This window comes from Poecilia mexicana, unplaced genomic scaffold, assembly GCF_051168715.1.
Source record: "Poecilia mexicana isolate PSO_F unplaced genomic scaffold, ASM5116871v1 scaffold_14, whole genome shotgun sequence".
Classification (NCBI taxonomy): domain Eukaryota; kingdom Metazoa; phylum Chordata; class Actinopteri; order Cyprinodontiformes; family Poeciliidae; genus Poecilia; species Poecilia mexicana.
Window position 1 is genome coordinate 9,769,275 of NW_028263383.1, and position 107,995 is coordinate 9,877,269.

General features: G+C 36.8%; 6 protein-coding genes across 7 annotated transcripts; 4 read left to right on the forward strand and 2 right to left on the reverse strand.

The window, feature by feature from the left end:
• Positions 1-12,682: 12,682 nt before the first annotated feature.
• rad50 (RAD50 homolog, double strand break repair protein) lies at positions 12,683-36,316 on the forward strand. The gene is made up of 28 exons (XM_015011142.2): positions 12,683-12,752; positions 13,847-13,980; positions 14,153-14,236; positions 14,616-14,767; positions 14,861-15,046; positions 15,162-15,366; positions 15,482-15,610; positions 16,372-16,537; positions 17,152-17,210; positions 17,408-17,542; positions 17,770-17,976; positions 18,334-18,516; positions 18,730-18,887; positions 18,979-19,154; positions 20,165-20,402; positions 21,722-21,911; positions 22,985-23,111; positions 23,670-23,863; positions 24,233-24,343; positions 24,676-24,768; positions 25,521-25,634; positions 26,819-26,946; positions 27,099-27,200; positions 27,551-27,673; positions 33,488-33,573; positions 33,668-33,810; positions 34,574-34,707; positions 35,670-36,316. The coding sequence occupies exons 2-28, from the start codon at positions 13,852-13,854 to the stop codon at positions 35,854-35,856; spliced, it is 3,939 nt and encodes a 1,312-aa protein (XP_014866628.2). The 5' UTR covers positions 12,683-12,752; positions 13,847-13,851; the 3' UTR covers positions 35,857-36,316.
• Positions 36,317-36,510: 194 nt separating this feature from the next.
• Positions 36,511-38,011, forward strand: LOC148155471 (uncharacterized). The gene is made up of 4 exons (XM_088012760.1): positions 36,511-36,737; positions 36,844-36,891; positions 36,971-37,084; positions 37,269-38,011. Exons 1-4 carry the CDS (start codon positions 36,597-36,599, stop codon positions 37,380-37,382), a joined length of 417 nt encoding a protein of 138 aa, XP_087868886.1. The 5' UTR covers positions 36,511-36,596; the 3' UTR covers positions 37,383-38,011.
• Positions 38,012-49,318: 11,307 nt separating this feature from the next.
• On the reverse strand, positions 49,319-52,671 carry pou4f3 (POU class 4 homeobox 3). The gene is given in 2 exon segments (XM_088012762.1): positions 49,319-50,484; positions 50,823-52,671. Coding segments are annotated over 2 exon segments (1,353 nt in total). The 5' UTR covers positions 51,207-52,671; the 3' UTR covers positions 49,319-49,515.
• A 1,662-nt stretch (positions 52,672-54,333) lies between these two features.
• On the reverse strand, positions 54,334-72,949 carry rbm27 (RNA binding motif protein 27). Of its 2 annotated transcripts, XM_015011173.2 has the most exons (21): positions 72,631-72,949; positions 70,590-70,708; positions 69,066-69,193; positions 68,825-68,904; positions 68,147-68,349; positions 67,441-67,746; positions 66,734-66,961; positions 65,743-65,934; positions 65,023-65,169; positions 64,676-64,829; positions 63,837-63,990; positions 63,507-63,731; positions 62,391-62,522; positions 61,890-62,006; positions 61,686-61,760; positions 61,386-61,562; positions 61,101-61,205; positions 58,179-58,406; positions 58,014-58,097; positions 57,813-57,932; positions 54,334-56,641 (listed from the first exon to the last, which is right to left on the reverse strand). In XM_015011173.2, exons 1-21 carry the CDS (start codon positions 72,687-72,689, stop codon positions 56,531-56,533), a joined length of 3,144 nt encoding a protein of 1,047 aa, XP_014866659.2. In that variant the 5' UTR covers positions 72,690-72,949; the 3' UTR covers positions 54,334-56,530. The 2 variants fall into 2 exon arrangements, with proteins under 2 accessions (XP_014866659.2, XP_087868887.1); XM_088012761.1 differs by lacking the exon at positions 65,743-65,934.
• A 100-nt stretch (positions 72,950-73,049) lies between these two features.
• Positions 73,050-93,977, forward strand: lars1b (leucyl-tRNA synthetase 1b). Its single transcript, XM_015011160.2, has 32 exons — positions 73,050-73,185; positions 73,449-73,570; positions 74,060-74,147; positions 74,545-74,625; positions 75,000-75,137; positions 75,284-75,445; positions 75,618-75,730; positions 76,221-76,284; positions 76,529-76,617; positions 76,914-77,139; positions 78,212-78,299; positions 79,148-79,224; positions 79,356-79,409; positions 79,520-79,660; positions 79,945-80,022; positions 80,158-80,243; positions 80,444-80,509; positions 80,745-80,827; positions 82,001-82,139; positions 82,474-82,686; positions 83,503-83,560; positions 84,551-84,614; positions 85,841-86,024; positions 86,448-86,538; positions 87,290-87,430; positions 88,134-88,274; positions 89,362-89,472; positions 89,641-89,751; positions 90,547-90,651; positions 91,506-91,601; positions 91,795-91,927; positions 93,222-93,977. The coding sequence occupies exons 1-32, from the start codon at positions 73,180-73,182 to the stop codon at positions 93,425-93,427; spliced, it is 3,555 nt and encodes a 1,184-aa protein (XP_014866646.2). The 5' UTR covers positions 73,050-73,179; the 3' UTR covers positions 93,428-93,977.
• Positions 93,978-95,049: 1,072 nt separating this feature from the next.
• plac8l1 (PLAC8 like 1) lies at positions 95,050-98,827 on the forward strand. Its single transcript, XM_015010829.2, has 4 exons — positions 95,050-95,685; positions 96,002-96,234; positions 96,769-96,905; positions 97,172-98,827. The coding sequence occupies exons 1-4, from the start codon at positions 95,660-95,662 to the stop codon at positions 97,301-97,303; spliced, it is 528 nt and encodes a 175-aa protein (XP_014866315.2). The 5' UTR covers positions 95,050-95,659; the 3' UTR covers positions 97,304-98,827.
• Positions 98,828-107,995: the final 9,168 nt, after the last annotated feature.

Here is a 107,995-nt window from a genome sequence, read left to right on the forward strand (position 1 = left end):
TATGGGCTATTTTGAAAATACAGATGAAGTCTTGAAAAAGTTAAGAGATTAATGTTTACTAAACAGAGACACTGATTGAGAGTGACGTGTCCAGGTCAGAACCATTTGTTGTTAACATCTGGTCTCATTTTGTAAACAATTTTATAACACTTTTCTGATCATTTTAATATGTCCTTCTGTTTAAATTTTTTTAAATATTTCTTTAAAATCTGATTAAAACAAAAAGGTATGTATACATAATGATGTATGCTGCACTATAGTGGATTTTGACAAGTTATGGTTTAAGTAATGGTTTTCTGCTCTAATGAAGAAGACAAATGTAACAAAGAGTTACACAATCAACAACGACTATTGAAGCATTGCAACTTTATAATCTGTTGAAGCATTTGCTTTTGCAGGAAGATTATTTTGGGATTTTTTTAAAAGAGGATTTCTTTCTGTGGTCTCTGGTTGTAGTACAATCTGATGTAAGCTTAGAGAAAATCTGTCGCTTCACCAAGGGTGGCAGGAAAAAAAAGCAGCACAACATATAATCATCAGTTAGCACTGAAAGGGAAAAAACAACCTGGGTTGCAGTTTGTCATAGTGGTTGAAAGCAAGTAAAGAAGATTATTTAATACCGTTGCAATTTATTTGAAGTTTATTACAATAACAGAATGTAGACAGTGCCTTGCTGTTTAAATACCTTAAACCTTTTCACATTTCCTCACATTACAATAAGCTAAATCTACTGTTGTTGTTACTTGACCATTTGACCATCACATTTTTGCAACATGGCCTATGGCAAACTCCAAACTGAACTTCTCATGAATTTTGTTTAAAAATGGTTTTCTTGTTTCCTCCTTTTTCACCTATGTTAGTTATGAACTATTTTGTTTTGGCACATCACACAAAATCCTAGCAAAATACATTAATGTGTTGTTTTGCAGGTCTACCCTTTTCTTCAAAATATTATTCAGTTGAGAAACTTTCAAGTGGAGGACTAAAGCACATCATATTTATCACTTTAATCCTCTTTAGAAACTGTTCTTGGAAACATTTGGTGGGGGATTGTTGACCATTACTTTGTTTCTGCCAAATAAGTGTGAGGAAATGTTCCTTTCCGACAGTGTATGTTTTTATAATCATTGGCTTTTATTGTGTTCTACATTAAATCTTCGTCAGCACTTTTGGCACTTGTGCAGCCTCTATCAACATCACTCTGTAATTAATGTTAACTTGAACATATTAACCCCAAATATGATGAACATGTTGTCAATATTTTGACCAATAAATGCAAATTATATGAATGTTGTTTCAGGATATTTCAGCTGGGTTTTATCCCTTTGTGTGCACTTTGAAATAAAACGTATTTTAGGAATCTTCTCCAAATAGGTTCACACAGCTGTCACAAAAACTTGGATTTTGTTGTTAATTATTGTGCCAACTGTAAAATTGTCATTTTTTTTTTTGTTCAGTTTGTTGAAGTAGAAATAATGTGGCATACTTCTGGCAGCATGATGAATATTTGTCTAATTAGCAATCATGCGTCTTATTCCAGTAGCTTCTGATTATTGCTGCAGCTGTGTTTCAAAGCATTTCTCACATACAGTTCACCCACTTTATAAATTTGTCAAACTGATCCATTCAGTCACAGTTTTTATTTATAAAATTGACATAACTACTGTTGACACTTGAAACAAATGAGCTTGTTATTGATTCTCTGCTCTATTCATTGAATTTTGTTTCTTGTCTGCTCTGAACTGACTCACAGGGGCTCCAACCTGGCTGCACTCCCAAGATCAAAACATCCCTCAGACAAACATCAATACGTCTGTTTATATCCACTGCTGTGAAAGCCAGACTTTCATCAGTGCTCTTGTCACTTCCCTGGCTATCACAGAATATCCCGGAGTCTTTAATAAAGGTTCAGATGAGCTGTCAGCACCTGTATGTTGACTAAGATTGATATGAACCATAGATATTTAAGGTTGAAGTCACTAAAAATGTCTATAATCCAGAGATGTTTTCAGATTTTTACCAACACTTAAATATAACACTTTAATGGATCATTGTAAAAAATAAAACATTTATTTTATCGTCACAAATTGTTGAAAGCTTATTTTTCAGATATAAGTGTAACTGAATAATGTAGAACAGCATTTCCAGTGGTCCCTTATGATGACAAGGAATAAATTACCAAATCCAAATAATTAAATCCATTTAACAGAATCAGCAACAGTGGGAGCAGGACCAGACGGTACAATCACCTCTCTTGTTCACAGTAATTGCTCTTCTTCCAGCTGCCTGTCTTCAGCGATTTCACTAGGCTTTACCTGCTCTGATTTCACACACCAGCTCATTCTCTATCATATAATCTGCACCACAGTCTGGAGCAGAGCTTTCAGCTAAAATGGGATCTGTCGGGCAATCAATGAGTCAACAGATTCAAACAATTCTGATGCCTGTGCTCTGTACATTGTTATCTTTGTTCCCCTCCAAAGCAGGTACGCAGAATTATTTTTATTATGTGAAATAATAAGAAAAAGTACACAAAACAAACATCCCATTCGCACAGGGCAGACGTGCATTGAACTTTAACATACGTTTAAATGAAGGATGAATACAAGTGTAGTTAAAAATTGTGAATATTAAAAAAACAGTTCAATGCTTTTTGTCACTCATTTCAGAAAATAAAACTCAGGCATTACATAGATTCATTACAGAAATATTGAAATATTCCAGGTCTATTTGTTTTTAACTTTCTGACACACTGAACGTTGTTTTCATCAAATAAAGACTGAATGAATGACAAAAATATAAAATTTTGTGCAGTGAGAATGCCAAAGGAAATGGTATTTGTAACCAAATAAAAATAATTATGCTATATTTCACCACTGCCATATATAATAACTGCCAATATTAGTGGAAAAGAGCTGTAGCTTTAGTTGCTAAGCCTGATTTTCTGGAGAAAAAAAAATCTAAACTGCTTGTGATAACAAAAATATGTGCTGAAAAAATCAAAGTACCTAAATTTCACAGGCAAACTTAAATCAAATGTTTGATTTAAAGTTGAAAGGTCAAGTGCAAGCTCTTAGTCTTCTCAGGATCAAAGTACAAAAATGTTGTTGCTATTTGTGTTCAAAGCTTCAAATATTCATTGATGGTGCAGCAAAACCATTTTAATTTTTCAGAACGATTTCAGAAACATTGAACACGTTGATTTGTAGTTCATAAAAACATAATTCTATTTGATGATATCCTCGGGGATATATGAAAAAATACACTGGGGTGTAAACATTACAGCCTTGCATTACTATGCAAAAGCACATCCATGTTTCTTTTCATGTAGTTTGTCAATGTTAGGAAACAAATGGAAATCAACAGCCACTAAAAATAAAAGACCTGAGATATGAAGCAGAAAAACATAAGATAGGTAAAAATTGGTGGTTATTGTCAGAACCACAGAGTGCTGGAGGGGATTCCTTTTCCTGTGTGCTGACTTTGTTTTGCCTTATTCCCACATTTGTGCTCTCCTTCTTTCCCCGCCCTCTTTGATGTGGGATGGTTCTTCAGGTTGACTCAGTCCTGTTTCACTCCTCACACCACAATGTCCCAGTAGGAGGCTAATCTCAGCCCAATTAGAGGACAGCTTAAAATACAATCTGCGTCATGTTTGTGTTTGTGATATCACAGGCTCTTTTGATTTCACTTTGGCACTAGTCATTTGGGCTTAGCCAACACAGCTACAAAGCTATAAATATGAACCTAAATTTGGTTTATCCTTTTGATCTCTTCTCCTAATAACTGAAAAGTTGTCTTCCATAGAAACAAGATAACTGAGCTGTGTGGATTGGTCTTGAGTTATAACTGGATAAAGAAATGAAAGAAGGAAAGTTGTATCCCTTGTCTCACCTAAAAGTTTGCAACAGTATTTCTCTCTTGCTTTCTACAGAAAAAAAACACTCATCCTATATCCAGTCCATCAAAATGAATGTGTCTACGCATTTTTACTTCACCTGCCCTGTATTAAAGAAGGAATGGAGATTATTGGACGACTAGTGACTTTAAAATAACTATTCAGTGCATTTATTTTTGCCCCCAAAATTAATTCCAGGCAGTTCAGATCATACATGGATTCATGAGTTAGTAATTATGGTCAAAATGGTATCTGATTTACAGCTTCAAATTTAGTGCGAAACCAATGAGCTATTTCATTCTTTTGCTAATTTTTAGTTAGTCAATAATCTTATTAATTCTAATGTACTCCAAAAAAGCTATTAGATAAATATAAAATTTCTGTGTACTGTTTTAAGCTTTCTCTACATTACCCATTCTGAACCATGTAATCTGACTAAAACAAAGAACACGCCTCTTATTTCAGCATTCAAATGAAACTTGTTTCCATAAGTGATTCAAGAGAATCAATATTTGTAAATGAAAGAGAGGCAACTGTCTGAAATTAGATTACTTTAAAATAATTGCTCTATAGTTGCTTTTTCTGTAGCTACACTAACTGGAGTCAGTAAACTGTCATTTTAAAGCAGGAGACAAGAAAAAACTCAGATCTCAGAATTGGTTTGGGCATCCAACTGTAGAAGTGAATTCTCTCTTCTGAAGGATCCATTTTGAGCATTGCTAAACTTGGCTCATCTGTCAGAAATCTTATTTATCCTAGAAATAGACACTGTGTGGAAGCAGTATAGAAACTATTCAAATGTACCTCAAACAGCCCCAGTTTATAAACTCTGAACCTTCCAGTTATGTAACTAAAAGAAAAACTGTCATGGAGGCAACGCGAGAATGGGAATTTTCTGATATTGTTTACTTAAAGTTTTCTTCTCAAAATAGATGTAATATTGTATAAACACAATGTTGTAAGTACTGTATGATCCTATATGAATCATAAAAGTTATTTGAACTAAAGGAGATATATTGCTGATTAGGCAGAAAACAATATTAATAAAGGCTATGTGATTCATTAATCACATTTGTTTTTCAGTGCTGCTCTACCAAAATGTTTGCAAATAGCTCCCTGAATTAAGGTCATGACTTTACAATATAAATCACCTTGAATGTTTTTAATAATCAAGAAGTCTGTTCATTTTGTTCAGAATTGCAGTTAGAAGGTTTTTTAGTGATTCTGTTACTACTACTATTATTATAGCAGTGTTTATTTCGTACATGCTGGATAAACTGAATTGTGTGTTGGCTTTGGGTGTGTGTGTGGGTGTATCTCCCTGGCCTTCTGCTCCTGCAGGGTGTGACTGTCAGAACTGGTTCCAGCTGGAGCTCATCAGCCGATCATTCGGAGCAGCAGGTAGAGGAGCAGCTTGTCTGTGGCAGACTCCTGATCATTCCATGACTACAAGTGGTAATCAGGTCCTAAGTTAATGGTATTTGAAGTAACTTTACCTTATGCTTATTTTCTTCCTTGTTCCCTCTGTTGATGATGTCCTGGTTCCTGTTCCTCATCCCTACGCGCTGCTCCAGTGTTCCCTCTGGACTCTCTCTTCCTGTCTTCTAGCCGCTCCTCCGACTGATCCAGTGACAACACTTGCGTGGATCTCTTTTCAAGCTACCCCTGCCTGTCCACCCTCCGTCACTCTCCATCACCATCCATCCTGAAATTAAAGTCAAACAATCACCAACTGAAAGCTCATCCCACTCTGCCAATCTTAGTCTCATAGGGCTCATTTTCTCCATAAATCCACCTCATCTCCATAAACAGAACCATTCATCTTCACCTTTCCCTGCAATTCTTTGTTCAAGCAACATTAATCAGTCACCTTCCGTCCTAGTGTAGACCTGGGTCAGTACTCTGGCTTCCTTTTAATGCTGAATCGCAAACCCACACAAAAAAAATCTATTTTAACAGATTTATTCTGAATTCATCTTTTGGTTACAAATCAACAGTAACACACTTTCAGGCCTCCCTGAAGTGTCCTGAAATATAGACGTCACTAAAGCATTTTTCAATGTATACATTTAACAAGGTTTTTTGTTTTGTTTTTGTAGGGTATGGATTCGTGTCAAAGAAGCCCATTTTTCTTCCTAACTGTTCAAATTGGCAAGCAAGAACTTTCAATTGCATCTCCCCATCCATTGATTACCAAAATTGGGTCCAGCTCAGCCTATTGATCCCAATCCCAACCTGACAAATTTATAATTTTTGTTTATTCTTATCACAGCCTACCTTATTTAAACTAATGAACAGAGGTTCAGACCATGTCACCATTTGTCACTTGTGTGGTTTCTGAGGAGAAAATAAGTTGACCAGTTCTGACTCAGGCTCACTGATGGGCATTGCTGCTCAGTTCAATTCTGTTGTATTGAGCCGGCTCAGAATTAACATAAACTCAGAATCATTTTGAAGGCAGACCATAAATGATAAGTAATTGCTCTGCTCAGGTTTTCTTTGGGGCAAGCACACAAATATCAATAATTATTTATTACACATGTAAATTACACCTGCTCATTCTCAGACTACTTCAGCTTTTAGATTGCATTGTTTTTTATGTTGACAACAAAAACAGCCAACAAATTAATCCGCATACAGACAAGGACACAACACTGACTTCATTATTTCCATTCAACGCCAACCTGCCTGGCTGTTGTTTCTCTGCATTTATTTCATGTTTAAATTTATCTTACCTTCCTCTAATTGCTTTAACAACTTTTGCATCAATAAATAATTGTTTTTTTGTAATTAGAAATTACATTGAGAGGATACACATCCAAGGGCATAATGCAAACATGCTGACGAGGAGCTGAGTAAGAGGAACTGTCTAATTGCTATGCAGAGCAGTGCAGATGCTCTGATGAAAGCCAGTCATTGCTGAATTATGGATTTGACTTTATTTGAATGAAAATTACATCTCTGAAGTACACAAATGAAATTAAACCATTCGGACATGTTAAGTGGTTAGAAATTTGTGGCATGTCTTGAATCATTTAAGAACATTTAAACAATCCTTCATAAGCACTCTTTGTGGACTTCGTTTTCCTTTTTCTTCTTGTCAATATGTTCAGCAGATTTTACCGTCTGCATTTAGAAAATGTTGCATCTCTTCTCACCAGTATAACACTTTTGGTATTATTATGTTGATATACTTTCAATCCATTCTTAATATGGATATTACAACCCAAATTCCTATAAAGTTGGAACATTGTGCAAAACATAAATAAAAAATAATTGCAAATCTTTTCCAACCTTAACTGAATACACTACAATCACAAGATATCAGTTTAATTCATCTCATTACACCTGTTCTACAATAGCTCCATTGGCTTCCAATCTCATGAAGTATCAACTATAAAATACTTCTAACTTTCAAAGCGGTTCACAGCCTCGTCTCCATCATATCTATTGGACCTCCTTCACATTACTACACCCACCCATACCCTCACATCCTCTTCTTCTGTTCATCTGTTTCCCTGCAAGTCTTGTTACTACAGGGAGCAGAGCATTCATTGACTCTTTGCCATACTTCAAGTCCAAACTCAAAAACCATCTGTTTCAAGTAGCTTACGGTCTTTGGATTGTCTTTTTACATTTTGTTTTGCACTTAATTTTCACTATGCATTTCGATTTTGTGTTTGTTTTTATGTTAAAGTATGTGAGGTGGCTTTGAGTGTATTATTATTATTATTATTATTATTATTATTATTATTATTAAATGTTCAAAATGAAAATGTTATTGTGGTTTTTCAAATGTTAACTTATTTGGAATTTAATGACTGCAACATGTTCCACAAAAGTTGGGACAGAGGCAACAACAGGCTGGGACATCATGGTGTGATTTTGGATCTGTTTTCTTCCTTGTAAAGTCTGATGCAGCTTCAGGATGTTGTTGACCAAGGGTAGGTAATGCAAAACAAAAGAAGACTGCATTTAAGAGCCACACTGTGTCCAGTGTCTCACTTTCACATCCTGAAGCAGATATTTCTTTGATTTGCAATGTTTTAATGTTTTGCTAATTCTAAAGCCAGAAGGAATCAGTTTGATTTCATTATTTTAATTCATCACCTCTTAGGGAAGAACTGTGAACAGTCTCAATCCTCTCTTTATCTTACCCAGTGATAAATCCTGTCATCAGTCATGTTCTTTGCTGTTTTTTTTATAGAGGAGGGTGGGGGGGACGGTCACAGAAGCTGAATGAATGAATGTGCTGCCATGCATGAACACAAAGAGTTAAGTCCATATTGAAGGACACACTAAAAGCAGCTATGAAAAGGTCTTGCAATGCCAGAGGAATATTTCAGTTCATATTAGCTAATGGATCTAAATTGAGGTCTTAGAAGTGTATACGCAATGAAATATTGTGTGTTCAGACCTCTCATCCAAAATATATTCATGAATATCTTCAGACATCATGAGATGATATAAAAAGAAATCTAAATGGGTTTAAAGTTAAAGTTGTTTTTTTAACATAAATCTGAAATGTACATTTAAATAATCTTTTCCGCTCTTATTTTTCTTTCTTCCCAGTAACCTAAAAACTATCAAGGACTTTTCTTGGAGGAGACAGTGTCTTTAGCTGAAAGTCATTTTGACAAACCCAGGATGTGTGAGAGGTACTCAAAACAGAAGGACTTGAAAAATCAAAGAGGAGGAAATAATGTCAGAAGACATTTCAGGCTACACTTAAAAGGCCTGAAAAAAAAAAACCCTTACATTTCTTAAGTCGAGCAGCTTGAACACCCTTATGACATTACTGCATGCACAACTGCAAAAGTGATGTTCTTAAAAACACAGGGGGTTATCTCTTGACATTAAATAATTTTAGTCTGTAGAAGTTAAAAATATGTAACAGTTTTTAAGAAAAGTTAAATTGTTCTGATCAATTTAACTTTAATACAGACACAATGCTCATACTTTCAGAATATTGGGGTTTTGGAGAATTAGTTTACTTTAACCTACAGATTAGTAATTGTATAGCATACAACATTAATGATTACTACCACAAAAACTGGATGCACAATTTTTAATTCATGTTCCCTGATCCAGAAAGGCTCAATTAAACACACTTCTCAATCTCTTGATCACATAATTGTTTGCATACAGCACCAAGCTGTGGGCATAATATTTGCTTTATGTAATACTCTGCTTGGGAGAATGATTAGATTTCCTTTAAATTATTTGGCAAAGTCCACAGTGTTTCAAAAGGGTTGAGATCCAATGAATGTTTGGTAGGCCAATCAAAAACCTTAAACTCAGTGTTTTAAAACCATCATTATCCAGTTGGGTAATGCAAGTGGGTGCATTTCTGACTATATGTATAGATAGGGACAATATTTTTATGGATTGATTCAACAAATGTACTTTGGCTTGTCTGATTAATTCTATACACAACAATAAGACCTATTCCATGCATATAGTCCACAACATTTGGAGCATGAGAATGCTCTGATACACCATCAGTTCAAAGAGTGGTCCATCCTTTTAAATAAACTCTTTTCTCAAGAGGCTTCTCAGTATGTGAACAGCTCCAAAACCGATTTCCCATCTAAACAGCCCTTCAGTGTTGCAATTTTTGTGAAAGGCCAGAAGCAGACTGTTCAGTGGAAGGTAATACTGTCATTTTAGTTTTTCTGTCTGAGACTGTTGACTGCTGCTGGCTGGAAGTCCAAAACATCTAATTTATTCATTCATAAGAAAGATATGGTCACTGCTATTTCATATCACTGTATCTAAACCTACTCTCATTGCTATTCCTCCTTCTTGTACTTTTTTATCATGTCTTTCTGCTCCTCTGTCCTTCCTAAAATTCCAGTGTTTTGAAAAGTGGAAAAGAATCTGATGGTTTAAATGTGTGATTATCAAAAACGCAAAGTTAACCAATTCCATTTAGAGGGTGGCAGTGGGTATTTTGAACTTGGAACACAAAAACACACAAGGTTCACACAAGACACAAGGTCATGGCATTTTCATATCAGGACAGGATGAAAATAGAAAGAGGACCATGAGCTGGACAGACTGAGGCACAATGAGTCAGTGGGCTGATAACGCAGACAGACTGAATCAGTAGGCTGAAAGCAGGAGGCAGTTTTATGTGCGTGTCTGTTTGTGTGTTGCTGTCTTTCAGGGGGAAGACTAAAGGGAGGACATCAAGGAGATGATGTTTCTGGGTTTTTAGGGGGGTCGCTGCAGGTGGGGTACACTAGGCCTACAGGTCCCTGTGGATGTATGATGTTCTTCAGTTCCCCAAGCACTCCCACCCATCCCCCTGCACACAGACTAAGAATAACCTCTCCTTCCTTCTTTTTTCCGTCAAGATTTATCCCCTCTTGTGCATACAATTTCAAACACACACACACTAAAACTCTCCACTGTCTTAAAGTTTGAATTATTGCTCATGCACCTCATTATACACATGTTTAGACAATGATAATTCTTGCAAGAATATTGTCCTGGTCAAGCTATTTTTACTGCGACTTCTCTCCCTCCTTTAATACCCCAATTGTAACACAATATTCTTTAAGGTAACCAAGGATTGCCCCCAACTTTTTTCTAAAATGCAATGGTTGAACAAATCCCAAATGGTGATTTGAAGAATATAACCCTTTCATTTTTGACCTCCCAATAATTGTTTATTGTTGTAACAAGGTATACTTTTGGAAGAAAGAAGAGTCCTGAAAGGTTCTAGAGATGTTCTGGAAGGAGCAGCATGTGAACTACATCTAAAAACCAAAAGGTCACTACTCAAAACTGTTTGTGAATGTGTGGATTTATGGGATATATATTGATATCAGCACAAAAAGGCACAAAGGTGGTTATCTCACCAGTTTCCCGACAAAAGAGGCCACAAAGAATAGGCAGCACTTTTTCGTCCTGTGTTCCTCATTGCTTTTCCATGAAACCGGTCGTCAGGGTTGGTTGCATGTTGTCTTAAAATAAATATTTTGGTATTGCTCCATGTCAGACACCAACTGCCAGCTCAGTCTGTTCACTTTTGGTTGGCTTACATTGGAGTCATCATAACGTTGTCAACAGCAGCAATTCTTAGTCTGTGTGTGCAAACAGTGACATCTGTGCTATAACAATGGATAAACACACCACAATACAGAATGCTTTTGGAGACTGATAATGTGTTTGGGACTAGAGTGAATGACATCTGCAAATTGCACCAAGTTAAGTTACAGAATCAATGAGAGAATAAAAATAGTTCTCTGAATGTTGGAGAATGGTATTATTGTTCTCTATGAAAAAATAGATTTTAGCCTTTGAAATGCCTGTTAAGAAAAATTAGACCACCATCATATTGGCTCTTAATAGGTGAAAAACACTGGTGACCGAGCTGTCAAAAGTACTATTTATAGAATAGTCATTCACTGGCATGCTGAGCAATAAGGAGAGAGAGCTTCAGTATGATCGCAGTATCGTTTTTGGCCAAACAGTGCCATCTTGTGGTCAAAGATGTGATGACAAGTCATGTTTAGCTAACATGGCATTGTCTGTGGTTCGTTCTGAACTTCACAAAAAGACACTTGACTGATTGCAGCTTAGTTCAGTTTATTTAGAAAGACAAACAGATTCAGTCCACTTTCAGATTTTCTTCTTTTTCAGCGTTTCTCTTAGGAAGCCAAAATGTGCCATCAATATTCATTCTACCCTCACAACAAATAACTTCATGTCCTCTTTTGACACATTCATCAAAATCCTTTTCAGTCTTCCTCTTGGCCTCTTACCCTACGACTCTAATCTCACTATCGTTCTGTTGATTTAATCACTGTCTCTTCTTGTAAAATGTCCCAACCATCTCTGTTCAGTCTCTGTAACTTCATCTCCAAAACAACAGCTGATTCCCTGATCATATTCAGAAGAAAAATTAAACATTATGAGTTATTCGATGTATAGTGTCGCCTCATGACTTTATCTCATTGGCATTGACTCTACCATGCAACATTGCTGTCCCTCCATTGTCTTGTACCTTTCATTTCATATTTTATCACACATTACACCGGACACTTTTTTCTACCCATTCCAACCTCCTTACACATACTTCTTTAGCTCTCGCCGACACAATCTGTTACTCATACCCCATTTTTTCCATATACATTATTGCTGAACAACATAAACCTTGATTCTAAGCTTAAGTATTGCTGCCTTTAATCTACTCTCATAAAAGCAAAGAGGATCCACCTTCCTTCTCTGCATCACATCCACCAACCTCTCAGCTTCACATAGTAACATTCAAAGTCCCTAATCTCAGTTTCACACTCTTCCTCTTCTCTCTCTCTGTCCAAAGTCGTCTGATTTCCACTGACACCCTGTAGGTCAACAGCAACTGGCAGTCATTGTCACACAGGCTTTGAACGATGTGGTATGAAGTTCATGTTTGTGATTTACATATTCAGAAATAACATTTGAATCAGGTCCAAATTCAGTTGCAAACATCCAAGAAAGAAAGAAGGAAATAAAGAACGACATAAAGGAGGAAAAGAGCAAGCCATGGGGACATATTATCACCATTACGATAACACACTAGATGACAAACAAATTAATAACATTCAAGTTGAATTAATGCTATCTTTTTATTTAACTTTCAAAGTCAGATTTTAAAAACTGTATTTATGAAAATATGTAACAATTTCATTTTCTAACCGATTATTTTTGCAATAAAATGAAAAGCTAACTGTGTTTGAATGGCCATTCAATAGTTTATGTTGTCATTTTGAGACCGGAAGTGAGCAACTAATCTTACGTCACTTTCCCTCACAGCGCGAAAACTGTAGTTCCAGTTTGGTCGTATGTACAGCCACTGTCCACGGTAAGAGGGTTGAATTATTTATGTATACGTTTAGGGAGCGCTCCTTTTAACCATATTACTGTCAGTGCATCTTTATGACGGCTGAGTACTTCGAAATGCATTTTATTAGCTGTTAAACCGCAAAGTAGCTTTGGCGCAAAACTTCGTTGTTAGCTTACAGGTAAACATTTTTAGCTTGTTATAAATTCTCTATCAAAGTCAACAAAACGTTTTAAAGGTAGCCGTCTACTCGAAACTCAGTTGGAAACAAAGTAACCTTCTGCAGTTGTGTCAAGCAGAGTTGTGTAATGATTAATTTGTAATTTTATTGTAAAATATAAGCTTTAACGTCTAAAATGAACACGTGCGTTAACTTCAAAGGCTCTTTCCGCTGTGTGTTTATTACTTTACAGAGTCCACGACGTGATGAATCTAGTGATAAAGCATGAAACAGTCTCTTCTACTTGGCTAGAAATCGATTAGAAAATTATTAAAAGAAAATATGCATGAAATAATTTATTTGTTTTACTATTGCTGTTTTGTGAAGAATATACTATTGTTTATATTTTTCAGATATTGTAATAAATATAGGGAATTCAATACAATATTGATATTCTTTACATTATTAGTTGCACCAATCAATTACCCAGCGATAAGGATGGTTCAAGTTTCTTTTGATTGACTCTCATTTTTAATTACCATGTTAAATATTCTAAAATGTATTTTCTTTTTCTATGTATGCATTAAAACTCAAAATAGTAGGGGTATATGTTTTGATGCTTGATTGAGAGTAATCTTTCAATACCTTAATTATAAGTAATTGAAAACTACTCCACATCTATAATTTTTTCCTGTTATGTGTGACAAAAGTCATAATTGACACATTAGACACTAGAAATCACCATTGGCAATAAAAAGCCTGACTGGGGCATTTCAGCTTTGTAACGTTTTTTTAACCTTTGTTATAGTAAACAAACAAAAGACATCCACAGCTATTAATAGTTATTAACATTAAGTTCTTTTTGTTACTTTTTTAGCTAATTGGTGGAGATTTTTTCATGTTTAAAGCATTTGTCTAAAATTTAAATGCCTTTATTCTTTTTCTCTTTCATAAGCAAAAATGTCGAAGATAGACAAAATGAGCATCCTCGGAGTGAGGAGCTTTGGGATTGAGGATAAAGACAAACAAATCATTTCCTTTTTTACTCCTTTGACTGTTCTGGTGGGACCCAATGGAGCAGGAAAAACGGTAGGAAAACATGAAGATAATCCTAACTATTAAGCATGGCCATGGTTTGTTTTAAAGCTCTGCAGAAGAGGATAGCTAAGCAGAAGTTTCTGAAATACATTTGGTATGTTTTATAATAGTTTCTAATACAATCTCTTTGTACAATATAATCCAAATGTTTTTGTGTTTTCAGACTATTATTGAATGCCTCAAGTATGCAACATCGGGGGAACTTCCCCCTGGATCTAAAGGAGGAGCTTTTGTTCATGATCCAAAGGTTTGTCGATGAACATTTCATCATTTTGTTAGAGAGAATCTTTAAATATAGCTGTAAAGTTATATAATTAATTTTTCATTTAAGACCTTATTAGTCATTACCTCAAATCTAATTAAATTTAGATTTCTCAAAAGCCAGATTTGATTCAAATGATTTTTAAAGACAAATATGTTTTTTTTTAATAATTTTCTATTAAGTTCTTTTAGGATTATTTAAGATTTTTGAAGAACAACATAATAAAAGATGAAGGTTACATTTTTTTGATTTCCCATAATAACATTTCTGGTAATAAATTAATTCTGTTCTGGCTTGTCAGATGATGTTGTCTGTTGTTGTTAACTTATTTTTGTATTTTTAAAGTGATCATGTGCCATTGCAGGATGCCCATGAGACGGATGTACGAGCTCAGATTCGACTCCTGTTCTCAGACGTTAATGGAGAGAAAGTCACCATCCAGCGCTCCATGTCCTGCACACAGAAAGCAAAGAACTATTCATTCAAAAGCTTAGAGCAGGTCATTACTAGAATAAAGTAAGACACTTTCAATAATCTACTGCAGTCTTTTACCTAGTGTTTGAAAACGTTTATAATGAGAACGTTTGTCTCCTGTTTTAATTCTCCCAGAGATGGTGAAAGAGTAAGTCTTTCTTCTAAGTGTGGTGAGCTGGATCGGGAGATGATTTCTGCTTTAGGAGTATCCAAGCCGGTGCTGAATCATGTCATCTTTTGTCACCAAGAAGATTCCAACTGGCCACTTAGTGAGGGCAAAGCACTCAAAGACAAATTTGACTCCATCTTTGCTGCAACCAAGTGAGTCCAGCAGATATTTCTGTTTGATTGAATGGCCGAGCTTCCAGTCTCCATAACACATCACAATAACACAAGTAACACCATATAATTAATCATTACTATTTACATTGTGTAGATATATTAAGGCTCTGGAGACAATGCGTCAGCTGCGCCTCAAACAGAGTCAGACAGTCAAAGAATGCCAAGTGGAGTTACGCTACCTGAAGCAAAACAAGGAGAAGGCTCAGCAGATCAGAGAGACTGTGGCCACCAAGGAGGCTCAGCTGATGGCCTCCAAAGACAGTGTCCACCAGACGGAGAGCCAGATTGAGCCGCTTGAGGTGTGTGAATTGTGCATTGCTAACAGAAGTAGCAATCGGCATAAATGAGGGTTAATCCACGTTGAGGATTGGTCAGTAGTCTTCCCTTTTAATCAGTCTTCTTAATTATTGTCAGAATCAACTGATGGAGTTCGACCAGAAACTGGGGAAGGTGATGAAGTTGGACAATGACATTAAGGCTTTGGACAGCAGGAAGAAACAGATGGAGGAAGACAACAAAGAGCTGGAGGAAACCATGGAACAGGTAAAGCAACAGCACTTAGAAATGTCAGTTTTATCGAGAGCGCACTTGAGAGTTGCAGCTGTGGTGAATTCATACAGGCGGCAAATTCAACAAGTGTATATTAATATAAAATATTTTTCACTTCATAAAACATAAATAAGATTCAACTACAGGCTATGCAAGGAGCGCTTTTGTTCCGCCAAGTGCTGCATCACTAAAGCTGTCTATCTTTCCTCTATTTCATTTTGTTTTGCAAACAAATATTGAGGGAGTGCAATATGATGATATGAGATCGTGGAAGTGTCAACAATATTCCAAAGCAAAGATATTGTGACATAATCTAAACGTCACATTAAGTCAGTTGAGGTTCTGTGATCTTCTGTGAACTCATTAGTTTTATTTTCTTCTTTAATCATTTAGTTTTACAAACTTCTGATCATTTACTGTGCGAGTGTTGTCCACCTTTGAAGTGTATGTTTTGCTTTTCATTTTGGGCTGTAAGTATCTGTTTGTATTTAACTGTTGGAGAAATAGAACAACCTGAGTCTCACTTGCCATAAATGCGAAATTATTTTTTCGTCTTTGAGGGCTGAGTATTACAGATGATTAAACTTGCGCGCACACACACACACACACACACACACACACGCGCACACACACACATATTAGAATTATGTTTCTTATTTTTTTAATTGAAACTATTGTTATCTGAAAAACAAATGCTGAGCTGTGCTTGTTCATGTAGAGATTCACTTTAAACCAGTGAACCATCTGTGGTGCAGGTGTTTCAGGGTTCAGATGAGGAGCTACAAGACATTTACCAGAACCACCAGAGGACAGTGAAGGAGAAGGAGCGCAGGTTGACAGACTGCCAGAGAGAGCTGGAGAGAGCCGGCCGGGAATGTCAGAGACTCAACAGAGTGAAGGCCGATCTCTTGGTCGAGCAAGGTAATGAAAATGTAAATTAAAATCATCCCTAAAGTGCTTTTTAAAAAAATGATGATTAGGAGTATAGATTGATATTTTTTACTTGTAGGCCTGCTCTGGCTTTTAAGCTTTCTATGAAAATAGAAGAGTCAATTAATCACATTTTGGTTTTTTTTATTAGCTTTTGTTTACAATGATTTTCTGTGGCTGCATGGTGACATGGCTGTTTGCAGTGTTGCCTTGCATCAAAAAAGTTCTGGTTTAAAGTTGCGTTCACGGGTTTTATCAGATCCCACTGTGCAGAAAAATGCATTAGGTATTTGGTTATTGTTGAAGAGTTGTGTTTTTAATGTTCTTTAGATTTTACATGTGACTAAATTGTGGAGTTTTAAACATTGTTTTGATTGCTGTTCCCTCTGGACCACCTTTGTCTTCCAAAGATATTGGTCCACTTGCCTTCTGGAGGGAATCGGTTGCAGTAGATTTTATTTAGTGGCATCACAATAAAAGGTTGTGAAAACAAAAACAAGCCACATTAGTCAGTTTTAATTAGTATATTTTTTTTAAAAAGATGGATACATTCTATCCAGTTCATAAATATGTGCAATTATTGTTTTTCCTTATTTTCATCTCAGGTCGTCTTCAGCTGGAAGCTGATCGCCATACTCAGAACGTCAAGAGCCGTGACACTCTGGTGAGAGGAAGAATGGAGAAATGCACACTTATACTGACCTGCTGATGATGAAAGATAGTTGGCGTTTCCACTGATAGTTAAAAAAAAATGCTACATTACTATTAGGAACAATCTTAATTTGTTCTGGTATTGTAATTAAAAGTTCCAAGAAAATAACAGCTTTCCTTGGTTTTTCTCTCGTCCTCTGCATTTCACAGGTTCGCTCTTTGTCATCCCATCTGGAGATGGAGGGTTATGACCGCCCCCCCTTCACCTCGCTGCAGCTTGAAAGCTTTCATCGTCACGTCACACAAAGACTGGAGCAGGAGAAAGAGACACTCAGTCAGATTACAGTAAGAAATACTTGGACTGAAACCAAAACACTCCTGTCCAATTTTTTGGACCAATGACCTTTGTGCTTCCTGCTGTGTGTTTTGATAACTAATGTTTGATAACTTTACTTTACTTATCAAACTTTAAATAACATTTGACAAGCAAAATATCAAACTTTACTTAAATTTCACTTGAAATAAGTAGAATTTTGACAGTTTTGTTTATTGTTCTTTTTATTGTGTTGTAGGCGGATCTGCAGGAAAAAGAGCAACAGAAGCAGCAGTCTATCGATGAAATAAGGGATAAGAAGACTGGCCTGGAGAGAACTGTAGAGCTGAAGAGGGACATGCAGGGAAAGAAGCAGCAGGAGCTGAGGAACATCAGGGCGGATCTGCAGAAACTCGAAGGGTCATCCAGTCGACTGCAAGAGCTGGAAAATGAATTGGCCAAAGCTGTAAGATCCCTCACATTTATATACTTTGATGACACATCTCAAGTAACTTTTTATCTTCTGATGATAGGTGACTGCACAGCAACTTTTGTCTTGTTGTATTATTTAAAAAAATAATCAACAGCTTTAGACTTTTTATAACTGCTGTCATATTATTCTCATTAGTTACAGTTTTTCATACCATTTCCCAGTTTTTTTATTTGGGAATATGTAAAGATTTTGTATGAACTATCAAATATAATTATTAAGTTGTCATATGAATAAAAGTATTTCTGTAACATAAAGTGTCTATGTTTTTTATAGGCACATTTCAGTCACACATTTACCAGCTTCATTCTGTGTGTTGGTTTTCCCCATCAGGAGTGTGAGCTGGAACGTGCCGTTCAGAGCTCCAATGTCGAAGAGCTGAAGACTGAGATTGAGGGACTCCAGAGAGAAAAGACGGAGCTTGACCGGGCGCAGAGACGGCTCGATCAAGAGATGCAGATTCTTAACACGCACACAACTGCACGCACGCAGATGGACATGTTGAAGAAAGATAAGGTATGAAATGATTCCACATTGCAGAATAGTTTCATTTCTTTTTCTGTACTTGTTGCTTAATTAAATCATGGTAAGCTGTTCAAATCAAACCATTTTGAATCTTCTATTTTCTCTACATTCTTCTTGGCCTTTCTTTTTTTTTTTCAAATGTTGTTGCTGTTTCTTGTGTTCTTCTGTTTTTTCTCTCCTCATTCTTCCTCTTCACCTTTCCAGTCAGAGAAGGAAGAGCAGGTACGGAAAACCAAGGCTCGTCACGGCGAGAATCTCACGTCCCTCCTGGGTCATTTTCCCAACAAGAGAGAACTGGAAGACTGGATCTATTCCAAGTCCAAGGAAATCAATAGTACAAGGGACAAACTTGCCAAATTAAAGTGAGTGGGTTTTATTTTATTTAATGAAAAACCTTTTTGAGTTAAAGAGTTTTGAAGTCTGTATGTCTGTTTCTGTTCTTATGAATCTCAGTAAAGACTTGGCGTCAAGTGAGCAGAACAAAAGCCATATTGCTACTGAGTTGCGGAAGAAGGAGCAACAACTAACAAGCGATGAAGAGAAGTTCTTCAGTGTATGTGGCAGTCAGGATCTGGAGCAGGATCTGGGCAGACTGCAGGAAGATCTGGAGAAGGTATCCAAGCAAAGAGGTAACTGGACAGGAGCAGAAATGTACACATCTACAGAAAACTGTTTATTTATTGTAGGGATGGTGGCTCATACTTGTTTTATCAACACTTGGAGGTTGCTGGTATTTTTCCCCCTAGACTTTGGAGAAATAATCAAAAGCTCCTGATTGGATTTAAATGGAAGTAGTTTTCAGGCAATGGCTCAAATTTCAATGTTTTGATCTTTATATAGCTGTTGTACATGTCTTTCCCTCAATCCTCTGCAGTCCAGTCCTGGTACTTTCTGCAGACTGTCAGTTTATCTTCTTTGCAGCCATTCCCTAAATCAGGCCAGTATCTGTAAGTTTCCCCCGACCTGTGTATCTCATTTGCCTTTTTAATTTCCTAACAAACTGCAGTGGCGACAGCCAAGTCCCTACACTGAATTCCCTTTAGGAGATAATTCCCCTGGCTCTTGCTAGGCTTTCTTGGGCGTTCAGAAGTTCATAAATGTCTAGCTAGAAGCAAACAAAAAGGAGAGGTTTTGAGCAACACCTTTTTTCAAAGTCACCACACTCTTATTCGATACATGCCCTGTCCTTATTAACACGTTAACTCTCCACTCATGGTATCGGTCCAAAAGAAGTTTTGGGCAATCTCTTTTACCCCAAAAGAAAATTAGGAGTTTTTGCCCCAAAAGCTGTATTCGTCCTTAAAAAAAGCTATTTTTTTACAATATCTCTTTGCTCAGAGTAACCTATGGTCTGTAAAAAAAATAAAAAAAATACCCCTATAAATGCCAAAGCGTCAGCTTGTCTGTGTGAGTCAGTCTTAAACCTTATTGGCCATGAATGTACATTTATTAATTGCAACTTCTTAACTTATTATTAATTGCAACTTGGAATGGGTTTATAAAAAGTTTCCTGGACGTATGTTAAATCTAATAAATGCTATGCACCATTTATTTTGTTGCTGTGGGATAAAAGTGTGTGCATTTACCACTGTTGTATAAATATGTTATGTTTTCTCTTTTTCCACCTGTCCTGATAAAGCCATGTTAGCAGGAGCCACAGCCGTGTACACTCAGTTCATCAGCCAGCTGACAGAGGAGAGGGAGCCCTGCTGCCCTGTGTGCCAGCGCACCTTTCCTTCAGAATCGGACCTGCAGGAAGTTATCAGCGACATGCAGTCCAAGCTACGCCTGGTGCCTGACAAACTGAAGAACACAGAGCAGGACCTGAAGAAGAAGGAGAGGAAGAGGGATGAAATGATGGCACTCAAACCTGTGAGGTATGCTAATTTAACTGCTTAGATTAAAAAAAACATAAATGAAGTAAAGTTGTATTTTTTTATTGCTTCAAAGAAATCATTATCTTTTTACCTGGAGATGCAGAGATGAATATTTTTCTTAAAAGTAGCATTATTTATGCAGTTACAGACTTTTAGTCCTGCTTTCACCATTCTGCTTTGGTTGGTCTGTAAAATGATAGAATAGTAAGGAACACATAACATGAGACTCTCATTGAAAATGAAATATCTGCATATTCATCAGTGTCGTCAATGTTGTGAAAATAAAATAATTCCTGCCCGTAAGCTTCGTTTTCATCATAGTTTTTTATGACTATTTTTGCACAGGAAGGTATTATAGTTGAAAACAGCCTGCAAACTAATTTAAAAGTTTAAATAAAACAAAGTAGATTGGCCAGCACAGTTAGTAAACTTCCAGCCAGTTCCACTAGATGGAGCTAAATTCTCATAGGATGTAAGTTTTACCTCATAAAACTAATTGAATTGTGTTCTTATCCAGTGATCCAACAGTTTCTTTTTTTTGTTTAAATTCTTTTGTTGTGTTAGAATTTTCTGGCTACTGACAAAACTAAAAAAATGCGCACACTTACTGACCTCTTGATGAGGTAGATCTTGTTAAAAACTGGTTTGGATCACTGTTGTGTTAACTCCTTGTGGTTGATTGATTCAACAATTTTTTTAAACATTTTTTCAAATGTTTTGTTGCATATTGGTCAGATGCACATCTGTGATGCTAATCTACATCTTCCTAAAGTTGCACAAAGAATAAATGAAAGTGGAGACCACTAAAATACAGTGAACTCTCTGTGATGTTCAATATACCACGTTGAGATGATTTGAGATATAAAGAGATGGGCCTGGTTTGCAGTAGGACTGATTTATCCTGGGGGGTTTGATTGATGTTTCCTGGTGGAAAGGAAAAATATCCCAATGTTTTATGGATGAAATCAATTCTCTGCTTCAAGAGTTGAAGTATTGTGCCTTCAGAGATTGTACTGTAATCACTTTGAACTGCCTTGCTGCTGAAAATGTGCTATATAACTAAAATTACCTTACCTTACTCCCTCATCCTTTGGTTGTGAAGAGTGATTATTTGAGCTCTCTTTGCCTTTCTGTCATCTCCAACCAATCTGCCCATTATTCTGTCATTATCAAAACATTTTAATCCACACAACTGCTACTTACCTGATACTCAGCTGTATTTCTGAAGTATGCTGCTAATATGAGAAGATATTAAATTAAAAGTTTGAAAAAAGCACTGCATACTTCTTTTTTACCCAATTCATTTATTTTTTTTGCAGACAGGCCATTGTACAGTTTCAGGAGAAGGAGCTGCCTGAGCTGAGAAACCGACTTCAGATTGTGAACAGAGAAATCGAGAGGCTCAAGGCTGAAATAGAAGAACAGGACACGCTGCTTGGTACCTTAATGTCTGAGGAGGAAACAGCCAAGGCCTGCCTGCAAGACATCTCTCTGATGGACAGATACTTGGTACCACTGCATCTTCTCATCACCTTAACTTTTCTCTGGTTCATGCTTATTTGTGACAGACGCCCAGCTAATCTACTCAACAATTAGTATAAACATTCTAGCATTTCGCCTACATTACATGAAAGTCTTTTTCTACAAGGGCAGATCTGATCCTTCTGAGAATCAACCAAGATTCATTTGAGGTGTCTGTAACCGAAGTTGTCATTTGAGTCTTTTTAGATCAGGTTGATTTTCCCACCCAGCCCGTCACCACAGATCCACTTCATAACGTTAAACATTTCATTTGAATCTTGATTTTTGTGTCTTTTTTAAATAAGAAAAACATTTTAATACCAAGTTAATAATTGGATAGCAAAAGGTGCTTAATAGGAGATTTATTTTACAGTATTTGAACTGAGTGAAGCTGAAACTATGCCACTCGATGAATCCTGAGTAGAACATATTTATAGACACGGGTTTTTTTATCTTAAATGTAAGATGTATATATTTTTTGTACAGTTTTGATGTAATAATTCTTGCGAGTAGCATTTTTGAATTTGCATATCCAGTTAACAATTATTCGATTACTAAATTAGTTGACAATTATTTATTTCAACAGTAGCTTCTTTATGACTAATTAGAATAATTGTTTCAGCACTAGAAATGGAGAAGCAAAAATTTTCTCATTGCCTTTTTCTCAAGATAAGCTCAGCAGACCTTATTTTATTGACATTTTCAAAGTTTTAGTTTTTAGAGTTTGTTTCCACAACAAAGTGGTGCCGCTTTTGAACCAGTTTTTATAAACTGGGCCTGATGCTGATACAGTTGGAACAAAACTGCTTCAAGTTTGACTGCATTTCCACTATACGAAAGACAGAGTAGGTTTTCCGAGCAGAATATGGCAAGAAAAGGAGTGTCCTTCATTCAGTGGTCGGAATGCCACGGTCTAAATGTGTATATTTATATTTTTTGTGTGTTACTGTTGGCTGTTAAAACGTTTTTCCCAAGCTGTGTTTGTTTAAAATATAGGCTGTCAATTTTAAATGCAGACCTTCGTGTCATGTGTGCCAATTCATATATTTGGTCATTTGCAGATGGACCTTAAAGAGCTGGACAGAAAAATAGCTCAGCAAGCAGCTAAACTCCAGGGAGTAGACCTGACTAGAACCATTCAGCAAGTTAGTCAGGAGAAACAAGAAACGCAGCACAAGCTGGACACCAGTAGGTTTTCCTCATTCACAAACTCCAACAGTACATTACAGTTTTAATATTTTAGTTTTGCTTTTAATACTTGCTTAATTGCCTTGATTTCAACTATTTAATAGCTTAACACCTGCAAGCAACATAACAGCACACATAATTTTAATCAAGTCATACTTGTTTATACTGAGTATTGTGTAATATGTGTAAAAACAAAACAAATAAACATTTTTTTGCATAATTTGATAAAAAAAAAATATTTTTGTCAGATTCTAACAATAATGTTTAAAAATAGTTTTTGATAATAGTTTTTCTAGTATCTTAAAAAGATATTTAGCTTATAAATGTGCTAGTTAAAATAATCCTCTTAGAAATGTACACTTATGCAGATACCTATTAAATGGATAATTATTAAAAAAACAATACTCTAAAGCAGAACCTGATCAATTTTTTTTGCACATTAGCGTCATGCCTTTAGAGTCAAAGTTGATCCACTTTTGATTCAACTCTTTGTCATTAGCAGATTGTGTCATAAAATTGTTTTTTGTGTTCTTTGTTTGTGACACTGTCTCTTTCCAGCCTCTAGCAAAATGGAGCTGAAACGTAAGCTGATCCAAGATCAACAGGACCAGATTCAGATCCTAAAAAGTGCCGTAAATGAAACGAGAGCAGAGAAGCTGCAGCTAAGCAGTGACATGCAGAAACAGCAGCAGCTGGAGGAGCAATGTGTTGACTTTACTGCAGAGATTCAGGCTTTAACCAGAGACATTAGGGTAATTATTGTAACACATCATTTTGTGCATACAGATCAATTCAACAAATCTGAATATTATTGAAAAGTTACTTTTCAGAAACTCAACTTCATAAGACAATCATATTAAATGGATTAATACACACAGTTTAATGTTTTTAAGGCTTATTTCTTCTGATTATGATTATTTTTCACTTACGAAAACTTCACATTTTAGGTTAGAATATTATATCAGACCATTTGTTTATACAGAAATATTGTCCTAAAGACAAAAGCCAATAAATGTGGTTTTCTAAAGAACAGATATATTGTTGTTGTAACAATACAATTTTGTATTTGCATATTAAGATTTGATTTTCCAGTAATATTTGACAACAATTTTTTCACACAGGAAGCAAAGGAACAGCTGTCACCTCTGTCTGCTGCTTTGGAAAAACTGCAACAAGAGAAGCAAGAGTTAATGGAGCATAAAAGAAAGAAACAGGAAGAAGGCCAAGAAAAGGTTGATGCTTACTCATGTTCTCATCTCACTCATCTCCAAACTATTGGTGCCTAACATGTGATGTACAAAGGAGATTCTAAACTGCTTTCTCTGTCATTCTTTTCTGCTTTTAGTAATGCTGTCATGTCACCTGCCGATGTTTTTTTGCTTTCTCATAAGACTTGGAGATATACTATGTAGTAAAAAATAAACTTCACTTCTAACTTCTTGTACATGCTGGTCAAGTTAAATATCTTTTTGTTTTTAGGCAAACATAAAAACATCTATATTTCCACCATTGTTTTCATTTAAAGTATTGTCCACTTTACAATGTAATCACTGTTTTTTTACAGATCAATGGCATAAAAGAGAGGGTGAAGTCTGTCTCCATTTTGGAACGAGATATTAAAAAATACATGGATGACGGAAGAGAGGAATATAAAGAGGTAATCTGTTCACGGATTTTGGTTAATATTCATTTACATTTTCTAGCCTTACTTTTTTGAAAGTACCGTATTTTCCGCACTATAAGGCGCACCTAAAAACCTTCAACTTCCTCAAAAGCCGACAGTGCGCCTTATAATCCGGTGCGCCTTATATATGGACCGATATTGAGCCACAACAGGTCTAGTATCTACGGTAAGCAGCCGCCGACTTCATTTTCGCCCGTAGAAGAAGAAGAAGCGCGCGGTGCATGCTGGGATAGTTGTCAGAACGCTGGTTTGTTAATAAAGTTTGACTGACCTATCTACCTACCGACGGTCTATAATCAGGTCGTCTGCAGGTCATTTAGCACCACGTTCTCCATGAACATGCTGTGCGCGAACAGAGAAGGGTGACCATCATCCGGCCACGCCCCGGCCCAGTCGCGGAAGGCTCTCCTCGCCGACCGGAGTCGGACTGTTTTGTTGACATTCCATTTAGTGGAGCTTCATCTAGTGGATGCATAACGTAACTCCAGCCTCTACTGTAATGTCTATTTTATGCGCCTTATAATGCGGTGCGCCTTATATATGAAAAAAGTTTTAAAATAGGCCATTCATTGAAGGTGCGCCTTATAATCCAGTGCGCCTTATAGTGCGGAAAATACGGTACATTAATCACTCCCTACTTTTCCCTTAAAAGTAATTGAAAGTATTTCTTTATTTTAATATACGAAATATATATTAATTTTAATATATGTTTATTCATGCTGCAGCAAAAGGAATCAGAGCTTCAAGAAACCAACACTCAGCTCCATGAGGCTGAGAAGCAGAAAGACAAAATAAATAAGGAGATGGGAAACATCCGTCAGGACATAGATACCCAAAAGGTACAGACTTTTGTCTCATTATTTTTATATTTAATATTATTATTGAGGTATGGTAGTGTTAAAGAAGAACAGAAATTGGCGGTTAACAAATGGGTTTGATCAGCCCTGACTGGGGAAGAGCCGACCAGAAACTCAAAAATCATGTATTTTTCCAATCGGTGAAAAATACATGATTGTACATAACGCTACCAGGTTGGGGTGACAATTCCTCTCAACTGTGTAAGTGGTTTTAATGAGTGAAGAAAACTCAACCATACTTTGATATTTGATACAGTAATATCAGGAAAGTGCTATTCTCCTGGGAACTGCCAAGCCCAACCTGGTTCAGTGGATTACCAGAGAGTGAGGCGTGATTCATCAATCGGCAGAATATGCCTCCACTGCTACAGTTTCCAGTGAAACCGCATGGAAACTTATTCTCTGAAACTCTGTGTGCTCTATTCTTGAGCTGGTGTGACGACTTTATGAAGTTTTGGGATCTGTAAGCATTGTAGGTTTTGGCGTCTGTATTGAACCAGAAGATGGATGTAATAATCCATAAAAGTGTTTTTGATATCTTAACGTATGGGTAACACTTTACTTGAAGGGATGTGCATAAGACTGACATGGCACTGTCGTAAACATGACATAACACCTGTTACAAACATGAAGCAGTCTAAAAGTCCTCATGTTCGTCTTATGCACACCCCTTCAAATAAAGCGTTACCTGTAATCCGTTCAGACTGCGATAGAACAAGACTTCCAGCAGAATTGGAATTGGAAATGTTTTCAGCCTTCTAAAAATCTTAGTTAATTTTGGACCGAGATTCTCTTGAGGATGTACATGACAATTTATGATTTAATAATGGTAACCACTTATATAACATTAATGGCAGTAAAAAGTGTCAACTCTGTGATCAATTTGTTTTTGTCTTCCAATGACGGCTCTCATGCACAGTATGGTTCCATCTCTGCTTCTAATATCAATAAATGACTAGCTCATTGCCAGAAGGCTGGAAATTATATTTTGAATTCTTTAAACAAGTTTTTTTCTTATTATAGTTCTAAAAACTATAAAAGAATTGGTTCAAATATGTAATTGACAAAAAAATCTGGAGACCAGAATTGACCCCTCAACATTGCGCTCCGGACGTTTTTCTTTACTTATTATGTATTTGTTTCTTGCATGTTTGTTATTTCTTCAGGTCCAAGAGCGCTGGTTACAAGACAATCTGACATTAAGGAAACGAGTTGAGGAACTGAAGGAGGTTGTAGCTAAACGAGAAACTCTTATGAAAGACATGGGCAACATGCAGGTGTTGCAGCTGCGCCAGTAAGAGCACTTCACAATTTGAATTAGTCTGTTGAAAAACAAATACAGTAGCACTTCAAGATAGGCCAAGACTAATAGCCTGTTCACTATCCCCTGAGTGGAATGTTTTTAGTGTTTCAAACCTCTCCATTTTATTTTCTGTGCTTTTTTAGAGAACGTCGTGATGCAGAACGCAAGTTAGAAGATTTGAAGAAGAACCGGAGCATCGCACTAGGTCGGCAGAAAGGCTTCGAAGAAGAGATTCTGCATTACAGGTAAAACAGACATAAATGTAAACTGAACTGAAACAGTATCAGCTGAAATGTTTCATCATACCACATAGTTTGCATATGTGGAATCCAAATGAAAGCTCCTCAGTAGCTTTTATATTCTTCACTCACTGTAGAGTAGCACTGCATCTTGTTTTTTTTTCTGGAATTACTTAAAATATGGATTTACTGAATAAAGCATGACATAGCTCCAAGACAAGTACTCGTTAAGTGGTAAAATATTTGCTATTTGTAAGAAGAGAAAGATCACTCTTTAAATGATTTCAAAATGAGTATTTTTTTTAAACGTTTTTTTTTTTTTTTTTACTATTTTTTTCTCAATTAAATTTTTACAGAAAAGAGTTGAGAGAAGATCAGTATGACAAAGCTGAGGAGCGCTACAAAAACAAGATGATCACCATGAGGACCACTGAGTTGGTCATTAAAGACCTTGATCTCTACTACAAAGCCCTTGATCAGTAAGTAACTGATTTGTTTGAATTTTTTTTCCCATCATTGTTATTCATAAAAACCTTATCCTTTTAACCACAAGTGACTGCGGTTTAATGTTAATCAGGCGTGAGAAATACTGAAACTGCTTGCACTTTGGAACTTTACATGTCTAAAACGTTATTCAAAATAGATGCCATGTCGAAGGTAGTGGTTGTCTGTGTATTAGCATCACTGATGACATAAATATCCTCAAACGAAAGTAATAGCATTGGGTGTAGGTGGCACATGTTATTTGGACTTGGTATTTGCGTAACTCAAAAGTCAAGTAATAGATATTATCTTAAAAATCCAAAAAATTGCATAATCGCCATAATAAAGGGAAGGTATTCACAAACGTTAGTGAAGAATTTAGTATGCTATCAGAAAGTCGGAATTCTCATAATCTTTCTCTAATAACCTTTTAATACACCACATCTCTGCTGCACGCAGCATTTCACCAGTAACGCTGCAGAATCATTCCTGAAAGACGAGTTTATCAGTGTATTGAACAGGATATGAAGTGCACCAGTCACACAGCTGGCACTTCTGCATGTTGGCCACCTAGCGCACTGCCACGGCTGCATCTCTCACTCAATCCGGACGATTTGGAAGGCGTTTTAGTAGAAAAGCTTCATCTGTATCGGAATTTATATCAACTCCCATGAGGAATCATTTTTCTTCAATGAACTGTATCAAGGTTTGAGTCACTTTCAAAAGCCACAGCCAGAGGCGGTCCTAGCCAGTTTGGCGCCCTGGGCGAACCACTCTACAGGTTCCCCTGCTTCCCCCCCATCAACACATTTGATTTGGGAGGCATGGACATGTCAATCGATATCAATATCAAGGTTGTTGACATTCAGATCCTGTGGTGCCGCCCTGGACAGTTCACCATGTCGCACAGATCAGAAACCACCACTGGCCACATATCTGTGAGCAAAGAATAATGTGTAGTGTGTGCATTTGCATCTCACACTCTGCCCCGCACATGGCTTTGTATCGTCACTGAAACTTGATAAAAGTTTATGTGTTCCCAGTTAGCCGGTGCATTAGTGGGCCGGTGGTTCAGCCCGTAAAGGAACTGTCGCGCTCACCTCGAAATCATGCAGCATGCTGGTTTTATTTATTTTTATTTTTTATTTTTTGCAGTACATACGAAATGCTTTGTCTACTTCCAGTCAGGCAGAGTTGCTGTCTTAAATTTAAATGTTAAACAATATTTTAAAATCAAATTTAACAGCATTGCCATTCTGAATAAATAGATGTTAAAATTCTATGTCTGTGGTCCGTGTTAAAATGTTAGCATTTATGGGGCCCGTGAAGGTTTGGGGGGTCTTTAGCAGCTGCTTACGTCATTTATGCTTGTAGTCAGCTCTAAATGTGACCAGCATTACATAGTGTTTTTACATTTAACAGATGCGCAAAAAATTGCTATTTATTTTAATACTATTTCTTTGGTTTGTTGTTTTTAATTCAATAGTTGTGTGTTTAATTGTTAATGATGTCTTCCAGACACATAATTACCCAGTAATATTTTATATTTACTGTCAATGTAACATTTTTTAATACAAAAAAACACCGTCACCCACTGATGAACCACCTAGCTGCCCAACCACTGGGCTTTGTACGTTTTCTGGGGGAAACTGTGATGCATATGTTGGCTTTCTGTGTAATTCACAGTGGTTTTAAGTCATCAGTTTGAATGTCAGTTGCAAATTGTGTTGGAAATGATCTTTTTTATTAATATTAACATTTCATTCATGTTAAAACAGGCATAGAGTAGTTCATAAACATTTTTGTACTTTGTAACCTAGACTTAAAATATCAGGATGAAAAAATATGTTCGATATTTTATGTTTCTGCATAATTTGTTTCCATTAAGAAAATTGTTAGTGGGAATAAACTATATAATTTTTTTCTCATAATAAATCATTAAAAGGATAGATCTGTTCTTTCTGTTGATTACTTCTCTATCAGTATCTTACCTCTACTAATTCATAGTCAGTTTGGAGAATATGGGAGAGGTTTCAGTGGTAATAACAGCTAGCTAAGATTTATTTTAGAGCCAATCTGAGCTTGATCTCTGCAACTTAAGTAATGCAATAAACCAAAAATTATATTGTAATGTGCCAAATCTTTACCGCTTTTCTGCATAGCAAAATGTAGATATTGTCCTCTGACTGCCAAAACATGGTACATCATGAACTTGTTAGATATCTGACTGCTTGTCATGAGATTTGGAGCATAATTATATTTTACAAATAAAGATAAGGACTATGTACATTTTAATGTAGGTTTCTGGATGTATACAGTCACAAGATAAACTAGGTCACCTCAAATATTTATTTCAGAAATGTTCAAATATTGGTTTAATCAAACTTGAGCAACAGAATTACCTTGTTTTACATTTTAATAGATGGATACAAAAACGCATTGACTAGCTGAGGAAAAAACAGTTGGGCATCATACCCTCCTTGTTTCCCCCTTATCTGACTTCAGTGAAATGCTTCTTGTAGCTGTCTACTACTCTTTGTCATCAGTCTTTGTAAGATTGTGTTCCTAAGAATGAGCTTCTCTCAAATTTGTAAATTTTGGTAAGGAAGCACATGTGAGGAGGTTTGCACTCGCAGACTCTGATAACATCTGAGAAATGAGCAATCACATAATTTACCCATGCATGTGGGTGAGTTATGAGGATTATGAGCATCATCGTGCAGTTTAATCAAGATGCAAAGCAAGCGTAAAAAGCCTTTTTTCTGCAGCCCATACATTTACGTCACAGTTTCTGTCTGAATACAAAGCAGTTTCAAGTTGAGATATTTAATGTACAAATTATAGTGTAAATGGGTCATTTACGTTGCAAAACAAATGGTGGCAGTACTGTGAATTAAACTTTACAGCTGGCTGTTATAAATGGCCAACTAGAAATTATTAATATAGTTTTTAAAAGCTTCCACTATCAGACATAAATCAAGTACTTACTGTAGTGACTCTTTAGATTTTTCATAGTTTTTTTTTAATATATTCTTCATATAGAATATTTACATTTGTAATTACTGCATTTAATACAATTGAAATTTCTAAGTTCATAGTTAAAGTGTTTATGTACAACTTTTTAAATAAACACCATAATTAAGTTGCTCTAGATTTCAACAGACTTAAAAAGCTGTTAATAATAGTATCTTAATAATAGCAATTATATCTTATATCTTAGAAACCTCTAGTGTTTGACGCAGATGTGTTTTGGTAATACACACACTTCACCACTTTTGCATGCTCCTGTGTAGAGCATATTGAGTACTACCTAGGAAAGTGAAACTAAAGAAAGAGGTAATTGGGTCACAGAATGAGACACCAGATTGCACCTAAGAGAAACGTTTTTACAATATGTGGCAGATTTGAGCATTTTCCTGAATCTCGGAAGATGCTTTGCATTTTCTTCTTATGAAAATTAGTTGATTGGATACTGAATTTTTAAATCATCTTTTCTAGCTGGAGGTTAAGCTACTTTAAAATTGTGATTTGTGCAGGATGCTAACATGTCTGATATATTTTTAGATTTTTTTGTTAGAGGGTTTTATGATTTTGACATGAACGTATCCTTTAACCTTTATATCATGTCTGTGTTTTATACCACTAAGTTATAACCTCTGCAAACTTAGTTTTTCTGAACTTTATTAGATTTTTAATATGTAGATGCACAGCATAAATGGCCAGTTCACAAAATGTTATTTTGTTTTCTTTGATTTATTTTTAGTGTTGTATTAGTCTAAGCTTTGGCTGAACTTGAGCACACCACATCCTTTCCTATTCTGATAAATCGTTTGCATTGGTTCCGCACTACGTCAGTATTGTGACCTAGTTCACATCAGCAGGTCTAAACCATTTTCTAAGGCTTTAGCAACTCTTATACCAGTGTGACCGACTAATACACATGGGAAAATGTTGCTGTTAATGACCCACAATAGTCACTGAAATAACTGACAAAAGCAGTAGTAATGAAAAATTTACTGAAAATTAACAAAAAAAAGTCTGACTTTGCTGTTAAAATTTGGTTTAACTGAATGATTAAAAAAGAGCTAATGAAACGGCGAGACAAACATTATGGTATTGAAAATAATTTGACCATTGGCATATGTTAAACTATGGTGAGACTTCTTATTAACATTACAAATGTCTTCAAGCTTGTAATCAGTGAGTCAGCCTACTTACAGGGTGACAAGTTGTCAGTGTGCAGTTTGATGACATGATGTGTACCATACTGAACATAAACCATAGAACCAAAGAACAACTGTCTCAGGATGATAGAAAGAAAATCATAGACATTTATGTTAAATGTAAAGGCTATAAGACAATCTCCAAGCACATTGATGCTCTTGTGACTAAAGCAGCACATATTATTGAGAAGTTTAGAGTTCATTGGACAGTAGCCAAGGTCTAGAGAGGTTGGCTACAAAGAAAATTGATGGCAAATTGAGAAGAAAGATAAAGAGCCCAGAACAACATTACTAAGACATTAAACGTGAACTCCAAGTTTGAGGTACAGATCACATCATATGTTGTCTTTTGAGTCAAAATGGACTTCAAGTGGGCTGACCAAGGATGAAAAAGCGAAACTGGAATTAGCTACAATGTATTTTGATGAGCCAAAGTCCATTGGATTCTAGAAAGAAATGTGCGTGAGGCCTGTTTCTTTAACAAAGGACAATTCAAAAGCAATGTGATTTTTGTTGGTGAATTTCCAGTAATGTTTTATGTATTATTGCTTTTTTTCAAGTTATTTCAATGAAAATATACTTAAACATTCTGCTTGAGGTTGTTGAAACAATGGATGGAAAGCCCTGACTTCATGTCCCGCAAGGATTCTAGGGGTGATATAAAATACATAGGTCCTGCTCTGCTCCTCTTTACTGCTTTGCTTCCAAAGTATACTAAGAGACTTGATGAAACTCTCTTTTATTAATCCGTGCTAGTAAGTAGTTTTTCTTAAGTATTTTTTATAGTGCTGCGTCATACTTTTGTTTCGATTGAGAACACCATATCACTCTTATATTTAAATATCCAATGTATTTAATGATAATGACAACAGGAACAATAACATTCCTAATATCCTAATAAATGAATCCAGTTTAAGTTGCTCATATTAGCTTTTATTGAGTTTCTGATGAATTCATAGAAGTCCATTTTTGGAAGATATATGCTGTTTCTACAAGGAAGTCAGTATTTGCATCTGTTGACTAAGCAGTTGCGTACATAAGGCAGTAGGTCAGATTGTTGGATAAGGTGTCCTCCAATCCTTCTAGTTTCAACTTTCCTCTGTGGTTCATCAACCCCCCATATATGGTCATAGGAAGAAACTCTGCATTTTGTACGTTTATCATTTCGTCTGTTTAACCACACTGGACTTTTTCATCAAGTTGCTAGATGATAGACAAAATATTTCTTGGTATCCAGGAAGGCAGCATCCAGTCTTCTGTTTGCATATCTTTTTTTACAACGATATATCATCTAACATATCAGTATTAAATGAAAAAAAAAAATGTTGCTGCAGTTTTCATTTTGTAACCAAGATATGTGAAAGTCACATTTGCCAGAGTGAACGTGTTTAACCTATATTTAGGAATTGATGATGGTGCATTTTTGTCATCTTGAGAGGATTTTATTTTATGAACACGTGATTGACAATCCACTTGGTACGTCTTACTGAGCTTATTTTGCTGTTTTCAATCTAACAAAGACAGCGTGCAAGTAAAGCATCCTCTTTAATATGATTTTTACTGTTGTTTTCTTTCTGCTTTCCACAGAACCATCATGAGGTTCCACAGTATGAAGATGGATGAGATCAATAAAATTATCAGAGACCTGTGGCGCAGCACCTACAGGGGTCAAGGTGCTTCTTTTTTTCCCCAAACTTATACAAAGTAGTTCCTCTCCAGTATTTCCCTTCATTAACTCTTTTGTCTTGTGTCTCATATCTGCTTCAGATATTGAGTATGTGGAGATCAGGTCGGATGTGGATGAGAATTCATCAGCTGGAGTCAAGAGGAGGGTTTACAACTACAGAGTAGTTATGGTGAAAGGAGACACAGCTCTGGATATGAGAGGACGCTGCAGTGCTGGCCAGAAGGTGCCGACATTGCCAATTCTGTGTTTGTGCTGGCATGGCTAAAGGTTATGCATGTATAAAATGTACACAACAACATTGTCAGTCAGTAGCAGTCCATGTATATATGCTGATGCGTCACAATACAGGCATTGCATACAAATAAAAACCTTCAGACAACAAATCCATCAACAAAAGGCTTTCACCACTGTGGTCCAGGAGAGATGATGCACACGTGCTTTTGTTGCACGAGACCATAAAAATATTTTTAAAGTTCTCCACAATAACTGAATGACAAGAAATGCTGATAATGATGAAATCAGAGGGAACGAGTAATGGAGATATGACAAGCTATTGCGGTGTATAATCTTGCCCTCTGCAACACCTGATGGCGTATAATCATCAAAAGAGCAGGGATTTAAAAATCTTACTAAACTATAGATACAAATGTCAGCAGCTTCTTAATTTTGTGTCACCTGCTGATGTCCTGCCAAGTGTGTGGTAATTATAAACACTTCAATATTTAGAGAGAAGTTATTCTTCACTCCCTTATTGCCCATATTTGGCATGAATTTAGGGTCAAATTAATTGAAACACTCCTTATCATTTCCTAAAACCTAGCATTATTTTTCTATTCTGTACCAAACTGTAGGATTTAAACTTGAGTGTATACAAAATTGTGACTTGTAATCAGTTAGCATATAAGCAACCCAAGAGCAACAGAACCAGTATGTCAGTGTAGCTGCTCTGTATAATCAGTTCCTCTTTCATGGCCTCTCATGTGCAGGTGTTGGCATCCCTGATCATCCGTCTTGCCCTGGCAGAGACTTTCTGTCTGAACTGTGGGATCTTGGCCTTGGATGAGCCCACCACCAACCTGGACAGAGAGAACATCGAGTCCTTGGCACATGCCCTTGTAGAGTTAGTGCTTTTCATGCTTTTGCAAAACTTTAAATCCTTACCTGAAGTTGTATCTAATGTGATTAGAGCTGGAGAATAGCTGTGAAACGGTGTGCAGCAACAGGATCGGTTGAAATTAACTCACATTTTCTTCACTCTTCTTTCTTTTTTTGTCCTTGTGATTTCTCCACCTACCACTTGCATTATAGTCTGTACCAGGTGAAGACTTCAACGGCACTGAAAATCCATCCAACTGATGGTATATACAGTTGTGTTCAAAATAATAGTAGTGTGGCTTACCTTGCCGTGAATACTCACCAATTAGAAGATAACTTTAAAAAGTCAGGCTGTCAGCAAGAAGCCCTCATCAAGTCATTAAAAGAGCTTACAATTAATTGAGCAGCATCTTTATTCCATACCAACAAGATTGACATTATAGTGTTTTCAACAGAAAAATAGCAGAAACTGTGATATTTTTCACCTTTTGTTAATTGTTAACAGTTTCATGTTTTATTTTTATTTAATTTGGAAAGGAATGGGGAGTGTTTTTAATGCATTAACAGATATATGAAAATAAATCCTTTTACAATTTTGAGGTTGCCATTTTTTAAACTCATTACTATTTCTTTGAATACAACAGTAACAAACCAAGTATTAAAACGAAGTAGTGTTTAGTAAAAGCACACTTTGATATTGTAATGATTTAGATTTGACACACTGTGCTATCCTGAGAGTGCGTCTGCACTTTTAACGTGTGAACCTTTTCTGATTGCGAAACTTTTTACAGACACTTGTTTTTAAGATTGCAAGTGTGCAAGACTGTAGAATCAGAGTTGTGCAACATTAATCATCTTTCAACAAAGCAATCATTGATCACAGTTTTTTTTCTTTAGATTTAGAGATTATCAACATTGCATTGCTTTGAAAGTTGCAAGTATTCAGCATGTTGTACTTAAGCTGGATCTCTTTGCTGTGCTCTCCAGAATCATCAAGAGTCGTTCTCGTCAGCGCAATTTCCAGCTTCTCATCATCACCCATGATGAAGACTTTGTGGAGCTCCTGGGCCGCTCCAGCTACATCGAGAACTTCTACCGAATCCGCAAGAACCAGGACCAGAACTCTGAAATCAACAAGTGCAGCATCTCCTCTCTCTCGTCTTACCTTCATTAAAAAACTGGCTGTGTTGCATAACTTTAAAGGTCCTCAGTGACATTTCATTGTTTGATTGTAGTTGGTAAAATTCACACTGTTTTATTTACCCTCTCTTTGCTGTGAACCGTTTAAATGTTCTTATAGTGAACTATATTCTATGAACAAGAGCTTGAAAAAAAAAATTTTTTCAATTTATTTGAATAAATGTCAAAAACACTAAGAAACTGAAAGTACAAGTTATACATATATATCAATGACTTTCATGTCTTTGCATGATGCACCAATTGCAGAGTTGTATTAAAGAAATTTAGCATGCGTTCTTTGTCAAGAAATGAAAATAATTGTTAAATGATCGAATGCTTTCAGATAGAAAGCATTGATAGTTTGTGCTTCAAAATATGAGACATTACAGTTTAAATGTCCTTGTTTCATCTTCAAAAGTTTGACATTCTGCTATTAAATCTTCAGAATTACTAAAGCTGGAATGTTGTTTTTTTTTTTTAACACAAACTCAAGTTTAGGTATTTCACTTTTACAGCTAACAAGCCTTCAAATTCAAAGAAATAGTCAAACCACAACTTATCTCATAATCACTGCAGACGACATCTCATTTTAGCAGTGAAGAAACATAGCTAGAGGCGTGGACAAAGGGTGTATAAAACCAAGCACTCAGTCAGAGCAACTTCAAGCTTACAGCTGAACAACCAAAGACAACTTCAGAGACTCCTTCTCGAGACGTCCTCAACCTGCGAGCAACCATGGTGATGGCAATACTTCTGCTGGTGTGTGCTGTGGTTCAGCTGGTCATCCCAGCTCCTTCTGCTTCACCTGATGCCACACACATCAGCCTCAACCACATTATGATGGAGGCTGGCAAATGTGAAGACATTTTCACCAAAGTGAGTTTTCTCTTTTTAGTTTTTCTTTTTCCAACAGTTTATGACTAAATTGCCATTTTAAAAGTTGGCAGCATGTTTGACTGAACTTATTTTCTCTTTGTGACAGGAGTTGTTTGTGGAGGACGTGCAGGATTTGGTTGATGACGGCTGTAAAGTAAGTGCTTCATCACTTGAACCATACTTAAAGAATGTTGAAAATGTACTTACATACTTTTCAATTACTTCCCATGTAGGATGTCTTCTTTTGCAAAGTGCACATGATTCTGTCTAAGCATGAGAAGTCTGAACCCAAGAAGAACGAGCAATCACTCGTGCGCTACCTGGGCACATACATCAACAATACAAATGTAAGTTTTTTCATTTGTCTTGAAGTTTTGGATTTTTATATGAAAACAGGTCGCATATGTGTTTTAGCCTTCTCAATAGAGTGGATTAACTTGCAAAAACAAAAGAATTGCAGATGCAGCTGCAGAAATTAGGGTGAGCAACATTTTTGTGCAGCTTGAATGAACTGGATTTCTTGTCATTCAGATCGACTGTCCAGAGGTGCTGAAGACGGTGAAAAACTCAACTGTAACCAGGCCAATCACTGCTCTGCTGAAGAACATCGTCAAATGTAGCAAGAAGAAAAATTTTAGGGTATAGTAACTTCAGCTCGTGGAACCTTTTCAGCACTTGCTGATCTGCATCTACAAATTCATTGTAGTTGTGTCCTTTAAGGTTTATTTGCATTTTTACATTTTCTGAAAGTGGAAATTGTGCATGTAAAGAAAATAATAATAAAATAACAGCAGCATGATATGAGAAAATTAAGTTTAATGCTGTGGTTTAACTTTTGTGCAGTATTTTAGTTGAAAAGTTGTTTTTATTTTAAGATATTCCATCTTATTTATTTTTTATTTAATTTATCGTAAGGCTATTTATTGTAAGTTTCTTTCACAGTATTAAAATTAGCATTAGAGAACATTAACTTATTTCTCATGACTTTCTCAGGCAAAAATGTTTTGTTCTGTATAATTTGTCAATTTTATTGTAAATCTTAAAAAGATTTTTGGAGAAAATGTTTTACATATTGGCTTTTACAGTGCAGATACTGACTGTACGTTAGGATAATCAGATAGAATTGTGCTGTGTATTCTATTTTAATTTGATTGCTGGATTTAACTGTATTGGAATAAACTTAATTAAACAAATTTGTGATGAATTGGATTTGTTTGCTTTGTAAAGTCATTTTTGATTTGAGTGAAATAAACTTAATTGTGTTATATATCTTGCATTTTGTCCTGTACTTGTGATTTATTAACAACTGCTAGGTATGAAACAGGAATGCAGAAGTAGGAAAAACATGACATTGCTGGAGAGATCCCCTTCTTCCTTGACCTATTGTCCACCATGTGTAGCATGTTCAGCCATAAGCTCTTTGGGAATCACTTTGGTGATAAAATTATTTATAGTGTTTTAAAATTAGTCAAGGACATTGAACAAGTAGTTTAGTTGTGGACAAGCCTGTAGTAAAGTGTCTAAAGTTTCAGGAGCGTTCATGCTTGTATAGGTCATAAATTACAAGGGTAACTTAACAATTGAGGGAGGGGGGGAAATAATATTTTGTATACAAAAAGCTAAATTTAATCAGAACTATATGTACAGTAATGGTGGTATAGTTGCATCTCTTTTACTTCATTTGTATGCTGACCAAGCCTTCTGAAAACCAGTCGCTTGTCCTATGCCATTTGCTTTGTCCAGAGAGTCTGGGCTCTTGGCTGTTGAGAAACGATTGCTTCCTAGAGGTATTGCTTCCGTTGAGGTTTTAAATTTTATTCAATCGCTAACGTTTGCCTATGTAATTCACCAATACAACACGATGAACCTTAGTAGAAATTGGCTGTGTTTTAAACAACTATCCTCCACTGCAAAGATAGAAGTGCAGGTGTTACAGAAAAATCAGTGACCACAGGGGCCGATAGCGCAATTATTCTGGCCAGAATAATCTGTGACTAGTATGATTTTAGCTATTTGAGGGTTAAATATTATAAATGCACCCAGATTGTTGTGTTGAGATGGTAGAACTCTGAAAAATAGTTGTTTTAATCATAGACATTATTTACAGGGATTCGATGACATGGTCATTGTTCAGCCTCAAATACAAAGTAATATATTTTCTCTGTCAATACGATGGTAAATATAGGAGCTATGACCCAGTATTTGCACGCTATCCCAGAAAATGAAGGGTCACAGATTTTTCTGTAACACCTGTCAAAAATTGACCGGAGCCAATTTGAGTCAAGGGGAGAAAGCCCAAACTCTGCTGGAAACGACTTTTTTTTTTTCAAGCAGAGTTGCACAGGAAGGCAATGGTCAGGCTAATGCAAGTAGCTATTGTATACTTTTTGCATTTTAATTCATGAAGAGCTCCAGATGGCCTTAATTTAACTTTATAAGTCTTTTGTTTGCTAGGTTTTGGACATGAATGTTGCTTTTTGATTTTCCAGAACTACAATTATATCTCTGTAAGGTGTTTTATATCTGGGTAACACAGTTTCTTCTGCATTGTACATCACTCATTCTTTTTCACAAAAAAAAGAAGTCTGTTCTGACTCAGCTATATCCGTGGCAAAAAAAAAAAAGAAGTTGCTTTTTCACCATTATCGCACTTTCATTTTCAAACCACGATATTTTTTTCTTTGGTGAGCAAGATCATAGACAAAGGTTCTTAGTATTCAGGAAAACACCACAGAGCTCCTCTGATTTGTATCTGTACACATGTCTCTCGCTGCAGTGCAAGACTGATACCCTATTAAAAACATTAAGACAAATAAGAGAACCTGCTGTAGCTTGGTAACAGTTCACTGATTTTACATACTTGCTGTCTAATGAGGGTTTTGGCTTCAGAGTGGATTTGCCCCACATTGACTACGTGTTAACCTCTCTTTTTTAATTTTTTTTAAAACTAGTTATATTTAAAACCTTTGAAATGTAGTCGCTAAATGTAGAGCAATGTTTACAAAAGTATTACCTAGAGATTTGGATGAGGCCTTTAGAAAAAGTGGGCATTAAAGTAAAATTAATGTAAGAAGAAAAGAGGTTTTGGCAGCCACCTAGTGGGCGATTTGGCACCGTAATGTAATATAAGTTATTACATTTATTAGCTAAAAGATTTTCCTGCCCCGATATATGTTTTGGAACAATGAGATCTCTGATGTATGATTCAGTTTTATTATTAAGGACTTTATGTGAGAAAGAGAATTTAAATTTAATTCTGGATTTAACCAGGAGAAAATGAATGTTTACAAACAGGATATTTTAGAAAATATTTTTTAAAGTTTATTTTGTATTTATTTTATGTGGACAATTATTTATTTGATGGAGTGTTTATTAATTAATAAATATTAATTTAACTCTGAATGAAACAACTCCCCATATTATATGCCAGTCTTAAAATAAATGTCATATTATTCACATCTGATGGAGGAAATGATATGTCAAATAAGCCGTCAAATTACAAAAAGTTAAATATTACTAGATTATTTGCTATATTACTCTTGGAGGATGGGATTAAAATTAAACATACTGAGTTAAGATTTGTATTATTTTCTGATATGTAACTAATTAATTTATATATAACAAAACTATAAAGATAAAAGATCATTAAAAAATCCACATAGCACTATTGATAAAACATTTTTGTTAATAGGTTTATTGTGGACCGTCTCTAACAGGAACAAAAGGATTAAATATGTAATTACATGATCCTTATAGACAACCTATCATCTAAACATTCTAGATTGTCTTTTAACTTAACATGGTCATAATAACTAATTGCACCTGGTAGTTTCTTTTGGCCACCACAAAAGGGATTTGTTCGCCAGGACTCAGATTGGTCAATACTCAGAGCAATAAAAAAGTTGCAGGAACCTGCAGAAGTAGAAGTCTTCTTAAATAATTGTGTGTAGTTATGTAAATATGTCAATGTTTTTGTCATTCTTTAAAAAGAAGAGTTAAAAAAAACCCATCAAACCCTAAAATAATTACACTAATGCCCCATTTAAGCTCCCGTCAAACCATACAGATGGGTAGCAGAAAGATAGATTTTCTGTGTATCAAAATGTTTAAAAGAAAATTGGTGAAAAGTTGACTTTGATTTGCCTGCACTGCACTAAATCAAGACAATCTTTCTTTTGTTATGACCAGAGGGAACGACTATGTTATTTGTCCTCTGAGGCTGTTATGTGTCTTGAAATAGCAATGCAGGAACGTTTAGAAGTTCAAATGATAACTCAAATATTGATGATTGTGTAAATCATTCAGCCCACAACGAACTTCGGAGGAACCCTCCTCTCTTGTAGTGCACTCAGCTAATCGCAGCACTCCAGAAATGCATTTGTGTAAATGCTCTTCTTCGGCTGTGGGGAGCTGGTTCTCTCTCTGAGAGGAACATGTTTCACCACTCTTTTCCCTCTTGCCTGAGACAATGTACCCGTCACTCTGTGACTTGATGCAATGTGAGAGCTAAGGAGGAGGCTTGTTCTTGGTGGGACTCTGTGTGCCATTCAGCTATGTGTATCTATGCTACTGAACCGTGGCTTCCTCATTACTTAATAAAGAGAATCACTCTCCTTTTCAGCATTGCTTTTTATAGAACTGTTGAGGAAAAAAATTCTCTTTGTGTATGCTTTTCTACAATAAACAAGGGGTTTTGCAAAAATTTCAAAGAACAGGTAAACTCTCAGATCAGTTGTAAGTAAAATGAGGAAAAGTGAAAGTTCTGCACATCCTTTAGGTCACCGCCGTTTTTGAGAACTTTCATAAAAAGTAAGCTGATCGCTGCAGAAATGCCTTTTATTGAGAAATGCTGTGATTCAAAAGTGCTTTTACGTGAAACCAGCCCTGGATGAGCTCAACATCCTGTTTATTCCTCATTTAACCCTGCAACACACAATGGAGAAATTTTACTTATCTGTTTCCCTGGAGGCAACAAACATGTAACAAAGGGATATTTGGAATGATTGAATCCTTATCCCTTTAAACAGACATGTTATGTTGACATTACAAAGCACTATAAACCGGACAGTTGAGATACATTAAATCATATAGTTTGTTCTTCTTGAGCCTATAAAAACACCCTAAAACTTAAGCAACCATTTAAGTTTTAAAAATGTTGTTACATCAACATACTTTTTGACATATTTGCTGGGTGTTACAATATTATCATCTTTTGTGCATAACTGTAAAGTAGAGGCAAAATGATCCATGATTTTAAATATAATCTTTCTGAATTTTTTTTATTTTTATATTCATAATTATAACTCATCTTCACTACTGATTATTATAGACTCATAATCTTGAATTTGGATGATGTGCTTCATTTGAATCTATTGAGACATTTTGAATATGATTTAAATATTTAGTTTTTTATGTGTTCTGGACAGTTAAACAGCTTTGTAGTTATGTTAACTCTAACATGTTTTACTAGTTATTCTCAATAAATACTTGTTTTTACCTGGCTTGAATTAAAGAAACTATATATTTGTTTATCTTTTAAGCCATAAAAACCCGCTAAGTTTTTTCTTTTGCTTGCATGCTCACATTAACGCACCTTTAATACTATGATCCATTGGTCAGTATATACATGGACCTCCATCACATCCTTAATTCCAGGAAACTGCAAGTAGCTTTTGTTTTTTAGCTGATCTGATGTGATGCACAATTTTTAATGAAAATATATTTTCTGCAGCTCACAGCAAGTGCCAAGTAGTCAGTCTTGCAGAGGCATGTAAATCTTTAAAATGGAGCCCATTGTGGATCACTGTTTGTATTTAGGGTGGCTTGATAAATTCATCGTTTTGTTAAGTTCTTCTCCTTGATCTGTACACATGCAGAGGAATACATGCTCAGAGCTTTCAACCTCTGCTGCTTTCTTTATTGTGTTCCTGGTCGATTAGCCTCGGGGCTGTCTTCAGGGCCTGGGGCCAGTGGGAGCAAATGGGGGAAGGGCGGGTGGCTGCATCTGCTAGGGGACCTTCTTCAGGGGGTCCCACTGTGGCCTAGCTCAGTTTTCATGTCTATCTTCAAAGGCACAACCCGGTGCAGGGAGAGAGAAGAGAGAATAGTGAAGAGACGACAACGCTGCTGCTGTTATTTTCCCAAGTGCTTTCAGCAAGCACTACTGGTCTAACAGCATTCTCACACCAGGCCGCTCTAAAGATACCCAAAGTAAACTGAAATATCATTTTATATGTTTGTCGAAATTATTTTAAAATTAAAATTTAACCAAAATAAAACTAAATATCCTTCGCCCACACATGCAGTGACCCCGTGGATCACAGATATGCAACAGGAAGGGAGTGATTAAGAGTAAAACTGCCCGGTAGTTTGTGCGGAGCATGAATTAGGAACATAAATAAAACATGCAGAGAAAAAGTCTAATGAATAGGCCTTGAAAATCTTAACAGGCAGGACTTTGAATGGGATAATGTCTCTGTTGTGCAGAATTTTGCAGCTTCCTCGTGCCTCCTGATCCTCTCTGTAGCCGATCCTCTGGGCACGCCTGCTGTCACAGGGGTTTAGCTTCACATTTTTCAATCCAGCAGGGAAGCACTCACCTTGATGAGACCAACTTAGAAAGGAAAAACTAAATCCAGACTGTCAAAAATAACAGAAATATCAACATTGTGTTTTCCCTAATTTTTTGGTTTTTCATATCTCATCTGTCATAAAAATATGTAATTTACTTCTCTTTTGATTGCTTTTCTTTTACTTTTTATATGTATTTTCTTCCTTCATCTACTTTATCCACTATTTTTCTCTACCATCCTCTACTCCTGCATTCTCCATGTTCAGTGGCTTTGAAATGTAGATGGACTCCTTGAACAAATTCATCACAGCCACAAACTTCAGTAATTCACACAAAGGCGTTCATAGTAGTGAAACAGAAGATTATGTGGCTTTCAAAATTTGAAGTTTTCCATTCATCTGTTTATTTTTCCTTTATTCTAATTCTGTATGAAATGCAGATTAACCAACTGCTTTCAGGGGTCATCCAGTTGTGCATGTGTGTATTTTAATCTCATTTTAGGTAAAACGTCTCTGTGAATTAAACCTGGAAAGCAAAAAACTTCTACTGCACATCATTCTGAACACACCACACCCACAGTGGTGGCAGCATCATGATGTTGGATGCATTTTTTTTTGCAAGAGCAAGTAAGCTGGTTAGAGGCTGACGATGGACAGGAATATATATCTATAATTTTTTTGTCATTCCGCTTCACATTTCTGCCTTACTTTGTGTTCACCTATTACATAATCTCCCAGTGAAATTGTTTGAGGCTTGTGGTTGTAGCATGAACTAATACGAAAACATTCACACACACACTTAGTGTGTGCAACCCACTAAGTTTTTACTTCTCATCTTAGTTTGAATAAGACTTTTTTCATTTTCTTGTCCTCACCTTTGTGTGTTTTAGTTCTTTACACCTCTCATTTTTTTTTCTTAATTTTCTTGTTTCTGCTTTACATACATTGTCTGAGAAGGTTTTGTTCAGCAGGCTGTATGTCCATATACACTCATCTGAGTTTGTGCTTAGGAATTGCACCTGACCAAGTGTGTTATAGGGAGAAATCACGCCACACTGAGTTATTTCTGGCTGGGTTAGTCGTATTTCTCTGGGCACTTTGATAATGGAGAGCATTTGAATAATGAATGGAGTGTATAATACTGTTCTTCAAACTCGCTGAATGAATTAGGCAAGTGCACATAAGAGAGGTTTCTGAGTGTATGTTGTAGGAAATGAAACACAAATTTCCTTTTTAGCACTGCTTAATAAGCAAAGGAATATATATTGACATAGACAATTATCTCTTTTTAGCTTCTTTGCAACCATTCTGACTTGTGTGGGCGATTCTTAATAGCACTTAATGTGCTGTGATGCTAAGCAGACCCCTTGCCTGAACAAACCCCTAGTCTGAGAGGCTGCTTTGTCTCTCTAAAGAGAAGACGCAATGACAAATGAATCACTATTGAGATGACTAGTTCTTGATAAAGGTTTAAATAACATGACTATTGGTCACATCACCTAAAAAATGATTTAAACCACCATTCACTTCTTAACGCTTTGATTCCAGTGAGCCATTCTTCTTCAATGTAATACCATATAGTTCCTTCAGTTGTCTGAGATTTCTTATGATCTAAGGAGTATTTTCTTGGAAATTTGCTGATTTTTCACTTATATTTTGCCCAGAATATTCTCAAAAATAAAGAAAGTGAAAGAGTACACTGTCCTAAAAAAGAAAAAAAAAACTACTCACAGGTAATTAATATTATTCATGTCTTTGGATCTATGAGGTACAGCTGTGTGATAGCACACAACATTTGCACCTTTGAATATTTAACATTGATTTTTAAAACTACTGTTAAATTTAAGTGATTGAATAAATAATGCAACCCTTTATATTTTTTTCTGTGAAACCTAATTAGAAATTTGATTTCTGGTGAGGAATAAATTCATGGCTGAAACCACAGAGTGAGACTGAAAGAGTTACAGTAGTTGGTCCCTTCAGAATGAAGAAGGAAATTACGGAATCTCAAAAGAATTTGAAGCTATTCATGCCACTGCTTGAAAAACAGTTTACAAGTGGAGGAGATCCCAACACATGGAGGTCTATCTGTCCTGGTATGCTGACCTGAGCAGACCCCAGAAGCTACAATAAGTTTTCAAAAACCCTAAAATACCACGACTGGACATTTAAATCCAGTTGTGATTTAACTGTCCAGTTTTATCCAGTCAACAAAATTAGAATCAATATGTGGATATTTCTTAATAAATACCTGAATGCTTAGTAGGTTCTCCTATTTTTTTCATAACTTTTTATCAATCCTAAATTTCCATGTTTGCCAACTTTTCATATTTTATTAGTGAATAATGGTGAATAGAAATTTTTGAAAAAGACAAAGGATAAATTAGACATAAAGATGTCAATTTGAATTCATAACCTGGAGCAACAGACTTCTTGATTAGATCCCATGCATGTGAAGTGAGAATGTTAACGGTATAAGATGAGTGGTCCTATTCTTCGTGACTGAAACTACATTAATTAATATTCAGGTGTTTTTTTTTTTCTAAATTTAACTTTTTTTAAATTGCTCCATTATTAATAACTCCAAAATCATTCAAAAAAGGTCTGTTTTCAAAAGTAAATCTTGTTGAGTGTGGAGGAGGAAACTTCCATTAAGACATCTATCAACTTAGTTTTCATTTCTACAGCATAACTCAATCTTACTTTGTTTATTTCAGTACGCGCGCGCGCGTGTGTTTCACATGTGAGTATAATCCTGCAGGATGACTTGGTCCCGTGCTGGTTTGGCTTGTGACGGTAACTGAAGGTGACTAAGAGAGAGGTAGCTGTCTTCTTTCGCTGTGGTCACATTCTCATTTGTTGCTACTGGCATCCTATGAATTATTGAGTCTGGGGCGTCGTGGCTCCCACCTCTCCTCTCACATTCCCTCAGTCTACTTGACAGCCACCCTGTGCGTGTGTGTGCGTGTGTATGTGTGTGTATTCGCGGAAGCGTGTTTGCGCGCGCTTAGCGTAAAAGTGAATGCATTCTTCCGCAATTAGACGGAGCTTCCATCCTCATTCTGTCAAAAATGTTCTCTGCTGCATGAAAAAATCCAAAGTAAACAGTTTCTCTTCTGCGCTCTGTCTTTCTTCCAATCCACATTTTAAAGTTTCGCTTTGAATCTGCACCTTGTATTATTTGCTTAAATTGCAAACTATTTCATTTAATGTACAAAGCATCAAAGTTTCGCGCAAAAATAAAGCAGAAATTGGCCTCCCGGTGCACCTCGATTATTGCATGAGAAACAGCAATATACCTTTCAGGTTCTGCTGAATAATTGAAGTGCCCTCAGTCGCCACATGCCGCTGACGCTCATAGGCCTTCAGCTCAACTTACCACGTTATGATATCAATGCTGGTAATATGAGGATCAATTATTCACAAGACCAAACCCCACTTTCAGGCCAAAAAACTCTCAGAAATTCAACTTTTTATGTCTTAGTTTGCATTTTTATTTCTGACTAAACTTAAAAACGCGCATTGAAACGGCCTAACTCATCAAAAGGGGGGAGGATCCGTTACAACAATTAAATTAAGGGTTCGTCTCTCCCTTTTGAAAAAACCCATTAAACACCATAAATTAGACTGAATTAAATCGACTCTCACCATCAAAGGGAATATTCATGAGCGCAACAAACGTTTCCGCGTAAAGCTGCAAAGTATCGATCTCATCCAACAACCGGCCCACGGTCTCTCAGGGAAAAATCACACAGCCGCAAGCCATGACCACTGTGGGAGGATTCCGGCGGAAGCTTCTCAATTTAGCCTCTAATTCATTTATTTATTCATTTCGTTTCTAGAAACATCTGATGGATGTTTGGTGACCGACTCCACTGGCGGAAATGACAATTTTAAGATATTTTTTTAATGTGTCATTTTTACGCATCTTAGTTCTGCTGAGAAGAAACGTCTGTGAAAATGAACTTAAAACGTACAATGCATCCAGAAAATTATTATTAATAATAATAATAATAATGATAATAATAATAATAATAATAATAATAATAATAATAATAATAATAATAATAATAATAATAATAATAATAATAGCCTAAATGCATAGTGCTAAAAAGTTAATTAAAAGTAGGCTGGTAGTGCACATGCGCCCATAATTTAAATTTATTAAAAATAAGAAAATACAACGGTAAAACTTAAAAATACTTACATAACAAAAGCCTAATATTAATGAAGTAAAAGAGAGAGAAAGAGAACTCTCCCTGTTTCCTCGTCCAACATGTGGTGCGTCTCAGGAGTTCCCATTCAAGCCTCTGCTCCCTGTTCGTCCACACTACTTGCTTTTATACACATATATAATTAATATTGCATCGTCATTACTTAATAATTTCAGTCCCAGCGCACGAGACAACCCGGTAACAAGAGGGCATTCATAATTGAAGGTGCGCTAATTAGAGAGGAAGGGGTCCGGACGCGCACTTGTCGCTCCACGGTGTGAGAATCGCTGTGAAAATCAAGGGCCCTCCCTGTGTTTATTTGTTCTGCTTGTATCATATACGACAAATTCATATTTAATGCCAGCAGAGTTTTAGGGTCTATAAATAATAGAGCCCCTAAAAACAACCCTCATTTTTTTCTTACACTGTAAACATTATTTATTTTCACTGAAAAAAGCGGAGTATTCACCAAAGTTCATTTCTCCTGAAGTAATGCCTAGCAGCTATATCACTATACAATTAAAATACTCACAGTTCAACACTGTATCATTTTTACATCGGATCATCTTGCTAATGGTCATTTAAAGAACAGCTAAATGGGATGAGGAGCAGAACTTCATCGTAAAATTAGAAAGGTTACTGATGTTAGCTGAGAGGGAACATTTTTGATTGGTTTTAATTTGTTTTATATTATTATTACCTAAGCACTAGTTAAACTTCGACCCGGATTACAAAAATCACTTACAGCAGCTTGTATTCTATTTATTCAACAGTAGGTCTGTAAATTATAGATTTTTACAGGAAAACATTAGTTATACGGCACTGATAGTGTAAAACTAAAATACTAACTCAGCATACCTAACACCTAACGTCAATTTTTTTTAACCTAGATAATTACAATACATATATAATCCATAGATTTTTCCCCCTCTTCTTTTCAGTGGCTAGTTTGGTGAGTTTACATGTTCAGACGGAAAAAAAGAAGTTTTTGCATCTTTTTTAAGTTGTATTTTTGTTTCAGCTGCTCTTTACTAAAATGTCCTTTGACAGGTAAAGTCACTCAGCTATGCTGTTAATCTAACAATAAACAATTTACAGTGTATAATCTGCAGCTTATCTAATATGCCTTGTTGGAAGGCCTCGGGCCTGAGGATCAAAACCACCCATTCATTCAAGAAAACAATGAGAATAATAATAGTGAGAATTTTAGAAAATAATCAATAATTTATTCAGTTTAAATTTCACACTTCTTTTTTATTCCAAGTGAAATCAAGAGTGAGGAAAATAAATACTTGACAGGTGATAAAAGCCATATAATAAATATCTATACAGCTCACCTGTGATTCTGGAAAACATGTTCACATCAAAATACTAAAATATAGCAGCAGCCACATTGGTTGTGCTCCCTGTAACGACGGTGTCATTTCCATTTCTTAATAATTCAAGACGAACAGAGTGTTATAGCTTGTGATGAAGACTCACTTTTGTGCGTAAATCACGATCACTCACAGTTCACAAAGAGAGCGGCTTCATTCGAAGAATTTAGTGGTTAAAATGTGAAACCATGGAACATTTTTATCGCAAAGGCTCCACAGGTGAAGACATGATAGTGTTGGTATTTAAGGATATATGAAGTGGAGATCATAGAGTCTGTTTTGTTATTTGTTGTAAGGAATAAAATAAAAACGTCCAGTTGGGCTCCAATGACAAGGAATATGATAGTTCAAAATAAAAGTCCCTTCTCAGCGTGTGCAGACTACATTATCAATAACATCAAAAATCCCTTTAAAAGAAACAAATATGCCATCTCAACAGCAGAATCCGGAAAAGTGCAACAATGCAAAGTGAGTGACACAAAAATGGGTAAAGTCATTTCTGGAAACGATCCCAGAGATGCTGATAAATCCCTGTTTGTTAGGGCTACTCGGGTTATTATTAATCACTCAATCAAAAATGTAGTAGGCTATTTTATTCATGATGTTGGTGGGAAGAACTCAGTGCACCGCCGAGTACTTCATTCGCTTCTGTTTCTGCCGCTGATTGCAGAACCACACTCGAACCACGTTCTTTTTCAGGTCCAATTTCTCGGCGATGGCCGCGATTTTCTCCGACGAGGGCCGAGGCTGGATGGCGAAGTACGCCTCCAACGAGCGCTTCTCCGGCGCGGCGATGGACGTGCGCTTCCTTTTCCTCTCGCTGCCGTTGAAAAGGTCCGGCTTGCTGCTCTTCTCCCGGTGCGCAGCCTCGGCTTCTTCCAGCCAGGCCTGCAGGACCGGCTTGAGGGCGATCATGTTGTTGTGGGACAGGGTGAGGGACTCGAACCTGCAGATAGTGCTCTGGCTCAGCGACCCCACGCCTGGGATCTTGAGGTTGGCCAATGCTGCGCCGACGTCCGCCTGGGTCACTCCGAGCTTAATCCTGCGCTGCTTGAAGCGCTCCGCGAACGCTTCCAACTCCCGTGGATCGGACTCCACGTCGCTGACGCAGGCCATGCCTCCGTGCACGGACAGGGAGTGAGGATGGGCCATTGTGGCCATCGCCTGATGCAGCTGTCCCATGGTCTGCAGGTGGTGGTGTGGGTGCTGGTGGTGGTGCGCCGTCGCAGCCATCCCTGGGGGCTCTGGAGCGCCCATCCCGGTCACGGCCAGGCTGGTGGAAAGGTGATCCAGGAGGTCCCCAGCCTCCAGGGTCTGTCCCAGGTGGTGGTGGTGGTGGTGATGGTGGGAGATGGGCACGGTGGTGGAGGAGGAAGAGGAGGCTGAGGTGCAGGGGACACTGCTCATGGTATGGTAAGTCACGTCTGGTTTGAACGGGTGGCTCTTGCCTTGAGAGACAATGCTGTCAGCAGCCGCCAGAGCTTCAGCCCGTGCCAGCAGGCTCTCATCAAAGCCTCCGAATATATTGCCCTGCAGCTGCAAGCAAGAGTGCGCATACTGGAGTCAGTGGGGAATTCTGTCAGGCAGCTCTCAGGATCTAAAAAACATTTTCCAAAGGCAAGCAGCGCCGAGGAGAGGAGAGAACCCCTCCTCAAAGCGCAGGTCATAAAAATTAATATGAAAGCAAGAGCATTGCTTGAATAGACATGTGGATGAAGGGGGAAAGGGGGGCGGAGGAGGAGAGAGAGAGAGAGAGAGAGAGAGAGAGAGAGAGAGAGAGAGAGAGAGAGAGAGAGAGAGAGAGAGAGAGAGAGAGAGAGAACAAAGTCCTGTCAAATCAACTTTACAGACATTTCCAGTGTGATATTTTTCCCTCTCCTCTCACCCAGCGCTGGCCCTTCTCTCCCACCCTGACCCGAACGTACCTGCGGGGCCGGCAGACAGACTCTGCGCATGCCCTCCGAGCCTGAGTGCAGGCCAGGATATTTGGGCTCGTGCAGGGCCGGGTGCATGGAGAAGTGTTGCTTGCCGTTCATGGTCATCATCGTCATCCTCCCAGCAGGCCCCTCGCAAGCAGTGTGGCCCCGGACATGAAAAGAGCCGGGAGGAGCGGGCAGCCACGGGAGCCTCCTGTGCTCTCCGTCACCAGACTGAGGCTGTTCACAGCCAGGGCGCCTCCCGGCATCCTCCTCCTCCTCCTCCTCTTCCTCCTCCTCCTCCTCCCTCCCACCTGCTCCTTTGCTCAACTTACAGGTTGCAACCGTGTGGCCTGTGGACTCAAACATATTGGTGGTCAAAATCACTAACATTTTATTTCAAAAACTGTTTATAGACGAGAATATGAATATTTTGGTGACTTTTTTTCTGTTCATATACTGAACATCCTCTTCTGTCAGCATCTATCGGAAGAGGACGATGTAAAATTTGGCGAATCTAATACAGTCTAGTCATTTCAGCACCATGGACAGAGCAGAACAACCCGCGGACATCAAACCATTGATAGTTTCTCAATAAGTTAGAATATTATCAAATAGCTCATTTCTTTCAACAATTCAATTCAGTTAGTTAAAACCTATCATTAAATATTCATTTTACACAGAGATATAGTGCAATTTTTTCTTTCTGTTAATTTTGATGATTAAGGCTAACAGTTGCTGAAAGCCCAAACTTCAGTTCAAAAAGTTTTCAAAAAAGATTTTTTAACACTCTTTAGTCGGCCCCCTGAAAAGTTTTCCCATGTACTGTAACAATTCTTCCTCTGGATTCTGGAACCTCGATTTTCAAATAAAGTGAAAAAAAAAAATAAATAAAAATCATCTAAAAAGAGAATCTTGGACCACTGAGCAAGACTTCTTTTTCTTCTTGCCCCGATGTGACCCTCCAGTTGTTTTCTCTGGTTCAGGTATGGTTGGACACCTGAGAGGCTGCAGCTGCAGCTGCATCTGTCTGGGTCTTCAGGATGTCACTTATGAATCTCAACTAAAATGTTGTCTGGCCTTTGCTTCAAATCCTCTCAGGGCTGCAGTTTTATTCCTTGTTTTCCACTCAACTTAACATTAATATGCTGTGATACAACCCCTTATGAAAGCCAGCTTGTTTAGCAGTTACTTTGCATAGCCCACAGCTCCCATTCAGGCTTTCAGTGAATGTTTACTGGACAATTGTCATGTAAGCAGTTTTCTCCAGCGTAGGCTAAGGGTGGACAAACCCCACCTTAGGGCTGCGGTTGAACACCCCTTCAGCCATAGGTGTGTTGGCCTTGTTTCACCAATAATCATTAAAATTAACGAAAATAAGCCCACAAAACAACAGCAAAAAAATAAAAAATAAAACAAACAAAAAAATAAAATTTTTAGATGGCCTTGTACAGCAGGAATGGTGATTCCTTTGAAACCCCAGAGTTACATCCACTAACTTCAATGTATTTTATTAGGATTTTATGATAGCCCATCAAATAGTGGTAGATGAATAGGAAGAGGAAGGAAAATAATAAATGTTTTTTTTTTTTATAGTTTTTACAAGGCAAACTCTGGAAGGTGTGGTGTGTGTTTATACTCAGCCACCTTTACTCATAAACCTCAAAAAATTCAGGATAAACAATGGCCTTCAAAGTCAACTGTTACAGGTTTCAAAAGACCTTAGACTGGTGCAGAGGTTCAACTTTCACTCTAAACATACAGCCAGGGCTGCATGGCGTGATATCAAATGTTAGAATGTCCCAGTCAAAGTCTAAACCTAAATATAACACTATATAGTGAACATGTGTGTTTACAGACATTCATCCAAACTGACTGACTCAAAAAGTTCTGCCTCTATGTGCAAAGCAGTTTGCTTAATTACCACAGCTGTAAATGCAGCAAAGACTGTTCTAAAGAATTATTCACTCAAGATGGCTGAATAAAAAACACATTTTACACTTTTTGGATATTTTTATTTTGAAAAACCATCTTCCTAACAGTAATTGTTATGCAAACTGTAATAAACTGAAGAACATAAATGTTCATTGTTTAGACTGTGGTGCTGTGTAAGCCTGCACTTTAATGACAAGCCTTGACCCGATGGCCTTGGCCTGGCTCCTCTCGACGTGAATGCTCAGTTCTCTGGAGCTGCTGCTTTACCCGACTTCTCATGTGGCTGCCTGGTTAAAACTCAGAGACCCGGATGGACGGACCGAAAGAGGAGCCATGTGGACAGAGGCCGGGCTGATGACACATCGGGTCTATCTGATCCTGCCAGCCGCCTCTCCAGTTCCCCAGACTCTGAATAATTCAGCAGCATGGTGGCAGGCATCCATTACCATGGTGGCATCTTCTCATTCATTACGCAGATTAAAACAGGCAACCTTTTCTCACCATGCAAACATATTGCAGCCAAACATAAACCCAAACATGCACATGCTTCAGAGAGGCACGGTTGTGACAGGGTTTGATAAAGCTTTGGTTCTGACTGGAAAACCTCAGCTCTTGGTGCTGAAAATGCTACGTTTTGTCTGCCATAAAATCGATCTGTTTGCAAATGACTGGAACAGAGAAGGAATACAGTTTGACTTTATTCATGTGTGGCACAGCTCATTGAGGACATGCACATCATACCAATTCTTTTCAGTGTTTGGTAAATATTGCATCCCTGAGAAGTTACAGTCACTTTCTAAAAACATTTTATTAAACTGTAAAATGTCTGCATATCACATCTGCAAACTCTGGAGGTAGAGTTAAACAGAGAAGTTTTATCATTTGTTTCTTTTTAAAACTGTAGAGCCAGCTCCAGCTACTGCTAAACAGAGGTCATGGATCAGTTCGAATGCCATCATTTCTAAACTATAAGCTGCCACTTTTTTCACAGGCACTGTTGGGAAAGAGTAATTATGGTACATTTTCTATTTAAAAAGTAAAAAAATAAAATAAAATATCTATGTAACTATATCATGGAGATGTGGGACTTACAGACAGCAGGTGTTCCTCCCCTTTTTTCCTTTTCAAAGTTAGTGCATGCAACTTATATTCAGACACTAGCATTAATATTTAGTATGGTTTTACAATATAAAAAATATACTAAATATTACAAAACACCATGCTGCCCTATGCTGAAGATGTAATGGGTGTTTAAAAAGTGGTTCTACAGGTAAACATTAGTTCAGTGCTTCAGAGCAATGATAAATTCTCCAGCATTTTCAGTAAAAGCTTGATTTTGTAATAAAAAACTTGGAAGAATCTGTTCCATTTTTTCCTCACTTTCTGTAGATAGATTTTGAATAAAATGTCACTTTTTCTAATGTGTTTTAGCATTGAGGCTAAAACACATTAGAACTTCACCAATTTTATCAATCAGTTTAAAATATGTCTGACAAAGTAGAAGCACATCAATACTTGGGTGATGATGCTCAATTGAAGCATGGGAAGCAATAAAATAAAAAAATACAATGAAGGAGACCACACATTATTTTAAAGGTAATGTTTTCTGGAATGCTTTTGCTTGCATCTTTTTTCTCCCCACAGCCAATATTCTCATCTTTTTGCTCAATTTTCTTTAACTTACTTTTTTCTTTTCCAAATCCAATGATTTAATTTCTTTTTTTTTATCATTTTACAAGCACCCCATTCCTTTGTCTTTATTGGCAAAAGCAAACATGCTAGTAAATTATAAATCCATTTATACAAATAAAATACATGAAGAAAATACACACACATCCTGCAAATATAAACAGTAACAAATCCAAAACTATTATCCAATAAACATTTTACATTTTGTACACTATTGGGTGATAGTAGCATTACAGAAGACTGTACAAAAACTGGGAGATGCTCAGAATCTGTTTACTCAAATGAGAGAAGACAAAAAAAAAATCCAAAATCACAACACTTAAACCTCTTTGTGTCAAAGTGAAATAAATGTTAAAGATCTAAAATGAAACACATCAGGTTCTTATCAAACTTCACTGAGGCTGAAACGTGTTTAAAATAGTTTTGTAGCCTCCTAAGTTGTGCCACTGTTGTGGAGCTAATGTATTTACAAGCAGGCAAAATTATGTCTGCTAATAAGTTAATCTCACCTTTAGCTTGGCTTCATTCTGGATATGTTCAACTGAGTTGAGTTCTGATTATTGAAGTGTAAACAATTATCTGCTGAAGGGGCATTTAAAGTCATCTTGCTTTTATTTGAGCAAACTGAGCTCATCCCATCCAGATAACTTTGGAACACAGTATGTTATAAAAAGGCAAAAACAGGGAGCAGAATCTTCAGTTGTCAAGCTTGCACACCTAAGCAGGTTTTGAACACTGACAATGTGAGACAGCGCTGCACTCATGCAAATAAGTTAGGGTGTGCTGCGTGACTCAAGTGTCTTTCAAAAGTGTTTTAACAACTCAGAGCGGCTCTGAGAACTGGTTTAGAGCAAACACTCTACTTAGATGAGTAGAAGGAAACCAAACAGGGTGGACTGTTCAACACATAGGCAACATTATGCACTCATGCTTGACCTCTTCTACCTGATATACAATCCTGCCATTTGTGAGAAACAATAAAAATGACAAAAAAAAAAGAAAATCCAAAGTTAACAGTAATTTCTCTTCAAAGCATTTACAAAATTTACAAAAGTAAATCACAAATCCTGTAAAAACTCAGCAATGAGCTGATAGTTTAAGGCAAAGAAATTACACACATATATTTTTTTATAATAAAATCAAAATGTTCAGTACTACATTCAAACACCTGTCTATGGATGTCACATTTTGGAAATAGGTGATCCGACCAGCTCAACAAGTGAGGATTTTCCACCCTCTCTTAATGTGTGGATGTGTTTTCACACAGAGTGGCACTGGACCGAGCGAGAAAGAAAACTAAAGAGGGAAAAACGGGGGATATATGCTACAAATCTGTCAGTTGACACAGAAACTGTAATTTGTGAACACTGATCTGCTGCACCAGGATCCGTCAGTACCTGCACACTCTCTCTTACGGTTCTACAGAACCTGGATGTGCTGGGCGTGCCAAATCGAACATATGGAATCAAAAATACTTAAGATCTTTAACATTTTTTTGGGGGTAATTACTACCAGAAAAAAAAAAAAAAAAAAAACCCACTGAGAGTAGAGTGAAATTGAAAACCAGACCAGGTACAACACAGTGCATCGATGTGGTGACAAAAAATAAAATAAACAGACCTCTCTCTGAAAGCAATAGAGAACTTTCTACTGGTGATGGAATGGCTGTCCCTGAACTGAGGGTGAGATTGTTTTGTTTCATCTTTTTTTTTTCCTTACAAAAAACTGGTGAGAAAAAGCTTAAATACAGTATGTATAAAAATACCTATTCACAGTAGACACAAATGTTGTGCATTACTGATATTAATCATCTGATAAGCACACTACAACATACATAGATTTTTCTATCTATAAGAGCAAAACATTTATCACTCTCAGCAAAAGTGAGATTGTTGTTCATGTTTCATCGAGGGATACAAAAACTAATGACCCTCTAAGGTTTTTTTATTTGTTTTTCACAAAGAAAATATGTTTTCCTTTAACTCAAATCTAAAATTAATGTAAATAAAAAAAACTGTTTCCTTGTATGCAGGGCAAAAATAATAAAAAAGAACTGAATCCACTGGAGGGCATGCAGGGACACATCGGCCTCCTTATCGTCTCCAAGACCGGCTCTCATTCTCGTCGTCTTCATCGTCATCTTCCTCCTCTTCCTCGTCCTCCCTCCCCTCTTCGTTTCCTGGGAGATACGAGCTTGCTTCCTTCTGTTCAGATCAAAACACACCAAGTAAGCATCTTTATGTTGTTCTGGTTTTAACATATTTTAGAAATGTAGCATTTCACTTTGAGAGACACTTCACACAAACTGTAAAGTTTCAAAGAACTTTACAGTTCTGAGAACCTTATGTCCCTTTGCTTTGTAGATAAAGCAAAGGGACATTAAGAAAATGGCTTAAGGAAAGAACATAAGGAGGCATGGAAGGACACAAAAAAGAAAAAAAAAGGAAAAACAACACATATGAAAGAAAGGAAAAAGGAAGAATGTACAAATGGAAACCAATGACTGAAAGAAAATATGTGCAGGTAAAGGAGGAAGGACACATGAAAGGATGGAATATGGACAGTAAGGATTAAAAGGAGGAGAGAGAGGAGGTGGACGGATGGAAGGAAAGACAAATGAGAAGGAAATGTGGGAACAAATTACAAAGAAATAAGAAAAAGAAAACATGACTGAAGGAGGGAAAGTAGAAAGGAAAGCTGTAAGAAAGTGAAAAAGAAGGAGTAAAGATGGAGGATAAGTCATAAGGAAGAAAGGAATGACTGAAACACAGAAGGTCAGGAAAAACAAACAGAAGGATTAAAGGAAGGGTAGATGTAACATTCAGACTACGGGATAAAGAATGATTACAAATACAAATATTTTTTCTAAACTCATTCTCTGTTTTTCAACACTTGGTCCTGGAAAAGTCTTGAACCAAATTCTGTCTCAGACAAAAACGTGTCCATGGATTCTGGCCACGGCTCTGAGAGAAGACCAACTGCATGCAGACTGACGGAGATGTAGTGATAGCTAAATTAATCCTAAAAAACAAACCGAACCTCGGAAAAAAATAAATAAATAAATAGCCTTCTTAAAAAAGAGCTAAACACATTAAAGTGATACGGTAAAGAATCCACCCTTAAACAGCTAAAAGAAACCATAGTAGGAGGATTTCACCTGATTTTAATGCAGTTTTACTCAAGAGGCTGGAATGCTCTTAGCACAGAGAGGTTCCCCCTCTCTGGGAGCAGCAGTGAAAAATTCACAAGCACTAAAAACATCCAACTCCAACCTGTGAATATAACTAAAACTTCAGAAAAGTTCACCAACTTTTCTGAAAAACTGTGTCAAAGCCTAACGCTCGGCCTGAACTGAGTGTGTGTGATGTGCCGTACCGCCTTCTCCTCGTCTTTAGTCTCTTCTGCCTCAGGTTCAGATGTAACGGACGATAACTTGGGCTTGTACCAGGAAATCTGCAGAACGCGACTTTTGAACTTAGCTCCCTGATTTGCTGCCTAGAATACAAAATACACTGATTATTTTCAAAAACATAAAAAGCACAAAGAATCTGGCCTTATTTGGAGCGTGCAGCTTACATTCTCTGCTTCGCTTCGCGTCTTAAAGGTCATGATGACGGTGTTGGCATCTTGGTAGCGCAGTTCTTCAATTTCCCCAAATTTCTGAAAGCAAGAGAAAAAGCTTAGCACAACAATTACAGACAATTCCTGTGGACAGTTCTGTGAAATTGTGTAATTACACACCGTGAAATGAAGCATTAGCTCTTCCTTTTCCTCCTGCGCGACTCCTAAAATAGCGAGTGTTCTGGGCCTGTGGTCGACGACCATGCGGTTTACGACTCCACCGCGAGTCATCATCTCTCGGCTTCGGCTCCTGCCGCGGCCCGCGTGCATCGCCCCGGGATCCGGCGCCATCTTCCCTCGGCCTCTGCCTCGACCCGGTGGTGGGATGATGAGACCGAGTCGCTTCGCCTAAAGAAAAGAAAGAGACTGGTTGCTTATTTTCTTCCAGGCACAAAGTAACTAAATTGGGAAAAAAGCACAGTCATCGTATCAGATTAGTATTTTACTAAGTTATTAAACAGAGGTCATTTCTTTAAGTCATTTATTCATAAGCACTGTTTGTTAATCTTTTCCAACACCAGTAGCATGATTATGTTTAACAATTATCTCTCATTATTTACTTTCATTTCTGAAGAGGATCTAAAGACCCTACAATGATCGATTTGTGACCCCTAATTGGATCTTCACCCCAACATTTGCAGGTAATGTGTCAGAGAATATCCCTAAACAAACAGCATCATGAGGACCACAGAAAACAGCAGACAGATCAGGAATGAAACTGTAGAGGTTTAAACATGATTTTCCACTAGAGCCTTAAACATAGAGCCAGAGACACAATAGAAGGGGTCTGCTCAAAGAACACTGTGGTTAGAATGGCCTAGTTAAAGTTGTTGACTAAATAACATTAAGAATGTGTGGCTAAATAGCTCCAGGTCAGTCAGATTTGACTGCAAGTGTCTACACAAAGCAAAGCGACATGGGAAGAAATTTCTATTTCTGTCCAAACCTGATAGCAGCATGCCACACTTTTCAGAAACGTATGAATTATTTTCATTCCACTTCACAATTAAGCACTTATTTCACTTTGCCTATCACATGAAATTCAAATAAAATGCATTTAAGAAAAGGTTTAAGGGGTGTAAATACTTTTGGAAGGGCCTGTATGCGTTCTGCTCTCCCACTTCACCATTAGCTGTCCCTCCTCCATTTTTAACATGTCATCTCACTTCTTAACCACTCCACAACCTAACAGCCCGTCTCTTCTCCATTTGTTCCTGCCTCACTTCTGCCTTTAATTGTCATTCCGTGATTTTCCGACACAGACCAGCAGCTCAAACTTTAATGAGACGGGTCCACATCAGTGTAAGGACTTGTGTCTGATTTGGCTTCGTTAGCGGCTGCTCCTCTGGGGTTGCTTAAGTGGCTGCGGTTTAATGTGCAGAAAGAGGTTTGGGCTTGGATGGATGAGGCGGGATGGGGGGCAGAGAATATGCATTTTTAACAACCAGGTAATTAAGGACTGCTGGGATGAAGCAAGGAAGAGGGACACAGGGTGTTGCAAACTAAAGCTAAGTTGATGATGTGCTGATTGAGGGACTAAACCCATTAGGGTCTGTATTTACAGTACATTTAGATGTACACTCACTGTGGATGGTCTGGGAAAAGTGATCAAAGAGGAACCTGATAACACTAACATGAGTAAAAAGAAAACAATTTGTTGCAGTAAATACAAAGAATGTTCTGACTAATTGGTTATTGACCCCCTTTGATCCCGGCTTTGCAGACTCTTGGCATTTTTCACCCCACTTGTCTGAAACACTCTCTTGTTGTTTAATTGCTTATGCTTGTTTGTTTTAAAACACACCAGAAAACCAAACACTAAAGCAATCAAAATTAATTCACGGGACTCAAGTGTGCAAAACTGTTAAAATATTTGAAATACAGACCTTTTTTAATGGGCGGACGTTGGGGCAATTTTGTTTTAGCTTTACATCATGCTATATCATCATTCTCTCATCAAACACCTACCCAGAGTGTCGCTTTGACTCATTCATGGGGATCCTTGAATCTCCCATGGCAACCATTTGGGGGTGTCTTAACGCCTGCTCCCATTTCCCTAAAGCTCTGCTTTGGAGCTTCAGCTCCCAACCACAGAACACCCCTCTCCCACTCAACTCCTCCAGACTAGTGGCAGCAGCAATTAGCAAACACCTGGTGGAACTGCATCTACTCAGCTCTGCTTTAAAACTGTGGTTGGAAAACTAAAATCAGCCAACGAGCAGCTACAAGCTACCAACTGAAAGCTCGTTATCAGCATATAGACTGACTGCATGACTTATTACTTCTTGTTACACCAGGATCACTCCAAATACAGACATATTTTTTCCCCCTGTGGCTTGTTTATCCAAATCAGAAAGATGATGAAAATCAATGTTGCACCCTATTGTTGCTGTATTATGCAATCTGTTTTGTGCTCCTGTAGAAGTTTTTCTGTTGCTTTTCTTATTTACGTAAAAAAATAATTCGATCATGTAGATTTTTGGTTTACGTCTCAATACTGGGATGCTGCAGCATCACACCTTCAGTCTCATACTGATCCAACAGCTTTCTCTCTTTCCCCTAAGGTTTTAACTGAACCCACATTACCGACTCAAATGATGTCTTTCTCACATGCACAAGCCAAACTATTATGTCTGACAGAAGCTGAGGAGCTCAATAAAGACCAAGCTATCTCTTGTATTTATTTTGTTAGGATTTTGCTGTATATATTTACTTTTGTTGCATATTTATGCATGTGTGGGAGAGAAAAAGTAAAAAAAAAAAAAGTAATCTTATCAGTAAACTTCCTCTCTGACATTTCTCAGAATCACATCCTCAAATTCAGCTTGCGGAAACCAAAAACGTCTGATGTTGTCTGTGTGTGTCTGTGGTCCCTGTTTGGGGAACCTTCAGATATATATGGGGCAACACTCCGGTTGTTCAGATTAGTATTAATTAATTTAAATTTTTACTCCTTTAGGGTTGATTTATATCAACAAATTAAGCATTAAAATGTACTTTTAGGACTGTGTTTAGAAAATGATGTCAGTGTAATTTTTGTACCTCCACCCGTAGCTCCACAAGTTTTCTCTTAAGGTCTGTTGTGTCTTCTCCAGAGCTAATTTTTTTATGAAAGTCTAATTCAGCATCGAGCAACTCCTTCTGGGCCTGAGAAGAAAACCAAGACATATAAAAACACCCTGATTATCTGGTCGTTTACTCCATAAAGTAAATCAACGGAAGAAAAAGAAAAGAGATTTTAAGGATTACCAAAGTACCACTACTTATTTAGTAGAGCTTAAAACTTAAAAGTATTTGTACAGCATAGACATGTATTTCTAAACTTACATCAGTTTTAGTCTTAGGTTGGCTGTGGTTGGTTTTGCCACTTGAGACCTGAGAGGTGGGGTTCATTTCATTCTGCAGCTGGGTAATCTTCTCTGTTAGCTCCTTGAGGGTTTTCATGATGTTGGCCCGCTCCTCGGGCTTCATCGCTCGGTTTTTCTCCAAGCGGTTGATCAAAGCCTTAAGGAGAAGCAGTAAGAGGAAAATTAATTGAAAGCAATCAAGAACACAAGGCAAGAGAAAACCTTAGAGCAAAGGTCGTGTCAAAACTCAGTGGAGAGAAAACAAAAGAGGGCATGTTACTTTCTGACACTCGATCTGCGTCTTCAGCATCTCCTGTTTCTTTTTCCTCATGTCTTGCTGGAGTTTCATCGCCTCCTACAACAGAAAACAAGCCCTTAGCACACTACTAGCTATCAGTAAAAAAATATTTCACAAACAAAATACTCGATCTTTTGCATCTATTCTGGAATATGTTAGCAAATAAAAAATATTTATGCTACTTACTTGCTTCTTTTTAATAGCTTCCTGCACTTCCAGGACTTTTCCAGTTTTCCCAAGGCTCTTTGAGGAGGATTTGGCAGCTGTAGGTGTGTAGGGGCCTTTCTGGGTGTTTGGTGCCACCTACATGTCAGAAGAAGAAGAGGAAAAAGAAACAGAACCATGTAGGTCATCACTACAGGAATACACACGGCTGTAAACTTTACGTCACAGTAGAAAGGCATTCCCTGGAACCACCAGCTTGGAACGCAATCCTAAAAAATGGCTCGTAACAAGCTTAATGAAGCTTAAAATTGTGCAGAAGATGACATGTTCTAAAAATATTAAAGACATAAAAACGTTTTAATTTGGCTCCTTGAGGGTTTACATGATGTCTGACGTCCAGAGTACCACTGTGGCTCAGTACAGCCATTTAAAGCTGCATCATTAGTTAAATTATATATCTTTACACAAAAAAAACATCAGCAAACTTATTTTTGTATACAGATGAGGAGAATAAAGGCGTACAGTGAGAGCGTCAGAGTTTGGATTCATGCCGTTCGTCTTTGTTGCGATTGTGGTTCCAGGTGCTGCATTCAGGTGATGCTTGGGTACAGTCTTGTTCAGCACATAGGCACCTGGACTGTGTTGTTTAATCCCCTGCAGAAACATTAAGAAAAAGGCAAAAAAAGAAAGAAAGAAAATTAAAAATGTTAAGAAATTCAAAGAGAAATCAACTGGCGACCTGAAATTGGATGACTATTAGCTTGACCAGCAGAGTTTGCTGAGGTTTTCTTGACTGTTTGCAAACTGAAATCTGTGACAGTTTTCTGTGGGCAGATATGAACTGTCTATCAGAGAAAGAAGCATTTGTACACTTTCCTGAGTTGAAGAATCAGAAGTCTTTGACATGGAAGTTGTTTCTAAGGTAAGAAGACTTACGACATTTTCAGTATGAGTGTCATTCTTAAAAATAATGATACCGAGGCTTCAGCGTTGGCACCACTCTGCCTTGCTGCAGCTTTTCTCAAAACAGCACCATCAGAAAATCAATAGCATTTAAAGCTTCACTTTGAAATGCTATGAAGCGTTTCATTGTTCCAGTCTGCAATGTTTTGCAAAGTACCATGCATGTTGGCCAATGTGTGTGTGCATACATTGCATACATAAAGGCATTTCTGGAAAAAAATGTTTAACTCAGTTTAACAAAGAACCTCGTTGTACTTTGGCTGCATAAGTGATGCTAAACATCAAATGTATGATCATTTGACCAAATCAGCAGCAGGTTAAAATAACATAGTCTGAATTTTTAATTTCCACTGCCAGGAGTTCGGCTTCATTTGCTGAATTGTTTTGGCTTTATTTGGCCGCCAGGTGTCGCTGTTTTTAAACAGGCCTAAGAACAAAACATGAGACACTTTTCCAGCACATAAATGTTTCTTCAGCAAGTGGAAAAAAAAACAAACAAAAAAAAAAAAAAGGGATCATCCTGGAAATGTTGGCCATCTTTTGGAAATCTCAGACCAACACTAGGAATCTTCACACAGACTGCTGTATAAACATCTATTTTGTACATAAGGCTCTGTGTCTCTCCTTTTGAGATGAAGGTTTTTTGATTCTTTAGTGTTAGCTCTTTAAGCTAACCTTATGCATGTTGCTGTGCGGCAGGCCTTGGCCTGGCACCGACCCGATCCCCTGGCTCCCTGAGGTGGGCTCCTGACCAGCGGTGTTGGTGCTGGGCTCCCGGTGCCAGTACACACGGATGAAGCGGTTGTTGAGGACGGCCTCGATGCTGGATATGGCCCGTCTGGCCTCTTCGTTCTTTGTGTACTGGATCAGAGCGGCTTCTGGGTCGCCGCCAAACACAACCTGGGGAGAGAGTGAAAGTGAACTGGTCAGCAGGACATAAAGTTCTCTATTGCTCTAATCTTTATCACTTTTCATCTGCTTTATTGCATCCAATAAATACTGCACCTGTATATTGACGATGGTTCCAAACTTGCTGAAATGCTCGTTGAGCTTGGTGATGTTATTCAGCTCCCGTGGGATCTTGCGCACCTCCAGCTTTGTGTTCACGTAGTGGTTTCTCTTTGGAAAAATATTCTTACCTTGACCAGCAAAATCTGGCCTGAAACAACAGAAAAATTGCAGTGACATTCATTTTAGAAATAACTTGTTTTTAGAGCTGACTTTTTGACCAAAAGAACAAATATACCTCAAGAAAATTTAAAAAGATAAAAAAACTCATTGTAGACAGATTGTATGTATTAGTTTTCTCTCTTTTCTGTTCCAAATTAATTAATTACACAGAAATGTATTTTATATTTAACAGTGAAGAATGACGTAGTTTAAAATAAGATTAAAATCAAGATTACAGTTTATGCTCTATAATAAAGTTATAATATATATCAAAGTGCAGCATCTGCAATTAAATACTAGAAGTACATTCATGTGAAAAAACATGGATATCCTATGACAGCATGTTTGTTTTTCTAACATATTTAACATCCATATGATCCAATGCAATATTCAAGAAATAAAAACAACAATAACTAGGAATTCAAACTAATGAGAAAACCTTTTAAAATGTTTGATTTATGCTTTAGACTTTACAAACACTATGATTAAATTGTCCGAGGTTTTCATAAGGAAAGATGTAGCAGCTTTGTGCCTGATAAGTAATTTTAAGAATCTTAAAAATTTTATTTTTTTTAAATAAACCTTTCCTATGTAGGGAAAATATGGCTTCTGTGTTTATCTTATTCTGTTATTCTATATTTTCTTCATGTTTGCGTGAATCTGTGACTCCTTACTTCTCCATCCAGGGTTTCTTAGCTGCTGGACCATCGGCTAAACTGGCTCCCATCGTCCTCTTCCTGCTGTCCTGTTCAGTGTTGAAGCGAGACACATTGTTTCCAGGAGAGTTGGATGCAGATGCTGGCTCTGTTTGGATCACTATGTTGGCAGCTAGAAGAGGAAATAGAAAGACAAAACATGCTTTTTAGTTAAAAAGTGATAAATCAAAAGATGTCATATTGACTGCATTTCATCTTTATTGTGTTGGAGACACAGTAATAATGTTTTAGGATTTATGTGGACGGCGTGGAATAAACTTGATTTTCTGAAGACTGGGTCATCTGGTACAGACCACAGCTGTTACCTCTGGATCCTTGTCCTTCGCTGGAGGTGAGGCCGATGAGGTTGGAGCGTTGGGTCTGGACTCGGGGAATAAACTGCCGATAAGTATTACGACCCGCAGCGGTCAGTCCTGGAGATTCTGGGTTGTAGCCTTCCGGATCATAGTTATCTAAAAAGAGATAAACATGAATTTACAAAATGGAAGTAATGAAGATTAAAATATTTTATTTACTAAAACCTAAAGTAAAGCTGGAGCTTCCATATATGCCCAAGTTCTTAAGAAACACCTACATATAAAACAAGAGAAAAGTATTTATAGCAAAATGCTAAAGATTATTAGTGTGAGCTGCAGCTTCATGTGGTAGAATTAAAACAAGAGATCTGAAAGCAAATGAGTTCAACTGGAACAGAAAAACTATATTTTATACAACTATCAAGAATCTGAATTATGGAAGCTGCAAACTGTCGCATTAGAAATACTTATCTTTAAGATTAATAAACACCACCACCTAATGGCCAGCAAGCGATACTGCAACACTCAAAGAACATGCAAAGAAGCTCATCCACAATAAAATTAAATAACCAAAATCCCCATAGTGTGTAAAACATTACTTAGTCAGCAGAAAAATCTACTGTGTGAACAGAAAAGTCAACATAAAGAAAAAGAAGAGAAATAAAGAACAGAAACTGAAACAAAAAGCCACATGGTCCCAATCTGAATAGGAAAAGCATTTCTGCTTACATTCAGACTGGACATATTGGGGCCGCAGAGACACAGATGAGGACGAGGAAGGAGGCTGAGGAGGAGCAGGAGGAGGAGGAGGAGGAAGAGTAGATGGGAGCCCCACTCCAGGTGGTCCAATGGGGGGAGAAGAAGTGATTGCAGATTGATGGTTGGGGGTATCGATCCCACTGGTAGCTATCAGTGGGGGTCCTGGGGAGACAAAGGTCCAATCCAATGTCTCAGATGTATCACATGTACAACAGTGTATGAGGTTGTTTTCTACACTGAAAAATTAATTCACTCTATACAAAAACCAAGAAATATTGGCATTCCAGTAGTTTTTACATAAAATTTACATAGACAAATGGAAAAAACATCTATAGAAATATGAGGTATAATCTCTTTAAAGTTTTAAAAGATTCCTAACTATTTGGGCCAAAACCTAAAGAGTAGAAGACCCATGAAAAGTAGCAACCACAACCAATAAGTGAGAGCATAGAGTTACCCAAAAATCTATCAGAAATCAGAAAAGTCTAAAAGATTTTGTTCACATCTTGGCTCCAACATTCATCCTGAGGACATACTATTATTTATACATAAGACCAAATTCCAGACATTTCCAGACTCTTCCAAACTGAGTAGAAACCCTGGAATAATAACGTAGATCAAGTGACTGAATGCATCTGAGACAATAAGGAAACATCCACAGAGTTTCCCATAGTGGACCCTCAGCTGACAGCACACACCGACATGCGACTAAAGTTTATTTACATGTGAAGCTGCTAACTGCATTGAGTGTAACTTCAGGTGTTAAGGGGCATTTTAGGCTCATCAAATTACTACAACTAAATTCTGATGAGCCAGGATGATTATTTATACCAGGGTAAAGAGAGCAATGGGCTAAACACAGAGAAACTGTTTTTAAGAAGACACATGATAAAAAAAAAAAGAAATGTCAAAGGAGGAGACAAAAAAAAAAAGATACAAAATAAGTGTCACTAAAACTCACCTGTCATTGGGAAGACACCTGGTGGTGGTGGCTGGGCGTAGGGGGGCATCGCTGGCATCCTGAGTGAGGGGGGCGGCTCAGTGATGGGGGGCATGGGCATGCCGGCAGGAGGCATGACGGGAGGAGGCGGAAAAGGAATCATTTTGGGCAGGGTGACATCATCAACGATGAGAGGGTCGCTGCCGTGGTCGAAGGGACACATGTCACCAAGGACGCAGAATCCTTTCTCTGTTTGAGCAAAACAGACACAAAAACATAAGTCAATCCCAACAGGATCAGTTCCAAATTTAAAATCCACCACAAGAGCATCAACACTGACCAAGGTGACTAAATAAAAAACAAATGCTGAGGACAAAAGGTAGGTTAACACATCCAGTGTGCGTTTACCCCACAGCCTCATTAAAGCAGCAGGTCTCCAGTGGCTGTTTGAGCGCTGTGACAGCAGAGAGCTGCAGGGACGGAGGGTTAAGTTTAAACTCCCCTGTGTGTGCAGAGAAGGCCTAGCGCTGTGCTACCACCCACTGGGGACAAAGGACAGTGCGCTAAACAGTGGTCATTAGTAAAGAGACTCAACAAGGGCCTGAACCCTTGAGGGAAAGTGAAACGCCAGCTTTATACTAACCCTAATACAGCTAAACTTTTCTAAGTAAGACCTTCAACTGTGCTTCCCCTTTTTTTTTTGACAAAAACATAAACTCAGCTCCTACCATCATAGTCCCTGCATCGCTGCTTGAGCGGAGTATTCTTGCCACCGAAGGGCTTTCCAACGCTGTCTTGCCGCTGAGCGATGTAGTAGCTGGACCAGCTGTCTGTAGTGCTGTCGGGCAGGTGAGCCGGAGTCACGACAGGAACCCCTCCGACTCCAGCAGACGAGGTAGCAGAGAAGGGATGCGGATGCGGAGGGGTGGGAAGGGGCAACAGAGGCGGTGGATGCTGCTGCTGGGGGCCGGATGTTTGCGTAGTGTTGTATCCATCATTGTCCTTTCTTTCCACCTCAAACTTTGACTTGAAATCTGTTAAAAACAAGAAGAAACATTTGAAAAATCTATTGATAAACCTAATCTAAGACTGAAGAGTTTAAAGTGCCATTTTAAAAACAGCAACTTCTCGTAATGCACAAGCTTAACCTTGTGGGTAATTTATCCAATTCCAGCCCATGTTATGGAATCCCCAGTGATGTGACTGCAAAGTTGTCCACATTGTCCTGTTAAGTCTCGACAATGCAACTAAAAACAATACAATCCGCTACATTCGATCTTCTCTAAACAGTCCAAACCAGCTCAGCTCCAGGATGCTCCTGGCAGCTCTTCTACATCACTGATGCACAGTTAAAGAGCTGCTGCACACCTGGGTCTGGTCCCCTGTGACTTTATCTGGGCTTGTGTGGGAACACTGGCTCCGTTCCTCTCTCACCTCTGCCTCCTCTGTGCTCCCGGTCCCTGCTCTTCCCTCGGCTGCCGCTCCTGCTCCGGCTGCGGCTCCGGCTGTAGCTCCTCCCCCGGGGGCTGCCTCTGCGCCGCTCGTGGCGCTCTCGCTCGCGGTGGGCTTCACCGGGTTTGCTGTGCCGCTCGAAGTCTCGGCGTTTGCGCTCATCTCGCCTCCTGTCTTCGCGGCTCCTGCAGGGTTTATTAGAGGGAACGTGTTTGAATGAAACAGCTAGCTGAGCAATTTGCCAAAAGGAAAGACTTTTGATAAACGTCTTAATACCTTTATCAAAACGGGCTGAAGGGGCATTTCAATAAATTACAATGTCATCCTTCCATCCAAGATTAATCTGTTCTGGGTCTTAATCCAGTTAAAATGTTTCAATTTAGTATTCACTTCTTAAAACTTTATTTTCAGAAATGAAAACTTTAAGGGAGGTTTATATATATGTAAAAGTCACAATAGGGATTTCTACTACAGAAATGTGTTATTTAGGCCTGTTGCAAAGGGGGCTACAGGGGGCAACCAGGCATTTATGTCAAAGAGACTGTCAATATGTTTGCAGATGTTAAGTACAATAAGACACCTCTCTACAGCCATCAGGCTCTTAAGTAGCCATAGAAATATAACAACATATGAAGAATACAGTTGAAGCCACAGCCTTGCCTGGATTCGTTGAAGTCAGCGCGGTTTCTCAGGGGACTTCTCCTGCGTCTGTTTTCTCTCTCTTCCTCTGGAGTTTCAGCCTTCAGGGAAACAATGATTATGTTACACAGGAAGAGATTTCAAAAGATCAACATTTCAAATATAAATCTGTTTTGATGTAAATATTAAAAAGAAAAGGTTGCTTTCTCTTTATAGCTCTTTAAACTCATCTTGGAAATGTGTCCTTGTCCACTGTTCTTACCTCAACAACATCAACCTTGAGAGTCGCTGGTTTCACCTCCTCTTTTGGACCCTCCTTGGCAGCAGGGTTCCCCAGGTAGCTCTTCGTCGTCAATGACTCAAAAAGTTTATCTACAAATCCTACGGTTTCTAGACAAGCAAAATTAAAGCAATGGACATGTTTTTATTTTGTTAGATGTGTGGCTTGTTTTATAGTTGGACTGAATAATACTCTTCATTGATGATATGCCTATTGTCTTGTTAGAAACCATTCATTTTATTCTATGCTTTCTATGTTTAGCCCAGTATAGCCCAGTATAATACATTACAGTGTCATATAGTACAAAAACAATGTGAATATGTAAATACATGAAGTACAACTAATACAAAAAAATCCTAGATGTTTTTCAGCCACTAGAGAAGCAATAGGTGAATATCTGTAATGTTATACGATATAAACAAACTCAAATATATTATTTTTGTTTTTACCATTTGTGATGCAGTAAATAAATTTGTCTTATATGTTCTCAAAGAACAAAACAACTAGCATCAATTAGCAAACTTCAGCATACTTTCTGAAAATAATAGTGTTTGGATATAACAAGTCATTGTTACATGTGAGTGATACAAAAAAAAAAAAAAGAAAGTAAAATCAAACATTTACAGCACTGTCTCCCTCTAGAGGTCATAGGGGAGATAAGCTAACTCAGCTTGGAAATGTTATGGTTTATTTACACGATGCCATTTTGAAGCATGCAAATTTCTCACTCCCTGAACAGCTAGGTTTGACTATCCATTACTGACGCAAATTACTTTTATCATTTCTTACAAGGGTTACTACAAATCACTCTGAAGATAATCTGAAACAATGCTGTGTTTAATATGTAACCCATTTAACCTTGTGAGATAGAACTTTTTCAAATACTAATTTTGCATGAGGTGGGTAAAAATATTTGAGTTTTTTAGTGTAAATCACTTGACATGTCTTTCTGGATGAGCAAATTTATCAAAACTCTCCCAAGCAATATGTTGGAATTATTATTTTTTTAAATAACCCACATTTTCAAAGTGACCCAGATATATTTAGCCATGTGATGGCTAAATAAGTTAAATTTTCCTTTGATTGGAAGGTCAAATAAGGAAAACTCTTATTTCTCTGCCTGTCAAATGCAACAAAATATGAGAACTTTCACTTCTTTAGTCCATAAACGCAACAAATAGCAGATTCTATGATGTCATTTTAGCTTTAAGTTAATTTTGTGTTTTATGGAAAACTAATACCTCTGAAAAGGGAGCATGCCATTCTTTTATAATCAACATGTAATTGATTATACATCAGTCACTACTTGATGTGTACTTGATCAACTACAAACAGACCCAAACAGAGCAGGGGATAACAAGGGATGCAAGACTAAACTAATTGTTTTTAGGTTTTTTATTTCCTCCCATTTCAGCTAACCGAGAAAGCAACACACATTTTTTAAACAGCAAAAGGAGGTCTCTCTGCGTCCAATCAGCTAACTTAAGTTTTATGCAAACTTCTTACCCTTTTGTAAGAAGACATCAAGCTGGTCAGCACAAAGCGCTTTCAGCTCCTTCTCTGGTTTGTCTTTCTTCACAAGAGCCACTACATAGTTGGCCAATGCAGCAGGATCAGCATCACATCTGCAAGTCAGAAGGGATGTAATGTTTATTCAAAAAGTCTAAAAATGCTCGTGTGCCGTTTTTCCATTGTATTTTCCAGGAGTAAGGGTTAAGGGGTTAACAAGATTACACTTTAAAACAGTTTAAAGAAAGGGTCCAAAATACACTCCACCTACACATCAAGTACAAACAGACCCAAAGCATCTTGACTCACAGCTGTTTAGTTTAAACTTTCCAAACTCACACAAAAAGCTGTTGGCCAACACACTAAAACAAATATTAAGAACCATCAGTGTTTCCATGAACCCCAAAGCATCAAACCAAAAACAACTTGATGTTTTTTTTTCTGTTATCCTTACAGGTAAAAAAAAAAACTGCTTAAAAAAAAACCAAATACATTTTTGTTTCTTTTCAGATCATTTTTGACATCAAAATTGTTAAGCATAACTTATTTTAGAGTCACGTACAGTCACCTGTAAATCTAAGTTAATGGGTGATTAATTTACATTAATTATTCATTATTCACTTCTTTCTCAATTCAGAATCCAACAACTAAAAACATACTGAATGCCCCCCTTCAATTTAAATGTTGTTTTCTTTTTTTAAATACATATGAAGCTCCTTTAAAAGGTATTTATCTGTATGGTGTACCGCTGCAGCAACATTTTCAAGTCATATGTAAGAACACTTCATGGAATTAACAAAGATTAAAGACAAATGTGGAAACGATTTATGGAGAGGAGTAGGACTGTGAGATCTGAATTTCATTATCAAAGAATTTCAGCTCAAGTCACAAATTTCATTGCAATTTTAATTATTGCAACATTGCAAATAAAAAAGAACTGATTTGAAACAACATGTATACGGCCACATACAATATCAGTTATTCATACTTTCCAACTTTTATGCCAGTGATGTATTTGGCCAGCTGGATGAACTTTTACTCCGTTTTGAGACCACATCTGATAAAGATGTTAGAGATCAAGATATTAAAGCTCAAGAGCAGAGGTGCAAATATTGTGGGAATGGAAAAAACCGAGTTAGTTCGTTTACTAGTATTTACAGCTGATTAGCTCTGATTCCTCTTGTGATACCATTGACTCAAGTAAACACAAGCAGAAGTAGTTGCTTTCTTCAATGCACTTTTTTTTTTAGAAACAATTATGTTGTGAAATGCATATGTAAAAATCCATACTTCGTTAACCAGATGGATTTTTATCGTAAGTGAACGTTTGTAGCAGGAAGCAACACAGATCACTGGGCAAAGACTCTTTGAAAAACCATTGTACTTAATCATAAAATTCAACGCAAACAACTTGAAAACATTCGGGACGCCACAGAACTATGATCAAGCTACAAGTGAATGACGGTCACAGATTCACAATTTTATATTCATCACCACTGACTTCCAATTATTAAAATTTTTAGAAACATCCGTTTCCATAGAGACATTAAAAAAACATCAAACCGTAGCAATGGTGACTAAAGTGCCCAACTAGGTTCATTTCGTTTCTAAAAACCCTTAAAACGTCTGCGTACATACAAACACATAACACTCGATTGTGTAACTATGGTAACTCAAAAAGTCAAGTTACTAGCTAAAAGCGGACTGCAGCTAGCTTGTACTGCAGCCACAAGTAGAAAAATAACCACAAGTTATATGTCTTGTCTTGAAGCTTAATAATATCCTACAGAGTCGTGATAAAGATACAGTTTGTGCTCCAAATCTAACACCAAATTATTACAAAATGTTAGTGAAAAACATATACAATTACCCCAAATGAGGCACGTTAAACTTGGATTTCCTGAGCTAAGTGAGCAAGGATTACAGCTGCTCTCTTCCTCCAAAGGCCCTGATTATAGCACGGCTCCAATGTTGCCCTGGTCAGGCTCGCCAGCTAACGTAGCATGCGAGCTAAATGTCATTTCAATTCAATACTCACATCGGCTCCAGGAGTTTTGCCAGCCACGACTTGAAAGCTTCCACATTTTCTATGATCATTGTGAAAAATACTTTAATACTGCCTATAAATAGAAAGTGTGCTTCGTCAACCCTACTTTCATCGTCTATAAATTTATAAGCTTTTAGGCCTTCTGTCTTCTCTACTGGCAGGTCGCACGCACTGTTTTACGGCATGGCAACACGAGTCGAGTTGTCGTAACGTAGGCCTGACGAGGGACGTTGTAATATTTAATATAGAAACGTCGATTTGAAAATGTTGACTAAATATTAACACAAGCATATTCACATATTATTTTAACATTAGCAAAACTTTCTATATTTAAATCAAAATAGTGGTCAGCTAGATGTTTTTCAAAGTAAACGCTTAAGACCTCGTGGAGACTGCATTACCCAGAATGCTCTGCGGAAAGCCGATTGTCGGTGTCATCATCCAGACACCGGTGGCGTGGATTTCTCTTATCATTGGAGTTTTATATTATTTCCTCTCTTTAATCTACAGAAAAGCACATTGTTGTCAAATTGTTACAGAATGACGGTAAGTTCTAAGCATGTATTCCAGAGTGATTTGTACTTTTAAAGAGTAAATGAATACACTTTCCATCTTTATGTGTGAACTTATTGTAGCTGAATGCTACTTTAGCTAGCATGAGCTCCCGAGCCAGCTGCCTAAATCTTATGCCAAAAATGAAATCAATGTCGTTATGTTTGCTATTACATTATCAACACGAGTTTACTGATATTTTAAATAGTTGAGAATTTTCTCCAAGAAATAAATTCTTGCTTAACATTGTATTCAAGGAACGAAAGGGAACAGCCAAGTTGGACTACTTGAGAAAGATTGAGTTGGAAATCCAGGAGAAATGGGAGAAGGAGAGAGCATTTGAGAATGACGCACCGTCAACTGTTGGAGAAACTTCAAAGTGAGTAGCTGATGTCACTGTCATTTAGTTTGCCTTGAAAATTTGCTTTGTTGAGGTAACAAAACGGATATTTTATAGTGTACGTTAAATACAATATTTCTTCTGCAGATGTTTCTCGTATTGTGATGAATATGTTGTCATTATTATATTATGGCGCCTGTTGAAGTGAAAGAGAACATAGGTACAGAAAGAATACATTTAATTAAACAGGTACGTCAGCAAATAAGATGTCAAAGCAAACAATTTAACACCAAAAAGCAGTTAAACAAACTTTTACATGACACCCAGATCATATGTTTCTGTTAAAAAATTACAGAAATACCATAAAATGTGAAATTTTAGGGTGACTTTTTTTTTTCATTTCAAGATAAAAATCAAATAACCTTTTCAGTTATAAATCTGTTACTGTCTGGTGTAAGACCCCAGTTACCAAAACAAGAAGAGACTAAAAGGTCTTTATAACTTTAATTTTCTTTATTTTTTTTACAGCAAAAACAAGTACTTTGTCACCTTTCCTTATCCGTATATGAATGGTCGATTGCATCTTGGCCATACCTTCAGCTTGTCAAAGTGTGAGGTAAGTTGGATACTCAGACTAAGGTGGATAGAGAAATGAAATTCATCCTGTTCACTTATTATCACAAATTATTAACAGTTTTTTAAACAACTGTATTACTTGTAGTAAATTCAAAAATAAGGTATGGAAGAAAGAAATCACTGTGATTCTAATGTTAAAACAAATCAGAATCCTGAGCTTAATTTGGTTTTAATTGCAAATTATTAGTTTAATGTTTAATGGACTGTTCATAGAAGTGTGTCTTCCTAAGAAATGTATTGATTGTGCAGCGTGCCCTTGGTTGAAATAATATATTACATAAAAATATTCCAGGATGCTGTGTGTCTGGTAGCTTGAAAATGTTAAAGATCTTCCACTTTTTCCTCTGAGCTTCTCTTGTTCTGATTTGTTCCTCCAGTTTGCTGTTGGCTACCAGTCTCTGAAGGGGAAGAAATGCCTCTTCCCATTTGGTCTGCACTGCACAGGAATGCCAATCAAGGTTGGCATCTTCTTCTTATTTTCATTTTTAGCTACTACAATCTGACTTTGCTTTTACTTTAAACATTAATAGTATAAGAATTCCCACCACGAAATTAATGTAAGTTGCATTATGCAACAAGGTTTTATTTATTCAATGTAGTGAATAAATGTAGTGAATCTGATTGAAGTAGATCAATCAGATTCAAGTACTTGTTGAATCTGAATGTTTTCAACAAAGAGTTTTATGAAAGTAGGTTGCGTTATCATCACATTGGCATTTCTGCTCCATGTAGTCCACTTAAATCAATCAATAATATGATCTTCATTTCCATCACCAACTCTGTTTTAAAGCACCCACAAGCTATATCTCATGCATTGTGTTCACTCTATTAGGCCTGTGCAGACAAGCTGAAGAGAGAGATGGAGCTGTATGGAAACCCTCCCCTGTTTCCAGATGAGGATGAGGAGGAAAAGGAGAAACCCAAGGCTGCTGATGAAATCATCATCAAGGACAAAGCAAAGGGCAAGAAGGTTGGGATCTTCTGACAGTTGAAATAATTTCCTACGTTAAAATTGTGTCTAAGTGAAAACTGAATGGTATTCTATGTTTGTGTTTGTATGTATTTTTAACTACTTTCATGTAAACTGTTTCCACTGACTGAAAATCTCTTTGTCAGAGTAAAGCGGTGGCCAAATCTGGATCTTCCACATACCAGTGGGACATCATGAGGTCTTTAGGCCTAAATGACAATGAAATTGTCAAGTTTGCTCATGCAGAACATTGGCTGGAGTACTTCCCTCCTTTGGCAATCAAAGACCTCAAACAAATGGGAGTCAAGGTGACTAAACATATAAAACTATTGCTTGCAACTGTGTTTTTCCATTTTGTTTATACTCAAAGTAATTAGATTTATATAAATCTGAACTCATTGTGCTTTTTGCCCTTTTTTTGTTGTATCATTGAGGCAAATCACTTTCATCAAAATTTCAATAATCTGTGTTATTCTGTAGGTGGATTGGAGGCGGTCTTTCATCACTACTGATGTGAATCCCTTCTACGACTCTTTCATCAGGTGGCATTTTCTCACCCTGAAAGACAGGAAGAAGATCAAGTTTGGCAAGAGGTACATTTTTAATCAGGCCTTTTTGAACAGTTGCACTTTTGTTCAATTGCGTAAACCTATACAGTTTTTATTTCTTACATCAGTTGAATTTTACTGCTTAGCACAAATTTTCTTGATTTGTTCATGTTTTGTGAGGTTACAGCCAGAAACTTTTAACATATTGTTCAGGAATTTGAAAATTTACAACATGGTGTTGAAATGGAAGAAAATCAAAACGTGTTTTCAAAATTTTAAAAATCATAAAGTTTGGAGTGCATTTTATGTTTAACTCTTTTTGCTATGATACATTTGGAAAAAAAAAAATCAAACTTACCAAGACATGGCTGTCCATCGAAACTGACAACATGTTGTCCTGTTCTGTGCTGTCTTCCTTTTTACCAGCTGAATATAAAACCAATTTCATAGAATGTTTATGAAAAATAAAGGATGACAACTAACTTTAAAGTTGCTTCAATGGAGTTTGGTATGAATATCGTTTACCTCTCTACAGGTACACCATCTACTCTCCCAAGGACGGACAGCCATGCATGGATCATGACAGGCAAACTGGGGAGGTATGCACATTGTGCTTATTAAAATATCAAACACCAAATTCAAAATGTTGTAGTGCACATCAACAATGTTTATTCAATTTACTATGCATGTAAAATATTCAGCTATATCCTAACACCAGTTTATCTAAACTGAAGGCTTGTGATTCCATGTAAATTTGTTTTTCATTTAAAGACATCAAGTGTAACCTTTTTCACACTATGATGACCAAAGTGTATCATTTTGTTTCATTTCTGTCATTTGCAGGGTGTGGGACCTCAGGAATACACACTCATCAAGATGAAGGTGGTTGAACCTTACACTGCAAAATTTAAATCCAAAGTGTTTTATAGCAGGTAAAATATCATGACTATGGTCTTACTTGCTGTGATATGCATTGTTGACTAAGTAATTATTTTTTTCATTTTTTTGCACTGCTTTTAAACGCATAATCTTGTAATTTCCTGTTGCCAAATTGCTTGTTGGAACAGAATTGTGTGATGACTCCTCTTCTTTTCTTTTTGTAATTTCCTAGGATTTTTTTTTCTTTTTTTTTTTCAAGCTTATGTAAATAAATCTGAAACTAATATTACTGAATATCCTAATTCTTCACAAAGAAGTCAGATTTGAATACTTGCTGTCCTCCCCATAGTGGTATGAAAGGCAAAAACATCTTCCTGGTTGCTGCCACTCTGAGACCGGAAACCATGTTCGGTCAGACCAACTGCTGGGTGAGACCCGACATGAAGTATGTTGCCTTTGAAACGGCCAACGGAGACGTCTTCATCTCCACCAGGAGGTCTGCCAGAAACATGTCCTTCCAGGGCTTCACCAAGGAGAATGGAGTGGTGCCAGTGATCATGGAAATACTTGGGCAGGTAGAGAGCCTGTTATGTTTTGCACCCAACAAACACAAGCGATACTAAAATAATAATCAAAAGCCTAGATGAATGAGAGAAAGGCAGGAAACAATGTTGACAGGTTGCCAGACTAATTTGCATTTTGATTTGAGAGATAAATTATTTAATTAAGAAACAAAGCCTCAATATCTGACATGTTCTAGATCAAAATAACTCCAGGACATCAGTTATACAAAAGAAGTGATGAACTTATGTTTTCACATTTATTCAGAGTGAAAAGAAAGGTTCTATGTGGCTGAAGAGAAGAAGGTTTTGAATGATCAAAAGGCTACCTTGGTCAGTCTGATAAGCTCATACTGACCCATTTCAGGCTGTTCTCTGCACTCCATTCAGAGAATTCAGCTCCTTGTCAGAGTGACATTTCTTCTCAGACTGCACAAATGGTAATCATCCATTCTGTGTGACGTAGTTCTGACTGGTGTTGAAATGCTGTGAAAAAACCACATGCTTATGATGAAGATCAGCAAATGACCCCTTTACAGATTAGGATTCAGTCTGTTACTGGGACCCTGGGGAGATGGAAGCTCATGAAATTGGGTTATTGTTGTTAGGGGAATTGAAATCTGAACATTATTTTAACTTCATCCACTACCAGCCTTTCCATCAAGGAAGAGGGTATTTATTAACATCTGCTTTTAAGACAGAGATTTCAGCAACTGGCTTAAACTTGCCCCCAGTAATTGAAATTAAACTTACTCTATTTTAAAGTTCAAATCTATACAATCACAAGCTAGAGCTGAAAACTTGTCTAACTTATGAAGTTAACACTTTACATGGAGGTTGTAGCTTTCAATCATAATGTTCTTAATAAGATTTCAAACTTTGTAAAAGTGTTTAGCAGCCATATATAAATGTAAATGCATCTAAAATATAATCTCTTTTGATGTAAACATAATAATTTGCTGCTTGTTAGTTGTGTCTGAGTTTCTTATAAACATGAACTTTGAATCAGAAATTTGAACTGAATTTAAATATCTGATTCTTAAAGGAGCACAAGTTTTCACTGACATGGCATGGCTTCTGTGTTTAGGACATCCTTGGCTGTGCCCTGAGTGCTCCTCTGACCTCCTACAACATCATCTATGCTTTGCCAATGCTCACCATTAAGGAGGACAAAGGTATGAGTCCTTCAGAATACATGAATGCAGTTCTTTACTGCATTCATTTCTACTAGTCCTTTTGCCAGTGTTGCTCACAACGCCAAAAATGTGTGCTTTTGTAACAGTTCTCTAGAGCTCTTATATGTAGGCAGTTTAGCTGTCATGGGCTTCTTTGGTTTTTTTCGAACATTGTTTTTTTTTTTTTTTCTTGCATTTTTCAATGTTTAAGATATATTTCAAATTTGCATTATATTTTATAAATCAGATGAAAACTTTTATAATGATATTAAATTAAGAGGAACTGACTACAAGTGTCCTAAACACTTTCGTCACAGGTTAATGTAAAAAACATGAAGGGGTTTGAATCCTTTAAAAGGTCAGTGCATATAGTGATGTCCTGATGACGTACTGAATGCTTTTCTTTTTTTTCCACTTGGAGTGTAATTGGTTCCCCAAATAGACCTTTATTATTGCAGATATTAAATTTTTAGCATTTGTTACTGAAAAGCTGCTGTTTGCTCCTAAGTAATTCTTTGTCCTGTTGATGGATTTCTGTAAATATTCATAAATTTAATTTCTGAATCACTAAACCGAAATGTCACAATATCCATATGAATAATAATGACTTTCTCATGCTCAATCTGTCATCTTGTCTTGAAGGGTTATGGAATGTAATGAGCAACAGTAAATGAGATCATGTTTGTGTGTCCTTTTTCACAGTTCGTTTGTTGCTCCAGTGCTTGCTGCACAGCAGATAATGAAATGTGGCAGCATGGGGCATTTATTAGATTTGGAACCAAGTAGAATGAAATAAATTAGTTTTGTTCATGTGCATTTTCTTGCACTTTTCTTCTCCTCGTCTCCAGGTACTGGGGTTGTTACCAGCGTGCCATCTGATGCTCCTGATGACATTGCTGCTCTCAGGGACATCAAAAAGAAACAGGTGACATAAACTTCTGCTCTAAGAGAATAACACCTCTGTGAATCTTTTTCTGCTTAAATAATGTCTGCTGTGCAATTCATTGAGAATTCATAGAAAAAATAAATAATTATTAATTCTTGCATTTTCTACAGGCTCTAAGGGAAAAATATGGAATTGAGGATAAGATGGTGTTGCCTTTCGAGCCGGTAAGCAACTCTTTTAAAAGTAATTTTGGTTTCACTTAGACTGAACATATTTATGTAAATGTACTTTTCAGTGTAACATCATTTATCATTTTTAAATGCCTACACCTCAGGTCCCCATCATTGAAATCCCAGGCTTTGGAAACCTTTCAGCCCCTCTCGTCTGTGATGAGCTGAAGATCCAGAGCCAAAATGACAAAGACAAACTGGCTGAAGCCAAAGAAAAGGTCTACCTGAAGGGATTTTATGAAGGGGTAGGTTTCAAACAACTACAGGAGGATTTAACTTTAGGTTTGAAGGGTTTCTTTATAAATACTGGGTTGAATATAAAATTATCCACTGATGTTTGTATTTCTTTATTTGGTTTTGACAGTTTTTTTTCTTCTTAAGAGCTTGTTTTGTTCCATGTCACAGTCATGCACACAATTCCTGTTTGTCTTGAAACTCTACAGAGACATTGCCCACTTAATGATGTGAGAAGTTTTAAAATAATTACATTTCCTTAATATTAATGAACCTTTGTGAATAAATGTCTCAGATCATGCTAGTTGAGGGATACAAGGGGCAGAAGGTTCAAGATGTGAAGAAGCCGATCCAGAGGATGATGGTTGAGAAGGTAACATGTTTAACTTCATCTGGATTTAGTTCTTTATACGTCTGTGCACAGATGTGTTAGTGTGGGGGGTTTGTATAATGCATGTTTTCATATTACTTTACAATTCTCAGTTTGTACAATGTTTATATGTTACAGGGTGAGGCCTTGATTTACATGGAGCCTGAGAAACAGGTCATGTCACGTTCAGCTGATGAGTGTGTGGTGGCGCTTTGTGACCAGTGGTAAGTGCAATCTTTGTTATATAGAATTGTATTTTTGTCATTTGAATACATTTTTATTTCTATTTATGGGTATTGAGTGTTTTGAATTTCATCTAAGATACATGCTTTAATTGGTTCATTCATTCTAAAGAATTTCATATTTGTGATTTGCTTCAGTCTCTGAAAAGATCAATAAAACTATTGCTTTGGTATTTGAACAGGTATTTGGACTACGGGGATGCTGAGTGGAAGCAGCAGGCCAATGCAGCCCTCAAGTCACTGGAAACGTAAAAACAATGACTTCTTTATCTAAATATTTTTTTGTTTTGTGTGGTTTGAGTCCACTTCTCAGGGGTCTTATAACAAGTCAGAAATGCTTGTTTCCTATAAAGGAAATGCATATTTATCTCCAGTGTTCTTAGGGTTTTTTTTTAAACTGTTGGAAAAAAAATATGAAAAGGTAAAACACTGCAAGGCCAAAATAATTTACCTACTCTGTATTTTTTGTGTACAAAATTCTAGATTTTGTGAGGAGACTAGAAGAAACTTTGAGGCAACTTTAGCCTGGCTGCAGGAACATGCCTGCTCTCGTACCTACGGACTTGGTAGGTTTACAGTTTTGTGTAATGGGTTCAATAACATGAAAAAATCCCCATAATTCTGTTTCTTCCTTGTTTCTTGTTCACCTGACATGCAACCATGTAAAAGATGGAAGAGAGCAGTGTGACACCTGAAAGTTTCAAACTGCTGTTTGTATAAAGGTGTTTTGTCTACAGATGGAGACAAAGGCCTGGTCACAGAGCATCTAGCACTAGCTTGTGCTCCTGCAGGAACAGATGCAGTATGGAGCCTAAATAAAATGCTAAATATATCCTGCATTCTTGTAGATTCAAATAAAATGTTTTATTAAAGTTTTTTTTCTAAAATAAGTAAAATATTTGATAAATGTGATTACAGTTAGTTTTATAATTTGAGGACATAAAACTGCATTTGGCGTAGTAAAATCCTTACTGTAGAAATAATCTACTGTTTCTGTAAGGACAATACAGAAATAATAGATTTTGTTGCATTTATTGAAATCTCAGTACTGTGAGAAAATATCTATCTGTTGTTTTTGGCTAAAAATGTGTTGCTGCTTAACAAGCACAAATAGTAGTCTAAAAATAGCAATTACAATCAGCTATTTGAAGCATTTATACAGCAGTTATTGATGCCCTCAAGGAACGATTAGTGGGAAATGGGTCAAAAAGCTTAAATAACAAACACATTAATTCAGATTTTTAAGCTGCAAATATTAGAATATTGGAGTTTCTTGTTGCTTGTCACATGGTGCCTAATTGTTTTTCTCTAGTATGGTAACTGATACGATTATTTTCCATCATTACTTGTAACACAAAAAGATGAGCCAAGAGGATCTGGAACTAAAAACAAACTAAACATGGATTTTTGCTCCTCTTCCCCATAGCTTTGTTTTTAAAGTATAAAATCCAGGTTATCTGTCATAACAGCTGTTTAGAGATTACTTGTGGTTTTGTCTTCTGGCATCACCAGATTGCATCGCTGTTTATTTTAGGAAGGATTACACAACTCAATCCAAATCTCTACCAAGAATTCTTTTGTCTGAATGTGAACCAAGTGACTGCTAATTTATTTAATTAGCAGTCTTAATCATTTAATCAGTACAAAGTAATGAATATTATTTTGTCTTTTAAAGTATTTTTGTTGTGTATATCATTGGTTGTCTGTCTGTGTGTGACTCTGTCCCGTGGTTACCATAGGAACACGACTGCCTTGGGACGAGCAGTGGCTGATCGAGTCTTTATCGGACTCTACAATCTATATGGCTTACTACACTGTAGCCCACCTCCTCCAGGGAGGTGTGCTGAACGGACAAGGGGACTCTCCACTGGGCATCAAGTAATTATTCGCCACACACAGACCTGCACTTGAAGCAAATATTGAACTTGAAGCTATTTATGTCTGTTTTTTTCCACTCTTTGTCTTTTTTTTTTCTCTGCAACAATCAACCAGACATTTTATTCCAGAGAGTTAGAATAGAGAAAACTCTTTAAAAATATCTTCTAACAAATGAAGAAAACTGATGCTGGAATCCACAACTTCGTATCACTGAAGTTTGCTATAAGCACCTAAATACATCGCTCTCTCAGCAGAATACCAGATTCGTTAAAGTTTATAGTCACCCCATTATTCTGTTCCTCCTGCCCTTAGCCATGATTTCCTGCTTTGACAGGCCAGAGCAGATGACCAGAGAGGTATGGGACTTTATCTTCTTTAAGTCGTCTCCTTTCCCCAAGACCGACATCCCTAAGGAGCATCTACAAAGGCTGCGGAGGGAGTTTGAGTTCTGGTACCCAGTGGATGTCCGTGTGTCTGGAAAGGATCTTGTGCCCAACCACCTCTCCTATTACCTGTATAACCATGTAGCCATGTGGCCTAAAGACAGGTGAGTTTTTCCTGTTTGACCTGCCGGTATAATGCAGGTTAAACTTTTACAGTTTTATTTATTTAGTTTAAAGTTGGGAGTTGTAGTTAACGTGAAAAATGTAAATGAAAACAATGCCTTTCAAAAAAGACTTTGATTTTTAAAAAATATTTTAAATCAAGTTCTACACACACTGTAGAGGCCTACAGCTGGAATATAGCCAGTCTAAATTCACTGCAGTTCATCTTTTCTCTTGTGAGAATAATGTTGTCCATTATTTCTGGACTAAAATTCACAAGCATTAAAAAATTATCATCAGGTTTTAAATCATCATCAGGTTTTAAATCATCATCAGGTTTTAAATCATCATCAGGTTTTAAATCATCATCAGGTTTTAAATCATCATCAGGTTTTAAATCATCATTAGGTTTTAAATCATCATCAGGTTTTGTCGTGGTTGATGCAAACTGTTACAGATTTCAGCCACTCCAATGTGTACCGTTATGAATGTGTTCTTTGTTGTAATATCACATTTGTGTCAATGTTTGCCATTTATTTCCCCTGTAATGCCTATGTGCCGAAAACATTTCTATCCTTCGGAGTAGTTTCTTAGAGGGCCATTGCTGATGTAGCAGATGAAGTCTCCAAATGACTTGAAACCTTTTGAATAATGGGGCGTGGAGCACTAACAGGGCCTTAACTGTATTTTTGTTTTATATTTTTATATCTTTCAACAAAGTTTCAGATGCTGCTCTCCACCATCAGCAAAACGACGGGGGAGGAAATTCATGTTGGAAACCCAACATTAATAGAATTAATGGATTTTTTCTGTTACAGTGGGAAGTGGCCTCAGGCAGTTCGAGCAAACGGACACCTGCTCCTTAACTCGGAAAAGGTAAGTCAAGCATTTTTAGATCATAATGATCTTATTTTTAGTGATACTAAAGCCTGAAGAGTCTATAAAGCGTTTTTATTCCCCTTTTTTTTATAAAGGCAGAAAATTGTATATTTTGTTTTTATGAAAGATTTAGAAATAAATCTTAGAATGTAAGATTTTTGCTAAATGCAGAATTTAGATAACCATTCTCCGTTTTTGTTTTGCTGTTTAAAATAATTGGTTTTTTTGTGGCTGAAGCTTGAAGTAGTTTGTTTCGAAGCCTTCTAGGGGACACGGGGAAAATTTCTTTTGCATTACCTCGCAATATTTGCTGGTTTATTTTTGTATACAATCACAAATGTCAATTTAAAATTTCAAATGCATATACATTTAAAGAGCCTCAGTGTTTATACTTAACTCTTTGGTGCAAAAAACTGATTTATTCAAAAATTGATCTATTCACTGCATGTTTATGTCTGTGTGTGTAAGGCTGTGTGAAAACGGCCTGTTAAACCACTCAGACTACCAACAGAAACAAGACACAATCAAAAATAGTCCAAATAGTTAGGATGTATTTGTTATTTCCCTCCTTTTTATTTCTTTCTTATGGAAAGTTTCTGTTTATATCATAGGTTTGTGGTGCATTTCTATCCTAAAGAAAAATATATAAAAATTTCACAAAAATCTATTAACATACATGGAACAACCTCAAAAAGCCTTATATTATCGCAGAAAGTGCGATGACCACTGTAAGAAAGGCTTACAATATTCAACTATGCTGCATGAACTAATCAGTAGTTCATGCGAGGTAACAGAAAACATATTGCGAGGTTCTGCAAAAGAGAAAATTTTCCCCAGTTTCTCTAAAGGGCTCCCGAACTTTGTAAAGTGTTTTAAGTACTTTTTGAAGTTGCTTAGTTTACCGTAATATGTACCTGTTTTTTGGTCATCTGAAGCTGATCATCTCTGTCTGGAGTTCTAATTCAATGCAATTTGTTCTTTTACTAGATGTCCAAATCAACAGGAAACTTCCTCACTCTCAGCCAAGCCATCAGCAAGTTTTCAGCTGATGGTAATGTCAGTTTCTTCATCTGTTCTGCATCTTTTTGCATTTTATGTATCATCTTCAATCTTGTCTTCTCTTTCTCCTTATGAGAGTTTTCTTGTCCACTACAGTGTATTTTTACACTACATAGGGTATTCCACTGGATTATGTTGTAAACATTTTCTGTCCATCTAGTGGTTATAATTGAACATGAACACAATCGTATTCGCAGGTTACGATTGTGTTAGTTGCTCCTGGCTATTATGAACAGCTTTTTCTTTTTATTTAATTTTTTAAAGCTATTCATAACAGCCCAAAGCAACTCTTAATTGTTATGGTAGTATTTTTGTGTTTGCTTAATTTTGAATATTCTTAAATCATTTAAAAGAACCACAAATAATGCCCAAAGTGTGCAGTTTCTTGGGCCTAACTCATTTTTATTGGCCTTGCGTAGTCAGATTATGTGTCTTAAATCCTAAATCATGCATTCACATAGTTGACTCAAGAGGCTGCCTTCATAATAGAAACAAAAAAGTGGAGATAATTTTAGGATGCCATGGGGACCAATAAGAATTAATTTGGATATGTTTTAAAAAATCTTGTGTTTGTGTGAACTGCTGCATGTATTACTTAGACCATCATTAAAATATTGAAGTAGAAGCTTCTCTTCCTCCAAAGCCTTTTGAATAACAGGGATTAAAGATGCACCAATTTGAAAAGTTGCAATATTTATATCAATATTATTAATGCTGTTATGACTTATAACCGATATTTAGCAATGTTGGATATATTTCCCTACTCTTTTGATCGTCGACATTGTTTCTCTGCTTTAATTAAACGTCCTGTGCTGCAGCACTGTTACATGACCAACCAAACACCACATGACCAAACAAACACCACATGACCAAACAAACACCACATGACCAACCCCCCTCCTCAACCTGAAACACATACACAAATGGAAACAAGAGAAAAATGGAAATCAGTTATTAATATCAGCCCACTTTTATTTATGGGACAGACACCCATATGTTAAAAAATAACTAACATCGGGCGTACTGACATTAATGCAAATGCATCATGCATCCCCAGTTTAAATGAAACAAATTATAAATGTAGGGAGTGTTATGTGCGGTGTTTGCATTGTGTATATGCACTAAACACATTTCTTTTAAACACAACCCATTTTTCAGACTACATAATCTAAGTGAAGTTTGTGTTCTGTGTATTTTGCATCGCTTTGCTCTTTTCAGGTATGCGTCTGGCTCTAGCTGACGCTGGGGACACGGTGGAAGACGCTAACTTTGTGGAGACCATGGCTGATGCCGGCATTCTTCGCCTCTACACGTGGGTGGAGTGGGTGAAGGAGATGATCGCTAACCAGAACAACCTGAGGACTGGGCCCGCGGACACGTTCAACGATCGTGTGTTTGCAAGGTATGTGGGAAAATGAGCTGAGTAATGAAGTTTGTAAAGATCAAGAACTTGATAAAATGTTTAAGTTAAGCTAGATGGGATGCATTTCTTTTCATATTATCTGGAATCTGTCTTCACAATAATCTTGACAGTGCATTTCAGAAGGATGTTTTCTCTTAATTTTTTAAAAATAGTTTTGAATTTGATTAAAATTCACCCTAAAACATTTTTGAGTAACATATTTCTTTACTTGCAATTTGTACCTACTAATTATGAGGCACTTTCTGCAATAAGGTTGTCTCTTATAACAAAAGACTCTCATGTCTTTTGCATTGTGAAAACACTGAAGTTTTATGAAAATGAGCATTCTATCTCCAGAGCAACAGTTCTGCTATTCTTATGTCTTTATATAATATAATTACATGGACTTTATCTTTTCTGCAGTGAAATTAATGCAGGCATCTTGAAGACAGAGCAGCATTATGAGAGGATGATGTACAAGGAGGCTCTGAAGAGCGGCTTTTTTGAGTTCCAGGTAAGTACATTAAGTTTCTGAGAAATATCTTTAGCTCAAAAAATAAGAATGTCTCTAAAGCTTTGAGATTACGCTATTATGAGAAGTGTTATGAACAATTAAAATCTCTGTAATTTTTTCAGAGTATATAAAAATAGAGCAATTAAAATTTGTAAGGCAAGTGTCTAAAGAGCTAAGATCTGTTTGTAAATAGTTTTCAATGTGATGTAGCCTATAATGTTTTTTTGGGGGGGGTGTCACTCTATGAACAAGCTAGTCCACCAACCAATTTTTAACTGATTCAGGAATTTCTTTTAAATAATTGTATTTAAAAGCATATTTTTTTGTTTGTTTTTCTTTATATTAAAAACCTTACCAATACTAATAAAGTTAATCTTAGTAAATCTTTACAACTTCTAAACTGAACATGCTTTGCTGTTAATGATGCTGATTCTAAAGGAATGCCTCATGAAATTCTTGGTTGAAATTGAGAAACAACTGAGTGATGCATCAGGGGAATGACTCTGATTAACACAATTTTGTGATATGCAAGTCTGATCAGCTTTGACAGAAAGCACATTTATTTAGATTTGTTGCTGTTGGATCGTGCTACTAAAGAACACACTGATCCTTGCAGATCTGTTTTCTTTCCATCTCCTTTTACCCTTTCATGTATCCATTTCGAAGCACTTATCAGGGATAGTTCTAGTTTTGTTGTTGAAGCATTGTGCACAGTTGTGGATGTTTAAAACTGTCCATGTTTTTGCTTTAGGCATCTAAAGATAAGTACCGTGAGCTGGCTATTGAAGGCATGCACAGAGACCTGGTCTTCCAGTTCATAGAGAGACAAACACTGCTGCTGGCCCCCATCTGTCCACACCTCTGTGAATACACATGGAGTCTACTGGGCAAGGTAGGTAACAGACTTTTGGCATGTCTCTGCTTTACGTGTTCACAGTGTGCTCTCAGGGTATAAATCTGGCTTTGATTCTCTCCTCCCATCCTCTCTTCGGGCTTTTTCCTCGTCATAGACTTTTACATACAACAGAGAAATGCAGCCAACCAAAACGGGTCACCGTAATGTGTTAATTTACATTCCTGAAGAGCACCTGGGATCGGAAAGCTTAAACTTCCATGTTCACGGCTGGCCCGCAGTAGCACTTGTTCCCACTGCTCATTTACTGGTGTGAAATGGCTACTGACAAGATCCCAGTGGTGAAATCCAAGTCTGCTGGGAGCCTGTCTTCACACTGAGCCGTTTCCTCTGCACTCACTGCTACACGCTTCCTGTAGCACTGAGAGCCATGAATATTTTTAACACTCAAATTTGTGAATATAAAAGAGAACTGCTGTGTTGGAGATATGTTTTTCAGTTGTTGCTTAGCAACAACAAAAGAGCCCCCCTCACCTACCTTTATTTTCCCCTGATCCTGTGCTTGGTACCACAAGCTGAAATCATATGTTGTTTTTCCACACGCTCAAGCACAACTGAGTCCTGCTAGGGCAATTACATAAGCACTGTGGCTTTTGATTATGTAATTGATGAGACCAGTTTTTGTTTCCACTTTTTTAAAATAAGAATCTCCTTTCACTCGTCTCCTGCTTGCCTCTCACAGACTGGTTCTCTGATGAAGGCATCATGGCCCATGGCCGGACCCGTCGATGAGGTTCTGATTCGTTCTTCTCAGTACCTGATGGAGACGGCACACGACCTCCGTCTGAGACTCAAAGCATACATGCTTCCTCCCAAAAACAAGGTATAATACGTCACGAGGATCTTGAAAAGGCTTCACATTTATTTTAACGTTCTGAAACGTGTAAGATGTTGCACGTTCTTTACATTGTAGATATGATGGCTCTTTGTAAGAGTAAAAATCTATTTTAAAATTAATCACACTCTTTTCATAGTTTCTTTTTTTTCTTGTTGAATGAAAACCAAACCTTTTGTTCACAAAAACTCCAACAGCCAGAAACTGGAGGCTGAGTGTTTTTTCTCTGTCAACAGATGTTTCACAGTTTATTATTGTTGAAGCACAACAATGAGGAAAAAAATGAATAATAAAAAAAAAAACGACTTCAGACTAGAGAGGGCTTTTGTTTAAATGAGATTTTTTTTCTTGACCGTCAGGGTAAAAATAATGTATTATGATTTCAGAAGCAAAATGAAACAAGAAGAAATGTTGCTTTGGGGTTTTCTTTATTTCTCTGTGTGTCATGCCTGAAATGCAGCAGTTGTGGATTATTGATGCCGAGCTTCCTGCAGCATCTGTTATCCTTAGATAAACCAAGAGTGTTAAGTCTTGTGTTGACAATGGAAAAGTTTGTCTGTTCATTATCTGGATTTCTGCAGCTGAGAGAGAAAAACAAAGCAGGTACTGACAGTGTATCTAAGACAGGCGATATTTTGGGCTCCCATGCTGAAGTTATTGATTTGTTACCAATGTTTTGGGAGCACAGGGGCAGAACTGGAAGAGAACAGGAAAAGAAGGAAACAAACAACTGGAAGGACTGACTTCAATTTTATGACATGGTTTCATATTTAATCTTTGTTAGAAAGTAGAGATTTCTGATAATATATTTCATATTTTTTCCTCACATGAACCTTTTCGCCATCATGACTCATGTGGTACAGTCTGTATGTAGGCAGCTGCCATGTACTTTAAATGAACAGATCACTCACTAACGAGCATCAAAAAGCATATGTATTTGTTATATCATCCTAAGTAACCCCAAAGTTGTATTCCATTGCAACCACCTTGTGTTGTGAGTTACCAACGAATCAATCACATCTAAAAGGTTGTTTTTATTTATTTTTTTCTTAAGTGCATTTTTCTCTTTTCATAGAAAGGTGACTCTAAGCCCCCTGCTAAGCCGTCCCACTGCACTATTTATGTGGCTAAGAGCTACCCTCCATGGCAACACAGCGCCTTATCTCTGCTCGGCAAGCACTACAAGGTAAAAATAAATAAAATAAAAAAACCTTCCACAGAACAATGTTTGTTTGCTCTTTATTTTTTATATAGTTTTGCTTAAGACACGGTGCAAGTTGATCCTGGGGCTCGTTCAGCTGTTCACACTCAGCTTTTGTTTAAATCTGTAGCACCTCTTTGTGTTTGTGACCAGAGCAACAACGGGATCCTGCCAGACAACAAAGTCATAGCCAGCGAGCTGGGAGCCCTGCCTGAGCTGAAGAAGTACATGAAGAGAGTCATGCCATTTGTTGCCATGATCAAGGTATTTATTATTAGTTTTAAGGGTCACATTGAAAGTGCACTATTCAGGCTTTTTCTGGCAAATACCAGTTTTTGATTCTGATTTTGACCAATTCTCATTTTCATTGATTTAAGGCCTAATACATGTAACGTGAAACTAATATGATGTAGGGTTTTTGATTGATTAAATATTTCAGAAAAGATGCAATCTTGAGATTTATCCCTGCTAATGCATAAAAACTATATTTTATTTATTAATGCAAGGCTGTAGAATTTGACAGATTTTTTGTTCAGTTTAAATCTTTACTCCAAACTTTCACAAACACAACATTATCTTTCATCATTGAGATATAGTCTCACTTTGAAGTGTCTCCTGTGGTAGGGCTAAGGTAGGCAATGTTTTGTACCGACTGTATATGTTATTATATATATATATATATATATATATATATATATATATATATATATATATATATATATATATATATATATATATATAATATGTGTATTTGATTAAAGCAGCTAATAATAATGCTGATCAAAGGCATTTCTCTTTTAAAAATGTATGAGTCACTTCTCTTAGGTGTGTTAGTCTTTATTCAAGTGATCAAACAGAATAACCCTGGTAATATTTATGATAAGCTTCTTTATTTATTTATGGCTCTTTATGTCTTTTAAGCTCATCCTGCAGATACATGGTGTACATTTATAGTAAAGTGTCCTGTTTCCAATAATTATTTTCTGCAGCTGAGTTGTTAGTACTTTTAGCATTATATTCACATCCAACTTTCTGTGTGATTGCGTCTGTGTTTTTTAGGAGAACCTGGAGAAGAACGGGCCCAGGGTCTTGGATCTAGAGCTGGAGTTTGATGAGCGAGCGGTTCTCATGGAGAACCTGGTGTACTTAGCTAATTCTCTGGAGGTCTGTGACTTCACTCTCTTCAGATTCAACACAAACAAAGTTTCATCTGTTCTTGCTCACAATGCTTTATGATTTTCAGTCTTCTGTGACCAAGCTGGCAATGATTATCTGTAATATTTATCTATAACCAACTTTATTTTTCTCCAAAAGGCTTAATACTGACAAACTAGCACATATTTGAAAATTAAACCTATATGTTTGCACAGAAACTAAAAGGCTAACCTAGAATGTTCATGCATTTCAAGGACTGGATGTTACATGGTGTATTTCTTGCTGGACAAACCAGTAGTTAGACAAAGGTCCCATCAGTGATACTTCACTGAGAAAAGAGCGGTCAGCAGAGAAGAGGTGTAGATGGTTAAATGACTTCAGTTTGCTGCTTTAAAATGGCTTCTACTGAACTCAGATCACTGGGGAGCTGTTGCTTTCTAAGTAATAAAGTGGCCTTAGATTGCTCCCAGCCTGTCTACATGGATAAAAATAATGGTAAAATGCAGAAGCCAAATTCCATCCTATGCAAAGCATGCTGGGTACAGCGTGCTTTGCATAGGAAACTAAATGAGCAAATGGTGTAAAAAAAAAACAAAAAAACTTTCTGTCTTGCAGCTCTGTTCAGTATTCTGTTTTACATCTAGTTTAACTTCCAGTTGCTGTTTTCACTCCAAAAATACAGAAAATGTGTGACATTCTGGTGTAAGACCAGGCGATAAGTCTGGGATTACTGTTTGAGTCTAGTTAACGCTGCCAGTCTGTGCCAGTAGAGCAAACACACACAAAACATCTGAGCAGTGCACCGTTGTGGTTGGTCTGCTCAGCTGTGCACTGATATGTTTTCCCCTGTTTCCCCCCTGCAGTTGGAGCAGATTGATGTCTTATTTGCATCAGAGGCTGATGACAAAGTGAAGGAGGATTGTTGCCCTGGGAAACCGTTCAGTGTGTTTAGATCAGAGGTAAAGGCTCCTGATGTGTAATGGATGCTAAAAAAATGTTATTAAATAACTAATAATAATTAAAATAGTTATTTCTGAATGTTATTTTTTTATGTTCAACTGCAGGTTTGTTTGCATACATGATGCATCATGTTGTCTTTATGTTGATGATTAACAAAATTATAACAAAATAAACTTTGTTGTTCTTTCCAAGCCTGGAGTCGCCATGTCCCTGATCAACCCTCAACCAGCCAACGGCCTGTTTTCCACAAAGCTGGACATCCGGCAAGGAGACAGCAAAGACACCATTGTCCGTCGACTAGCCAAAGTCAACAGACTCATAAAAGGTCAGCAGCACATTTTGAAACTCAACAAAAACTTCTTATTATAAGTCTGTATTTTAGAGAGCATAAATGTATTTACTCTGTTTAGATAAAATAATCTGTAAACCGGAGAGTCTCTTTGGAGCTGATTCATATTTTTGGTTTGTCACACCTCCTGGTGGATAAGCAAATTCAGATGCGTGTTGTTTACAAATCTGCCTTGGAAATGACTTCCCTGAGCCTTTGCCATCTGCCAGTATAGAAATGTAGAAAACGGAAATTGTGCATTCACTAGCCTTTTGACCTTTTTCCAATCTAAACTGTAGCTAGATGCATGCTGATTGCTGAAATTACCCCTGAGATGTGCCTACAGCTTGGAAGTCCAGCTGTTACAAATTTAGTTAGATTAGGTCAATGAAGCCAGAATAGCATGCAGTCTAAAGAAAATTTCATTGTGCTGCGTTAGTTTGTGTTTTGTAATTTATTCTTTATGTTTAAACCATTAACCTGACAGGCACTGCAGATAACAGTTAGCCTTTATGGCTAAATCTGGTATGTTGTGGTGCAGGACTGAAGAACTCCCTTTAATTTGTTGATACTAAAACATATTTTTTTCATCTTTCTTAAGTAAAGCCCCATATTTTTTGGTCTATAAATGCATCAACCCAATGTAGTTTGAAATCATAACATCCAGATGGGTATAATTCAGAATCTGCCATTCAAGCTTTAAAGAAAAGCCTGAAATGACTTGGAAGAGCCTAATCACTGCATTTCTCATAAAGATTAAACATAAACCTTAACGAAACCTGTAATGTAACGCAGTTTGAAGATTTATTTAAAGATTTATTATCTGACACTTTTTTGCCCAGCACATATGTACATATTTTTGTTATTAATATCAAAATGGGCTAAAAAACAACTTAACTCACTTGTGTTCAGGTCAATCATTATGGTTTAAAAAACATTTAGGCATGTCTGTTAACTATTTGTCTAGGGTTTCTTGACTTTGTAGTCCTTTTTTCTCCATTTCCTTTTCTTTTTTTTTCTTTTATGTCTGTCATATTTTTTATTGGGGTTTTTATGATCACTCATGTAATCTTGCACAACACTTCAACTCTGTCTGGGGAAAATATGGCTCCTATAAATTAATATGAATTCTCTGTGATTATGTCATCCAGTTAATGACCACATTCTGTTTTATCTCACTTCCTTCCACACTTTGTCTTTTTTGCCTCTTTTCTATTTGTTTTTTGTTGTTTTTTTTATCTTCATTTTCTGCCTACCCCACTGACTCTTGTTTTCTTAACCTCACCACTAGATCTGTCCAGAGTGAAGCTGATGAGGTATGAGGATCCTGTGCTCGGCCCACGGTGTGTGCCCATATTGGGACAGGAGGAGAAAGGCAAGCTGCCCATCTCCAGCAAATCTGTGTTCAACATAAATCTGGATGAGAAGAAGGTCACTCTGGCTGACAACGGCCTCACTGTAGACATCGGAGATACTTTGGTGTATCTGATCCAATAATGTACAACAGGCCGTCTCACAGGCACAAAGGAGCAGGTTCAGCAGTTTCTTTGTAACATTTCAAAAGCTATTACAGTTAGAACAAAAGCCTTTTCAGTCAGAAGACGCACAAAAAGATCACTTTTCCTTTACTTTTAATTTGTGGACACCTACAGTTAATTAGAATTGACAGCTAAATAACACCAGAATCTAGCATTTGTTTCACAGTACTAGTACATCAGTCTGCTGTATGAAATAGTCTTTTTTTTAGAAGGTTCAGGTTTGGCAGTTTTGTAAATGGTCAGTCTTTTCCTGTCTGGTATTTTGAGTTTTTAAGCTTTTAAACAATCCACCACCTCCTCCCCCTCACACTTGTGTTCATTGTCAGGCAGCTCCTGCTGTGATCTGAATGCCTGATGTTGTCATATAAATGGAAATGTGTCTGGTGTTATTTTATACATCAAATGTGAGAGATATCATGTCTCTTCAGCTTGTTGGGCAGCTTTTATATTTTCTAGCTGTCAGTTGTGCTTGTCTGGGTTTTCCACAAAAATAAAAATATTTGAATGTTTGCAATTTGTTTGTCTCTGTTTGTTTATGCAGTCTAAGCTATAGTAGAAAAATATTCCACATGAGAACTAAACTTGCACCTTTAAATGAATACATTCTCTGCAAAATCCTGTTTGCTTCCTTAATGTTGGCCATAAAGTTGATATGGCTGAATATTATGTGAAGCATAAAGACAGTTTGAATGTTTTGTTTGGTTAATATAATTTATCCAAAAACATCAAATTTCCATTTAAAATGCAATAAATGGATTTTCTCGGTACATTCAAAGAAACAAAAACAGACACCCGTTTGTTTTCAAAGGAATGTTTCCAGACCGAAGCAGGACTGTGTGAAGTATTTTATGACTGTTTGTTTTTATTAAGCCAAACGGGGGTTTTGAGCATGAACAGCCTGCTTGGGTCAAACCACTAATCAATTTTAACTCTGGACTTTGACTGGGCTACTTCAAACAACGAAGCCCCAGACAGTCAAACTACTACCTCTGTGTTTGACTGAAGGATGTTATTTTCTGAAATGCTGTTAGATTTATACAAGGTATAAAAGGATGCACACTTTCCAAACAGGTCTCCTTTTTGTCTCATCGATGCACAGAATATTTTCTCAAATGTTGAGATCATCAAGATGCGTCTGTCAAACCTTTTCTCTGCCCTTTCTTTGTTTTGCTGAGCTTTGGTTTTTCAATCTGGACTCCCTCTGTGGAAGCCCTTTTTTAATGAAAACTGACCACATTTTGCATTACCCTCTGTTTGCCCTCTGTGTTTGAGGGGGCAAAGTCACTTTCACCCAAGGAACTGTAGCAGCCTGAGTTGTTTTAAAGATTCTTCCAGAAACCAACAGTGACTTGTTAGGGAGAAATAAGCAATCAGAAATACGGCTTTTAATGCCTCTTTCTACCAAAAAATAAATGTTACCATATTTAAGAGATCCTAAACCAAATTAAAAAACCTTGTTTTCTGTATATTTGACATATGGGAGCGTACATGTGTTTAAACTGAGCTTATGAACCTTCTGGTTTCACTGCATGACTTTTCAGCACGTACAAAGCTCCTCTTCCTTTTTGTCTGTCAGTTGCTAAGTCAAAGTGCATCAATCTAAATAAAAGGTCATTGTTAGAACAGAGGAAATGAGCCTCTTGAATAAAAACCGCAGAAGTTTCATGACTTCTAAAACCAAGATTTTCCCTCTCAGCGCCTCATACAAGAGTTCTTTACTTCAGAAGTAAGTGCTGCATTCATTGTTTAAGAACTTATGTACATGAATAACTACATATCATGGATCAGATAAAGTGTAGATTTATTTGGTTATTTTTTTTTTTATTCTTTCAAAATTTCTTTTTGTAGTTATTTGCATACATTTTCTTTTAAAACTTGCTTCTGTGCGAATGCATCCTTGTCCTCCCATGCTGAACATTTTATGTTTTTTGCACCCTGACGTTCGTTTGCTCTCTCTTTATTTGCTGTATTAGCAGGGTGCACAGCAAAGTCTCAGACTGAAGACAGCAAGACTTATCTTAGTCACACAGCTTCTGGCTGAGCCCGCTGACTGCAGGTTTATCTGCTCCGACACACAGCCTCTCACTGGGAGAGTGTCACTTCGTCTCCTCTTTCCTGCTGACTCCCGGCTCCACTCTCGTCTCTCCTCCTTGTGTCATTCGTCTCAAGGAGCTTCTGGTAGAAGCAAGTAATGGAGGAGATGACAGTTACTGACCAGTAAGTGTTTTATGCTGTCCCAAACTGCTTCATTAAGCTCTCAGTACTTGGCACAATGTAATTAAAGGCAACATTTTTTCAAGTAGTGGTACATCCCAAGTATCACTACTTGATTTACTTATTTTTGCATATCATTGGAATGCAAGTGAAAAGTTTTTCTCATATTTACTGCAATAACTGTATAATCCTGTGGGGTTTTTTTTGTTTATTTTGTGAACAATATGAACAAGGAATAAATTAGACCTTTAGATTACATCCCTTTTATACATAAACAGCACCAGCTTGCATTTAAAGCTGCTTTTTCTTTGTTTTTTAGACCAGAATGTTCAGTCAAAAATGTTTCAGCGTCAATGTGTCAAGATGAAGAAGTGGAAGGCTTCGACACACAAACTGATGATGGCCAGAGGTCAAACGAGGTGCCTGTGTCGATGAGCCCAGTGGTAACTCAGCCTGGTCGTGGCATCGCTACAACGACCATCACCACCGTCACACAAATGGGGGGAGACTGGAGCACTGGACTTTTTAATGTCTGTGGAGACAAGACAACATGTAAGAGGCACTCACACACTACACTAAAGCACATTTCTAATTTAACATTAATGTTAATAATAAAAGCAAATGCATTTAGAACCGTGATTTATATTTTCATTCAATCATTCATTCATTCATTCATTCATTCATTCATTCATTCATTCAGGCTGTGTTCTCTTCTGGTTTTCCCAATTCTGAATCCTGTCCATCTGTCTTACACATACATTACCAAATCTAAAACAACTAAAGTGTAAAACAAAATACAGCTAATAAACCCCTTTACAAAAGCAAAAAATAATCAAAAGATTTTTTTTATCCTGCATTTTTGTGGGACGGTGTTAATTTCATTCACATAGTAATTTGGCATGCATTAATATTTTGAATATTTTTCTTTTCTACAAAGCACCCAAAAGAAAGCATCAATGAAGCATTTTATGTTTTTTTATTGGTTCTACTTCTTAAACACTTTTCAAGAACAGTGATCCATGTCTCGAGCAAAACACTAAAAAATACTCACACAGAAACTATTGTTGCCTTCTTCCACGCTTCCAGGTATTATTGGGGCGCTGGTGCCATGTTATTTAGATCTGAGTTTAGCCCAGCAGTTTGGGGAGTGTCTTTGCATGCCTCTCCTACCAGGATCCACTTTTGCCATCAGAGTTGGAATCAGGGAGCGTTACAAGATTCGGGTGAGTGCAGTACATAGTTCTGTGTTTCTTTAGAAAAAAAAAGAAAAAAAATTATCATTGTATTCAGTGAAATGAAATCTATTCAGCATTTTATCAACAAATTAAAAGTAAAACGTGGAGCATGTGTTCTATTTTATGCCCTTGAAATTAAAAATGTGTCCTGTATGTGTTTCTGCTACCTCATTTTGTTTGGATGTGTGCTTCCTCCACTTGCTTGCATGTGCTGTGTGTGTCTGCTCCTTGTTGTCCTGCATGTTTACCCACAGGGAAGTGTGTGTGAGGACTGGAGTGCAGTGTACTGCTGTTACCCTCTGGCTGTATGTCAGATGATAAGAGAGATGAAGCGCAGGATGAAGACCCAGACGTATCAAGTGTCTACAGTGATGGAATCCTCCTGAAGAAACTGTTGTCAGTAACTGTGTCCTTTGCTTTAACTTTGCAACAAGGATCAGTGAAGTCAACAGAGATTAGCATAAGATATCAGTGGCAGAGGATTAGAGCCTTTGAAAACATTTGATCTGAAATGTAAAGACTGGAAATCAAAACAGGGTGAAACAATGGAGGTTTTAAAGCTCCACTGAATGATATAAGATTTGTAAATGCAAAGAGAGAGAGAGAAAAAAAACACCTTGTAATTGCTGTTTGAATATTAATAGCTTGAATTATTTCTCTGAAAGAAATTATTTCATGGTCACATTTGCATACGTATGAAAAACAGGTGGGAAGATGAAGGGTTTTCCTTTTTTTCAACTCCAACAGACTTCAAACAAGCTCCAAACAGCTGGTGAAAAATTAAATCAAACACAGAGAAGAAAAGAACAAACAGTTAAACCTGTTTTACTAAAACAATAGTCCTGTTATTGTGTTCACCATGTAGGTATATTAACTGACACGCTGTAGTCATCCTTAAAATGCATTAAATATTTCACTTATCACCATTATAATTCTGTTTTTACTGCTACGACATTGCTTTCGAAATCTAAGACTTTTTATTTGCTTCAAAAGAAAAGACTTTACAACTTAATGGTTCTAATAACTTAATGTCCTCTTTCAGATTAGTTTGAACCTGATTAGACCTTTCTTAGCACTTTTTCAGTCAGCATCTGAACAAACCTTGTCACATATTTTACAATGGGCTTTAAATTGTCAAAGAAAATCACATGCGACATACTTGTAACAAAACAAAATTCAAGATTAGCTTAGATTTTAAGCTAATAAACAGTTAGCATTTTCTTTTTCTATTACATTGGATACGCGTTTTCATTAAAAACCTTTTTATTCTGTCTCTGTTCTCAACACCCAACGTATTTGTATGAAAAGTTAATTGTCCTTTTTTTAAATACACATTTTATTGTAACTGTTTACAGTAATATTTCATGGCGCTGATCAAGTCGTTTTCTAGGCTGATTTATTTTTAAGTACTAAATTTATTTTTAAAAACTCCAAATATAATAATTGTTACTTTACAGAACCTCGTCAGCAGGTGCTGCAGTTGAACATTTTCTTACACAAATGTGAGTTATAAGGTTCATTTTCTGTATTGCGTGCCCAGGTTGGTGAAGAGACGTTGATCCGTATGTGCATAACGAAAATAAGCAGAAACTAACTCCAGCCTGTATTTTCCCCAAAAGCAACGTCTTTGACTTTGCATTGCTTACTTTTTCTCTGACGTCAATAAATTAATTTGTAAATTTAAATTTATTAAAATAAATTGGAAATTTGTTTTATTTTTAGATTCTCTGACACCGTCTTTCTCTTTATTAAGTAAAGGTCGCCACAAAGAAGGACAGGAAAGCAGATAATTCATTTTGACAGGAAGTCTACAGATCAAAATGATAAATTCTGTTTGAATGTCAGAGGACAGATCTAGAACGCTGTAAATGAACTTGCAATAAATCGTTTGCCTTAAGAAGGCCAAATTACTTTTGTAACAGATTTACTTGTGTTTTGTATGCAGCACCAGCAGTACGGTTACCCACCTTTCCCTCCGCAGTCTTTCGTCCAGTACAAAAAAAAAAAGTTTCTCTATTCCTTTAAACATGCATTGCTTGATTTATCCATAGGCATTGAATCATTTTATTAAGCCAGTCCTGATTGCCCTGCTTCCCTGAACCTGAAATGCCAACCAGACTGAGCGGATATGAAAATGTTATTTATTCACAAAGGCAGATGGATCCTCAAAGGGCAAATATGTAATTTGTTAACTCTTGCATTTGGTCTCCCAACTGGCAGCTTCCGTGAATGAAATGGGAAAATAGAGAAAATTGGGTTTGAGTCAAGATAAAGATATAAATCTGATTGTGTTTGGTGGAAAGTTTTAATTTCTGTGTGATGAAATGTAAAAGTTTTTAAATTGGTTAAGTTCATTAGAGGTAGATCTTAGATTCATCAAGACTATTTGTTCTAGGTTTGAACTATGTTAAAGGTCTTTGAATGTAAAGGAGGAAGGGCTGCATTTACTTTAAGAAATCCCTGTTGAGAGCAGAGTTGAGCTCATCTCTGCAAATTTGCAGCCGGGATGCACTATGGATGTAAGCATGGAGATGGAAAAAATGGGAATGAGGATCTTTGACCAGAGACGCAACAAGCAGTTACATGTTGGAAGAGGGTTAGTGAGGAGCAATCAACAAATAGAGAACACAAACTATGTAAAAATATACCACAGCAAAATGGAAGAGTCTGTTAAAGACTATACCTTACACCCATGGTGCTGCTTCTGTTTCTTTTCAGTCATGCTGACTGTCTGCCATCCACCCATTCACACTCACAAACATGCAAATATTTATACACTGATCCATAGATCTGCTAAGCATCTGCTCAATGATTGGATGGATTCAGAGTCACCTGGTGACATTATAATGTTGAACTGTGGATCATCTGCGTAGTTATGATACCTAATCTTATTACTTGTTATAATCTGAACAAGCGGGAGGATACAGTAAGGGGTCCCAGGATTGAACCTTGTGGTACCCCACATGTGACTAATATATGTTTCAATGAGATATAACTTGACTCAAAGAAATAAGACTCAAACCAGTCGAATAATGGACCAGAGAATCCAGCCCAGCTCTCCAGTCACTTGCAGATGTCTTAGTCAACAGTGACGAATGCTGCACTGAGATTCTTCTGCAGTCTATATTTATGTTTATTGAACACTTTGACGAGGGCAGTCTCAGCAATGTGGTGAACAAGAAAAGCAGATTAATAGACATCAAAGTAATTGGTCATTGTTAAGATGCTGTTAAAACAGCTTTTCCAGTATTTTTTTTATAGATCTAAAGTAAGATATCGTTCTGTAATTCTGCAGAAGTGATTTGTCCAGACTGTTCTTTCTTTAACAGCTGTTTGATAACTGCTGTTTTTAAAGCTTGGAAGAAAAACACCTGATAGGAGAGACAAGTTTACTATTTGAATTTATCAGACACAAAGATGGGCAAAAGTTGTGAGCATTACATCAAGATGGCAGGAGGAGTTTAATTAATTTATCATTTCTCCTGTTTCTGTATTTGATGTTGATGTGAAAATTAGTCCTCCAGTTTTTTAAAAATGTCTCTTCAAAGATATTGAGAAATTATTTTCAGTTAATTGAAGTTCAACTTCTACATGCATAGAAAGGTTTGTCAAACATTTGACAAACCTTTCAAATGTTTGACATTTGAAAGGTCAAACATTTGACCTTTCAAATAGGTTATTTCTTGGGTTGAAAACAAGAAAACGTATAAGATCAATTGGGCTGTTTTCTTATTGCTTGCTGGGTTTCACCTGCCATGTAATTTATTAAGACATAACCATACATATTTTATAAGTTTTATTTTATTAGTCACATGATTGAATTTGACACAAATTCAGATACGTTTTGCTTATCATTCTGAAATTATTACAGAATAATGGCTGTACTTAATTTCTGCATCTTTACCATGAATACATTTTACATACTACAGTCTTACGTCATCTCTTCCAGATATGCTTTCACACCTCAACCGTTAGGGGGCAATGTTGCCCTAGATCTGGCTGCCGGCTTCTTTTCTATCGCTTCAATGGCTCAGCAGGGTGACATCAGTTTTAAGTGCTGATGTGAGGTCAGAGTTGGGATTTCCAAAGCAATAGCCAGGTCAAGATCTGGAACAGTGAAGCCCTTCCTAAGTCAGAAGTCAGACAGGCATCATAAAATATCTCTACGGATGTTCTTTCCCGCTGCTTCAGCATGAAGACAACTATCCCTACAGAGGCATCAGGTGTAGAGTACAAGCTGTTATCGACAACAGCCCCCGTGGGAGTGTGGGTGTGTGTGGGGGATGTATCTCCGAGAGCTGTTTCTTGCTGTTGTGCTCATTAGAAACTCGCACAGAGAGGGAACCGAAAGATCAAGGCATCATTTGCCAAATAAATTTGCTCTCTCACACAAGAAACCAAAGGTGAAGTAATAGAGAATTTATAATTTGAAATTTCATTTGGCACATCAAATCTCTTGCTTGCTTCTCTTCTTTTTTTTATTAATTCAGCAAATTTATCTCCACTGTCTGTGCATATTATTTCTCCATTTAAACCGTTATTCCTGCCATCCTGTCCCTGACTTCTCCAAAGCCCTCCTCTTCTGATTTCTGCCCAATGATACTTCATCTAACCAGAGCCACCTGGGGTTTGCATAACACAAACCCACACTCTCCTCCCTCCAGTCCCTCGTCGTATCAGTGTCTCTGATTCACTTTTGCCTCATCCTTGTCCTTCCTCTGATTTTCAGTGTGCCTTTCTCTCTAACGTAGCATCATTGTTGGTGATTTTGTTGATGTGATGTTCAGCTGCTGTTTAGCCCGGGGCTGTGGAAGCTTTGTCCGTTTGACACCAGCAGTCTTGGTTTGGTTTGTATGTGATGATGGTCACTTGCTTGGCACTGCTCCACTTTTAATGGTAGATGGGTAATTTATCTATTTGCTCTATTTTTAAGGACAATTGAAGAAATAAGTTAATTCGGGAAAACATGAGAAAACCAAAACGGTCTGTTTTTGCCTTCTGGACTCCATACAGTGCTTACAAATTCCAGCCCTAAAATTAATTTCTTCACATAAGAGGATTTTTTTCTTCTTCTTTTTTTTTTGATTAATTAAGCTGTGCATCCTTTGAGCCTTTTGTCTATTTTCAGAACGTCTTCCAGCATTAATTAAAATAAACAAATGTGAGCCAAGTTTACAAATTTGTCATGGATCTTACTCTATTACATGAGTTTATTTTAGAGAAATAAATTGTTTTGTGAGCATCAAAGCAATTGACAATGTATTGAGTAAGGGCATTGACATTGTTTTTAATATTTCTTTGCAGACTGTTATTTTCATGACTTATTTTTATTCAAAATATTTCTAAATATTGTTTTTACAAAATTGATTCCTTCTGTCAAGTCATTTCACACGCCTATCAAAGTCTTGCACAGGAAGAGATTGTACTAGAAACACAATGCTTTCTTTACAAGAGTATTCATACCTTGGACTTTTAGAATAGACTAACACAAAGTAGTAAATAATTTTTAAGTAGAAGGAAAATAGGGCATGTTCAGTACTGGCAACCCAACTCTTCCCCAATGTAGGGATGGATGGATGGAAAATAGATAAATATCTGAAACAAAGACATAGACATCCACCTGATCTGATAGGAAAGGAGAGAACCAGCCAAGAGGGCCATGGTAACTCTGGAGGAGCTGCAGTGATCCACAGCTGAGCTGGGAGAATCAGTTGGTAAGGCAGCTATTATTTGTGCACCCAACAAATCTGGGGTAAATGGAACTGGGGATAAGAAGAAAACCATAGTAGAAAGAAAGCTGTTTAGTTTATTTCCACTTTGCCACAAGCCACATAAGGGACAAAGGAAACATGGGGAAGAAGATGCTGCAGTAAGATGAGACCAAACCTTTGTTATTCTGACCTACATGTAAAGCACTGCGTGGGGTAAAACAAGAATGGCATCTTTAATGCACCATCCATACAGTACAAAATGGTGGTTGCAGCATCATCCTGTGGGAATGCTTTGCTTCAGCAGATACATGGTCAGAGATTACTGACCAGAGACATGTTGGAGACAACAAGAGACTTGAGGCTAGGGTGATGGTTCACTTTCCAGCAGGACCACAAAACAAAACATTCAAAAATGAAATCATTTGGATCAAAGCTTGATTATGTTATGATTATGATATAGAATACCTAAATCTCACTGAGGATCTATGGCAAGACTTGCTGATACAAAGTGAAATCTGGTTTTAAGAAGTGACCCATAGAAGCAGAGTATAAATACCAAAAGCATCTGTAAGGCTAATATTTATATAAAAATAAAAAAATTTAATGTTACTTTTTCCTTCCACTTAGGCACAAAACCATTATAAAATACACTGATGTTTATAGCTGAAAAATGACAAAATACAAGAAAAAAATGAAATAAAATCAAGGGGCTCAGGTACTTTTACAAGACATTGCCAACATCGTCCAATGTTGGCAATAGACGAAGGATGATTTTTTTTTTTTTCATTGGATCTTAAATTTGAAAGCCTCTACAACATGCACAACCATAAAATGTTCAAATCGGTAATGTTATTTGTGCTTGTGCAGGTGAACAGTGACTGCTGCATAAGCACTTTGCAGTTTTAAGAGATAGGGAGCACCTCTAATTTAAACCCTCATTCTGCTTAATATTCCAATCATCACATTCTCTACTCGAAGCCTGAGAGCAGGACGAGGCAGTGGTGCTGCTGCTGGCTTCTGTTGGTGGCTCAGTTGTACTGAAATGAAAGTTAAAATATAAAGAAAGGGGTCTTCTTCACTTTTATTATTCTCTAAGGGGAGAACATTTTAACCATCGACAACCAACACACAGGTTACATTTTAAAAATGTGACAGTTTGTGAATATAGATCAGATGTTACTAATAATCCTCTTCATTATAAGTTCTAATCCTTCAGAGATGTATACAAATATAGAGTATTTGGCACAAATTAATGATCTTCAGCTAATAACGTCTTTCATCTTATCATTTATCTTTAGTTGGATTGATTACTGCAAGTGTCTTTCCAGGTCAGCCTGAGAAAGCTGCAGCTGCTCCAGAACAATGCTGCCTGTGTCCTCAACAAAACTAGGAGAATAAATCACATTCTATTCTCCTATAATGTATTTTGCTTCAAAATACGTTAAAATAAAAATAATCTTTGAAATATATTAAGCTTACCATGAAAAAATAATTTAATTCATTAAATGGGGTCCTCACTGTTCATGGTTGGCAAGATAAACTTGGGTTCTTGGCCAGTTTTGTCTCTGACTGTTCCAGTTGTTTAAAACTGTTTAACTTTTCCTTTTACTGTAGATAAAAAGTGATTATGATAATTTTATTGTAAACATTTCTTGTTTTATGACGATCCAGACACACCTGGCTTTTTAGAATGGCACTTTTTTTTCTTTCCTATTTTGAAGATTAATAAAGAATCCTAAACACACAAAAAAAATTAAATAAATAAAAACAGTAGAAACTAAGAAATGCCTCAGTTACATTTTGTAGGAGTAGTTACTGCTGTGGATAGCTGCAATAACAACTTTTCTTCCCCAGCAAAACATAATAATAATAATAATAATAATAATAATAATAAAATAATGACTTTTGTAATTATTTTATTATTATGAAATAATAAAATAATAAATTATTATGATTATTATTATTACTATTGAAGCTTACATATTGTTATACTTTACTGAGTTAATCTGATCATTTTCAATGCTATGTTACTTTGACAAAATTAGTAAATACTGCAAATGATGCATTATTGCATTTGTTGAAGTGGACCTTTGAGATCCAAACAAGATCCATTCAACTCCCTGTAAATTATCGTCTGAACTTGAGATTCTGCAAGTCGTTCAATTCAATATTAACCAAAATCATGTTGTCTTTTGTTTCTGCTGTTTCCATACTCCTCTCATCACCACAACATGAGGATGTCCCTAATTTTATGTGCAACAGTTAAAAAATAAATGTTACAAATGCACATTGAATAGTTTTGCTATCAACTCAGTTTGTGCCACTCTAATTTATTTAAAGATAAATCACACAACCAAAATTAATCCAGTTATAAGGAAGTATACATCAAGTCAGTTTTGTTCATTACATCAGTGTTCATGTAGTGACAAAATTTAAAGTAATAGTCTCATAATGATACCCTGTATATATATATATATATAAAAAACACTTTATATCTAACATACATTTACACAATCCAACAGCACCTTAATACAGGGTGTCTTAACAAACACACATTTATTGAAATTGCTGCCAGAAAATATTTAATTTGTTTTTTTTTGTCACTTTTTTTAATGAGGCCAATTAACTGCTATGTTTGAATAAATCTAAAATAAAATTATAACTATTTTCTAATTTCCAAATCTAAATTCAAAGCATAATTTTAACTGGTTTTGTTAGTCTATAATTGGAGAAAAATTGCCCAATTACTTTTTTTATTACAAAGTTATTTTCTTGTAAACTTAATGAGCTTTTCATTTATTTCAGATTTATCCTCCCATCTGTCTGTGACATAAATTATTAATGCAGTTGACTGAATATTTCTGTTACAAAACAGGAAAAAATACCAAGTACTGAATTATTGTTTGTGCACTGGCTATATCTCTGCACAGTCACTACAAAGATCCATAGACTTCACTGTGAGCACTTTTCATTGTGTCTAAAAAATAAATGGTCTCTATGGGAACAGTTAAAATCAATCCTTTTTTCAAAAGAAAATCTCTGTAATTACATCTCAAAGAACACCGTCTTGGAGTTTATAGAAAATCTTAAGGCTAATGGTTGTAACTGAGGGAGAGAAATAATTGCAACATGTGGACAGGTGGAAGAGATGAGGCTTAATATACAAAACCTGACCAATCTTCTTGGAAAATTTTATTGTCGCACCTCATGAAGAGATTTGTGATAATGTACTTTGTTTTTTATGATGGACTAGCATCTTGACATAACTGGAGTATGGCACAACAGCAAACCTACCAAAACATGGTAATCTACCTCAACTGACAAGAGATTTAATAAGAATATTAATGAATTAATGATCTGCATTGAAATGCTTAGTCAACAAATGCCATTTGTTAAGAAAAATTTAAATTGTATGTTACCCCGAATGCACCATTATTAAAGAAGTTGGGAACTGTTCACAGTTGACAATTAAGGCTACAATGGAATGAATTTGATCAAAGCATATTTATGTGTTAAAATGACATTGTCAAAGCTCAGGTCTAATTTCAGAAGAGAAGTTTTGCAAAGGCTTTTAAATGTTTTTGCTTGTTCTATGCAAAATATCTAACATTCAGTAAAATGCATCTTACAAATAGAACAAACTAATGCACATGCAGTATGATGGTCTACATCAGAAAACTGTAAAGAACAGTTTTAACCTGAAAAACTAAATAAATGTGATGCTGCATCACATTTAACAGTAAGCCTACAACCATGTCCATGTCAGAAGAACTGATATTCAGTTTAATGTAACAGTTTTTGAACTGTGTGCATGGGTGACTGTGTGTCTTAATGAGCTCCACAGGGTTACGTGTCATTTTGATATTTTATTCTCTTTTTTTGTTGTTGAAAACTAGAACAGCTGGCAGCATGTACCCTGTCTTCTTTAATGCCAGGTCTGTTTACATGCAAACATAAACATACATTGCCACTTTATTTGTTACTAATTAAGATGTATCTGTTTGAATTGTGAAACTAATTGACTAATCTTCTATTTTTACTATCCCACACAATTTCCAAATGAGCAACAGAAAAGGCAGGCTGTAGCTTGATCTCACTGAAGTAAATCTGATGCTGTCATATTGTATGAATATTTAATATGCAAAAAAAAACAAAATAAAAAACAAGTCAGACAGTCTGAAAAACATCAAAAAGTGGCTAAATGGGCTGGAATACTAGATATTAACACTGAGGAAGGAAAACAAGAGAAAGGAAATTAAGAACATCAATAAGTCAAACTGATATGTACTTTTAATTTTAATTTTTAATTTATAAATGCTTCATTAAACTTGAACTGGACTTTGTGAAAAATATTTTTGAAGGATCTTGAGCTTCTGGAACATTGTATTTGTCCATTGTATAGTGACATTATTAACAATTGTAAGACAGGAAATGAACTTAATATGCTTTTAACGGTGTTCATGTCTCAGAAGACGTTTTTCATTTCTACATGAATTACACCACCAACACTTCAGTAATGCTATCTTACTAGATGGAGCCACTGGCGTCTGTGCAGCAATGCTCAGGAAATATAAGCTTGGTGGTTTAAATGTTAGAACATAATTCTTCCTACTTTCACATGACACAGAGGATCCACCATTAGCCATTAATTACTGTGGAATGTTTGTCACATTCGTGATAGGGTGGCTACATTAAAACATCATAATTGGACACTATTTACATATACTCCTAATGTAGATGAAAACATTGCTGGTAGTTTTTCCACTTTTGACAGCTGTTGTTCAGTCTGTAGAACTTAATTTAAATTAAAAGAAAGTTGACAATAGATATAACTACAAAAACACTAGAGTTTACTGGATGATGTTTTTATTTTACCAACAAAGCCTGCATAATAACAATGTGAGCTTACTCATTTTATCAGTCTAACCACACTGGGGTTTGCAATAGCTGTAGGAAGAAGGACAATTTATTCCTCTGGAAGTTCAATAACTTCGAACCCTCTTCAAAAAATCTTGAAATGGTAATCAAATATAAAGAATGCATAACTGGAAGTTGATAAAACGTGCTGGGGAATTGAACCACGTTTTTGAAACATAAGTCCTAACATATTTTAAACATGTGTGTCACTTTTGAGCATCTCTATTTTGTATATTGTGAAGTAAAATGCATAGTATAAATGAGGACAGAATAACCTTTTTTTTTTTTGGTAACACCAGTGCTTTTGTTTGTTTTGTTTTTCCGATATGGTCTGATCTGATCATCCGGGATCGATGGTTAAATACAGATGATCTCCCGTTCTCGTTCAGGATTTTTGGCTAGTTTGCAGGATTTTTTGTTTGATCACTTATAGCAAGGTCTATATGTCCT

What these genes read in the sequence shown, in the direction of transcription:
- rad50 (XM_015011142.2), top strand. Translation starts at nt 13,852, where the DNA reads ATGTCGAAGATAGACAAAATGAGCATCCTCGGAGTGAGGAGCTTTGGG. An exon ending in ACATGTTGAAGAAAGATAAG is followed by an intron (nt 18,517 to 18,729) that starts GTATGAAATGAT and finishes TCACCTTTCCAG; the next exon opens with TCAGAGAAGGAAGAGCAGGT. An exon ending in CAGGTGTTGCAGCTGCGCCA is followed by an intron (nt 26,947 to 27,098) that starts GTAAGAGCACTT and finishes GTGCTTTTTTAG; the next exon opens with AGAACGTCGTGATGCAGAAC.
- LOC148155471 (XM_088012760.1), top strand. Translation starts at nt 36,597, where the DNA reads ATGGTGATGGCAATACTTCTGCTGGTGTGTGCTGTGGTTCAGCTGGTC. An exon ending in TGGTTGATGACGGCTGTAAA is followed by an intron (nt 36,892 to 36,970) that starts GTAAGTGCTTCA and finishes CTTCCCATGTAG; the next exon opens with GATGTCTTCTTTTGCAAAGT. An exon ending in CATACATCAACAATACAAAT is followed by an intron (nt 37,085 to 37,268) that starts GTAAGTTTTTTC and finishes CTTGTCATTCAG; the next exon opens with ATCGACTGTCCAGAGGTGCT.
- rbm27 (XM_015011173.2), bottom strand. Translation starts at nt 72,689, where the DNA reads ATGATCATAGAAAATGTGGAAGCTTTCAAGTCGTGGCTGGCAAAACTC. An exon ending in AAGAAACCCTGGATGGAGAA is followed by an intron (nt 63,991 to 64,675) that starts GTAAGGAGTCAC and finishes CTGTTGTTTCAG; the next exon opens with GCCAGATTTTGCTGGTCAAG. An exon ending in CTAAAGACGAGGAGAAGGCG is followed by an intron (nt 56,642 to 57,812) that starts GTACGGCACATC and finishes TGATCTGAACAG; the next exon opens with AAGGAAGCAAGCTCGTATCT.
- lars1b (XM_015011160.2), top strand. An exon ending in ACAAAGCAAAGGGCAAGAAG is followed by an intron (nt 75,138 to 75,283) that starts GTTGGGATCTTC and finishes TCTCTTTGTCAG; the next exon opens with AGTAAAGCGGTGGCCAAATC. An exon ending in GACTCTCCACTGGGCATCAA is followed by an intron (nt 82,140 to 82,473) that starts GTAATTATTCGC and finishes CTGCTTTGACAG; the next exon opens with GCCAGAGCAGATGACCAGAG.
- plac8l1 (XM_015010829.2), top strand. Translation starts at nt 95,660, where the DNA reads ATGGAGGAGATGACAGTTACTGACCA. An exon ending in GAGATGACAGTTACTGACCA is followed by an intron (nt 95,686 to 96,001) that starts GTAAGTGTTTTA and finishes TTTGTTTTTTAG; the next exon opens with ACCAGAATGTTCAGTCAAAA. An exon ending in CTGTGGAGACAAGACAACAT is followed by an intron (nt 96,235 to 96,768) that starts GTAAGAGGCACT and finishes CCACGCTTCCAG; the next exon opens with GTATTATTGGGGCGCTGGTG.